Consider the following 144179-nt stretch of genomic DNA (forward strand, 5'->3'; position numbering starts at 1 on the left):
AAGGTTGGAACACCACCTGAACTCAAGACTTCATACCATGTTATATGATCACTAATTTATTTCAGATGCTTTGCTATAGTTTGGGTCTGAAATATCCCCCAAAGACCCATGTGGTAAAGGTTTGGTTCCTAGCTTGGCATTACAGGGAGGGGGTAGAACATTTAAGAGGTACCTTATAGGAAGTCTTCAGGTCAGTGGAGCTGTGGCCTCAAGAAATTGTAAGACCTTGGTCTCTTTTTTCACCTTCTAGCCATGAGATGAGACTGTATCCTACCATGTGCTTGCTCCCTGCCAAGATGTGCTGCCTCATTACAGGCCCAAAAGCAATGGGCTGATTGATCACAGACTGAAACATCCAAAACTTTAAAACTATAAGCCAAAATAAAATAAGCCTTTCTACTCAGGTTGATTATCAAAGGTATATCAGTGACAGAAAGCTAACACATGCCGTCATACAAACAATACTTTTATAATAGCTTGTGTAAGTATTCAATTTAAGTTAGCTGATTTTAAAATTGGCACAGTCCACACGCTTATAGTACCAGTTACTTAAGAGACTGAGGTGAAACTGTTTGAGTCCAGAAGTGTGGTGCCAACCTGGGCAACACAGTAAGGCTCCATCTCAAATAAATTAGGTTGGTTTCACCTAAACACTAATGAAAAGGATCTTATAGGGAAAGGTTTAAGATTACAGAGAAGAGGATAATCCCTAAGAAGAAAGATACACTTCCAGGGAATGATAAACTTAAGACAGTAAGAGGATGACCTTCTCTATTGTAACAGGAGAAAAAGATGCATGCAGATAAGCTAGCTGTTTTCTCTGTCAACAAGAAGAGCAAAGGGCTGGGGATGTGGCTTAAGCGGTAGCACACTCGCCTGGCATGCGTGCGACCCGGATTCGATCCTCAGCAACCACATACAAAGATGTTGTGTCTGCCAAAAACGAAAAATAAATAAATAAATATTAAAAAAAAAAAAGAAGAAGAAGAAGAAGAAGAGCAAGGGCTGGGATTGTGGCCCAGCAGTAGAGCGCTCGCTTGGCACAGGCGGGACCTGGGTTTGATTCTCAGCATCACATAAAAAAATAAAGGCATTGTGTTGTGTCCATCTACAAAAAGGCTATTCTCTCTCTCTCTCTCTCTAAAATAAATAAATAAATAAATAAAGTACTCTATCCATCTACAAATACATATATATATTTAAAAAAAAAGAAGAAAAGCAATAGTCGATGATAATGGTGGTTAAATTAATAAATTAATATTAGCATGATTTAGTTTTAACCTTTTGCTTGTTTGAAGTACTAGGAATTACACCCAGGCCTTTGCTCATGCTAACCATGGATTCTACCACCAAGTCACACCTCCAAGACTCTTAACCTTGTTTTGAGAGGGAAATTTCATGAACTAGAGACTCCTTAGGTGAGTGATTCATGTTATCAGTTATCTAGTGCTGCATAAAAAATTACTTCAAAACTAGGTATCTTAGAACAATAATAATTTATTATCTCACACCATTTGCATGGATCAGGAATTCAAAATTCATTATATCAAAACATTTTCATGTAAATTAATTGAAGACATTTAATTATTTTTAAATTAATAAACAAAATTTAAATCATCATAACAAAATGTTAGGTATTTTAGTTTCCAAACTCTCAGTCAGTATGGAAATTGCCCATATACATTATTTCTCATTTCTTTTTCTTTTTTTTAGAGAGAGAGAGAGAGAGAATTTTAATATTTATTTTTTTTAGTTTTCGGCGGACACAACATCTTTGTTTGTATGTGGTGCTGAGGATCAAACTCGGGCCACACACATGCCAGGCGAGCGCGCTACCACTGGAGCCACATCCCCAGCCCTATTTCTCATTTCTTTCTCTCCACTTTCTTTCCTTAGAAAGAAAAAAGCTACTTGACAAAGTTAATATGCTAGTAATTGTGCAGGGACTCAAATCCAGATTCAATGTGTTTTGCTACAAACAGAAACAAAATAAAAAATATTTCAAATATCAAATTAGGAAGATGAAATCAAATAGGTTACTGAAATAGACCAGAGTGCCCTAGAAGAATGCTTTACCAGTACTCAGTTATCTGTCAAAAATCAGGGTTTGGGCTGGGGTTGTAGCTCAGTGGTAGAGCGCTTGCCTAGCACACGTAAGGAACTGGGTTCAACTCTCAGCACCACATAAAAAATAAAATATTGTGTCCATCTACAACTAAAAATTAAATATTAAAAAAAAATCAGGGGGCTGGAGATGTGGCTCAGCGGTGGCGCGCTCGCCTGGCATGCTTGCGACCCGGGTTCGATCCTCAGCAAAACATACAAAAAAAAAAAAAAAGATGTGTCCGCCGAGAACTAAAAAATGAATGTTGAAGGTTCTCTCTCTCTCTCTCTCTCCTCTCTCACTCTCTCTTAAAAAAAAAAAAAAAATCAGGGTTCAAACATTTCACAAAGGCTTAGGTCAACAAAATCTAGCTTCATATAAACCAACTTTAAGAAAAACAGTACTTTACTAGATGCCATGAAAGAACAAGTTTATTCAAATTCTTCTCATTGGTAGGATGCTATGGCAGGGGCAAAGCAGAGAGGGAAAAAAAAGTTTAGAGGGTAATTTATCAAAGCAGGAAATGCCTCAGCGATTTAGCAAGACCCTCAGCAGCTTGGCAAGACCCTTTGTGAAAGCCAGGCATGGCAGCGCACACCTGTAATCCCAGTGGCTTGCGAGGCTAAGGCCCTAAACAACTCAGCAAGATCCACTAAGCCATATCACCAGCCTTTTTAATACTAAATAAAATATTTTATTTGATATTAAAAAGGCTGGGGGATGTGGCTTATTAGTATTAAAAAGGCTGGGGATGTGGCTTAGTGATTAAGCATCCCTGGGTTCAATCCCTGGTACAAAAAAAAAAAAAAATCCTGTATTTACAAGAAAATTTAAAAACATAATAATGTTATTGTTAAGGTTTCTTTCAGTTTATAAATACTTTGTAAAATAGCAATTCTACAAAATTATTCTAAAAATCACACATCCTAAAGTTCAAAAAAAATGTTCAAGATTGTCTTGCTATCTAAAAGACCATTTTGTTAGTTGGGACATCTTGTCAAACCAAAATGCAAGGATGCTATCAAAGAATAGGAGGGTCATGTCAATCTGACCAAGGAATCAAACCAGCTCATACTAGCCAAAGATGGGACAATTTGAACATCAAAATGGATAAATCTCAGTATTAACTGAAATGCACTACATACTACAAATGTGAGTCCATACTAAAATTTAAAACTTTTAAGGGCTGGGGGTGTGGCTCAAGCAGTAGCGTGCTCGCCTGGCATGCGTTCGGCCCGGGTTCGATCCTCAGCACCACATACAAACAAAAAACTTTTAATCACTTTTGGAAGATACTGAAGAACCAATTCATTATTCTGAAAACTGGTAGGTAAAGAGAATCAGGCATTTTCCTGTCTTTCCTGCACAAACTGTACTTCAGGATACCAAATATTTGATCAAGGGAAAACTTTTTATATAGAAGTATTTGAGCTAACTATTAAGGAAACAATAGAATTTAAAGTCATTTTCTGTCATGTATAACTAATTAGAATAAAAATTTTTCTTTAAATCAATACATTGCTAAAGTTTGCAGATAATTCTAAAACTAATAATAATTTTTAAAAGTTATTTTCTAACTTTTTTAAAATTAAAAAATCTTTAAAAAGTTAGAAATTAAATTAAAGCCTTAGAATATTAGCCTGGGGCTGGGGATGTGGCTCAAGCGGTAGCGCGCTCGCCTGGCATGCGTGCGGCCCGGGTTCGATCCTCAGCACCGCATACCAACAAAGATGTTGTGTCCGCCGAGAAAAATAAATAAATAAAATAAAAAAAAAAAAAAAAAAAAGAATATTAGCCTGATGTATCTTAATAATTGAAAGAATGGAGCTAAGCCTAGATCACCAATGGCTACTAAAATTATTAAGGAAAAAGATGAAGAATTTTTAAATGCATGGACAAGGCTAAGAATACCTAGACTCACGGATCAATTTTAATATCACAGTAAGAGACAACCAGTTATTATGGGCAACCTAACATGATGCAACAGAAGTATATAATATCACCTAAGAAAAACCCTTGCTCAATAATTATCAAATTGAAGCTGGGCACAATGGAGCACACCTGTAATCCCAGCAATGTGGAAGCTGTGTCAGGAGGATTGCAAGTTTGAGGCCAGCCTCAGCAACTTAGCTAAGACTCTATCTCAAACCATAAACTGGGCTGGGGATATAGCTCAGTGGTAGAGCATCCCTGGATTCCATCCCCAGTACCAAAAAACAAAAACAACGACGACAAAAAATAAAATTGGAATCTCATCACATCTCTAGATCTCTCTACAGGTTTTCAGAACTATAGAAGTTAGAGAAATAAATACTGCAATCAGCAAAATCCAGAATTTGGGAGACAATTACCCAATTTCATCAACTATAAATAAGAGGAGGGAAAAAAAAGAGATGGAATCCATAAAAGAGACTTAAGAGACATATCAACTAAATATAATTTGGGACCAATGTTTGGATCCTGGTTCAAATATTTATGTGACAAAATACCCTAAGAAAATATTATCAAATCAGATTGGGGTGTAACTCAATGGTAGAGTGCTTGCCCAGCATACATGAGGCCCTGGGTGTTACAAAAAACAACAATAAACCAAAGAAGGAAAAATAAAGAAAACAACCAACCAAATTCAGCAACATATGTAAAAATAATTTTATGCCACATATATATTAGAAATATAAGACTCGGGGCTGGGATCGTGGCTCAGTGGTAGAGTGCTTGCCTGGCATGTGTGAGGCCCTGGGTTCGAATCTCAGCACCACGTATAAATAAAATAAAGGCCCATCAACAATTTAAAAAATATTTAAAAAAAAAAAAAAAGAAATATAAGACTGGATTAATATCCAAACATCAACTAATTTAATACACCATAGCTGTAGAATACACATTTGTAGAACACCACAAAATGAATGATATAATGCACAGAAGCAGAAAAAGTATTTTACAAAATCCAACATGCATTCATGATACTCTAAAAACTTAAAAGGGGCCAGGCATGGTGGGGCATGCCTGTAATCCCAGTGGCTCAGGAAGCTGAGGCAGGAGGATCAAGAGTTCAAAGACAGCCTCAGCAACTTAGCAGGACCCAGTATCTAAATAGAATATAAAAAGGGCATGGCTCAGTTAAGGCCCCTGGGTTCAACAACCTCCCCCATACCAAAAACAGATAAATAAAACTTCCTCAATCTGTTAGAAGACATCTACCATAAACGTACAGCTAACACAATAATGCTTAATAATGTTAAGAGTGAACATTTTCCCTCTCACATCAGGAAAATGGCAGTGGTATCCACTTTCACCATTTCTATTCAACATTGTATTGATGATTATAGCAAGTGCAAGAGGGAATAAAAGGCAATTAAAATTGCAAAGTTTAGAAAGAAGTAAAACTGTCATCACTCACAGATGCCGTTGTCTTGTATACAGTCACCATCTATGAAGGGTCAACTTAAATGCACTGAATAGAAACTATACTTTGAATTTTTATCTTTTCCCAGACTAGTGATAGGGTATGATACTCTCTTGTGATGCTGGGCAGTGGCAGCCAGCCAGATACAGCTCCCAGTCACGTGCTTGATCATGACAATAAATAACCAGCATTCTACAGTCTACTGTGTTGCTAAGATATTATGTTTGAAAGATTATGTATGATCCTTCAGTCTTAGCCTTTGGGGTAGCTTGGATTACAGGCATGCACCATCAATTCTTTCGTAGGTTTTTGAAATTCAACTTCAAATTTTATTTGGTCTTTTCTATTTCAACTTATCTTTCTACGTAAAGGATTTTTTTCATGAAGAAAAGGAACAGATAGTAAATGTTTTAAGCTTTGCAGATTTTATGTCACAACTTAACTCCACTACTGTAATGCAAAAGTAGCCACAGATGATCAGTAAACACGTAACAAACATCAGGGCTGGGGCTGGGACTGGGGCAGGGGCTCAGAGCTAAAGCACTAGCCTCACACATGTGAGGCACTGAGTTTGATCCTCAACACCACATAAAAACAAAAACAAAAAAAATGAAAAGTAATAATAAAAAAGTAACAAATATTCAGTAAAACTCTATTTACAAAAACAGACAGGGGGATGTAGTTTGCCAACTTTTGTTCTAGATGATCTGCGGGCTTCAGGGAAAATGGGAAAAACAAAAATATACGTTCATATAATGAAAGGAAAGCATAGTTTTAATATCTCAGATATTTGACAATATGAAAGATGCCCATGCTGGTCTCTTTAAAGTTAACATAAAAAATTAGAATACTGGGCTGGGGATGTGGCTCAAGCGGTAGCGCGCTCGCCTGGCATGCGTGCGGCCCGGGTTCGATCCTCAGCACCACATACAAAAAAAGATGTTGTGTCCACCAAAAATTAAAAAATAAATATTAAAAAATTCTCTAAAAAAAATTAGAATACAATGAGCCATGTTTAATATCTGGTTGGGGGGGATTAAACCCAGAGGGGCTTAACCATTGAGCCACATCCCCAGCCCATTTTTTAAAATATTTTCTTTACAGACAGGTATCGCTGAATTGCTTAGGGAGGTCCTAACTTGCAGAGGCTGGTTTTGAACTTGCGATCGATCACCTTGCCTCAGACTCCCAAGTCAATGGGATTATAGGTATGTGCCACCAAGCCCAGCCTTAATTTTTTTAAACCAAAGGGATAGATAATGTTTAGATTTAAATATAAGCCTTAGAATATTAGCCTGATGTATCTTAATAATTGGAAGAAAAATGGAAAGACAAGTAAACATACTTTCAAGGATTTAAAATTACAAATATATAACCATTTTAAGAAAAACAAAATGTTTAGAGGGGTAGATTTCAGAATGTGAAATTAAAAAAAAATACACTATCCACAATCATGAAAAAGGTATACTATTTATTATTACTCTACATGAAAAGGTACTATGCTAAAAACAATAAAAGTAGTCAACACATAGTTGGTTTTAAAGTAATGACTTTATTAATAAATATACATCCATATGATGATGTAGATACAAATCATGAACACTACTCCATTCCCATACACATAATTGCACACGAGTAGCTCAAGTTCATGGACATAAAAACATACACAGTATCTATTCAGACTTTTTACAGCAGAGGACAGCGTGCTTATTATCAGGTAATTGGTAATTATTTTCTCCATAATTATGTGGGAAAGGAAATTATAAAAACTTAAAGAATCAAAGTGGTCTGATTACTTTAAATCACACACTGGATTTACTATAGCATTAAATTTCCCAAAAATCAAATACATTATATGTGAGGGGACAGATTTATGTACTTCAAAGAAGAGGGAAAACCAAAGAAAAGATTTAGATATATTCTAGAGTTTAAGAGTAAATATTTAAGCTATAATAAAAACAAAAACATAATAGCATGAAATTATTTTGTCCAAGGAAAAAAATATTTTGAACTATTGTGAACACTTTTATAAACACATTTATAAAGGGATCATAAAATTTCACTGCATATGGGAACAATGACAGAGTAGCAGTTATAATCAGTATCCCCTGAATTATTCTTTTAAAGCTTCACAGAATATAAAGAAGTTTATTATTTACTTTTTTTTTTTTTAGCTCATACACTGTGGTTACTCTTACACTGGACAAATTACCCTTAACCTAACGGATCCAGACTTCTTTTCTCTTGTTAACTCAAAGAAACTTTATTCTTATTTCATGAAAATATATGTAAATTTACAGTTTGATAGATGTTTCTTTAAAATGTAAATAAACAGAATTTTTATAGTCTAATTGAAACACTGATTTTAAAAATGTCCCCAAATATTGAAAATCAAACAAGATACTAATTTTCTTCCAATACATTGTGCCAATATTTTTAATATCCAGTGCAAAACCCCCACATAGTATCAAAATCATCCCATACTAAAGATTAGTTATGCAAGGTTTCATCTGTGAAAAAATGAAAATTTTATCTGTGTTAGCTTATTAATAACAATAGTAAATAAGACGTGTTAAAATGTTTTTTAAAGAAAAAAGTAAAGCAAACTTACTTGAAAAGCAGATCATTTTCTGACCAATAGTTTAACATAGAATAGTGAAACCTATTTTGTGAAGAATAGAATTACACAGTATAAAATTAGCAATTTACCTTTGAAGGAACAATCATACAGTGGGGGGAAAGGCCAGTTTTCCCCAACTGATTATATTAAAAGTATCGGCAACTGTTTAACATGCTATTTCAGTGTTTATCATGACAAGAGACAGTGTTACAAAAGATGCACGATGTAGTCTTTAGATTATATAGAAGTAAAAATATTTTATATTTTAAGACTTCATTCATGTTATCACTTATATGTCTTTCTCTTCAGCATGGCACCAGTGAACTGTTCACGAGGAGAAAAGTAAGTGGAATCAGGAGATGTTCTCCAGCATATAGATCTAATATTCCAGGTAACTGTTCACATGAACAGTAAACTTGGCTTTCTAAAAGATGTTATCCATTCACAACTGTAGCCATTTGTCCCCCTTTTTTCCTGGGACATAGCTCCTGATAATAAACACTATTATAAACATACCTCCTTTAGCTGATTTCACCATTTCAGAAACATGTATACAAAATTCATTATACAATAATACACCTGCTTTATCTTCTGACACACAGCACAGCACCACTGAGTAGATGTGCTGGGGTGAGAGGGAATGAATGTAGGAAAAGGCAGGGGATAAAAGGAAGAGCATGTTTAACAAAATCAGGGATGAAAAGAAACTGAAAGGGCAATGTCTAATGGACTTAACATGCAACCAAATCCTTGACAATGGTGTACATTAAAAAAACTGTCTTCAGGAACTAGCTTGAAAGTATTTCTAAGCAGCCACCGCTGAACATCATCTTGAGAAACAGCTAAGTGAAGAGAACTGGATAGATGAACACATAAATAAAGATGCAAGCATTTGTGTGTGTCAGAAGTTATACTGTTCTGAGTAAATTATTCAAAGTTTTATATTCTAAGCTTCTGCAAGAAGAAACTTTTGTAGCAATTTAGCTGCCAGAATGTTACAATTAATTATGTAGTCATCCAACATTGTTTGCTATGGTTTGTGCAAAGCTAATATTGTTGAGGTCACTGTCTTAGACGCCAGTGCACAAAGTCCCCACAAAAAATGCAACACCTCTTACTGTAAAGAGCAGCATAAAGTCCAGCTCATTGTGTCAGGCATCACTGGAACACCTGAAGGCTTGCTGCTTTTTTCCTGATAAAAAAGGTATGAAACATGACATCCATTTGCAATCAGTTTGCATTAACTGAGAGCAAGCCCAACCAACACATTATGTGCCCTTTTAAGTTTTTAATTATTTTAAGTTTCTGGGTCCTGCAAATCTACATTTTAATCTCAAAGGCATTTAAAATTGGAAGTACAAACATTGTATCTTTAAATTCAGTGGAATTTTTTCAAATCTGAAGTTTGCAAATTATTTTAGAACAAACTCATGATGAATAAAATGCATATTCATAAGGAACATTACTTTCAGAAAGAAGGGAGGGGAGATTTCCCTCTACCTCAATGGTACATTTTGCCCAACACTTTCTTCCTCTTTTCTACTTTGCTTTAAGCAAACATTATTTGGGGCAGGGGGGGAATCCTTTTGGAGAAAGTGGTCTCACTAGAGCCATAATAATATTTTTAATTAGACTAAGCAACAATTTTCTTTTACATGTTTCATGCATAGATGGATTTCTATATTTCTTAATATTTGGGTTCTGACAGTCCGGAAACTTCATTCTGTTAATACCATTTTACAGTCTACCACTCAAATTGTGCCCTTTGGTAAATATAAACCTGAAAACATAGTAAGTGCTATGCAATGGGACAACTTCTCAGGAAAACTAAGAAAATTCCGAAGAAATGAGCACTACTAATACATTTTTAAACATAATACTTTAAAATCCACCAAGTATATGAAAAGCAAAATATAGGGACTATAACTACATGCAGACCTTAAGAAAGTTTTTTTCTATTATATTAAAAATGCTATTCTCAGAATGCATTGTATTTCACCAAAAATGTAATGTGTAGTTTTTATAAAATAGTTTAAATTTTTTTGTAAATATGAATTGTTTGTAGTGTTTGGTATATATGCTCTTAGGCAATTAAAAATACATAACCTATCACTGCTAAGAGGCAAACACTAAAGAATTCTTTTAGGAATAATGGTTAAATCAATTAATGCCATGTAGATCAATAAATAAGCTGCTTAAACTCAGAACATTAAAAATAAGTTTTTAACATCTGAAATCTATGTAAATTCCAAAGCATACAAACAGCTGTGTACTCTCATGAAAATGTTACAAAAACTCACACAGCCATTACCTCAAGTAATCCTGAATTATTAGTTTGCTTTTTTTGCTCCACCAGTTAAAATACCTTATATACTATCTTTATTATATTGTAGGCTTACTTCACAAACTAATATAGGTATATAATGGTTTCAGTTGTTTAGCATATAAAGCATCTATTAGAATGGCCCAAAAGTAGTAATAAAACAGAAGACATAATCATAACCCTAAAAGAAAGACAAAAATGATTAGGTGTTATGCTTAAACCTATGTACAAATACGGTGCCACTGCTATGCCCTGAATGGATCTGTCAGCCAGCATATGGCAGCTTCTGAGCAAAAGCAGGGGGAAAAAATCCAACAGAAAAAGAAATTTAGAAAGTCCAGAATATAAAATTATATGACAAAATAAAACCATGAAGCTTTGGGATTATTCACAATCTCCTAAACGTGGCCCTCCTCTCCTGCCTCATTCATTCATTGGGTGGCTTGACTTCGCTGCTGGTTTCCTCTACCCCATGAACTGCTCTGCCATGCATCATTGGATAAGGAAAAGCAGCAGTGCCACAGCCATAACCAAGATCGGCAAGACGGGATAGAGCTTTAATGCTACCTGGAGGTCTCCCTGGGCTGACTTTGTATCCCGCAGCTTTAGTTGTACCCAAAGGTCTGCCTGGACTTGTCTTAAATCCAGCCGCTTTGGTAGTTCCCAGGGGTCTGCCTGTGCTGGTCCGGTATCCTGCTGATTTGGTGGTTCCTGAAGGCCGGCCACGCTTACCAGATCGGTTAAGATTTTTCTTTTTCTTTAGTTCATCTTTTATCTCTATGCTTCTGCCACTTGTAGGCTGCAAGTGTGTTTCATTTAAAGGGTCTTGCCTCTGACAAACCATTGGTTTGTGGCTGACAGTGTGGCTGTATTTGCTTTGCTGGGAGGAATATATGTCAAACTGATCAGCAGCTCTCATGGCATCTTCATTGAGGCAGGAAGGCTTGCCAGGCCCACAGAACGCTGGATTACTGCTGGCAACTGGATGCATCATTTTCTACCAAAAATAAGAGACAAATATGCATAAATACACATACACAAATACATATCTGACAGACAGCATTCAGTGGGAAAATAGTCTGTCTTCCAACAACTATGTAGACTACCTAAAATTAGGCCGACAGGCAGGACTCTAGACCACTTATAAACAAACACATAAGATTCAAAGATCCTTGTTTTTCTCAACTTAATCATGGGTAGGACAAATGTCATATAAGATAACTCAATTATAATACTAATTTAGTAATCATGATATCCACTGATTAGGAGCTAGTGTAAGCAGAAAACAAATGTTACATTTTGTAGGCTTTTTTCTTTTAGATTATTAAACCCCAAAAGAATAATAATGCCAAGAACTGTTCATTAATCTGATTCTTTTTTTTCACTTTGCTTTTTTTTTTTTTAATATTTATTATTTAGTAATCGGCGGGTACAGCATCTTTGTTTGTATGTGGTGCTGAGGATCGAACCCGGGCATGCCAGGCGAGCGCGCCACCGCTTGAGCCACATCCCCAGCCCCGCCTAACTTTCTTAGAATGGCTCCCTTTGGCCTTTTATTATATTCCTAACATGTATACTTCTAACCTGACCACAGTTTCCACAAGAGAGACTCCATCATTATTGTAATTTATTATTTATACAGAACCCTGAGTGTATGTTACACTTTACAAAGGACAGAATGTGCCAAGCAAAGAACATAATCTCTTGGCCCATGGTACATACTCCCTTCAAACATCTTCTAGCCAAACAGAAGGCAGTACCAACACAAAAGGGAAAATAAGGTTCCCATTAGGTAAAATGAGTGAACATTTTATATATGTTTATAATACACACACACACACACACACACAGATTTATACTACAAAAACATGGTTAACAACCATTAAAAAAAACAAAACAAAACAAAAAAAAAAAACCCTCCTATTTTGAAGACAAAATCATCAATGTGCAACACTGCTTTCTTCCTTGATGATAAGTGTTGTGAGGATCTTCTTTCCTTTCAGGAGCCCTGAATAGTTTAAAGTCTCTAACTATGAGGACATCCATGTGATTTCTTTATATTAAACATGTATTGGTCCTGGAGTTGTGGCTCAGTGGTAAAGCGCTTGCCTGGCATGTTTGAGACCCTGGGTTCAATCCTCAGCACTGCATATCTATCAATCAATCAATCAATCCATGGACAACATTTTTTTTTTTAAAGGAATGTATTAAGTCACATACAACGCATGTAATTCTAGTGACTCTGGAGGCTGAGGCAGAAGGATCACAAATTCAAAGCCAGCCCCAGCAACTTTTTTTTCATACACGACAACAGTGGAATGCTTTACAATCCTTATTACACATATAGAGCACAATTTTTCTATCTCTGTATATAAAGTATGTTCACGCCAATTTATGCCATTATACATGTACTTTTTTTGTTTGCATTATAATTCTTAATACACATATGTATCACAATTTTTCATATCTCTGTTGGGTTGGGGATGTGGCTCAAGTGGTAGCGCGCTGGCCTGGCATGCGTGAGGCCCTGGGTTTGATCCTCAGCACCACATAAAAATAAAATAAAGATATTGTGTCCAGCCCCAGCAACTTTTCAAGACGCTAAGCAACTTGGTAAGACCCTGTCTCAAAATAAAAAATATAAAGGACTGGGGATATGGCTCAGTAGTTAAGCACCCCTGGGTTCAATCCCAGGTACTATTTAAAAAAGAAGAAAAAAAGTATTAATACCACCCCATGACAAGCCAGCCATAAATAGCCATAGCCTTACAGACTGTGGTATTTCATTGCAACAGACAAGAAAGATAAGGATATGGATTCTAATTTGGATTTAGGAAAAAAGTCAAAATGTACATTAAGGTCCAGTCTCAAGTTGTTAAATGTTTGCCTGCACCCTTCATATGGGTATAACTGCATCAACACCTCAGTTATGAAAATAGTTACTACCAGAGGTCATAAACAGTGAGCCAAAACCACTATAAACTCATTTTTAAAATTTTATTGTAATGACAATGATGATTTGTAGTATACTAAATCCAGGGATGTTCTACCATTGAGCTACATCCTCAGCCCTTTTAATTTTTATTTTATTTACCTATTTATTTTATATTGGAGATTGAACCCAAAGGAACTTTATCACTGAGCTACATCTCCAGTCCTTTTTATATTATGAGACAAGGTCTCACTAAGTTGCACAGACTGGCTTTGAACTTGTGATCCTCCTACCTCAACCTCCTGAGTCACTGCCACTGATTTCACTGTAAACATAGTGTAGTTTATAAAGGCAAAAGGAATTGAGAATAAAATCAGAATTGAACTGTTGGATTACTAAATGCTTGCTGAGAATCAATAGATATAGAACTGTTGGACAACTGGCTTAACGTTTTAAGTATGAAGGAAAAATATTTAAAATGAGAAGCTACTTGTTATGGCAAGAGCTTTATAAGCCTGGGAATATAAAACAAGACTGGCCCAAACACAATCACTAAAAAGAATACTTTTTTCACTCACTTCCCAAAGATATAAGGAGAATTACTTATTAAATATCACATTACCAGCTCCAATTATAATATTAGGTAAGAAATGAGAGATCTTAAAAATAAGTTCCAAACATACATTTACCTAAAGTTAGTTTTTGAGCATTTGATATGTGCCAAGCAGTAAACTTGGCACTTTGCACATTATGTGATTTAATTCTCAGGACATGCTTATGAGAAACTTACATTACAGAAACAGGCAAAGACTTTAAATAACCTGCCAGGGTCACACATAGGGAAATGGTTTAGTCAAATAGGAATTTAGATGATCCGAATTCTGAACAAACAATTTACAGTACAGAAATCATATGTATTTGTATGCAGGTTTTTCAATAGCAACACTCATTTGAGTAAGAAAATTGTTGTGGGGTCTGTCCTGTGCACTGTAAGATGTTAAAAAGCATCCCTGGTCTACACCCACTAGATGTCAGTAGCAACACCTTCCTTTCTCCCCACTCCCCAAATTTGTGACAACCAAAAATTTCTCCAGATATTGTCAAATGTTCCCTGGAGGGCAAAATCATTCCCCACCACAAGAATCACTCAGCTATACTACAATGAAATCATAAGACTCAACTTAAAATATTCCTATTTTTTAATTCATCTCTTTAGCCACTTGCAGGACAAATATCCACAAACCTTTCTGTTGGTAACATATAAAAACAGATAGATTTCCCTTCCAAATGGGAAAAAAAGGACTACACACATTCCTCAACTTATACACTAATTGAGAAATAGATACAAGAATTAAATAGGAATCAAAATAACCGTTTTTTGCCCATAAAGTTAGACTAGAGATCATATGCAAATACAAGGAGAAACCCACAGACCTGTGAAAGGACTATCAGAAGAAAAGTAAACCCCTTTTCAACTTTATTATTTGAAAATTGGGCTTAGGGTATAGTTCAATGGCAGAGTGCTTGCACAGCATGGGTGAGGCCCTGGGTTTGATCTCCGGCTCTGTAAAAAAAATAAATAAATAAAGGAAATGAAAACAATTACCATCCCCCCCAAAACCAGAAATCATCCTGTTAGAAACTTTCCCTCTGGACCTTACTTCCTTTACCTCATTTTATCTTAATATATGACAACATTCACAATCTGCCAGCACTCAGGATATATAGTCTCAGCTTATATTATGTTAGGCTTTTAGAAGAAAAATGATGCCACATATCCTTTACTCAGATACCAAACTACACTGAGAAAAAAATAAGATAAAAACTCAGATGTACAAATAAAAAACAAAAAAAGCACACATTTCTGATTCCTTTAATCTTCTCCAGGAATTTATGTCTTCAGTTTGTATCGTGTTATTTTGCTTTTGACATAGATCACATTTATAGAGGGACAACTCCATGCAAGACAGTATTCTAAGTACTAGGACACAAAATGGACAGGAGTACAGCTGTATATTCCAATGGGTAACAATGACACACTGAATAAAGAATACTTCTGAAGTGTGAATTTTCTGTTTTTCTTTCCCTACTACTGGTCAAAAAATAAGTATCGGGCTGGGGATGTGGAACAAGCAGTAGCACGGCCGGGGTTCGATCCTCAGCACCACATACAAACAAAGATGTTGTGTCCGCCAATAACTAAAAAATAAATATTAAAATTCTCTCTCTCTCTCTCTCTCCCCCTCTCTCTTTAAAAAAAAAAAGTATTATATTCTGCTTATCCAATAACTAAGGAACAAGAAACTTAATGACAATTATTCCTGTAAATAGTTAACTAAAAAAGGAATTAGCTAAAATCAATCCAATTTTCAGACTTCAACCTTATTAAGACATGAATCAGCACTATCAGATCCTTGTGTGCAGAACATCGTATGTATTTATATGCAGGTATATATGCCTGTATGCAGCATCTGCATAATACATAAGCATTAACCTTGCATTTCATATTGCTCTCCCTTCTTCCACTCCAGGGACTGTCAGCTAACTATTCTTGATTCTTTCTTTGAAAGTATGCATGCACAATTCTGAAGAAAGTTGAGATTGACTACTACATTTTTAAAAAGTGTGGAGTGAATGGAAGCCACTGTGTTGACTTCTAAAGGTTAAAGAATATCTTTTAAAATGATTCACTGAAGGTAGGGGGGTCAACTAAGAGCTTCAATATATTTTGACCATGACTAAATTCGAATTTTTAAAGGATAAGCTAAAACTTGCTAAAACTTGATGTTCCTGACGATTTTTACTGTGTATTTTTAACTCTCCAACTCTTTTCAGTGAGCTGTTTTTTTGTAAAAGAATTCTTTTCCCTTATCTTGAACGTGGCAGTTATTACTGCCAACATAAAGAACTGTAACTATTTTTAGTAATTTCAAAGGCATTCATGGGCTTTCTAAAGATGAAGAAACCTTTCCTTTCAAGAAACCCAAGTTCTGCTCTACTCCAAAAATAACATCACAATTCTCAGACATATACACTTAAGAACATTTGGCTAATAATTACATATCACCACATACGATTTTATAAATCTAAATAAAGTGTTCGTTTGTGCCCCATCTCAATCACTCTGAAAGTCCATCCAACAAAAGCCAGTTGCTACATACCCTGCTCTACCATGGAAAGTTTTGATACCGGGACAGAACATAAATAACGGCCTCCTTTGTCTTCTTTCCACTCCCTTTGCCCTCAGGCGCATTTTCCCCAGTGCCAGAATCCATAAGGCGTTCGAAAATGTATCACCAGTTGTGTGTCCAAAAGCGATTATTAATGTATTTGCAATAACAAGTTTGCAGAAGATAGGCGCCCACAGTAAAGAGAAGGCTGTGTACCCTCCCAACATCAAAATTCGTAATCTGCTGTCTGTCCACTCTTGAGTTCTGCAAGCGTCGAAGTCCCCAGGCCACTTCGTCTAGATGCCAATCTCGAAGCCAACAGGCTCTTATTTAAAAAGGCGGAGGGAGGACTGCGGTTTTTGACCTCTCAAAGAAAAGAAAGGGTGAGCCCTCCCCCGCCCCGCCGCAGGAATTTCTCCCGTGATGGCTCCACACCGGGAAGGCAGGCTACGTCCGCGTCCTGCGCTCTCTCTGGGTCAGGCCAAAGCCCCTGGCAGGCGCGGGTCGCAGCGCTCCCCTCACTAGCTACCAGGCGCGGTCCTCGCGTTCCCCGCGGGCGCCGCAGCCCCGCCGCCGCTCCCCCAGCTGGAGAAGCCGCGCGCCCACCTACCTCGGCCACTCGAAGCCCGGCCCCTCAGCGAGTCCAGGGGCTGCCCATCGGCTGAGAACCTCACACTGGCGTCGCTTTCTCCCCAGCCGCCGACTCTGCACGGGGCAGGGAAGGATTCAGAGGGACAGGCACTGATGTTGGTGGCGGCAGCGGCGAGGCAAAAGCGGCGCCCAGCTCCCGCCGCGGGCACCGCGCACCGAGCGGCCCCGGACCCAGGAGGAAGAGGCCGCCACAGCCCCGTACTGCGAGAGGCGGCGTGCGCGAGCTCGGGAGGACCGCGCACGCACACGCACGCACACACGCATCGCGAGACCCAGTCTCCCGCCGACGACTAGCACACGCGAGCTTAGGGAGGGATCCCAAGAGGCCAGGCTGCGCTTGCGCGATGTGGACCAGGCCAGTCCAGCGGTCTGAGCTGGGGTTTTCCTGTGAGCGGTCGCTGGATAGGAGGGTCCAGCTAGAAGGGATTGATTCTTTTGGATTGATTCTCATCCCAGTTCTGTGATGTCGGAACATCCACCCACCTCATTTCTACAATTTAGGATTAATAAATGATTATCAGGATTTGAACCCAACAGTTTCGTTCCAGGGACAGCTTTTTTAATGGCTGTTTGTGAAAAGGGTTTGTTAATGCCTCGTTGTGCTGTAGGCTTCCCACACCAGGTTAAGGGACTTGGTCTGTACTGGTTTCTTAACGGATGGGTAGGGGGAAATCTCCATCTGCAAACAAAATGGGAATATTCATATACTAGGTGTTGGGAACCTCAGACCTAGGGTCATGTGATAAAGTTGAAAGACACCCCATTTTTTGAAAGAACCCCGTTTCCCTGTCCAAGGAGAATCACACAAAACACTGGCTGCAAAAGCAAGAGGTTTAGGTTTATTGGGACACAGGCGCCTGCGGGTGCCCAGCAGAACCTCAGCCGGAGCTGGCACACCGGGCTTGGGGATACAGAGATTTTTATAGGGTTTGGGACAGGTTTCGCGTGCGGGGAAGCAACAGGTTTCTTATTGGTTTGTTTAAATCTAGCATATAGGCCACCTAGGGGGTACAGGTCTGCATTCCAAAAACCACAGGTCTGCATTCTATTCTTTCTGTTCCTGTTTATTCATTCATGCCTCAGGATGTGGGTGCTCTGTCCTTTCTCAACCGGTTATATGGAAAGCACATCCGGCGCCTGAGCCTGTTTATGACAAGCCCGGTATCTTGATTTCATATCTTGGCCTTAGGTAACTGGACTAACTGGGCTAGGGTCTTTCAAAGTCTCATCATATTTTAAGTTTTTACATCTATATCTCTTTAGAATTGCCATATTCTTCATTCCACCATCAAGCAAGAAGTGATGGGACAAGCAGTAGTTGATTACAAACTCCTTTTGAAGCCAGATTTAAAGTTAGGTAGTCAGTGTAGTTAGGTAAATCAGGTCTAATATTGAGTGAGATCTAAAATGGAGGCCATGCTGAGAGAATGATTCCGGGAAACGCAGGACAACTCACGGAATGTTAATGAAGTCCCGGAAAAGCCCCTAGGCCCAAAGGAACCCAGGAAACAGCCCCCAACAGTTTTGGAGATAGCCCATCCCAAAGAAGTGATAATGAAGTCCTTCCTGCCCAGATTACTTCTTTGGCCCACCGGTGTCCCACCCCTCTGGCCTTCCAACCTACATTCCATCACTGAAAGAACTATAAAAAGGGGAGATAACCACACTTCCACGGATTCCACCTCTTGGGTCCCCTTCTTCCTCCGGGAGAAGTCTTTTCTGCTGTCCTTTAATAAACTTCTAATTTCTACTCTGACCTTGCCTAGGCGTGCTTCTCTGGTGTTATTCTTCAACATTGGGGAAGCAAGGACTGGTCACCGGCCAACAGCGGTAACACTTTGATGCAGTAAACCATGTGGCCAGGCACACTAGTAATCTCAGCTACTAAGGCTGAGGCAAGAGGATGGTGAGTTCGAAGCCAGATTGGGCAACCTGCGGGGGAGTGGGTACATGTCTGTAATGTCAGTGGATCAGGAGGTTGAGCATGAAGATTGCCAGTTCAAAGCCAGCCTCAGCAAAGGTGAACGCTAAGCAACTCAGTGAGACCGGTCTCTAAATAAATACAAAATAGGGCTGGGGATGTGACTGAGTGGTTGAGTGCTCCTGAGTGCAATCCCCTGGGTACCATAAATAAATAAATAGACCAGATCTCAATGGTAGCGCACTTACCTAGCATGTGTGAAGCCCTGTGATCAATTGCCAGTACCCCACCACCATCACCACCACCAAAAAAAGATGTCTGGTGTATCAGTTACTGAAGGATATGGAAAATAAGTCTAACTCCTTTGATGTATAAGCCGTGTGGCCAGGCACACTAGTAATTTTTCCCAAGCTTCTGTTATTTAAAATACCAGGCGGCAGCCAAAGCTGAGGAACACAAAAGGAACTTGCACTTGATTGGCATCTGACCCCAATACAATGAACCCCAGGAATTGCCTTCTTGGACCACCCTAAATGAAACCTGTATAACCCAGACCCTTGCTTCAGCCCTACCCCATTTTCTGCCCCAGAGTGCGCAGTGCTGGTTTCCACCAACTGACTCTGTATAAAAAAAAGCTTGCTGATCCAAAGTTTGCTTTGCCGTCTCCATCAAGTGTGTGCATCATTTGTCCTAACAGTCACCACATATAAAACCCACTTAGCAGAGTGATTAACTTCCTCAGTTTCCTCCTATAAATTTATAGATGTCAGAAAGGAGAGGGTCTAGAATTAGTGGAGATAATGAGGGAAAAACCACTTTATTAAGCAGTAGGGATTGGGTAAGGAGATGGCTTGTCTTCCCTGGCAGTGAAGGCTATCTGAGGAGTCAAGGGAGCATTGAGCTCTGCCACAAGCGCAGAGCGCTGCCAGGTGCTGTTCTTAACCTGGGAATGAAAGGAGCAACAACTTTTCTGAGTGAAAGCACAAGAGGGAAGTCAAACACAAAACAATCAAACCATTCATTCATATGGTCTATTGCCTACATGCTGAGCGCCAATAAAAACTTTGGAAACCAAGACTCAGGTGCAAGTCCCCTGTTGGGAAAGTAGAACTTTCTGGGAAGCAGGGTTTCATAACATGATTCTAAACATTTTAATCATTCCTATAAAATATTAGAAACCAGAACTGATTATGCTTTGTATTGATTATATAAAAAGGAAAATATCAACACAGGAAATAGTAAAATATGTATACAAATTTGGGGGTGTATTAAGTAACCTACCAAAAAAAGTTTTCTCTTAGCAAGGCTTTTTACTCTTTTAGAATATTGTAAGAATACATCATAGCACCCCAAGAAATACATCATAACTATTTCAGGTTGTAACAATGGTCCACTTCATCTTTGGAATATAAACTCTGAAAATATGCTCTGAGGCTTAGTTTTAAAAGACAAGTGCTTTTCCTCTCCCTCTCCCTAACCTGGGGGCGGGGAACAAGATTACCTTGAGTTACCTGTGCTCCACAGGAAGCAGATGTCTGCCAGAGGATCTGGGAAGAGAATGTCTCCCAAATTAACAAGTGAATTCTAACACGCCATTAGGGCTCCCTAGGACCCCCTACCAGAGCACACCTGAAAAGTACCCTTTGAATAGCTCCTTTAAAAGTCCTCAGTTTTCCCTGATGAGCAGAATCACAGCCTCTAGAACAGGAGTCCCCTGTGTTTCTCTTTTGCTAGCAAAGCAATAAAACTTCTTTTTCCTTTTTCTCAAAACCATGTCCTTGTTATTGAATTGGCATGGGGACAAGTGAAGCCAGATTTAAAAATAGGTAGTTAGTGTAGTTAGGTAAATTGGGTCTAACATTGAGTAAGATAAAGAAAATGGAAACCATTATCGAGAATGGAGTCCAGGAAACCAGAACAGCAGCCGGGAAAATTGAAAAATTAATGTCCCCAAGGCCCAGAACCCACCCTAAAGAACTGTTAATGAAGTAGCTCCCAGCAAACAGGGAGGTACTAATCAAACCACCCTCCCCCGGCCCCATCAGTCCACTTCTCTCCCACCTTTTGGCATTCCCACATGGGAGGACTAAAAGAAGACCTCAGATATAACAAAGGGAAGACCTCCCCCTTCTACAGATTCCACTTTTTTTTTTTTTTTTTTTTTTTTGTGCTGGTGATTGAACCCAGGGCCTTGTACATGCATGGCAAACACTCTACCAACTGAGCTATATCCCCAGCCCTCAGATTCCACCTTTCGAGGGTCTCCTTCTTCCTCCAGGAGGAAATCTTTTCTGCTATCCTTTAACAAAGCCTTCCACTTTCCACTCTACACTTGCCTCTGCGTGCTTCTCTGGTGTTATACTTCAGCATTTGGGGAAGCAAGGACTCCTCACCAGTAAACAGCGGTATAGTGCTTGGCTAGCACTCTAGCATGTTCAAGGACCTAGGTTTGATCCTCAGCACCACATATAAATAAATAAAATAAGATATTGTGTTCAACTGCTTCTAAAAAATAAATATTAAATAAATAAATAAATAAAATGGCATTTGTGCGCAAAAACACTTAAGAAACAGAAACTTTCATACTAATGATGTCAGGTGATTTGCATACCAAATGTCGGGGTAGCCAGAATAACAGGAAGCCAAACATTCCTGGACCTGAATTCCTTTCTGCCGTTTGCTTCCTATGGTACCTGGGGCAAGTCACTGCTCTTCCACATAATGTGTGAAATAAAGACAATATCCTCATTGTAGGGCTGTAAAATTGAATAATAATTCTATTTAAAGTAACCATCAGTATTTGGAGGTCCATTATACTATTCTATTTCCAAATATTTAAATTTTTCCATAAAAGATCTTAAGCTCATACAATTTTTTGTTATATTTTTAAAAATAATCAAATATATACAAAAAAAAAGAAAAAAAAAAGAAAAAAAAATAATCAAATATTGATGGTCCAAGAAAGTCTTGAATAAAAATAAAGTACTCATCAATCACATTTCTCATCTGCAGACTTGAGTGGAATAGCTGAGGAAGACTTGCAGATTTGAGTTTTGAGTTGGGATTTCAAGGTGCCTGACCTGGGTTGGTAGAGTAGAAAGTGAGGCATTCACAGGAGAAATAGTAAGTACATTTACACTGAACAGACATTTCTTCCTGGGTAGCTGAGCCAGGAAAAGTCATAAAACAAGGTTTGCCAGTCATTTGGTAAATCTCACCTGTGGGTAATTTATCAAGGAAGGAAAAACTCATTCCAAACCTTTTGACATACCTGCTCATTTATGCTATATATATGCTATATATATCTATTTTACAGATTCAGTGGAGCAGATGAGTGTTAAAACTACACAAAATAGCACTTCAGCAAAATCTATGAACTATCTTCACAATAGTCATTATAATAGACAACTTTTTTTGGGGGGGTTGGAGAGGTACTTGGGTTTGAACTCAGGAGCACCCAACCACTGAGGCACATCCCCAGCCCTATTTTGTATTTTATTTAGAGAAAACAGGGTCTCAATGAGTTGTTTAGCACCTTGCTTTTGCTGAGGCTGACTTTGAATTAGAGATCCTCCTGCCTCAGCCTCCCAAGCCTCTAGGATTACAGGTGTGAACCACTGTGCCCCACAACAACTTTAACTTTTTATGTAGGAATCTATCATCTTTTGAGGCAATTGCTCACAAGTCAACTCTAATTTGTAGAAGTTTGACTCAGATCAGAGCAGTCAGCTATTAGTGTCTAACCATGTCCTAATTTTATTCACCCGAGTTGCCCAAAATCAAATGATGCTACTTACCTGTGTGATAAAGTGCTCATTTAGGGCATCCAAGACCCTCAAATGAGAACAGACCTCTGGAATACTTTTATTGGATGCCATAATACAACTAATCTCTGCTGTTTAGCTCCATGTACTTTGTTAGCCACTCTTCTCTCGAAATCAGATATGGCCATGTGACATGCACTGGTCAAAGAAATGACAAGTGTGAGACCCTCCAAGACTCTTCTCGGCCATTAAGACTGTGATATTCCAGATGTTAAAGCAGCTGTCATCCTGGATCACGGAATTAAAAAAAAAAAAAAAAAAAAAACCCACAGTAAAGCTTTCCTTCTAACACAGAAAGAGAATTTAGTACAAATAATAACTTGTTTTTTAACATCAGAGAACTAGGGATGTTACTATAGCATAATCTGGCATATCGTGGCAAATACAAATGCTGTTATTTCTACCCTTGGTGAAAAGTTAGGGGAGAATTGTTCTGTTTTGTTGTTATTTTTGTGGTGCTGGAGATTGAATCTCTACCATCAAGCACCAGTTATTTTTACTTTTTAGAGAAAGGGTCTTACTAAGTTACCCAGGCTGGCAATCCTCCTACTTCAGTCTCCAGAGTAGCTGGGATTAGAAGAGCATATTTTCCTTTTCTTTCCTTTTTATTTATTTATTTTTTGCCTGATGCTTTTAGGAATGTTTATCTATCAATGTGATTTACTGTGGCAGTGTTGAGTCACAGGGTATCAGTTCCAAATCCTGAGGTCCTGGAGACTGAGATAAGCTACATGGGGAGCTGAGCATGTCTATTTGACGAGCTCCAATAAAAACTCTAGACACCAAAGCTTAAATGACCTTCCCTGGTTGGGAAGGTAGGATTTTCTGGTAGGCTGGCATATTGGCACAGAGAGTTACCAAAAACAGTTAACACTGACCAGGACTTGAAAGGGAGAGTATAACTAGAAGGTCTGCAGTGGGAAATTTTGGACTCTGCCCTGTGGGCCTTTCTTCTAGCTTCTTTTAATCTGTATCCTTTCACTGTAACAAAACCATGGTGGAACACCTTTCAGTGAGTTTTGTTCTACTAAACTGAACCAAAAGATATGTCTCGGGGAGTCCTGAATTGGGATTGGTGTCAGAAGGAAGAGGAGATTTAATAGGCTGCTGTGCTCCCCGTAACTTCAAAGGAAGTGCGAGAACCTGTAAGTAGCACTGGCAGTGGATTTTAAGAGGCAGTCTAAAATGTCCAGTTTTAGGTTTTCCTTATCATACTTTTTTCCTTTGTGAGATTCTTTAGTTTCAGAAAAGTTCGCTACAGTTCAATAACACTTTGCTATTATTATATCTCACCGGGAAAAAGGAACAATGGAAGACCACATAGATATTTTGGAAGTGGAAAAAGTAGTTAGCTAGTCTTTTCTATACCTATAATTTAATATTGTTCAAACCCCCCAAAAGGTGACTGGTAAGGATACTGTTCAAAATTCACATTCTAGTTTTCAGGATCCCTGAGCAGCATCTAAAGAACACTCTAAGGTACATAGATCTAAAGCTTAGATCCCTTAGCCAGAGCAAATGTCTTTAGTGTTTTTATAGGGTTATGCCTCTTACTAAAAAAAAAAAAAAAAAAATCAGTAGTGACTTGTGACTCTGGTAAATTCTGGAACATCGATACAAGGATTTGGACAGCTTAATGTGTTAAAACTGTACAAGCGTATTGACAAGCTATACCATGCTTTCCAATTTATGTATGTATGTATGTATGTATGGGTCTTGCCACATTACCCAGTCTGCCCTTGAATTCCGGGGCTTAAGTAATCCTCTCACTTCAGCTGTTCCAAGTAGCTGGGACCATGGGCAGGCTCCAGTACACCCAGCTTCCCTGGTTAAGACATGGTGGAAGACTTGGTAAGGGAATGCCAACTGAATGTTCCTTCAGAGTATGAAGAAGGAAGGAAAGGTAAAATTTAAGTAGAATGTTGCTAAGATAACACACTTACCTATTCTTAAGGTTAATTTACTAAACTTTACTACTTTATATCAACATCTTCTTAACATCATTAACAATATAATAACATTAACAACATCTGCTTTCCTGTCCCTTAGGCAGCAGAATATAAGTAATAAAAACAGTATTGTCATATTTTAATGATAATTCTGCTTGATGAGTAGGCCAAAATGCATGCAGTGCATTTTACTTCCTATACAATATTCACTGAATTGGACAGGCAGGCTTTAAGTGAACATATAGATTTAAAACTGAGATGTGGTACTTACTAGTTGAGTGACTATAGGCAAGTTACTTAGTCCATTCAACAATTATTAATTAAATGCAAGATACAGAAAGATGCAGGACACCCAAGATCTTTTTTTTTTTTTTAAAGAGAGAGAGAGAGAGAGAGAGAGAGAGAGAGAGAGAGAGAGAGAATTTTTAGTATTTATTTTTTAGTTCTCGGCGGACACAACATCTTTGTTTGTATGTGGTGCTGAGGATCGAACCCGGGCTGCACGCATGCCAGGCGAGCCCGCTACCGCTTGAGCCACATCCCCAGCCCACCCAAGATCTTTAAACTTTTAAAGTTTATTCTATTGAGGGGGAAAATAACAACAACAGAATACAGTGTTCAATATAATGAAAACATTGGGTCCACTTTTTTTTTTTTTGCGGGAGTTGGGTGGGGGTACTGAGTTCAGTACTAGGGACTAAACCCAGGGACACTCTACCACTCAACCACATCAGCAGCCCTATTTTGCATTTTATTTAGAAACAGGGTCTCACTGAGTTGCTTAGCGCCTCACCTCTGCTGACAGGGCTGGCTTTGAATTCACGCTCCCCTTGCCTCAGCCTACCAAGCCACTAGGATTACAGGCAGATTACAGGCGTGATCAGTTTTTTGATAATTATCTCAGGATGGTTCTAATGAAGTGCCAAGGTACATACAAAACAGATATAATGTACTAGTGTCTAATGTAGAGGATTTTTCAAGACCATAGCCATTTATCAGTGCTTATTTGCAACAAAAGCATACTTTTTAATGTAGCACTCTTCATTTACCTCCCAACATTTTTTTCCCCATAACTTACACACTTTGAATTCAATCCAACATTTTTTATTGCTTCTCCAATAGGTGACTAGCCTGACCCAAGATAGGCCAGATCACAGAGTCAAATCAGTCTTTCTTTTTTTTTTTTTTTTTGCGGGGTGTGTGTGTGTATGTGTCTCCAGTACTAGGGATCAAACTCAAGGATTTGCCCATGTTAGGCAAGGTGTCTCTACCACTGAGCTATATCCACAGCCCCAAAACAGGTTTTAATAAAACCTTAGAATGACAAATAGTGATTGTGTTAATGCAAAAACAAAACCATAAAAGAAATATTTGTCCAAATCTGGGAGTTGCCTGCCTCTAAACACCTTTCAATTGAGACTGAAAGTATTTTGGTAAGGGTGGGTACTAAGGATTGAACTCAAGGGCATTCAACCACTGAGCCACATCCCAGCCCTATTTTGTATTTAGAAACAGGGTCCCACTGAGTTCTTAGCACCTTGATTTTGCTGAGGCTGGCTTTGAATTTCTGATCCTCCTGCCTCAGCCTTCTGAGCCGCTGGGATTATATAGGTCAAGTGTTCTTAAATACTTCCTTGAACTGATTTATAAACATAGGAAATAAAGAATCTCATTATCTAGATTTTTATACATAGCAACTGGCTGTAGAGAGCTGTATTAGCAATAAAGGAAAAGTGTTTTAGTCTAGTCAGGCTGCCGTAAAAAAAATTACACAGACTGGATGGTTTACAAAAAAGAACTTTATTTCTCACTGTTCTGGAGGCTGGGAAGAGCAAGATTGGAGTGTCCAAGTACCCCCCAATATATGAACATTCATAATTTTGGATATGAAATGTTATATCCAAAGTGTAACAGTATATACAACAACTTATTAAAAACTTACAAAAAAAAGGGTGAGATCTAAAATTAAAAACAGAAGCTTCCATATTTTCTTCCTGTTTCTCAATGGGTTACTGTGTATATGCCCCATGCTGGAGATCACTGCTTTAGATGACAGGCCATCAGAATCCAAGAGCAGCCAGGCACACTGGCATTTGTCTATAATCCCAGTGTTTGAGGCCAGCCTCAGCAACTTAGTGAGCTCTAAGCAATATTTAGCAAACCCCTGTCTAAAAATAAAAAAATAAAAAGCAATGGGGATGTAGCTCAGTGGTAAAGAACCTTTGGGTTTAATCCTCAGCATATGCACACAAACTCAAACCAAATCAAATCCAAGAGCAAAAGAAAGGGAAAGCTGTCATATCAGTCATTATATTAGCAAAAGTTATAGAACCATGTTTGCTCTCTTTGAAGCTCCTAGGCCATCCATCTGCAACCAAGTTTTCCAAAACAAAACCTATGACAGAGACTTGGGATCTGGGTCAGTCTGGGGGATGGGAAGACTCACTCATGAAAAGTCCACACTTACACTCTCAAAAGACACATTTGAGACAAAAACAGAGAGGGAGAGAAAAAAGATGCTGCTTTCAGGGATCCTTAGGCTGGCTGAAGAGTATCTGAGCACTTCTTGGCAATTCAGGGATAAATTTCAAAGACAGTTTAATAGCTAAAGCTGTACTTTCTAGTGCCTGGAGTTGGTAGGTTGCTAAAAATCTGTTACCAAGTTCAAAGAAAATGTTTTCTGTGGAAAAAGCATGTTTTGTACTGAACGCTCACATTTCCTTTATTATATGCAAGATTATAAAAAGAATAATTTTCAAAACAGGCTACTAGGTATTTCCTTACATACATTATTCAAAACATTTTAAATTCTAAAATTAGTATTATTAGGATTCCTATCCTAATAATATATGAGTGACTCTGAGTTCCAATACTCCAAAGGGGTGTGCACTACCACATCCAGCTAAACTTCTTTTTTATTTTTTGGTACTGGAAATTGAACTCAGGAGTACTCAACCACTGAGCCATATCCCCAGCCCTATTTTGTGTTTTATTCAGAGACAGCATCTCACTTTTGTTAAGGCTGGTTTGAATTCAAGATCCTCCTGCCTCAGCCTCCCGAGCCACTGCAATTACAGGTGTGCACCACCATGCCTGTCCCAGCTAAACTTCTTTTTACTAAATTCTTATTTCTCCTACCCAACTTGGCAGGGTTAGTGCAATTAGAATTTCTTCTCGAAGGTTTGAGTTTCAAAATCATGAACTCCTATAAACTGATGCCAGAAACAAGAAAAATAATCAAAAGTAAATTCTTCTCTAGGCATGTGATTTGACAGTATTTAGTCACTGATACTGTGGGGATTTTATAAAGAATGTCTGTTAAAATTTTTTCTTCACAATCCTACTGGAACTCCTGCCTGAGGCAAATTATAAATAGACGGAACCTGGGCCGCACGCATGCCAGGCGAGCGTACTACCGCTTGAGCCACATCCCCAGCCCCAACAAAAAAACTTTCAAGTATCATAAATGCCAACATATCAGGAACTCTTTACCTAGTGAGGGAAATTTAGCCACTTTCAGCTCCACAGAGCTGCCTAGGAGTTGAACAGATATTTCATTAAGCAGGTGTTTAAGAATACGATATTATACTAAAATTAAATGTCCCATCACAGTAAGATCTTTTGTTTTTGGTGCTGGGAACTGAAACTAAGTGTGCTATACCAATGAGCTTTACCAACCTTTTTAATTTTTTGAAACAGAGTCTTGCTAAGATGCTGAGGTCGGCCTTGAACTTGTGATCCTCTTCCCTCAGCATCCTGAGTTGCTGGGATTATAGGTATGGGTCATTGTGCCTGGCAAGGTTTCTGATGGTTATAATCATACTAAATAAAAAGTTAAACACTCACCTACGTTAGTCAACTTTATGTTGCTGAGACCAAAATACCTGACAGAACAACTTAGAGGAGGAAAAGATTTATCTTGGCTCACAGTTACAGAGGATTCAGTTTGCTGCTGGCTCTATTGGCTGAGGTGAGAAAGAACATCACAGTGACAGCAGCCTAAGAATGTGGTGGTGGAAGTCATCAGCTCATGGCCAAGGGCATGCCCCCAGTGACCTACTTCCTCTAGCTACACCAGCAATCACTCAGTAGTCTGTTTGAATTATTAACACATCAAATGAGTTAATTCTCTGATAAGGTTAGAATCCCCATGATCCAATCAATTCCTAAAAAGCTCCTCCCTCTGGAGGTTGCTGCATTGCTTCTAACACGAGTTTATAGGGAACATTCCAGATTCAAATGATAACACTCCCTTAACCCTCAACACACATTCATTCATCCTCTCTCTATTATATGCACGCAAGCATTACCCCCCACTTTTTTGTACCGCTGGGGATTGAACATAGGTGCACCCCACCTCCCTTTTAATTTTGTGACACTGTCTCCCTAAATTGCCTTAAACTTGCAACGTGATCCTCCTGCCTCAATCTCCCAAACAGCTGGGATTGCATTCATACACCACCCTGCTATACACCCTCTTTTCAAAAATAAATGTTACTTTTTCACATCAGAAAATTTCCACATTTTTTTTTTAATCTTAGTAATGGATATTGAACTCAGGGGCACTCAACCACTCAGCCACATCCCAAGCCCTATTTTGTATTTTATTTACAGACAGGGTCTCACTAAGTTGCATAATGCCTCGCTAAATTGCTGAAGCTGCTGAACTCGTGATCCTCCTGTCTCAGTCTACTGAGCTGCTGGGATTACAGGCATGTGCCACAGCACTACCTGGCAGAAGATTACCATTCTTAAACAAAACTGTGTACCAAAATGTAAAGGGCTGGTGGCTCCAAAGTCAATCAATGTATCTATCTTTATACTATTTATTGAGAGGGAGGTCTCACTATGTTGCCCAGGTGGTTTCAAACTCATGGACTCAAATGATCCTCGCTCGGCTTCCTGAGTAGCTGGCATTACAGGTAGGCATCATCAAACCTACCCTGAGACTCGAATACAAGAGTATTTTTAATAGACTACATTGGGCAAGTCACTCAAAACTCTTGCTAATTGTAAGAACTCAGCATGATCTAAAAAGAAGCAAACAAGCCAAGAAGTTAAGGCACACACCTGTAATCTAGCAACTTGGGAAGCTGAGGCAGGAAGATCTGAAGATTGTGGCCAGCCCCAGCAATATAGTGAAGCCCTAAAGAACTTTGTGAGATTGTGTCTCAGAATAAAAAAATCAAAAGGGCTGGGCACATAGCTCAGTGGTAGAGCACCCCTGAGTTAATCCCCAGTACCACAATCAATCAATCAATAAATCAATACTATTTTATTAAACAAAATGTTGCTATTTACCCTATGCTTCACTTCCATTACCATTTTAACCTCCCTCTACCCCTGGCTCCTATCTTATGTAAGCTGCAATGACTTTAACACATGAGCTTTTAGGGAACATTAAATCTGTCACTAAAGGAACTTCACTGATAACTATAAAAGCAAAGCTAGGCACCATAGAGAAAAGAGTTCAGACACGGATGAATTACAGTTCTGAAGCTTTGCAATCGCAAATGCAGATGGATTACAAGTACACTTCAGCTAGCTTACTGGGATTTATAAATTCTAAAATTAAAGAGTTGGGTCTCCTTAAAAAAAAAAAATACAATCAACTCTTTATACATAGGGATTGCTGCCTCAAAAGATCAAAACTCAAAGAAGCATGTGACTATTAGATGAACATCATGCATACACCAACAAAGCCAATGAAAAAAGGACATATGTCAAATAATAATGTGTGAAAAGGGGCTGGGGTCATGGCCAGAGGTAGAGTGCTCACCTAGCATGCGTGAGGCACTGGGTTCAATCCTTAGCACCATATAAAAATAAAATAAAGATACTTTGTTCACCTATGACTAAAAGATAAATATTAAAAAAATAATAATGTGTGAAAAAAGCTGGGTGTCGTATCACAGACCTGTAATCCCAGCAGCTCAGGAGGATGAGGCAGGAGGATCATAGGAGGATTGTAAGTTCAAAGCCAAACTTAGGGAAGTCCTAAGCAATTTAATGAAACTTTGTCTGTAAATAAAGTATAAAAAAGGGCTGGGGATAAGGCAGGGTAGTTAAGCACCCCTGGATTCAAGCCCCAGAACAAAAAAAAAAAAAAGGAGTTGGAGGGAGCTTTGCCAGTGTCCTTTCATTTTCATTCTATACCTCCATTTTTATTTGTTGTTTTACAGTGCTGAGGATCAAACCCAGGGCCTTGTGCATACTAAGCAAGCACTCTACCACTGAACTACACCCCCAGCCCAACCTCCAATTTGTGGGATCCCACTGTGGTAAAACTCTGACTAGCAAATGAAACTATGAATTCAACTATATTTGTCTTATGCTAAATACTAAGAATATCAAAGATTAATAGGTTTCTTCAGGAAGAATTTTTAACAAGAGCTTCTTTTTTATCTAGTTGTTGATGGAACTTTATTCCATTTATTTGTTTACATATGGTACTGAGAAATGAACCCAGTGCCTCACACATGCTAGGCAAGCGCTCTACCACTTAGCCACAACTCCAGCCCAGGAAGAAATTTTTAGAATTAGAACTGTTAAGTATTTTGAATAGTAAACTGTTAGAAATTTTTTATAAAGATACACTGAGTATAATAGTTCTCTTGATTGTCTACAAATATAAATAAAGTTAGAGAAACAGTAGAAGAGAAAGCACTGGAAGAAAAGATAATATTGGAAAAATGTAGATTGAATTGACTTTATTTTTATAAGGATTTAAGAAAACATGAGCAAATATTGATGTCACATTAAAAAACAAATTAAAGTCTGTACATCATTCAAATTTTAAAAATCAGTCAGCTTGACACTAAAAAAATGTACTAACAGAAGTGTTTCATTTTAGAGCAAGATACTATCAGTGGCACATTACAACTAGACATACAAACATAAAGGAAATGCTAAAATAATGTAAATCTCTGAATCTCAAAGTGATCCAGTAGGTTGGAGGGAGCACCAATTGTCACCAATGTGGGACTGTGACACATTTTATCAGACAAAATAAACTACCACTGGTGATGAAGATAAGTAAATAAATAAACTATCAAGGGGGGGAAAAAAGGAGCCCATGATGCCTGGAATTTTAGAGTAAATGGTTTATTTGGTTCTGTTGTTACATGGGTTTTGTCTGTTTTCTTCTTCAATAGAATAAGAAGATGTGTGAGGGTCCCCAGAATATTTCCCAATTATATCTTACTTGTTAGTACAGATAATTTTATACTGAAGGAGTAATGATTACAACTCCCTGTCATTTAAGCCACTGAAGGTAATATTAAAATGTTTTAACTATAGTAGGCTTTGATTTTTTTTCTAAACTGTAAATCAAGAATAAAGAACTTTTCTGTCTCTTAATTTAAGAAATGTACCTATTTACTTCCTGAAAAAAATTGTTTTCAAGAAGCTACAATATGAAATTCTAATATACCAGGAATCTTGAAAACAATAGTAGATGACCCAATTATAGTCATTTAAATTAAAATATTTAGGAATTCAATCTTAAGGGCTCAAAAATATAATTTTTGATTCCTTATGCACTAAATTTCACCAAGAAATGCAAAATTCTATCTAAAAGTTGGTACTGGTATATTTTAACATTCCTAAAGGAAAAAAAAAAAAAAAGTTCAACACCTACTCAATTATCCTGAAGGAAAATCAGATTAAAAATAGTAGGGCATTTGTACATATCATATGTACGGATGTCTAAACAAACAATTTCAGGGGGTAAATGAATCATATTGAATATTTATAGACTACAATCACTTTCTTTTGAAGATGAAAAAGATTTAGTACCTAGGCATAGAGCCAGAGGTTTCCTAAAAGGAGTAAATACTAAACCTAAAAGGAGTAAATACTAAAACTCTTTGCACTGAAAAGAAATGCAAAAAATTCTTGTACTACAAATCTTTAATTTACAAAAATTACAAGTAGTCCAACTGTTGCCAATTTATAATGATAAAAATTAAAACAAAAACTCTGAACCAATTGTGTAAAATCTCTATTTTAACATTTTTAAATCCAGTTCATTTGTTCCAGTGAGTCAAGTAAGATTTAAACTCAAGGGGGCAGGGGCTGACAAAGGATTTTACCTTTTCTCAGGAGATAATCACAATTTCATTGAAAGAGGGTGAGTGGCCCCTTAGTGACTTGTATGCTTTAATACTTTCAACAAAAAGTCCCAATATTTCCATTTTTTCAAACCTCTGGAATATTATCCAGATATTTAAAATATTGACATCTAAGTTTTACATTAAAGACACCATACTCTGAAAACAGACCTGCTTAAATGTAGTTTGAATAATTGTGGGGTACTTACTGACAGAAGATTTCTTTAGCAAATACTGGTTTCTTATATTTAAAAAATCAGCAAGACAGAATTTTAAAAATCTTAATTTACAATACATTGTAAACTTCAGACAATTGCCACATATATCACAGACCAGCACAGGTAAAAAGCGTTTTCTAAATGTTTATAAGACTTTGTATCTTCCTTTATTTGTTGGTTGGTATGAATTTTGCTGCAATAGAAAATAAAAGATATATAGTCAGAAAAAGAAAAAGATCATTTCCTTTATCAACTCATAAAACTCTATTAGATATTTAAAATAAAAAATATTATTGCACTGAGGTAGAAGAAACTGTTCAATAAACTGATCATTTTTCTTTATTCATCCAAGTACTCCATGACAACTATTTATATATATATATATGATTATTATTTGCAGTACTGGGAATTGAACTGAAGGCCTAAACATGCTAGGCAAGCACTTCACCACCAAGATATATCCCTCTCCCTGCATTTTAAAATTTTACTTTAAGGAAGGGTCTCACTATGTTTTTCAGGCTGAAATCAAACTTGCAATCTTCCTGCCTCAGTCTCCCCAGTAGCTGGGATTACAGGGGTACATGTATAATACTGTGTCTGGCTGACAAGTATGTTTTAAATCAACTTATGGTGATGGCACCTGCAAATATATGGTTCTGTTTTTATCAGTTGTTGGTGAAAATAGTCGAACGCCCTCGATCCCCTAAAAGAACATTCTGTAAGTAGAATTTCAGAAAAGCTCTCAAATCACTGTTTTTTTTTTGTTGTTGTTGTTTTTTTGTTTTTTTGGGTACCATAGGGCTCTTAAGATACATCCCTAGCCCTTTTTATTTATTTTTTTTTTATTTTGAGACAGGGTCTCACTAGGTCACTAAATTGCTGAGGCTTGCTTGGAATTCACTGCATTGGCCTCCTGAACTGCTGGGATTATAGCTGTGCACTACCACACCAGGCTCCTCAAGAGAAAGGCTAAGATTTCCTTTAAAAGTTCCCTTATCTGCTGAGTGAAGTGGCCCATGTCTGTACTCTCAGCAGCTGAGAGTAGGAGGATCCAAGTTCAAAATCAACTCCAGCAACTTAGCAAGTCTCTTATCCCTAAATAAAAAGGGTTGGAAATGTGGCTTAGTGGTTGAGCACCCCTGGGTTCAATCCTTGGTACACACACACACAAAAAAAACTTATTCCAAAATATATGTTGTAGAAAAAATTTAAAAGCTTTAACTGGCACTGAAGATACAAGGATGTATCTGTCTCTTTTGGAAAGCTAATTAGTAAAGGGCTGTCTTCCAAAATCAAATTGTTGCCCAAGTTGAAAAACACTGATAAAACCACATGTTGGCAAAGATGTAGAATAACTGGAATTTTCATACATTGCAGGAAGAAAAGTAAACTGGATTAACTCCTGTAGAGTTATACTACTAAAAAGCTAAAATCTGCCTATCTTATAAACAGCAATTCTGCCCCACAGTATATATGCAAGAAAAAAGCATATTAATGTATACCAAAGAGACATGGAAGTAGGAGTATTTATAGAAGTGTTATTCATAAAAGGCCCAAACTGAAATAATCCCAAAGTCTACTACTATAATAACATGAATTGATATCCTCAAAATAATGTATTTTGTATTATAATAATAATACAAAAGGAGTACTTAGCATATGAATCCACTTAATCTTAAATTCAAACACATACTAAATAAATCTACAATTTAATTTAAAAGTTATAATATAACATTTGAGGGGGATGAATAATAGAAGGGTCATGGGCAAGGCTTCTAGATGCTGATAATGTTCTTTATTTCTTGATTTGGTAATTACATAAAAGTGCCTACTTTGTAAAAATTCATTGAACTATTATGATTTATGTACTTGATTGTATTTGTATTATAGTTTAATAACATATTTACACTTTTGGTACTGGGTACTGAGCACAGGGCCTCAAGAATTTATTATAAAAAATTTATTAAAATAAAACAAGTCCCTGAGAAGAGTTTTTACTCACCAGTCGGATTAGTTCTTCCTTTATGAGCCTGGTGATTTCTGCCTTTGCTTTCTGCACAGCCAGTTCATTAGCACCTAATGATTGAATAGAAAATATATCATTCATATTACTAGAACTACATTGGATATTTATGCAAGTCATGGAGGTTCAGAGGGAAATATAGTAGGTGACTTTTAGGAACACTGTACTGCCTGCCAAGGTAACTGTTCAATGCTGGTAGAAGATCACCCATGTTACATAATGACTGCTTATTATTCTGATTACTTTTAGACTCTCAGATGTGACCAAGGGAGTTCTCAATACATGCAGTATTAATAGTTCTGGTATACTGATTAAAAACAGCAAAGAAAAGCTGATTAGGAATATATCCAGAAAAGAATACAGCTAAGAGGAAATACAACTCCCTTGGTTCATTCATTTAATAAATATTTACAGGACCTTTTTTGTGTCCTGTGAGTCTGCAAATGTGTGAGGAAAATATTCATCTGTATATTATTTTTTGGTACCAAGGATTAACCCCAGGGGCGTTTAATCACTAAGCCATATCCCCAGCCCTTTTTTAGATTTTATTTAGAGATAGGGTCTTGCAGAGTTGATAATGACTCACTAAGTTGCTGAGACTGACTTTGAACTTGTTATCCTCTGGCCTCAACCTCTTCAACCGCTGGGATTACAGGTATGCCCAGATGAACAAAGTCTCAAAGAATAAAAGAGGACTATCCAGGTTGTGGGAATGATAAAAGTATTTTACAAAAGGAACCACATGTGTTATGGTACAGAATTAAGAAAAGCAGGCTTCATTATTGAAGAGTAAGAGAATTGTAGAATCGTCAGAAAAAAGAGCATTAGAGAATACTGTAAGGTACTGTAAGCATGAGGGGGCTGGAGACACTCATCCAGTTACTAATTCCAGAAATGTTTAGCACCCACCATGTATGATATATTATAAGAGATTCATTATACAAAGAACCCATTCATGCCCTTTACAATCTTGCAGACTACTAGAAAAACAAACTTGTAAAGCCATTACAACAGAATGATTAGGAAGCAATTTATCAGAACAACCCCCCCCACTCATTTTTTGTGGTGCTGGGGTTGGAACCAAGTGGTATTCCGCCACTGAGCTACATCACCAGCTCCCCCACTCCCCACTTTTAATAAAGTTGTAGTTGGACACAAACCTTTATTTATTTATTTATTTTTGAGTGAAATTTGAGAGGGGGGGATTTTTTTAATATTTATTTTTTAGTTTTTGGTGGACACAACATTTTTATTTTATTTTTATGTGGTGCTGAGCACCCCGCACATGCCAGGCAAGTGCGCTACCACTTGAGCCACATCCCCAGCCCACCTTTATTTTGTTTGTTTTTATGTGGTGCTGAGGATCAAACCCAGTGCTAGGTGAGTGCTCTACTGCTGAGCCACAACCCCAGCCCCAACCAGCCCTTTTTAAATTATATTTTGAGATAGGGTTTCACTAAGTTGCCCAGGCTGGCCTTAAACTTGTGATCCTCCTGCCTCAGCCTCCTAAGTAGCTGGGATTACAGGTGTGTGCCACTGCTCTTGGCTCCTGGAAAAACTTTAAATTTCACTTCTAAGAAGTTTTCCCAGACTTCTCCAAGTACAGTGCTTTCTCTCAGTGTTCTCACAATACTATATTCACACCACCATGAAAGTACATTTCTGAGGGAGAATGGACAAGATGTTTTTTCTGAGTGGATGTGAATAGTGAACAAGTTTAGATACTAGAAATTGACTAGCAAGTAAGGAAGTTAGAAGCAGTAAGGAAGATACTGAATCCAGGAGGAAGAGAAGGTGTTTTTAGTAAAGCGAGTGGATGAAATTTAATTTTGAAACTGCTGTAGTTGAAGTTATGGGACACACGGCTGGAAATATAAATGAGGTCTAGAAAGCCATCAAAGGTAAGCGGGGTAGGATCTCAAGCCAGGGAACCATACTCAGAGAGTAGCTAAGTATAGGTACAAGGCACAGTGAACATTCACAACAGGAAAAGAGCTGGACCAAAATAGAAGAGAGTCTGAAATGTCAAAGAATAAACAGACAAGTTGCAGAGAGCTACTTCTTTCTTTCTGAAGGAAAGAGTTCATAAGACATGAGATAAATCCCCCCCTCCCCCTTACTAGAAGGGACTAACTTTCTTGAAGGATATGAACAATGGGCCCCAGGAAGAGAACTTCCCTTAGTATTTCCCTACCTGCCTTCCTGCCTGGCCCTAAATTAACCCTACCAACAAACCTCCTCCCATGGCCTGGTCCTGCTCACCAAAAGTAACTAATTCCTCCCATGACCTGGCTCTGCTAAGGACCTATAAAACCCACTGCCATTTTCCCCCTGAAGATGTGTCCCTCGTGTGTCCCTCTGGTGCTGAAAAAAGCATTCATTGCTGGTCCATGAGGTCTCCCTCCATTTTTTCTTTTTGTATTTGCTTTCATTTCTGAGAAAGATGTGGCAACAGTTTAACAAAGAGCAAAGGGCAAAGGGGATGGCTGTAAAGTTATAGCAATATATTTAAGTCCTTCTACCACCACTAAGCACAACATTTTGTTAAATTAAATTTTTTTTTTTTTTTTTTTAGTTTTACATGGACACAATACCTTTATTTTTCTTTAGTTTTATATGGTGCTGAGGATAGAACCCAGTGACTCACACGTGCTCTACAACTGAGCCACAACCCTAGCCCCTACACACATTTTTAAAGATATAAGAAAGGTAGAGTGTTAGAAAGGAAAAGTGGATAAAGGTGAGAGCAGGGTAAAAGCAAGAGCTAAGTCAGACCGAAAATTACAACCAAGGGGCTAGAGTTGTGGCTCAGTGGTAGAGCGCTTGCCTAACATGTGTGAGGTACTGTGTTCAATTCTCAGCACTACATATAAATAACTGAACGAAATAAAGGTCCCTCAACATCTTAAAAAAAAAAAATTACACCCCAAACAAAATTTGGAAGAAAAATAAGTTGCTTGGCATGAGTTGCTGGGAAGCTCATTGTTGGTATTCTTGTGTTATTTTAACAAGAAAAAAATCAGGGATTGGGGTGTGGCTCAGTGGTAGAGCGCTTGCCTAGTATGTGTGGGTACTGGGTTCGATCTTCAGCACCACATAAAAATAAATAAATAAAAATATTGTGTCCATCTACAACTAAAAATATTTTAAGAAGAAAGAGAGAGAGAGAGAGAGAGAGAGAGAGAGAGAGAGAGAGAGAAGGAAAAAGAGAAGAAGGAAGGAAGGAAATCACATGCTCACCTAGATCCAACTGGAAGCATAACTTTCCTACTTTAGCTAGAGCTTGACAATGAGGACATTTAAATTTTTGACTTATGTAACTTCTCTCGGTAATAGGTTGCACATGTTTATAGGCAGCAACGAGAAAGAGGCATTTCCTTTCATTGGTCCTAAAACAACTCTGGTTGCTTTTAAGGGATTCTCCACTAGTAAAAAGAGAGGGTCATACAACAGGCTATATAAATTATACAGGCTGACTTAGGCATGTAAGTCCTTCCTGTTCTCTTTCCTTCTGCCTGGTGGGAGGCCTGGAGCTGTTGAGCCACACAGAGCCTTCAAGGAGTCAGGCAGTGGGGTCCCTCCAATTACAGAACTAAAAACAGATGACACTAGGCTCCTTCCATACTAGCAACACCTGCTTTCATCCTGTTAGCTGAGTTTGCCTGGAGTTTCAAAAACTACATGATCCTTTAAAAAATCTAATTATCTCTAAAAATTCTAAAAGCTTTAGATCAATTTAATTACCGATCCCCAGCTTTTATTCAGCATCATTACGTTTCTAGAATACTCTTTAAGATTTGTTTTCGATGAGGTTACTTTTTTACTGGGAAAAAAAATTGCCTAGATAATCATAAAAATTAGATGTTATTTACTGAGTGTGGCTGACAGTGGAGAGAAGTGACCAGGATCAAACTAGGTGGAAAGAAAAGCAAGCAGAAGCTGTGGGCTGAATACAGTAGTAGGTATTTAACTTTATGGCCACTAATAGCACAGGAGATGTGTTTTCATAAAGTTATATGTAAGTTGAATTATGATAATATAAATAAAACTATATTACACAGGGATAACTATTTTTAATAAATCACACACACAAAAAGATCCCTTTTCAAAGCAAATAATCACTTTTCTGATTTACCTCTTTATTAAAGCAGACATTTAAAAATATGGGTTTTGCTTAATGATTACCATGATATTCAAGCAGAGAATAAAGGTCTGGTTCCATGTGTACCAGATGTTGCACTATCAGATTCCTCTGCATATCATTGTCTCTCCATCCTATACGGCCTAATGAACACAGTAGCCCAAACCTGTCCAGTTCCAAGCACAGAGAGATGTAAGTTTTATTTTCTCTGCTTGAACATCTAGATGCCAGTAATCCCCATTTTACCACTCATTGAGAAAGAATGTCACATGATTTGGAAAATAATGAGCCACTGGCAGACAGAAATTCTTTAAGAATACATGAAATGATGCCATTTTAAAATCTGACTTGGGCTGGGGTTGTGGCTCAGTGGTAGAGTGCTCGCCTCGCATGTGCGAGACCCTGGGTTAGATCCTCAGCACCACATAAAAATAAATAAGTGAAATAAAGGTGTTGTGTCCAACTACAACTAAAAAATAAATATTAAAAAAAAAATCTGACTTCACGGTGGAGCACAACTGTAATACCAGCTACTTCAGAGGCTGAGGCATGAGGATCTCAGAATTGAGGCCAGCCTAGGCAATTTAGTGAGACCCTGACTTAAAATGAAACCTTAAAAAAGGGCTGGGAGGACTGGAGTTGTAGCTCAGCATGCAAACAAACAAACAAAAAAGTATGATCCATTCACAGGAGGGAAAAAAGAAAAAGAAATTAATAATAAAAACTTTAAACTTTTATCAGCTCAAAGAGCTAAAAGAAACCTTCGACAAAGAACACAGCTGGGGCTGGGGCTCATCGGTAGAGTGCTTGCCTAGCATGTGTGAGGCACTAGGTTCGATTCTTAGCACCACAAAAAAATAAATAAAAATAAAGGTCCATCGACAACTAAAGAACAAAAATAAAACACCATTAAAAAATAAAGAAAACTAGGAAAATACTATCTATCAAAACAGCAAATATCATAATGAAGAGCTAGAAAATCATAGGGCTGGCCCGGCAATTAGACAAAAGAAAGAAATTCAAGGGATACAAATAGGAAAAGAGCTCAAACTATCCCTATTTGCCAACAACACAATTCTATATAAGCCCCCCAAAACTCCACCAGCAAGCTATTAGAACTCATAAACGAATTCAGCAAAGTAGCAGGTTATAAAATTAACACCCATAACTCTACTGTACTCCTTCATAAAAATGTTAAATCAGCTGAAAGAAAAACCAGGAAAACTATCCCATTCAAAATTGCCTAGAAAAAAAGAAAATACTTGGGAATCAATCTAACAAAAGAGTTTGTAAAAGCCTTCTACAATGAGAACTACTGAAGACCTTAGAAGATATCCCATGTTCTTGGAAAGGCAGAATTAAGATTGTCAAAATGGCCATGTAAAAATATAAAAGAATTCCTATTAAAATTCCAGTGATGTTCTTCACAGAAATAGAAAAGGCAGTCATGAAATTCATTTGGAAAAATAAGAGGCCCAGAATAGCAAAAGCACTCCTTAGTGAGAAAAGTGAAGCAGGAGGCATCACAATACCAAACCTTAAATTATACTACAGAGCTACAGTAACAAAAACAGCATGGTTGGGCTGGAGATGTGGCTCAGCGGTAGCGTGCTCGCCTGGCATGCGTGCGGCCCGGGTTCGATCCTCAGCACCACATACCAACAAAGATGTTGTGTCCGCCGAGAACTAAGAAATAAATATTAAAAATTCTCTCTCTCTCTCCTCTCTCACTCTCTCTTTAAAAAAAAAAAAAAAAAAAAAAAACACAGCATGGTATTGGCACCAAAACAGATATGAAGACCAATGGAACAGAACAGAAGACACAGAGACAAACCCATAGTATCTCACAACAGACAAAGGCACTACAAACATACATTGGAAAAAAGATAGCCTCTTTAACAAATGGTTCTGGGAAAAATGGAAATCTATATGTTGTAGAATGAAAGTTAACCCCTATCTCTCACCCTGCACAAAACTCAACTCAGAGTAGATCAAGGACCTAGGCATTAGACTAGAGACCCTGTGCCCAGCAGAAGAAATTGTTGGCTTAGGAATCAATTTCCTCAACAAGACTGACTCCTAAAGCACAAGAAGTAAAATCAAGAGTCAATATATGGGATGGTATCAAATTTACAAAGCTTCTTCACAGCAAAGGAAACAATAAAGAACACAAAGAGAGAACTTTAGAATAGGAAAAAAACTTGCCATCTGTAACTCAGATAGAGCATTAATCTCCAGGATATGCAAAGAACTCAAAAAAAAAAAAAAAAAGTAACCCAACAAGTGGGCAAAGGAGCTGAACAGGCACTTCACAGAAGAAGAAGAAATACAAATATATGAAAAAAATGTTCAACTTTTCTAGCAATTAGAGAAATGCAAATTAAAACTGTAACAAGTAACAATAAATGTTGGTGAGGATGTGGGGAAAAACGTTCACTCATACATTGCTGGTGGGACTGCAAATTGGTGCAACTACTCTGGAAAGCAGTATGGAAACTCCTCAGAAAACCTGGAATGGAACCACCACACGAATAGTTACCCACTCCTCAGTATACACCCAAAGGACTTAAAATCAGCGTACTATAGTGACACAGCCACTTCAATGTTTACAGCCACTCAATTCACAATAGTCCTAGGTACCCTACAACAGATGAATGGATAAAGAAAATGTGGTATGGTATATATACACAATGGAATATTACTTAGCCATAAAGAATGAAATTATGGCATTTGCCGGCAAATAGATAGAACTGAAGAATATCAGGCTAATTTTAAAAGAAAGAAAGAATAGGGTTGGGAGTATAGCTCAGTGATAATAATGTACACTTAACATGCACAAGGCTCTGGGTTCAATTCCCAGCACCCAAGAGAGAGAAAGAGAGAAGAAATGGAACCCCCCCACACACAAAAAATCCTGGGGTTGAAAAGTACAACAAATGGACTAAAAACTGCTCATCAGCAGATTTAAGCCAATAGAAGAATCACAAAATTTGAGGATAGGTCAATCAAGATTGAGTCTAGAAGACAGAATTAAAAGGAATGAAGAAAAATGACTAGAATCTAAGAGACCATGGGACACCACCAAATGTACCAACACAGGCATAACTAGTTTCAGAGAAGTGGAAAAGAAGCAGAAAGAACATATAAAGAAATGACGACAAAATTTTGATGAAATCTATACATCTAAACATTTTTTTTTTTAAACCTAGAAGTGCTTCACCACTCTGCTACATTGCCAACTCTGTATTTTGAGACAGAGTTTCCTTAAATTGACTGGCCTTGAACTTGCAATCCTCTGCCTCAGCCTCCCGAATCAACGGGATTACAGGTATGAGCCATCATAACCAGCTTTTATCCCCCCACTCTCAATACTGAGGATTAAATCCAGGGCCTCATACATGCTAGGTAAGTTTTCTACCACTGAGCTACTTCCCCAGCCCTCTCAAAAATCTTTAAAACAAACAAACAAAAAACATAGAGCCAGGTGTGGTGGTACATGGCTTTGATCCCAGCTACTCAGGAGACTAAAGCTGGACTGCAAGTTCCACGCCAGCTTGGGCAACTTAGTGGGATCCTGCCTCAAAATTTAAAATTTAAAAAGGCTGGGGAAGAAACTAGGGGTTAAGTTACCCTGAGTTCAATACTTCATTCCCCACCCCAAATCCAAGTAGAACATGCCCCAAAAAATCAAAGTGTCAAAACATAATGAGAAGCCCAGAACAGCAGCACATGCCTGTGAACCCAGCTACTTGGGAAGCTAAGGCAGGAGAATGGGAAATTCAAGACCAGCCTGGGCAATTTAGCAAGATCCTGTCACAAAATAAAAGGACTGGGAAGGTAGCTCAGTGATAGAGAACCTCTGGGTTCAATCTCCAGTACCACAAAAATAAATCAAAACAAAACACACACAAGAGGGGCTGGGGATGTGGCTCAAGCGGTAGCGCGCTCGCCTGGCATGCATGCAGCCTGGGTTTGATCCTCAGCACCACATACAAAGATGTTGTGTCCGCCAAAAACTAAAAATAAATAAATAAATATTAAAAAATTGAAAAAAAAAAAAAAAAAAAAACACACACACACACACAAGAAAGAATCCTGGAAAAGCAACTCATCACTACAAGGGATCCTCAATAAGATAGACAACTGTCAAAAATCACGAAAGTCAGATGACTGAGAATGATGTACAAAGTGCTAAAAGAAAAAACTCTATATCCAGAATACTATACTTCCAAAATGAAGGTGTAGCTAAACATAATGTTACAAACCTGCATTCCCAGCTATCCAGGAGAATAAAGCAAGAGGACTGGGGAGTTCAAGGCCAGCCTGGGCAATAGAGCATACCCCCTCTCAAAAACAAACCAACCAATTATCAAAACTGAAAGCAGAAAAACTATTTTTACAGGTGAAATTGAGACATTCTCAGTTAAACTAAACAGGAGAGTTCATTACTGGTAGACCTGTCCTAGAAGAAACCTCTAGACTGAAGTGAAAAGACATTAGACAGTAATTTGAATCTACATGAAGAAATAAAGAATACTGGTAAAGGTAATTTCTACACAGGTAAATATAAGTTAGTATTCTTTTTAGTTTGTAGCTTCTCATAATTTTCTGTATGATTTAAAAGACAACTATATAAAATAATAATTATAAATCTTATAAATCTTATTTTGAAGGGACTATAATGGATATATAAAGATGTACTTTGTGACAATAGCAACAAAAAAGCAATGGGACAGAACTACATAGGAGCAAAGTTTTTGTTGCTATGAAAACTAAAATCAGAGATACTGGGTGTGCTTATCATACACAAGGCCAAGTTCAATTCCCAGCATCCAAAACAAAAAGCAACAAAAACTAAATTGGTATTAATCCAATTACACTGTGATATATATTAAGATGTTAACTGTAAACCAGGGTTATCACTACAAAAATAACCAAATAACAACAAATATTCATGTATATTGAGAGAGAGAGAGAAACAACATGGGATACAAATATTCAGAATGCTATGGAAGAAAAATTGCTTGAGCCCAGGAGTTTGAGGCCAGCCTGAGGATGTACTTCAGCGGTAGACACCTAATGCATAAGCCCTGGGTTTGAGCCATAGCATCATACAAAGCACACAAGAAAATGGTTATCTAGCACAAAAGAAGGTAGTAACTAAGATCTTTTGTAATTTAGGCACTTACAGCAATAAATTTCTGAGTATTGCTTTCATTGCATCTTGCTAAGTTTTATGAATGCACTAAATAACCAATGAATTGTTTCTTTCATTTAATTAATTAATTAATTCATTCATTGTGACTCAGGGACTGTACCAAGGGGCTCACACATGCTAGGCAAGTGCTCCACCAGAGATATATCCCTAGCTCTTTTTATTTTGATACAAGATCTAGCTAAGTTGCCCAGACTGTCCTTGAACTTGTGATCTTCTGCCTTAGTCTACAGAGTAGCTGGGATTGTACCCATGTGCCACCATATCTGGCTAGATTGCACATTTTAAAACAGTAAAAATGATAAGTTCTATGTAATTTGAATTTTACCTTAATTTTAAAAGTTGCAATAGTGATTAAAACCTTAAGTAGACATTATTTCAGCTTTAAGCCTTAAATAGCATAAGGCTGTTGATAAATTTTAAAACCAGTTCTAAATGGGGGACATTTAGAACAAATTGGCAATCTGGGCTCTGTACTGAAAACAATGTTGTGATGCAATGAACATGAAGCCAGCACAAATGGTCCACTTATCTAACAATCCAGTTCTTTCTGCTTCTCTTGCACATGAAAAAAAAAAAAAAAAAAAATCCCCCACAAAAAATTTTTAAAGTCTGTTACAAAGATGTTCAGATTAAATAAAATAGATCAGGTTGCAATTGAATAGCCCCCCCCCGCCACGGAGGGGGGGGGGTGGTGTCAAGATGGAAACTGCCAATGGAATGAATTAATTCAGGAATGCTATTAATTGCTCTTAGCTAAAGTATTATTTATATCCTTTAGGGTATGGTATTAATTGTCTATTTGTCATTTTATTAAAGGTATGAATGAACTCAATTGTGTATAACTTCAGAGGCAATACTGGCTTAAACATTAAGTGGACTAACAGAGTTGATTTATTTTCTAACCTAAACTTTGGCTGGAATATTATACCTCTATGAAGAATAAATGGGTCAGTCCTTAAAATACATATTTCTTTTTTGCATGATTTTCAAATGTGAGCCATACACAGATCATTCTTTGTATATTTATAAACTTGTAAAAAAAAAACCCTCAAATAATATATGAAACTATTTTTTTCTTTCAGGTATTCCTTCTTTTCAGTCCTTCCTAGAACTGATCTCACATTCTCTGTGTGTATTACATCTACCTTGATCCAACTCAAGCCTGAAAAAGAACCAATAGTACATACTTTCGATGGCCAAGTAAATTTTCCGCTCTCCTTCCTTGGGTTCTTTGCCAGGAGGGAAGTATGTTCCTCTTATTGTAATTGCAGCTTCAGAATATTCACTAATTCTCTGTAGAGCTTCCTTTGAAGTAACTTTCCACCTAGCCGTCTAAAAGAAGGGTGGAAGGAAAAAAAATCACTTCAAAACAAGGATTTTATAAATCAGGATGCTGACACATATTACATTAGCTAATACATTATCATCAATATTAGGATTATAATACATGTACATATTATAAATTCCTTTGGATCCTAACGTATCTAGAACAGATTTGTAAAAAAATGAATTTCAATTGCTGTCTTCCTCTTCTAGGTAAAAAATAAAGTAGCTATTAAGATGTTCACATGTTTAATTTATTTTGCAATATTGAGGATTGAACCCAGGGACCCTTGACAATGAACTACATTCCCAGCCCTTTTTATTTAATTTTCTTAACTTTAAGACTGAATTGCTAAGGCTGACTTTGAATAACTGTCCTCCTCACTCAGCCTCCCAAACCACTGGGGTTATAGCTGTGAGTTACCAGGCCCAGTTGTTCATGCATTTTAAGGAAGGATTTCTGTTCTTAAAGAAGCAAAGAGTTTCTACTTCACAATATAAAAAAATGTTTAGGGCTGGGGTTGTGGTTCAGTGGTGGAACCTAGCATGCTGAGGCACTGAGTTTGATTCTGAACACTGCATATAAATAAATAAAAGGCCCATCAATAACTTAAAAGAAAATTTAAAAAAATATTTAGACCTATGACTTGCCTGTGGGAAGTCATTGATCTCCAATTCTTCCTCATATCTCTTAAAAGACTCATTTTGTCCACCATCCTGTCTCTCCTCTTCTTGTTTTTCTAAAGGCACATAATTGAGCTTGGCATTGATCTTTTCAGCAAGTTGCTCTGCAATGGTTTTTGCAGACACAGTGGGAGCCAGAATGGTGCCACCTCTGAGGATTGCATTGGTGGCTTGTTGCATCACATCCTGTAGTTAAAGAAGATCTACAGTCAAATCTCAAATGAGGACAGACAAAACCAGAGAACTCACCACAAATTATTCTCCGAAAAGTCATTAATCTGTTTAAATAAAGAAAAATATCATCTTTTGAGGGCTGGGATTATAGCTAAGTGGTCGAATGCTTGCCTACCATGTGAAAGGCCCTGGGTTTGATCCCAGCACTATCCCCCCAACCAAAAAAAAAAAAAAAAACACTTTCTAATTACTGTCCCATTCATATGCTTAATTTAGCACTATATATAACTAATAGTTTAATGTATTTCCCTTATCATTGATGAGAAAACAAAGAAACAGTCAATTTTCTATTACATCTCAGACATTCTGTGGATCATTAACTCTTGAGAGCAGATACAATGCAGTATTTCTAAAAACATTTCCTTTGAATTAGAATCTGTGTACCACTAACATCACTAAGTTTCTCCTTTCCCACTGACCCAAAAAACATTCAATAAATTACAGTAAATGACTTACACAATATCTTCAAAATACTGTTGAAATTAATAAGCCATTCTTTGGGAATGCTATGAAAAATTACTCTTAATTAAAACTTAAATGCTTCCAAGAAAAAGATGCCACATTAAATTTTTTAAGAACATATTTCTCCACAATTTAAATACATGTTAGTTTGAGTCATAACCCAATGCTTACTTATTCAGGGAATATTTGTCAGCCCAAAAAAGACTCAGTCAATAACAGATTAAGAAAGACAAACTGGGCTGGGGATGTGGCTCAAGTGGTAGCGCACTTGCCTGGCATGCGTGCAGCCCGGGTTCGATCCTCAGCACCACATAAAAAACAAAGATGTTGTGTCCGCCGAAAACTAAAAAATAAATATTAAAAATTCTCTCTCTCTTAAAAAAAGAAAGAAAGAACTGCCTTGGATTTGGGGAAGACCAATCAAAATCTAGTACAGGCTGAATATCCCTTATATGAAATGCTTGGGACAAGAAGTATTTCAGATTTCAGAGTTTTATCTGGATTTCAGAATATCCACAGACTTTAAGGTAGACATAGCTAATAGGAAAATTTGATATCCCAAATACTACAAAATCCAAACCTTTTTGGACATTAGGTTGGTGATCAAAAAGTTTCAGATCTTAGAGCATTTTGTTCTTAAAGTGCTAGTGATTTAACTCAGGGCTTTGAGCAATGCTAAGTAAGTGCTTTACCATTGAACATTCTCAACCGTGAATTTTGGATTTTTTAGAACATGCTCATCTGCTCTACAAAAATGATCTATGGCTAACAGGTACTCCAGAAGAGGCATGAAGTCGCTCAGTTAATCAGACTAGCAACATCATCCAAATGCAATTATCAAAGAACCCTGTATTCTCACAAACTCAATTTCTAGGAAAACTTGTTCATTTATGCTCAGCATAATTCCTGAAAAGCATCTAAATCAAAAGTACTGAGACTTGGAACAAATTACTTAATACCTGAGACTCGATGCCCAAATTCTTCTGAGCATTGATTCTAAGAGCCAATCTCTTAGCAATTTCTAATTTCTCAGCATTTCCTGCAGTCGGAGCAGGAACACTAGATGTTCCAGGAGCAGCCATATCCTTTACTCTCTTCTTTGAATTAAACATGCTTTCAATTTGTTCATCAATCTAGACCAAAGAAATACAGGAAGGATTAGTAAAAACTAGATTAGAAATGCCAATTTAATTTCTACAAAATGAGTGAGAAACTGTTCCACCAAAAAGATAAAATCAGACATTTATATATATATATATGTGGGGGGTGAGGGTGTTGCTGGGGGATTGAACCCATGGCCTTGTGCAGCTATTTATTAAAGGGATACATTTCATTTAAATAATCTGTTGTCTATCATGAAAGACAGACATACAGTAAGTAAGCAAGCAAGCAAGAAGAGATACAAGGGCTGGGGATATAGCTCAGTTGGTAAAGTGCTTGCCTCGCATGCATAAGGTCCAGGGTTCAATCCCTAGCACCACCCTCTCCCCCACCCCCAAAAAGAGAGAGAGAGAGAGAGAGAGAGAGAGAGAGATACAATGCTGCATGAACCATTTAATTAGACTTCTAAGCAGTCCAGAAAACATTTAGTCTAGTAAATGAGGAAACGTGCTGCCAATACAAAATAGTCCTTATGATGCAGCTGAGTTATTCCAGGGTTTAGACCTTAAGGACAAATTATAATGCAAAGAGGCTAGAAGAAGTGCTATAACTCATATCCAGAAGACAAGTAAAAATATAGTCAATAATTCTCAGAGTATGTCATGACTTGCTCTGCAGGCAAGGTGTCCAGTCCTAACACCTAAAATGCAATTGGATTTGCTTTAAAAACTGGATAACACAATCAGAAAAAAGGGCTTTATTCTTCCGAATCAATGAAGAAAAGAAATAAAGACTGTTTTCCCCATAAAGGTTTAAGAGCAGTGCTGAAGGCCTCAGCGCTCCAGAACTCACATGAGCCCTCATGCAGTGCACTTTCTTTTCTCTTTGAGACAGGGTCGTTGTCCAGCCTGGGCTACAACTCATGGGCTCAAGTGATCCACATGCCTAGGAGTCCTGAATTGCTGGGACTACAGGCACCAGCCATCATGCTTAGTTATTGTACTTCTTTTAAAAGCCTGCTTTTTGCCCAACAATGACTGATGGCACTGATTAGAAACACAAATTCCCTCATAAATCCACGTTAGATTAATAAGGCTTTATCTTCTCAATCTCAAATGCAGAGAAAAGTTTCTCTGAGGTTAAAGATATATAAGGTTAATTTAGAAAGCCCTTTTACTGAAATAGTCAACAGCTTTTCATTATCTATGCAAAAATTTTAATTATCAACTAGTTTTAAACCTAACATTTGGCTTAGTAAAGCTGTTTTAAATTAAACAGCACATATGATATAAAAATCTAAACAAATATGTTAAATCAGGAATGGAGAATGTGGATGGTCCTTTATCAATAGGAATGATTTTATTTTGGGCTTTACTCACTTTTTTTCTCTTAAGTTCTATATTACTTTAATGACCAAAGAAACAATCAAATATTTAATCACAAGATTTTTAAAACTGTTAAAAAGTAATATAAAAAAGTAATAAGAGATGGTCTGAAAATACAGCTACAAATTACTTAAGAAGTAAAGCCTCCCCTTGAGTGTGAGATGAACTCAGTGACTTCTAATAGAAGAAAATGGGAAGTGACAGTGTGTAGCTTCAAAGACTAGTCATAAAAGGCACTAAAGCTTCCTCTCCTCTTTCTTGGATCACTCTATGGAGGAAGCCAGCTGCCTGAGGACACACAGACAGAGAAGAGAACAAAGGCATCCTGTAAATATCAAAGTGAGTGAGCCATCATAGAAGCCTCAGTCAAACCATCAGGGGACTGGGCCAACCACCTGGCTTGAAAGTCCAAGCCAGAAGTAGTTGGCTAAACACCCATTCCTGCCTGTCAGGAACTATGAGATAATAACTGCTTATTATTTTAAACCGCTAAGTTTTGTATTGATTTCTTACACAGTAATAGGTAATTAAAAATGGATTTTTTTGAATTTTGAGATAGTAGGTAAACTAAAAAGAAATGACCTTGGGATAATGGGAGAGCTGGGCTCTGGTCCTGGTTAGGCTTACTTCCCTGGGTAGATCTAGATCAAATACCTTCTTTTTTTGGTACTGAGGTTTGAGCTCAGGGGCACCTGGCCACTGAGCCACAACCCCAGCCCTATTTTGTATTTTATTTAGAGACAGGATCTCACCGAGTTGCTTAGTGCCTCCCTTTTGCTAAAGCTTGCTTAGAACCTTCGATTCTCCTGCCTCAGCCTTCCAAGCCACTGGGATTACCCAAATACTTTCACAGAGCCTCCATTTCCTCAATGCAAAGATGAAATTGAATTCCTAATTCCCATAAGCAAAATAAGGTTTAATCTAATTTAAAAACAAACAAACTGTGGTATGATCAATGTACTGAAAATGTTCTAGCTTAACCAAAGTTAAATGGTCTTCCTTAAGAATTTTTCAGGTTGGGTGTGGTGGCGCATGCCTGTAATCCCAGCAGTGAGGGAGGCTGAGGCAGAGGCAGGAGGATCGAGAGTTCAGAGCCTGCCTCAGCAATTTAGCGAGGCTAAGCAACTCAGTGAGACCCTTAATAAAATACAAAATAGGGCTAGGGATGAGGCTCAGTGGTCAAGTGCCCCAAGTTCAATCCCTGGTACTCAAAAAGGAAAAAGAAAAAAAAAAGAATTTTTCATATCCTTGGACGTGCATTATTTGTATATACTAGACAGATTTTCCAAAATTATAATGGTAACAATTCTTTTCTAATGCTGTAAAACCACACTCTGAAAACCTTAACCTGCTAAGAATATAGGCTTTAATAAGAATAATACTAGCTGTGTAAACCTGAAAAGGTTATTATTTCTTTCTAACCCTCAGTCTGCTCGATTATAAAATGGCAAATATTTTGAGTATGTACTTTATATGCCAACTGTGAGGAAGTAATGAAACATCCCTGGTAAAGCACTTGGCACAGCATGTGCTACTTAGTAGCACTCAATAAATTCTGAGTATTACTATTAATAAAGCTATTTGATAATTACTCAATTTAAAAAGAATAAAAAACATTGATAGCTGGGTGCAGTAGCATGGACCTATAGTCCCAGCTATTGAGGAGGCAAGGAAGAAGGATCACATGAGCCCAAGGAAAGAGACCCGGTATCAACATAGCAACAGTAACAACAACAAAAAATAATACTAATACAATATTTTTAAATGTACGGGAGGATTAACTAATCCTCAAGAGGTAATCTAGTGGGTGTGCAAAAGTTATATGTACAAGAATGAACAATGAAATATAGTTTATAATAGCTATATTCCAAATAGTGAATACATGAAAATAATCCATACATTCAAAAACAGGTGTTTAATTCATTCAATTCTGAAATATCCATATAATGTTATGAAGTCATCACGAATAATATAAGTAAACTTCTAAAATGAAAATATTTCTACAAACTGTTGTTGAGAAGGGAAAAATAAGTAAATAAAAATACACAAAGAGAAAATAATATTGGGAGGGTACATGCCAAGGTTTCTAGGGACTGGTTCCCTCAAGAAGCCTATGGTCAGCCCTCTAGCATAGAAGGGATAATTACTTCAATAGATGTTAGTGAAACTTAGAATATACTTACATCAACTGCAGCATCCTCATCATCTGAATCTTGCAGACCAAGAGCCGCTTTTTGTAATTTCTTCCTCTCGTTAGCCAAAGCTTGTTCGGTTTCATCAAATTTGAATCCCTTACCAGAGAACCCACTACTCTTTTTAATTATTTTTCCTTCCTTTCAAAGAAAAATTTTTAAAATTAGAGATTTTAAATATTTTCCAAAGTGGTACCTGCAAATTTAACAGAAATGCTTCACCTAGTCTGTAAGAAAAATGAAGAACTCTACAGAACTTTATAAAACATTAAATTCAAGCAAAGAAAGAGAACTGTTTTTACTTTTTCCTCTTTAAAGAAATAAATCAAAACAGTCCATCAAGATGTCCAAGTATCAAGTATTCACATTATGATTTGCATAAAAGAAACAAGTTAAAAAACTCACAGCTTTCTGTTGATCTTTGAAATCACTCCAAAGTTTCTCTAGATCAGGAGGTACTGCAGTCCCTGACAATTCAAGAGCTTTAATTATGTCACCAGCATAGCGAGCTTGATCTTCTGTGATAAAAGTATAGGCATATCCCTAAAGAATGATGAAGTAAAATTATTAGATATTAATAAGACAAATCCTACTTAGATCAAAAGTAAATTAAATATGATCCACCTAATAAATCCTCTTGAGACTGACACCAACACTAAAGAACTTTAAAGGCCACAAAAGAGTCCTATTAAATTCTTAAATAGTTCAAAGGAAAATATGTAATTTCAACATTTAAAAATAAAATAAGCAGCCTGGCATGTGGTTCAGTGGTAGAATACTTGTGTAAAATGTGCAAGGTCCCAGGCTCAACACTCCCCACCCCAAAAAAGATACATAAAACAAGAAAATATCTAATTTCTTTGTAATTAAAAAAAAATGAAACTTGACACAAATAAACAATTGCATTACCATATTAATTTCATTAATTTTTCTCTTTTATGCTTAATATCATCTTCTTTTTACTACATGCTATACCACTTTAACACATATTAACTTCCTAGGATATAGCATTCTGTATATTTCTTTAAGACTAATAAAAGAGGGTAGGCACAGCAGCATACTCTGGTAAGCCCAGCAACTAGAAAGGCTGAGGCAGAAAGACAGCATGTTTGAAGCTAGCCTCAGCAACTTAGCAAGACGCTGCCTCCAAATACTATTAAAATAAAATTAAAAAGGCTGGACATGTAGCTCCGTGCCAGAGCGCTTGCCTGACATGCAGAAGGCATTGGATTTGATCCCTAGCCCAGTTTAAAAAAAAAGGGGTGTGTGTGTGTGTGTGAACATATATATCTATGTGTGATGTGTATGTGGGTAGGTCTATTTTATGATCTCATGTTTAAAAAAAAAAAAGGCCACAAAACATCTCAGCCTATGTACTTACATGTATATGCGTATATACAAATTGTTAGACAAGGGCGAAAAATCTAAAAGGAGACACAACTGTTAAACAATATCGAGATAGCACATCCTTTCAATAAGACTTAGGTGTGTGTGTGTGTGTGTGTGTGTGTGTGTGTGTGTAAATGATTAACATCATCCATTCCACATAACCCTGATAATCAAAGGTTTTTCAAATTGTCCCTATAACTCCTATTAGCTAGTCCTTAAAACACTAAAGAAGTGCCTATATTGTAACATAAAGGAAATCAAGTATTTAAAAATTGTTTTTACTTTATTGCCTGCTCTTCCAGTCCGTCCTGCTCTGTGCACATAATCCTCATAATGATTGGGGCAGCTGTAATTTACTACAAGAATCAAATGTTTCACATCTAGACCTCGGGCAGCAACAGAGGTGGCCACAAGAAGTTTGCAGGTCCCATTCTTAAAGTCATTTATAATACTGTCTCTGTCATATTGATCAATACCTGCAAGTAAAGAGAAAAACTATAAAACATGTTCAAATTAAATTTCCCATTCCCTTTGACAGAGAAAGAATCTAAATGTGGAGGAAAAACAAATCCACACCTACAATGTCTACACTATAAAAATAAAAGACTACAGCAATTCAATGGTGAGTTGGGTGTGGCTGTACCTGCCTATAATCCCTGCAACTTGGGAGGCTGTAGGGATGCAGTGGGGTGGGAACTTCAGAACATAAGAGAATTCAGAATATTTACAATGTGTTATTCACAAAGTTCAGTGTAAAACCAAAAATTACTAGGCATACAAACAGAAAAACCTGAAACAAAATCAACAGAAAATAATCATTAGAGACTGACATCAAAATAACACAGATGTTATATTTAATAAAGATTTTTCAAGCACCTATAATAACTATGATCAAGGATTTTTTAATGCTTATAATAAATGTCTTGAAAATCTAAAACAAAACAACAACAACAAAAAAAAAACCCACAAGAAAATGTAGACAAGAAACCACTGGAAAGTTTAGGACTAACAAAATACATGCATGAGGCCCTTGGTTCAATACCCAGTACCACACATGTACACAAAATACAACTGAATAATAAAAAAAAAAAAATTCACTGGATAAGAGCTGGGGTTACAGCTTTGCAGTAAAGCACCTGCCTATCATGCATCATGCATGAGGTCCTGGGCTTGATTCCTAGCACCATAAAATAAAAACAACAAATCCTCATCAGAGGGACTTAACTGAAGGTTAAAAATGATAAAGAAGAAGATAAAGAAAAAAATGATAATTATACAATCTGAATTACAAAGAGAGGGAAGCTAAAAAAGACTGAATACATCACATATGAGATAACTTTAAAAGGTAAAACACACAAAGCTGAAGTCACAAAAAAGGAGAGAAGGTAGGAAAAAAATTAAAGAAATAACAAGCCATAAATTTCCCAAATTAGATAAGACATAAATGCAGATTCTAGAAGTTAAATGAACAAAATATACATGAAGTAAACCATTCACAGATACATTTACCATATGACCCTCTACATTCACATAAAAAATCTTTACTTGAATATTTAACAGCAGCTCATTTATTTTTTTTTAATTCTTTAGTTTTTTTTTTTTTTTTTTTAGGTGGACACAATATATTTTATTTTTATGTGGTGCTGAGAATCGAACCTAGTGCCTCACACATGCTAGGCAAGTGTGCTACCACTTGAGCCACATCCCCAGCCCTCATTTAATTTTAAAATCTAGAAATAATCAAAATGTTCTTAAATGGATGAATAAGAAGTGACACAGCCATACAAATGAATACAAAATAAACAAATACGACAGTAAATAAAACAAGCTAGGCAACAACTTAGGTGAATCTCAGTTATTATGTTGAATAATAATAAAAAAAAAGCCAACTGTAAAAAGGTTATGTGCTGATATCACTTACAAAAATTCTTGTAAGAAAGTAGCAGTGCCCCCAGCACAGCAAACAAAACCCACAGAAAAGAGAGCAAAAAAGGCCAAAAGTTTGCCAGATGTTACAAACCAGGGTAGGGGGTGCCTTTCTAATTACCTTTACCTTTACAGGGACAAGATGAGAGAGTTTTGTGGGGTAATGGAAAGTTCTATATACTGATAATGGTGTATTCTATGGGGGTGGTTAAGTAGACGAAATCCTGGGAACAGCCTATGTGCCCCAAAGAAATGACTAGAATATTATTCAGCAATAAAGAACTGATACACTCAACAACATGGACAAATCTCAAAAAACATGTTACCTCTTAAAAAGTAACAGTACATCCTATATGGTTCCATTTGTCTGAAATTCTAAAACAAATAAAACTAATCTATGTGGAAAAAAATATTTGAAGTGGTTGGCTCTTGGGGTAGGAACAGGGATTGACAGGAAAATTTATGAGGTTTTATATCTTTTTTTTTTTTTTTTTGTACTGGGGATTGAACTCAGGGGCACTCAACTACTGAGTCATATCCCCAGCCCGATTTTAAATTTTATTTAGAGACAGGGTCTCACTGAGTTGCTTAGCACCTCGCTTTTGCTGAGGCTGGTTTTGAACTTGTAATCTTCCTGTCTCAGCCTCCAGAGCCGCGGAGATTACAGGCATGTGCCACAAGGCCCAGATACACACACACACACACACACACACACACACACACACACACACACACACACACATTTTTAGTTGCTGATGCACCTTCATTTATTTTATTTTTATGTGTTGCTGAGAATTCAACCAAGTGCCTCACAAATGCTAGGCAAGTGCTCTACACCTAGAGGCTAGAGGCATGGGCTCAGTGGTAGAGAGCTTGCCTAGAATACACAAGGCTGTGTGTGTTTACACACACACACACGTATGTTACTTGTAGAATCTACTATAAATAAGGGTGTTCACTATATAATTTTTTTCAGATTTTCTGTTTGAAAATTTTGGTAATTAAAAATTAGGAGAGCTAGGTATGGTGGCTTGTGCAACTTGGGAGGCTAAGGCAGGAGGATTGCAAGTTTGAGACCAGCCTGGGCAACTTAGCAAACCCTGTCTCAAAATAAAAAAGGGGTGGGGATGTAGCTCCATGGTAGACTGCCCTAGGTTCAATCCCCAATACTGTGAAAAGAAAAAAAGGGGGATAGAGGCAGGGTGTATACATGTGACATACACATACATAGAAATAGTCTCTCTCTTTAAACTTGTTTTCTCTGGAAGTTGATGACTGCATTTGCACAGCCTTTCTGCTGGAAGACCAACTTGAGCTGACTTCAAAACAAGGGAAAAAAGGACAAAAAAAAAAAAAAAACCTCTTCAAGTTGTAAACATGCGAGCTAAAACTATAAAACTTTTAGAAGAAAAACAAAGAATAAAATTTTCATAACCTTGGATTTGGCAATGATTTCTTCGATATGACAACAAATGCACAGAAACAAAAGGAAAAAGTAAACTGGGATTCAAAATGTAAATCTGGAATCACTTTGCCTTGAGATTTTGCATTGTGTGAAACAATAAAATTTCCTCACAATTTAAGGCAATTGAGTTAATATTTTCTGTTATTTGCAAAAAAACAAAAAAAAAATCAATACTTTGGAATGGGCTTTCTTACATAAGTTTTTCTGATATAAGGGGGGAGACTCATAGTGGGGTAGGGAGGGAAAGCATGGGAGGATTAGATTAATTCTAGATAGAGAAGAGGAGTGAGGGGGAAAGGAAGAGGGAAGGGGATTAACAAGGATGGTGGAATGTGATGGTCATCATTATACAAAGTACATGTATGAAGACTTGAATTGGGTATCAACATACCTTATATACAAACAGAGATATGAAAAATTGTAATGTAAAAAAAAAAAAAAAGAATAGTGTTACCTTAGATTAGGTAGAGGGAAGTGAAAGGAGGGGAAGGTAGGGGATACGGAGATAAGAAAGATAATAGAATAAAACAGACATTATTACTTTATGTATGTATGTGACTATATGATCAATGTGATTCTACAATATGTATACTCAGAAAAATGAGAAATTATATCCCATCTATGTATGATATATCAAAGTATATAAGTGCTATTTTACTGTCATGTATAATTAAAACAAATAAAAAATTAAAAAAAAAAATCAATACTAATAGTGCATGTCAAAGACCTCAAAGAAGCATTTTGTCCTCCAGAAAGTCTTTGTTCTTTTACACCATAATTATGAGGAAGCAGAAACCACTGGAATGCTTTCCAAATTTAGTTCACCATATTACTCCAAGGATGTTTTCAAGAAAAATTTTAATTATTCAATATTAATGCAAAAATGAAGACATGGATGACTGACAAAATAGAATTTTCAGTCATGGTTTAATCAAAATAGTTTCAGATCTCTTCTTTCATTCTTTAATCCACCTTAAGTGAATGTTGGCATGTGATAAGTAAAAAAACATAGTATTAAGAACAACATGTTCTTCATGTATTTTGTTCATAAACCACAATTGTCTTGTCCTGGCAAATCTCTTAATGAAAAAGTCAAGCAATCATGAAATGTTTTGACTGTTGTACTGAGAAATTTTTCTCAGGTTGAGTGCTAACAGTGGGTAGAACATACAATTCACACTCCTATTATCTCCCACCACTTACCCTATCCCCTCCAGACCTGAGCAGCTACAGGCAGCTCTATAGAAGACAGTCTTATATCTCTGAGTTTCCCCCTCACTATATACAGAATAAACATAAATAAAGAGCTATCAAGTCATTAAATGCTAGTTTTGTCAACAAGACTGGCCATTTATGCAGATCAATCTTCAAAGAATAAATATACCATAGTGTGCATCCTCACAAATGAACATATTCAATATATTCTCTCTTGTTTAGTCACATTCCAAAGACATAAATATTTTTAGCAATTCTAATAACTCTAGCAAGAATGGACCATATGTTTTGCTGTTTGTATTTATTTCTTCTACAAAGGTAAAAACAATAATTAACATACATTTCAGGGGCTGGGGTTGTGGCTCAGTGGTACAGTGCTTGCCTAGCATGTTCAAGAACCTGGGTTCAAACTTCAGCACGACATAAAAATAAATAAATAAAATAAAGGTATTGTGTCAAACTACAACTAAAAATTAAAAAAACAAAACAAAAAAAAACCCATGCATTTCAGACACATCAATACCCACACTTCTCAAACATACATGGACAAACCAGTTTTAAACAAAACATTTAAAATTAAGAACTATAGGACTGGGGTTATAGATCAGTGGTAGAGCGCTTATCTGGCACATATAAGGCACTGGGTTCGATCCTTAGCACCATATAAAAATAAATACTTTAGCCGGGTGCAGTGGCACGCGCCTGTAATCCCAGAAGCTGGGGAGGCTTAGACAGGAGGATCATGAATTCAAAGCCAGACTCAGAAATGGTGAGGTGCTAAGCAACTCAGTGAGACTCTGTCTCTAAATAAAACACAAAATAGGGCCAGGGATGTGGCTCAGTGGCCGAGTGCCCCTGAGTTCAATCCCTGGTACCAAAAAATAACTAAATACATTAAATAAAGGCATTGTGTACATCTACAACTAATTTTTTTAAATTAAGATATACAGAATAACAAACAGCAGAAAGAAAATTATCACAGGTAAGAAACCTGAGCCCATGTTTCAAATGTATAGAATTACTAAAGTTCTGGACTAGAAGCTTTGCAGCAAATAGCAACAAAAACATTTTTAAGATAATGAGGCCAATATGGCAAAAATAAAAGTTATATGTATCAGTATTAGTTATACTAGTGATTTGAGATTAATTTAAAAAGTAAATGCAATGCTTTCTAGAGAAAGTGAATAGATTAATAATTGCCAATGTTAAGGGGAAGAGTGTGATGAAGGATTTTTAGAACACTGAAAACTATCTTGCATGATACTATAATGATGGACAAAAATCAATATAAATTTGTCAAAATCCATAGAAAGTACACCACCAACAGTGAACCCTAGTATAAACTACGGACTTTGTATGTCAGTGATGTGTCAATGTAGGTTTGTTGATTTTTAACAATGGTACCATTCTGATGCAAGGATTTTAACAGTGAAGAAGGCTGGGGGAGGGGCTAAAGGTATGTGAGAAACCTAAGTTCTCAACCCAAAGTTCTGCTCAACTTCGTTATGAACCTAGAAATGCTCTTTAAAAATACTAAAAGCAAAAAAAGTCAAATTATAAAGAAAGACTTTGGCATACAACAGACATAAACCAATGGAGATGAGCAAGGCCCAGAAGAGAATCCTCACATATACAGTCAATTAATTAATTAATGGTAAAGGAGGCCAGATGCAAAAGCTTGAACCCTATCTTACATCATATATAAAAATTAAATAAAAATATATCAAGTTGGGTGATAGTGGCACACACTACACTTGTAGTACCTCCCAGTCATAAGGGAGGCTGCAGTGGGTTCAAGACCAGGCTGGGTTGATTAAAAAAAAAAAAAGGACAAAAAAACCCCACCAAGTTCTAAACACGTGAGCTAATAAACTATAAAACATTTAGAAGGATAAAATTTTCATAATCTTGGATTTGGCAATGATTGGCAATGATTTCCTTGATATGACAACAAATGCACAGACACAAAAAGAAAATAAACTGAGATTCTAAATGTAAAACTTTGGTACTCAAAAGACCCTATCTAAAGAGAAGAAATTCACAGAATGGGAGAAAACATCTGCAAATCATATAGCTGGTAACACATTATCATACAGAACATAGAAACCCTATAGCAAAAAACAAAACAAGCCAGTTAAAAACTGGATAAAGGGCTCAAACATACATTTCTCCAAATAAGAAATACAAATAGCCAATAATGACATTAAAAAGATGCTTAACATCTTATTAGAGAAATACAAATCAGAGTCATGAGATTTGACATAACACCCACTAGTATGGCTATTATCAAAACAAACAAACAAACAAACAAAAAACCACCAAAAAACAAAAAGGAAAACAGCAAGTGTTAGCCAAGACAAGAGAGAGATTGGAACCCCAGTGCATTGCTGGTGGGAATATCAAATGGTACAGCCACTGTGGAAATCAATTTGATAGTTCCTCAGAAACTTAAATACAGAATTACCATACCAATTCCATTCCAAGGCATTCATCCAAAGTAAGTGAAGACATTACACAAGATACCTGTACATCACATTCAGTCAATCATACATAATAGCCAAAAGGATACCCAGGTCTCCATTAACAGGTAAATAAAGAAAATGTGGTATATAAAAATAATGGCATATTATTTAGCCTTAAAATGGAAATCTGAGCCAGGCATGGTGGCACATGCCTGTAATCCCATGACTCAGGAGGCTGAGGCCGGAAGATTACACATTCAAAGCCAGCCTCAGCAATTTAGCAAGGCCCTAAACAACTTAGCAAGACCCTACCTCTAAATAAAATATAAAAAATAAGGAGGCTGGAGTTGTGGCTCAGTGATAGAGCGCACACCTTGCATGGGTGAGGCACTGGGTTTGATCCTCAGCACCACATAAAAATAAAATAAAGGTATTGTGTAAAACAAAATACATTAAAAAGAAATAAGGCTAAGGATATGGCTAAGTGGTTAAGTGCCCCTGGATCATATCAATCAATCAATCAATCAATCAATAAAATGGTTAAAAAGGGAAAATTTGTTTAATGTATATTTACCATTTTTTTTTAAAAAAAGGAAAATATAACTCATTTTAAAACATTAAAAGTTGACTAATCAGCCAGGCACAGTGGCACATGCTATAATCCCAGCAGCTCAGGAGGCTGAGGCAGAAGGATCAAAAGTTCAAAGCAAACCTGAGGCACTAAGCAATTCAGAGAGACCCTGGCTCTAAATAAAATATAAAAAAGGGCTGAGGGCGCTGGGGCTGTAGCTCTGTGGCAGAGCACTTGCCTAGCATGTGTGAGGCACTGGGTTCAATCCTTAGCACCACATAAATGAATAAAATAAAATAAAGGCACACTGTCCATCTACAACTATTTAAAAAGGTGGGGGGTGGTTGGAGATGTGGATCAGTGGTTAAATATCTCTGGGTTCAATCCCCAGTACCAAAAAAAAAAAAAAAAAAAGAAGGAGGAGGAGGAGGAGGTAAGAAGGTAAAACTAACCTAACCCTGTTAGTGATGTATCTCAGAGGCAGAGTCCTTGGCTAGTGTACGTAAGGTTATGGGTTCAATCCCCAGCATAGGAAATAAAACAAACACTTTTACAAAGTTAAAGGAATACAAGCCCATTTAATTTCATCCCACATGAAGCCAGGTATGGTAGACTCTATATTCCAAAGATGACAACAAAAAGTATCTCCTGTCTCACATTATCTTCTGCATGTGGTAAGATACTCTCTTGTTAAGAGGTGGAATCTATACCTCCATCCCCCTAAATCTGGACCCGTCTTGGGACTATTTTGACCTATAGTACACAGAAGAAATAAAAACTCTGTTAATTCCCAGGACTGTCCCTATTAGCATGCCAGATTCTGTTTCTTGTCTTGGGCTTTAAAAAACCTAATAGCCCACAAGAATCCCTAGCCAATAGCTTGACTGATGTCCTAGTCAAGAGCCAGTGCCAACTTGCCAGCCACATAAGTGAGGCAAATTGAAAGTAGATCATAAGCCCCACTGAGCCACCCTACTCAAACCCCGAATAAGCTACAAAGCATGAAACACAGAGTAGATATATATGTCAAATTCTGCCCAAATTGCAGAATTATAAGAAAATTAAAGAGCGTTGCCTCTAAATTCCAAAGTAGTGAAGTAAAAAGCCAGACAGCCAGAATACCTGCTTGATGAGGGTAATTCAAACTGTACCTGTTTCACATGTGTTCTAAGCCCCACATATACATAAAAATGCTGAAGTTATATCTAAAGTTACACAAAAATCCAATGTATGCCTGTCTCATTTACTTTATCTCTAATATGATTGAGGATCCCAGAAAGCTCAGTAAAAACTGAGATAAATAATATAAAACAATTCTAAATTACAGAGAACAAAGCAAATATTATCATTCAGATTATACCACAGAGCTTAAACATTACCTCCATGAAGAGACATGCAAGGGTAAGATGCTCTCATTAAATCCTTTAATAGACCATCAGCATGTTCCTGCTTATCCACAAATATAATGACAGATCCTGATTCTTGATAATGGCCTAGAAGCTCAAGTAACTTCAAGAATTTCTTTTCTTCTTCAATCACAATCTGAAAACACCAAATTACACCAAGTTATTGGAATAAAAATGCAAACACAACCTTTGGACAGAAATACTCATTTAGTGTGTGGTGAATACAAAATAATTCAAGATAATTCTATATTTTAAGGAAGGGCTAGGAAAATGCTGACTTTAACTGAAAAGCAAGTAAGTTAAAAAAATTATAAATCTTTAGGGAATAAAAATTTTGCAAATATGAGCAAGCAATCATCTGTTTGCTCATCTCTTAACTTCATAAGTAATCAAAGATTAAGACAGGTGTGTTACATTTCTATCTACCCCATCTCTGATGAAAGAAACCAAAAAGAGTATTTTAAATAGTCACTTCCACATAATAGCACAGTCAAATATACCTGGCAAAATACTGAAGCCTGCAATGAATGCAGACCACTTAATTTTAAAAATTATCTATCCACCTCACAAACACCGATCCCAAAAAGATCACACAACCTGCCTACATATCAAGGAAACTAGGGATTTCCTAACAACAATACCCACCACTTGTTGCTCCACATCTGAGCAAACCACACTCCTGCCTCCAACCTGTACTTCAATGGGTTTACTCAAGATTCTACGAGCCAAAGCTTCCATAGCTCTGGGGAAAGTAGCTGAAAACATAACCGTCTGTCGATCAGGACGGACATTATCCACAATGCGCATGACCTGAGAAAACAACACAAATAAATATGGTAAATATAACAGACTCCAAAGCTTATGCAATGTTAAAGTTAAGAAACCTTTGAGAACAAATGTTTTTCAGTTACTTTTATTTATTTATTTATTTTTGGTGCTGGTGATCGAACCCAGGGCCTTGTGCATGCAAGGCAAGCACTCTACCAACTAAGCCATAGCCCCAGCCCTCAGTTACTTTTTTTTTAATATATATATTTTTTTAGATGTTGATATACTTTTATTTTTTATTCATTTATTTATATGTGGTGCTGAGAATTAAACCCAGGGCCTCACACATGCTAGGCAAGTGCTCTACCACTGAGCCACAACTCCAGCCCCATTCAGTTACTTTTAAAAAAGTATTTCAATAACTTTTAAACTTGTAACCTTAGAATATGACAATTCACTTTATTCCCCAATTTGCTGCTCTCCAACTATCTCAAGAAATAAAAATTCTACACACTTAGGCCAAAAGTCTAGATGCCATCTTTGACAAATCCTTCTCTGTCACTTATCTCACCAAAATCCATTAATAAATTCAGTAGTCTCATCTTCAAACTATATCTAGGATGCAAGGTATTAACCTATAACTATCACTGTTTTCCTTCATTTATTTAACTTATTTTTACTGAGCACTTAAGTGCCAGGCATTGTTCTAAGTGCTAGGAATATAAAATAATAAAAACACACAAAAAGCCATGCACGGTGGCATACTCCTGTAATTTCAGAGACTGGGGAGGCAAAGGATCTTAAGTTTGAGGCCAGCCTCAGCAACTTAGTGAAATCCTGTCTCAAAATTAAAAGGAAAAAAAAAAAAAAAACCTAAAAGAAGTGCAGGCATTGTTCTAAGTGCTAGGAATATAAAATAATAAAAACACACAAAAAGCCATGCACGGTGGCATACTCCTGTAATTTCAGAGACTGGGGAGGCAAAGGATCTTAAGTTTGAGGCCAGCCTCAGCAACTTAGTGAAATCCTGTCTCAAAATTAAAAGGAAAAAAAAAAAAAAAACCTAAAAGAACTGGGGATGTAGCTTAGTGGTAAAGTACCCCTGAGTTCAACCTTCAGTTCCAAACATACATGCACAGAGTAGGAGAATCCTGAGAAGATGGCAGCGTGGAAGTACCAGGTATAAATATTTCTGTCTCTCTTTTTTTTAATATTTATTTTTTAGTTGTAGTTGGACACAATACCTTTACTTTATTTATTATTTATTTTTATTCGGTGCCGAGGATCGAACCCAGGGCCTTGCATGTGCTAGGTACACACTCTAACACTTAGCCACAACCCATCTCTCTTTTGACAACTACTCTAATGGTAGAATCTGTCTGATGTGACTGTACTGTTGTTGTTGTTTTTAATATTATATAGTTGTACATGGACACAACTTTTTTTTTTTTTTTTTTAATGTGGCACTGGAGAATCAAACCCAGTGCCTCACATGTGCTAGGCAAGCACTCTACCACTGTACTGATTTTTTTGAGGTCTCAGCCCTGTACTGATTTTTTTGAGGTCTGAAAGCTTACGACTTCCAGGGGAAATCTTTGGAGGTAAATTATGAATAACTTCAGTTTTAAACACAGTAGAAGTCAATATTTTGTGCCCCCTGCCCTATTGCAGGGGAGGTCCCCGAACATGTTCCTAGAGCTGAGTACATGTAGCTTTGGAAGTTTAGAGTTGCCAAGAAGGACCTTGTGTTCCAAATATCAAGGATCTGTGCTCTGATTGCTACTTTACATCACTAATGTATAAATAAAGAGACAGTGTCTATTGTTGTTGCACCCATCCCCCCAATTTACTGTGAGATCCTCTCCCTATAGCTCAAGTGACTTCCAGGCAATTTAAAGCTCAGTACCCACTTTTCCTTCCTTGTGTTGTCCTCCTTTTCCCCTTTTGGTACCCAAATATTTAATATTAGGACATTTAAAAAAAAAAAAACAGCTATTCAGGAAGCTGGAATTGGAACTGGAGTTCCACTTAAGCCTAGGAATCTGAGACTAGCCTGGTCAACATAATGAGACTTTATGGCAAAAAAGAAAAAAAAGATTAATGAAAAGACTAGGACATTCAAAAACAATCAAATACACAGGGAAAATAAGAAAATTCTCACAAACACTCAGGAAAAGCTACAGGTTCAGAAAATAAATAAGACACTAAGTTTATGCCTCAGTCTAACCCTTGGCACAAATACAGCCTTTAACAATAAAAATAACAACAACAAAAGTAAACTCTAAGAAGGGGGAAAAAAATCTTGATTCCCAGAGTTACCACATTATTAGTTTCAAATGACAAAACAAAATCAACAAAATCTTGCAAGATATACAAACAGGAAAGTATGGACCACTCAAAGGAAAAAAATTAATCAACAGAAACTGTCCATGGAAATGACCTGGTGGCAGATCTATTAGACAAATGCTTTAAAACAACTGTGTTGGAGATAAACAAACAACAACAACAACAAAAACAACTATAGGAGCTACTCATAGTAATGCATTCCTATAATCCCAGTGACTCAAAGGTAGAGGCAGGAATATCTTAAGTTGAAGGCCAGGCAGAGCAACTTATCATCAAGATCAAGACTATTTCTCAAATAAAACTTTAAAAGGACTGGGGATGTAGCTCAGTCACAGAATACCCCTCAGTTAGTCCCCAATACCACATACACATACTCACACATCGGGAAAAAAAAAAGCTTCAGGAAGATATAGAGAAAAATCAAGAACAACTCATTAACAAAATGGAAATTTCAAAAACGAGACAGAACCTAAAAAGAAGCTATAAAGTACAAGAAATGAAAAATGTACTAGTCATCTAGGCAGATTTGAATGCAGAAGAATGCATCAATAAACTTGAAGATAGGGTAACGGAAAGTATTAGATCTGAGAAGCAGAAATTAAAAAGGTTAAAGAAAAAGGAAACATAAGGAACCCATGAGATACTATCAAGCAGAACAGTATATCTATTATGGGTGTCCCAAAAGGAGAAACAAGAGAGAAAGGCAGAAAAAAATTTGAAAAAGAATGCCTGAAATCTTCCTAAATTTGCCAAGCACAGTAGTGCTTACCTATAATGGTAACAACTCAGGAGGCTGAGGCAGGAGGATAACAAGTTGGAGAACAAGGCAACTCAGCAAGTCCATATGTCAAAGAGAAATGGGATTGGAAATGTAGCTCAGTGGTAGAATGCCCCAGGGTTAAATCCCTAGTACTACAAAAAATAAATTAAAAAACAAAAACTTCCCAAATTTAATGAAAAACATGACTTTAAACATTCAAGAAGCTAATGAAGTCTTAAGTAAAAGGAACCCAGAAAGACTCATTTGAAGATTTATCACAATCAAACTTTCTGACAAGACAGAAAATCTTGAAAGCAACAAGAAGCAGCTTGTCATATACAAGTAAACTTCAACAAACTATCAGTAGACTTCTCACCAGAAAACTCTGGAAGAGAGAAGGCAGGACAAAAAAAACAAAACAAACAAAAAAAACATTAAAACACTTTCAAATAAACAAAAGCTGAGAAAGCTCATGACCACTAGATCTGCTTTGTAAGAAATGCACAAGGAAGTCTTCAAGGTAAAATTAAAAAACACAAGACAATAACTTTCAGATACATGAAGTATTATAGAACTCAATAAAAGGAAATATGCAGGCAACTAGCTATAAATACTAATATTATCTTTTTTGGCAAGGGAACTTGGGATTAAACTAAGGGTGCTTTATTTTTTAGTTTGAGACAGGGTCTCACCAAGTTTCCCAAGGCCTCGATAAACTGCTAAGGCTATGGGCTGTGGCTTAGTGGCAGAGTGCTTGCCTAGAGCACATGAGACACTGGGTTCAGTCCTCAGCATCACATAAAAATAAAATAAAGGTATTATGTCCACCTACAACTAAGAAATATATATTTAAAAAAATAGACAAAGAGAAAAATATGTATATAGGAAATAAAAATATGTACATAGGAAAGTTAGGTTAGATTCACTTCCATTGTTCTTCCCTTACCCTGTCCCTCCTCCCTCTTCCTCAATTCCTCTACTTCACTGATCTGATCTTCTATTTTAATAGAACCCCCTTCCCCCAAAGGTTTTTTGTTTTTTCCCCTTTATTTTGGACTAGCTAATGCATATGAGAGAAAATATTTGATCTTTGACTTTCTGGATCTCTATCAAGGTAAATTTTTTCCAAAACATATATTGGGGTTTTTTGTTTTGTGGTTTTTTTTTTTTTTTTTTTTTTTTTGGGGGGGTACTGGGGATTAAACCCTGGAGTACTTAACCACTGAGCCACATCCTCAGCCCTTTTTATTTTTTGAGACAGGATCTAACTAAGTTGCTTAGGCTGGCCTCCAACTTGCAATCCTTCTGCCTCAGCCTCCCAAATTATTGGAATTATAGACATGCACCATGACACCTGGCTCCAAAATACATATTAACATCACAGGGAGGGCTGGGGATATAACTCAGTTAGAAGAGTGCTTGCATCACATGTACAAGACCCTGGGTTCAATCCCCAGCACAAAAAAAAAAAAAAAAATCACAGGGATCATTTTTGTGGTTTAAGAGTTATAGTTGAGATAATTATGCAGATGAGTAATTAAGCTGTTAATTAAGCTTCTAATAGTAAATGATTTTCTGGAGAATAAAGAAAGATATTGCACACTGTCTAAGCATAGAAAAGAATGGGTTAAACTTTTAAAGGATATTTATAACAATTGTCTATAAGAGGTAGGACTCATTTAATTTTAGCCTATGAGTGTGAAAGGAGATAGAAAATAATAGGATGTTTTCAAAACAGCAAAGGTGATATTGATAAGGTCTCCTTAAGTTGCTGAGGGTCCCACAAAGCTACTGAGGCTTATCTTGTTGGAATACTCCTGCCTTAGCTTCCCCAGAGGTTGAGATTACAGGAATGTGCCACTGTGCCCCATGAAGAATATTTTCCTTTTTTTGGTACCAGAGATAGAACCCAAGGGTGCTTATCCTCTGAGTCACATCCCTAGCCCTTTTTTAAGAGACAGGGTCTCACTGAGTTGCTTAGGCCCTCGCTAAGTTGCTGAGGCTGGGTTTGAACTGGTGAACCTCCTGCCTCAGTCTCTCAAGCAGGAGTATTTTCTTGGATTCTCTTTAGTTTCTTGGTTAGGCAGGCACAGTGACTTATGCCCATAGACACAGCTACTAGAGACTGAAGCAGGAAGACTGCAAATTCAAGGCTAGCCTTAGCAATTTTACAACACTGTCTCAAAATAAAAAATAAAAAGGGCTGGGGGTATATTTCAGTGGTAAAGTGCCCCTCAGTTCTATCTCTAGTATAATACAACAGACAAAAACAAAAATAAAAAAAACCCACAAGTTTTCCAGTTCATCTATTGGCTTTAAGGGTGTGGCATGTTTTAGAGAAAAGAATGTAAGTAGATTTAAGAGGAGATCCTAAATGGCATGTTTGCTTTTGCTAAGAATTTAAGAAAATTTGTAGAAAATAAAATGTTTACATTTAAGATAACTTTAATATATTTTTCAACCATTGAAAAGGAATAAGTTGGTAGGTGAAAAATATAGTATGCTCTTTTTAGTGCATAGTACGTACAAATAACATAATGGTGACATTTCTGTTACTGCAGTCTGAGATTACAAATTTTTTATTAGAGCACATTGACACATTGCTATTCTTTTTAAGAAAAATTTCTACTACCTTTCAAAATGTGATTCCAAGGCTGGGAGTATAGCACAGTGGTAGAGTATTTGACTACCATGTACAAGGCCTTGGATTTAATATCTAGCACCACCAAAAAAAAAAGTCTTTATAAATTTCTATCAGTGAAATCTTATACTAGACCAAACTGCATGTAAGAGAAATATAAAAACCTAAGCTGGTCAAATGCTTTGAATCTTATTTATTTATTTTTGGGTACCAGGGATTGAACTCAGGGATGCTTGACCACTGAGCCACATCCCCAGCCCTATTTTGCATTTTATATAGAGACAGGGTCTCACTGAGTTGCTAAGCACCTAACCATTGCTAAGGCTGGCTTTGAATTCAATCCTCCTACCTCAGCCTCCCAAGCCACTGGGATTATAGGATTATAGGCGTGCACCACTGCAACTGGCTAAACCTTAGTTTTTATGTTTGGAGAATGTAAATAACAACATGCTACCTAGATCATGAGGGTAGTTAAAAGCAGAAATTAAAAGAATTTATTTGAAAAGAAAATGTAACTAGAAAATACGAAAGTTTAAGGTTAGTACTCTAATTCTGTTTATTTTTTCTTTTTAGTTATACGTGACTATAGAAAGTTTTACATATTATACTCACATAGAGTATAACTTACTCTAATTAAACCACATTCTTGTGGTTGAATGAGATGTTATACTAGTGGTGTATTCACACATGAACATAGGAAAGTCATGTCCAATTCTTTCTACTGTCTTTCCTCTTCCTATCACCGTTCCCTTCCCTTCATTACCCTTTGTCTAATCCAATGAACCTCTATTCTTCCCCCCTGCCCCTTATTGTGTGTTAGCATCCACATATCAGAGAGAACATTTGAACTTTGGATTTTTGGGAATGGCTTATTTCATTTAGCATGACAGTTTCCAGTTCCATTTTCTAATTCTAGTTTGATTTATGATGGTTTTAGACTACTAACGAGTTGCCTGCATAAATACCTCCTAAACAAGTTTTATAAGAAATCTGAAACATAAATAAATATCTATTTTAATTCCATGTGTCCCTAACATACTATATTTCTAGGCAAAAAAATGTGTGTGAATTTCAGAAACCACATAAACATTTCATTCTTATGGCAGTTACACAGTCATATTTACATTTCAAAACATTTAAGAAACTCAGCAATTACCTGTGGTTCAAAACCCATGTCAAACATTCTATCTGCTTCATCTAAAACAACGTATGTCACTCTTCGAAGATTTGTAACCCGACCTAAGATGAGAAGAAAAATAAAAACAAAAAGAAAAACTAAAAATCAGTCACAAGTCATTTTATGACTACCAAGAACTTAAAAAACTGTAAAGGGAACTAAAATGCCTGACTTAACCACAGGGGTAGGTTAGGTTATCTTTAAACAGTGAAAAGAAATTTTGGTCTACAATGTCTTAAATCTAGTGACAAATACTTTCTGACAATGGGTATATGAGGCCCTTTATTTTGTCAAACTCGTCTCTTGCATACCATCATAGGGCCTGAAGAACCTGTAAAATTCAGAAAACAGCCCTCTCCAAAACACATCATAAAACTAAGACTGAGATGAAGCATCGAGCCACATCAGCCATTATTTGACAGCATCACCTAGAAAAAAACATATTAGAGATTACAGCGTATGTGTGGAAAGCAAGCTCCAGTGCTAACTACTTCAGATGTAGAAAATTTCTCTTTATCTTACTTTATCATGTATTTTCCCTATATTTAGAAGCTCCTTAAATGGGCAGGTCAAACCATTAATGAGAAAGTATTCAACATCATTAGGTAACTAACATATTACACAAAATCTTTAAATACAAAATGCATTATATAAATACATTTTTCTATTTTTCTATAAAAAGCTACAACTGCAATTTTACATAAATGAGTTCCTACTGATTTAAATAAATGTTCCTGGCTTCTTAACCAGTGAAAGCTAAATACACAGGAATCCTTTTCCAAAGAATTAATAAAAGCACTGCTATCAACTGTTGAATCAATCACCTGGCAAAACACATATAAAATAGTTATTAAAGATAAACCAATAAGGACAGATAAAGGAAAAAGGTAAATTAATCAAGATGAATTTCAGGAGATTTAATCAATGCAGCATTGAGAAAAAACAAGGGATTATTTAATCAGCAGTCATCCCAAAACTTTTCGTAGGCTATACAAGCACAATGACTTATCAAACCATTTCAATGTCACTTTGCCAACTTCATGTAGAATTAGAATTAAGTTCATACAGAAATTCAAGCAGAATGCTATTAGAAACATGCATTACTCGGTTTTTATTACCCTTGTATGTATATACTGAATACTGCAATGGAAATCTTTGAAAGCATTTTCATCAAAAAATAAAAATGAGCCAAAATAAGTGCTTCCTAATATTTTAAGTATTCCACACTAACATTTGCAGCCCCAATTAGTTTTGCAAGGTTGGGAACAGCATTAAATTACCTACCTTTGATGGTTTAAGTCTCGGAAGCCCAGTTCTATAAATCTTGAAGGGCCTTTCTCCACAGAAGTTAAATAATGTCAACAGTTTAGTAACAGTTTTGATAGGGAATAATTTAACAAAGCAATATGAGCTAAAAACATGCAATATTTACAAAAGGTAAAATTTCTTGAAGCTGCAATATCTTAATTTATCTAGTATTGTTAGATACTGCAAAGAAAAAAGCCTAAATTTTATAATAACAAATAAGATAATATATGTATCCTTTTAAAAGTAAATCGAGGTGAAAAATGGATCCAAAATCTAAATGCTAAGAGATCAGATATAGTTGGTTCTGAAAAGAAATTTTAAATTGAATCACAAAAAAACTAATACTTATGATAATAAACTTGTTACAATACAAATTTTAAGATATTACAGCTTTAAGAGGAAACATAGAAACCCTTTATTGGTTTCTTGTATTTGCTTAAAAAAATGTATAAAATCCATAACTAAAACAGAACAAGAAAAAAATACCTCTGACTTACCACTGTTAGCCGCTAACATGTCAATCATTCGACCAGGTGTGCAAACAATAATTTCAGCACCTCTTTTCAGCTCAGCAATCTAATTAAAAAGATGAAATTTTTTAGTTGATCATCACTAATGCTTAAACAGATTAAAAAATCTAGTATCTGGTCCTTGCATGGTTCTATCAAGCAAAACAAGATCCGACTAAAACACTCTAAAATCTCCGACTAAATTCTTTGGAATGCAGGAGCACTACTAATGGAGTAGCATGACCACATGCTGCCATAAATTTGAAACCAATGAAACTAAAGAATTTTACTAATTTTAATTTACCACTGTCTCAAAACCATGAAAGGAAGATGAAGAGAGGTGTGTAAAACACACAGAAACATATCAATGTTTCTAATTTAGGGTTACCACCAATTAAATTAATTTCATAAGTTACAACCAGTCATTTAAGTAATTAAATAGAATGAAAAATACCAGTGCCCTAAACATCACAATTTGGGGGTAGTAGGTACTGGGAATTGAGCTCAGGGAATTTTACCACTGAATTATACTTCTTTTTTTTTTTTTTTTTTTTTAAAGAGAGAGAGGGGAGAGAGAGAGAGAGAGAGAGAGAGAGAGAGAGAGAGAGAGAGAGAGAGAGAGAGAATTTTCAATATTTATTTTTTAGTTCTCGGCAGACACAACATCTTTGTTGGTATGTGGTGCTGAGGATCGAACCCGGGCCGCACGCATGCCAGGCGAGCGCGCTACCGCTTGAGCCACAACCCCAGCCCTGAATTATACTTCTATCCCCTTTTTTAAAATTTTTACTTTGAGTCAGGGTCTTGCTAAATTGTTGAGGCTGGCCTCAAACCTGTGATACTCCTATCTCAGCTTCCCAGTCACTGGGATTACAGGCAAGGACCACCATACTCAGCACATGATAAAACTTTTGTTTGATTTATATAAATGTAATATACATGCATGTACCAGTTTATTTTAGAAATGTATTTCTATTTTTAAAAATTTGTTTTCTAAATGCATTTCTTACTACAAAATGTGATCCAAAAAATTGACAAAGATGAACTCAGTGAATAAACCAAGTGTGGGCTGGGGCTGAAGCTCAGTGGTAGAGCATTGCCTAGTACATGTGAGGCACTGGGTTTGATCCTTAACACCACATTAAATATAAACAAATAAAATAAAGACATTCATCTATAACCACAAAAAATATTTTTTTAAAAAAGAAGCCAAGCTTAAGTATTTAAAATAGCATTAGGATAAGGAAATCAAATATTCCCTGGTTTTAGTATTAAGAAAGAATTTTACTTTAAGTAAGTTCAGAGAATGCCACTTAAATTATATCTTATTATCCTGGTATCTCAATATATATTAGTTCATCAGTCTATGAAGTCTTGAAGAAAAAAAAAACCCGTTTTAACTTTGTATAACCGAACACTTCCAGGACTTATTTGATCATAGAACCCATTATTTTTTCTTCTAATTAAACAAAGTATCTGGGGCTGGGCTGTAGCTCAGTGGCAGAGCACTTGCCACGCATGTGTGAGGCACTGGGTTTAATCCTCAGCATCACAAAAAAATAAAACAAAGACATACTGTCCACCTACAACTACAAATAAATAAATAAATAAAAATCTATCGCTATCATTCTTTAGAAGACACTTAGATAAATGCCAAGCCAAAGAGAGTCAAAATGGTTTAAATAATTCTTTCTAAAATCATTTAAGAATGCAGATGAAACTGTGATATTATGGCATATCATTCACCATTTTTCAAGATGTCAACAAGCATTAAAGACAATAAATGCCAATCTGGGAAACAGAAGACCTAGGTCCTAGGGCAAATTCCAGTTCTTATTAATCTAACTGGTCAACTTATTAAATGCTCTCAATACTTGGTGCATGCCTATAATCCCAATAGCTCAGGAGGCTGAGGCAGGAAGATAGAGTTCAAAGCAAGCCTCAACAAAATCAAGGCTCCAAACAACTCAGTGAGACCCTGTTTCTAGATAAAATACAAAATAGGGCTGGGACGTGGCCTCAATGGTCGAGTGCCCCTGAGTTTATCCAAAAACAAAGATGGAAAATATTCTAACTTCCTTAGGCAGGAGAAGAAGAAGATCATGTTAACATAAAACTACTCCAAATTTTTTATTTTTTTATTTATCTTTTTTAAAAAAAAATATTTATTTTTTAGCTGTAGTTGGACACAATACCTTTATTTTATTTATTTATATGTGGTGCTGAGGATCGAACCCAGGGCCCCACATGCGCTAGGTGATCGCTCTACCGCTGAGCCACAACCCCAGCCCTCAAATTTTAGAAATAGAGCATTAACATAATCATTCTCCTACCACCCTGGCTTGTGTGAGGTGTGTGTCAGCTTGCAGTCACATGCAGTACCAGGGATTAAATCCAGGGGCACTCTAGTATATTATTTTTATTTTGAGACAGGGTCTCACTAAATAGCTGAACTGTAATCCTCCTGCCTCAGCCTCCCAAGTAGTTGAGATTATAGGTTTGTGCCACTGCATGTGACTCTCCTAGGTTTACTGAGGTTTAATCAACAAAAAATATTATGTATGAGAGCTGGGTGGACCTTGCCAGTAATCTCAGCAACGTGTGGGGGAGGAAGGAAGATCACAAGTTTGAATCCAATCTTGTCAACTTAGTAAGACCCTATCTCAAAAAAAACAATAAAGAGTTAGGGATTAGCCCAGTGGTAAAGTACTCCTGCGTTTAATCCCCAGGGTAAGTAAGTACACAAATAAGTAAAGCAAATGAATAAATATAAAAAGGACTAGAGATATAGCTTGATGGTAAAGGATCCCTGGATTCAGTTCCCAGTAGAAATACACATACAATAATGTATTAAAGGTCTGGGGAGCAGGGCATGGTGATGCACGCCTATAATCCCAGCAATCTGGGAGACTGAGGCAGGAGGATTGGAAGTTCAAGGTCAGCCTCATCAATTTAGCAAGACCCGAAGCAACTTAGCAATACCCTGTCTGAAAATAAAAAACAAAAGGGGCTGGAGCTGGGACTCAATGGCTAAATGCCTCTGGGTTCAATCCTTGGTACCAAAAAAAAAAAAAAAAAAAAAGAAAAAAGAAAGAAACTACTCTGTACTCTGTAATTTTAAGGACATAATACAAGATTAACTATAGTCAACATATGGTGTATTAGACTTTCAGAACATATTCATTCTGCATAACATAACTCATTCTTTTTTTAATTCATTTTTTAGTTTTAATTGAACAATATCTTTATTTTATATATGTGGTGATGAAGATCAAACTCAGTGTCTCAAGCATGCTAGGTGAGCACTCTACCACTGAGCCACAACCCCAGCCCACATAATTCATTCTTACAACTATTTCACACCTAATCCTCCTTAGGATAGAAAAGTCACTATTCAAAACACTAAAGTAAAAGTCACTCTTACTTTAGTGAACCATTAATTTGAGAAATGATGGAAAAACTGAATGTTCCTGTTGTAAGTACCTGCTCACTGATTCCTGTTCCTCCATAAACACAGACCACTCTAAGTCCCAAAGTCTTCGAAAACTTCTTACATTCTTTAGTAATTTGTAAAGCCAGTTCTCGAGTTGGAGTCATGATGACAGCTGAAAAGATAAATATGTCAAAAGCCTAAGCACCAAGATTCTTAAGAAGCTAGGTTTTAAAATGTTAAGTTTAACCCCTGAAATAAAGTCATCTCTCTTAATTTAAAAAAAAAAATTTACGCAACTCTGAAAATTCTATTTCAAAAGCTTTGTAACGGCAGAGATTGTGGTGAAGGGTAGGCAGATTTTTAAGAACATGCTATAGGAAAATAAATGTGAGTTAAAAATACCACACTCAACCTTCAGGAAAATACTTGGTTGAACAGAATGAAAACACTTTTCAACTGCAAATCACAGAACAAAGAAAATCAAGTGACTCACTGTGTTGCAGAAGCCATACCGCTGCTTCAGGAAACAACCTTGGTCTGATTGGCTCAGACAGAGAAGAAATAAACAGTACCCTGTATTTCCAAGAAAGGAGCTGAACAATTTTCCAAAACCCTACTAAAATTTGCAGAAGCTATCTCTGCCAAAATGAATCAACATCTGAATCTGAAGACCTAACTCTGAATGAAATGCCGATACTACAGACTTATAAAGCCATAAAAAAAAAATAGGAAAATACATTTCCTTATTATCTTCCTTGTTGAGTTTATATATCCATTGATACTGGGCTAGGAACAAACCTCAACATAAATTAAACAGATATATGCATGAGGGGTCTACCTGCCGAGTCAGAGTTTAAAAACTGAGCTGTGCCAGGAGAGGCTGTTTTTGTACTTCTGAGATGTCACTCCAGAGCTCTGAAGATTCTCACTCCACCTGCTGGTAAGGGGAAATCAGCCCCAAAGTGCCAAAATGATAAAGGAATTGTACATAAAGGCATCTTTATTGTTATAATTAAGAACAATATAGGATATCAGGTCTTTCTGATTAACTGACAACAAGGATATGTCAAAAATTAATTTAATGAGAAGAACTATACCTATTGGCCCTTCTCCTTCTTCTAATGACCTCTGATCCATAATGTGTCTAAACATGGGTAACAGAAAAGCAATGGTCTTTCCACTTCCTGTTTTGGCAATGCCAATCAAATCTCGTCCAGACATTATAGCAGGAATTGCTTGCGTTTGGATTGGTGTGGGCTTTTCATACCCATGCCTTAAAAACAAAGAATAGAAAGAGAAGGTAAGAACTGAGATCTTCTGATGCCCCAGAATCCCATAAAAATAAGTTCTTCCAAAATGTGGCATGTTCATACAAGAAACTATTATTTGGAAATAAAAAGGAATGTGGTATTCAGAAATTCTACAATATGAACAAATCTTGAAAACACTGTGATTATACTAAGTGAAAATAATCAGAAAGACTACATGTTAAGTGATAGTGTTTATATAAAATGTCCAGTATAACTAAACATATATAGACAAAGTACATTAATGAATGTAGAGGTGATGGGAATATATGGCTTTCTTTTTGAGATGATGAAAAATGTAACCAAGAGAAATATTTGTTTGAAAGGGCAATTTTGAGGAGTAAGATACTGAAAAATGTAGATAACCACTTACTTTTTGAGAGAATTTAAGATCTTCATGGAAATTCCACACTGGACCCAAGACTTAATTGGTTTGGGGCAACCTTTTCCTTTGACTGTGATACCCTCCATTTCCAATCGAAATACATTCACCTCTGCAAAAAAAGCCCAGATCAAAAATTCCTGATGCTTTCTATTTTAATTAGGCATGGTAGGACTAAGAATATCAGCTCATTTTTTTTTTCCAATTTAACAAACAAAATTATGGAAGAGTTATAGAAGGAAGAACTGAAAGTCACTTAAAGCAGTTACTGTTGCAATCAACTAAAGATGACCAGAAATACCCTCATTTCAACAATATTTCATTTTTTATCTTAAAAAAAAAAGGAGTAATACAGCCACTTATTCTACCATGACTTGTCCAATTACCTTTATTCAACCAATAATATCCATATTCACCATGTATCTCCTAAATACCAGAAGAACTAATAGATTTTTTTTTTTTTGTACCAGGGATTGAACTCAGGGGCACTCAATCACTGAGCCACATCCCCAGCCCATTTTTGTATTTTATTTAGAAACAGAATCTCACTGAGTTGCTTAGTGCCTAACCCTTTCTGAGGCTGGCTTTGAACTCTCAAACCTCCTGTCTCAGCCTCCCGAGCTGCTGGGATTATAGGTATACGCCACCACACCGAGCCTAACAGACATATTTTATTGGCAATCTCACTTTAAAACACTAAAAACAAGAAGCTGAATTAATTTTGCTCATTTAAAAAATATTTCCCTAAAACCCTCTACCTCACAGGTTTGTCCACATTACTCCTGGGCAGAGTGAAGTATATCCTCCTTTGAGCCCACTATAACCAATAAACAAATAAAAGAACTTTACCCTCTTGAGACATTTTTGCTAGTTCTGGAACTTCAACGTAAAAGTTTTTTCTGAATGGCTCATATTCAATTTTTCCATGATCAACTGGTTCCAGAAGTTTTCTCTGTTTGGTCTGATAGCCGGTAAGAGCTGTCTGAAGATCAACTTCTTCTTCTTCTGAAGAATACTTTAGTTTACAACAACAACAAAAAAAAAGTAAAAAAAATTCAATATTACTATCCCCTTATACGAAGCAACAGTTCTAGATTTTAAAAGTCTCCTCTCCTAGAAACTACTCTAGGGCTCTTTTTGCTTTTATTCTAAACAGACTGCTTAACCCATGAGATTTTTATGCTACACCAGAACTTAACACCTAATTTCAAAAATCACTTCAAACTATTCCTGTCAGTTAGAATTTTTATAACACCTCCTTCAAAGTTTTATAACAAAATTTCTTTTTTCTTTGCCCTTATAGAAAGTTATACTGCAATACAAAATTAAAGTAATTCTCAGTAATGGCTTAATGAAGTTTTGCTATTGTTTTCACTATACTAATGCAAAGAATTTTAATTCATTCTGTCACTTCATTTCTCCTCTCCATATTGTAAACTTGAGGTGAGCTGATGAGGGGGATGAAAAAATGCACACAGCAAGGAATGAAAGACTTCGGAATGTTCTACCACATTTAGATAAATTCTACTACACTACTAAGAATAACAAGGGTTCCTCATAATAGTCTGCATAGCTGAATAATATGTCTCAATCAATGTTATGCAATAAATGCTTGTAGGATACTATCACGAATAAAGTCAAAATCAATTAAAAATAAAAAATCACCTCCATGGCATCCTGGTCATTTTCCATCAGTTCACCTTTCTTCTTATCAGAATCTACAACTGCCTTTTTGGTTGTCACAACAGTGACAACTTTTGTGACTGTTGGCCCAGACTTCTAAAATAAAAAAGGAATATAAATTGTTTTGTAAAAGGGAAAAACAAGTTATACACTAAGAACAATGGTGTCATAATTTATAATCAAATTAATTTATTAACAACTTAATGAAGTGACAAATAGTAGTGTGCTTTTTCCCTTTAATTTGTATAAAATTTTAAATGTAATACAATTATGTTTTATATGTGTACACACACACACACACACACACATTCCCCCACCCCTCCCTGCCAGTACTAGGGATGGAACTCAGGGGCACTCTATCACCGAGTTACACCTTCATCCCTTTTCACTTTTTATTCTGAGACAGGATATCAGTAAGTTGCCCAGGCTGCCCTTACATTTGCAATCCTTCTCAATCAGTGTCCCCAGTAACTAGGATTACAGATTGACACTGGTCTCAAATTTGCAATCCTCCTGCCTCAGCCTGCCAAGCTGTTGGGATTACAGGCATGTGCCTAGTTTAATTATATTACATTGTGAAATATAATAAAAAATAAAAAACCATTTATATATACATGGTTTTTTCCATGATGTTATATGATATGATGATATATTTAAAATATACTATCAAATGATATTTTCTACTCATTAGACAAGCCAGGCACTGTTCTGGGAGTTTGAATGAATCAATAGACAGGTCAAGGTCACCACTCTTTGGAGTTTATTTTGAAGGCAGGTGGAAAAAATAGAAAGCACAATAAAAATTATAATATATGAAAAGGTAATAAATGCTATAAAGGACTTGAGATAGTAATATATAAACAAAGATACTAAATAAAGATGGTGGTAATATAACAGCTTTTGAAAGTACATTTACAGCTAAAATTCATCATTTTAAAAAGTTTTTAAAATCATCAGTTTCTCTGGTACTTGGGAAAAGTATTGTTATCTCTGAGATGAAGAAAAACAAAAATATTAACTCAATTAAAATGCAAATCAAGAGTAGGATGAATTATCCAAGTGGGAATATAAATCTTTAAAAAGAAGGAAAAAACTCCATACCTTTTCATTTCCCCCTCCACCTTTTACACTTCTCATATTAAACTTTTTCACTTCTTCTTTCACTTCTTCCATGTACGCATCTAATGGATCTAATTCCTCACCCTCCATTTCATTTCCTTCCTTTTCAGCTTCTGCAGGATCATCCTCATCATCTAAAATATCAGAATGTATTTCTTTGTACATTGTGTTTTAATATACCCGACACAGACCACACCTTACCTTTCTAACCTTTTCTCCCACTGCTAACACTCACCCCTTTCCAATTACTCCAGCCACACTACAGTTCAATACTTACACTTAGAAGTTTTTATACTTTTAAATCACACATTACTTTTTTTTTTTTTTTTTGCAGAGGGTGGAGTGGGGTGGGGTGGGTGTATGTGTTACTGAGGATTAAGCCTAGGGCAAGTGTTCTACTACTGAGCAATATCTTCAGCCCTTTATATTTTGAGATAGAGTGTCACTAATTTGCCCAGGCTGCCCTTGAACTTGCAGTCCTTCTGACACAGTCTCCCAAATAGTTGGGATTACAGGCCTGCACCATCAAGCCCAACCATGTATTACTTTTAAATAACAATGATGAAAAAATAAATGCCAATAAGTCATTTAATTATGCTTAGAAAATGGATCTCCACGGCTGAGGATATAGCTCTGTATTACAGGACTAGTCTAGCATGTATAAGGCACTAGGTTTAGTTATAGTACAGCAAAAAAAAAAAAAAAAAAAAAAAAAAATTCCATTTTAGATTTATAGTAATATTACTAGAAGCAGAATTAAAAACTTTCTCTGCTAAATGACATTTATAATCATTTCTTTTCTTTCAAGTACCCCAATCACAGAAAGAAAAAATGGCACATTACTCATAACTAAAAATAATTTTATATAATGAAGACATCATGATCTTTTATAGACATAATCCATGCATGTATTCAAACCACTTTGGAACTTTCAGAAAATGGGCCAAAATTCCATTTTCCTCCAAGTCCACAATCTTTCACTTCACTAAAGTCTCAAAATTAAAACAGAAACGGAGAGGTAGGTTGGGATACAGTTAGTCTAGCAAAGGTGAGGCCCTGGGTTTGATGCCTAGTACCATACACACAATAATAATAATAATAAAAAAAAAAGGCAGAGAGGTTCTCTATAAATTATGAAAAATTAGAGAAGGGACTTGAAAGCATGTCCTTCATTTACTCTAATAACATTTATACCAGCAATTAAAGAGCTTCCAGCTGTGGTGGTACATGCCTGTAATCCCAACAACTTGGGAAGCTGAGGCAGGAGAACCAAAAGTTAAAGGCCAGCATTGGCAACTTAAACTTAGCAAGATCCCATCTCAAAATTTAAAAAATTTAAAAATGGCTAAAGATGTACTTCAGTAGTAGACTGCTCCTAGGTTTAAATTCCAGTACAAAAAAAGAAAGGAAGAAAGAAAAAAATAAGTACCTAAATAAATATATTTGCATACCAATGCTCATAGCAGCATTATTCACACTAGCCAAAATGCATAAACAACCTAAAGGTGCAAAATAATAACGAATGAATAAATACAATGTGACATATAAATACAATGAAATATTATTCAGCCATTTAAAGAAATTCTCACATATGCTATAATATAGATGAATCTTGATAACATTGTGCACACTGAAATAAGCCAGACACAAAAGAACAAATATTGAACAATTCCACTTCTATGAGATCCCTAAAATGGGCAAGTTCATAGAGACTGAAAGTAGAGTAAAAGTTACTGGGGCTGGGGATGTGGCTCAAGCGGTAGTGCGCTCGCCTGGCACGCGTGCGGCCTGGGTTCGATTCTTAGCACCACATGCAAACAAAGATGTTGTGTCCGCCAATAACTAAAAAATAAATATTAAAAAATTCTCTCTCTCTCTCTCTTACTTAAAACAGGCTGAGATGGTGAGTTATTAATAAGTATAGAGTTTCTGTTTAGAATGATGAAAAAGTACAGGAACTGAACAATGACAATGGCTCTCCAACACTATAAGTGTACTTATTACCACTAAATTGTCTACTTTTATATATCATGTATATTTTCCACTTTCAAAAAAAAAAGCCCCTATCCTCATATGAAATTTACTAATAATTCTGGAATATAACAAATAAATATACCATCATCATCTTCTAAACTCCATTTTTTCCCTTGTTTCATCTCTTCAATTTCTTTTTTCAGTTCCCCTATGTTTTCCATGGCCTTTTTACGCTGCTCTTCTCGCCATTTTTCAACTCTTTCCTTTCGCTTTCTCATTTCTTCCTCCAGTTTATTCTGGTCAAAGTTCTTGGGAAGGGGAAGAGAAAAGAAAAATAAAAAGCAAGACCAATATTAGCAGTTTTACTCCAAGTGACATTCCAAATAAGTTCTTCAAATTATAAAAAAGGAAAACAAAATAGGCACAAATATAAACTGCTAAATGCAGACCAGATTTACTAGATCATACATCTTAAAAAACAGATTCATAAGTCAGGCATAATGGCCCTAGCAGTTTGGGAGGCTGAGGTAGGAGTATCGCAAGTTTGAGGCCAGACTTGGCAACTTAGTGAGATCTTATCTTAAAATAAAAAATAAAAAGCACTGGGGATATAGCTCTATAGTAAAGTGTTTCTGGGTTCAATCCCCAGTACCAAAAATTAAAAAATACATATGTGAAAACATACAACTATTTTGGAAGTCAATTTGACAACATTTACATGGTCTAATCACATTTTGTAAATAAAAACAGATGATGTGAATAAAATGCAACTTTTTCGAGAAAAAATTTCTCATGGAGACAACTATTACTTTATCTTCCTTTTATCTTATGCCATTATGTATTTTAAAATTAAGCATAGGGCTGACAATGTAGCTCAGAAAGCGCATGTCTTAGAATGTATGTGTGAGGCTTTGTGTTCGTTCAATCCCTAGCACCACCACCAAAGGAGGGAGAAAAAATGCCAGGCGTGGCAGTGCTTGCCTATAATCCCAGCAACTCAGGAGGCTTAGGCAAGAGGATTGCAAGTTCAAGGCCAGCCTTAGCAACTTAGTGAGGCCCTAAGCAACTTAGCAAAAACTTGTCTCAAAATAAAATAAAAAGGGGTGAGGATGTATATCTCTGTGGTGGAGTGATCCTGGGTTCCATCCCCAGTACTGGGAGGAAAAAAAAAAATCAGCTCTATAAACAAATAATTTGTTATAGAAGCAAGACTGATACCATAAGGATTATTTATAAGTTAGTAAACATACGCCAGCATCTTTTTCTTTTTCATCCTCCTTATCATCTTTGTCTTTTTTCTTCTCTTTAGAACTTTCCCCACTTTCTGTTTTCTCTTTGGACCTAGACCTACCAAAAAAGAGAAACAGAGAAAGAGATATCAACTATTTGTCCTTGGAAACATTCATTTTAAAATGCCTCCACAGACCAGTATTTCACTTTTTTAGTTAGTTAAGAAATAAACTTCTAGGAATCAACTGCATTCTCATATTACATTAAAAAAAATCCTGAAAATATAATGTAAAAAATTAATCCCTGACACTAATGGCAAACAATACTATTTAGAAATATAACCAAGAAAATCTGAATGTACCATATTAAAAACAATACCAAAATTTAAATAGGAAAATAAAAACTTAAATAGAGAAATATACTAATATATTATGTATATAATAAGGTAATTTATGTATATAATAAGATTTAAAACCACAATTGGCTTGTATTTGACTTAAGGTTTCTTATAATGACTAAAAATGTCTTAATTTTAATGTAATCAAATTAATCATTCTTCCCCCACCTTTATATGTGGTGTTAGTCTCTGAGATTACAAATACTTCCAGACTTGATAAAGATATTCAGAGATAAAAAAGATATTCTTCAGCATAAACTTATAAAAGGTTTAATGTTGCCACCTGTTTTGATCTTTAATCTATCTGGAATTGCTTTGTATGCACACAGTAGGCAAGTAGTTTTATTTCATTATAAACTAGCAAATGACATTAACACCAAATTTTAATAACTTGTCCTCAGTGACTACCAGGATCTGTTTCTGGGCTCTTTATATGGTTCCACTGGTCTATCTGACCAGCCCTACATTAATACCACATTGACCTGATTTTAATAACTTTTTGACAACCTTCAGACACTTGGCAGAAAAAGTCCTCCAACATTGTTCTTCAAGAATATCTACATTCCTTTATATTTCTAATTTTATGATGAGCTTATAAAAACTTTTTCAACTCAATTCTTCTAAGAAACTTTAAAATATGAATATATGTTAAGTTTAATAAAATATTTTTCCTTAATCTATTTAACAAGCACATGACTTTTCTCCTTAAATCATATTAACACAGAACATTACAATGTAAACATTACAATTGTAAATTACATTTACAATTTTGTAAAGCTAAACCATGTTCCCATTTTTTAAAAAACTCAATTTATTTATGCTACCTTTTACATAGACTGTTGGATTTAATGTTAATCTTCATGTTTATATTGAATGTAGCCTACAATTTTCTTTTCTCATATTGACCTTGTCAGGTTTATATCCATTATTCTCAATGCATAAGATCTCTAATCATCTAAAGTAAAAATTGAACCACCCTAATCTGAAATCCAAAATCTGAAATGTTCCAATACCCTAAATTTTTGAGCACCCATAACACCACGAGAGGAAAATTCAACACCTGATTTCATATGACAACTTGTACTCAAAATGCAGATGCACTAGGCTGGGGCTGTAGCTCAGTGGCAGAACACTTGCCTAGCATGTATGAGGCACTGGGTTCAATCCTTAACACCACATAAAAACAAATAAAGGCATGCCATCCATCTACAAGTACAAAAAAAATTTTTTTTAAATGCAGGTGAACTAAAAATAATGTATAAAATTACCTTTGGGCTATGTGAATAAAATATATATGAAACATAAATAAGTTTTCTGATTAGTCTTGGGTCTCATCCCCAGGACATCTCATCATGAATATACAAATAGCCCAAAATTGGGTTGAGGTTGTGGCTCTGCGGTAGCCCACTTGCCTGGCATGTGTGAGGCACTGGGTTCGATTCTCAGCACCTCATAAAATAAATAAAGGACTATCAACAACTAAAAAATAAAAATAAAAAATAAAAAACCCCAAATAGCCCCAAATACAAAAAAAATCCAAACTGTAAACACTCTGGTTTCAAACACTTTGGATAAGACACAGTCAACCTAGTCCTTACAAAAAATAAACAAAAAACTCCTATAAATCAATTTATATTTTTATTTACTTATTTTTTTGAAGTGCTGGGGATTGAATCCATGGCTTCACACATGCCAGGCAAACACTCTACCTCTGAGCTACATCCTCAGCCTCCATAAATGAATTTTAAAATGAGATATACTTCAGGAAAGAGAAAATCCAAATGGCCAATAAAAATATGAAAAGTCTCCAATCTCAGGGAGACACATAAATTAAAACAATGAAAATGCCAGGCATGACATAACATGCCTACAGTCCCAGCACCTAGAAGGCTGGGACAAGAGGATCACTTGAGCCCAAAATTCAAGATCAGTCTGGGCAACATTGTGAGAATGTATCTTAAAAAACAAAAAACAACAAAACCCACAGTGATATTGTTATTACACATATAACAAAGTGGAAAAAATTTAAAGGACTAACAATTTTAAAAGGGTATGGAGCAACAGAATTCTCATACCTTGATGGAAGGAATATAATTAGCACAAACTCTTTGTTTTTGTTTTTGTTTTTTTTTTAAAGAGAGTGAGAGAGAGAAAGAGAGAGAATTTTAATATTTATTTTTTAGTTATCGGCGGACACAACATCTTTGTATGTGGTGCTGAGAATCGAACCCGGGCCGCATGCATGCCAGGCGAGCGCGCTACCACTTGAGCCACATCCCCAGCCCCGATTAGTACAAACTCTTTGGAAAACATTCATCTACTAAAAACAATGCTAGGGCTGGGGATGTAGTTCAGTTGGGAGAGTGCTTGTCTTGCATGAACAAGGCCATGCACCACCAAAAAATAAATTTAAAAAAAATTTAAGAAATAAAAACAAAGTTATACCTATGACCAAGCAATTTCAATTCTAGATATATAACCTAAGTAAACTGCTGCACATGTTCTCTAGGACATATATATAAAAACGCTCACATCCATCTCACTAGAATGGACAAAATGAAGTATATTAACACCTCAGAATACTATTCAGTAATGAAAATGAACTACTGTTAGAAGCAACAAAAATGAATCTCAAAAATATTAAGCAAAAAAAAAAAAAAAAAAAAAAAAAAAAAAAACCACACACACATAAAATACGGGATCCTGGGGCTGGGGTTATGGCTCAGCGGTAGAGCGCTCACCTCACATGTGCAAGGCCCTGGGTTCGATCCTCAGCACCACATAAAAATAAATAAAAGTTATTGTGTACAACTACAAAAAAATAAATATCAAAAAAAATATGGGACCTTATTCATGTAAATCATGTAAAGTTAAGAATCAGGTATCTAAACTATTTTTCCAGAAGACACAGATGGGAAAAACCACACAGGAATGTAAGGAAATTACTAGCATAAAAATCAATAGTAATTTTATCTAGGAAAGTAGATAGCTGAATTAAAGAGGGAAATAAAAGACTGCTGGGATACTGACAATATTTCTTTCCTTCCTTCTTTCTTATTGATACTTGGGATTTAACTCAGGGGTACTATACCACTGAGCTACATCCCCAGACCTTTATATTTTTTAAAATTTGAGACAGGGTCTCACTGAATTGCTTAGGGCCTTGCTAATTAATTGCTAAACCCAGTCTTGAACTTGTAATCCTCCTGCCTCAACCTCCCACATCGTTGGGATTAAAGGCATACACCACCACACCTTTTCTCTCTTATTCTTGTTAGAGGATCCATTATGTGTTTGCTTTAAAATTATTTAATAATTTGTATGTTAATATTTCATTCACTTTTCTGAATATATTACTCTTAATTTTTTTAAAATCCCAAAAGTATCACACTGACAGTGAAATAAATTTTATTAAGTAAAATAAGCAACATGGGAAAAAATACCAATAATTACATGAAGAATATACAGACTTAGGCCTACATATTAACTACATATTAACTATCCTATGACTCAGTGAAGAAATAATAGGTAAAGTACAAATTACATCCCAAAACTGAATGTTTAAAAAAAAATAATAATAATGAATGTTATTGGCATCTCCAGGAAACACATATATTTAATTTATACAAGCAAAGCTTAGCTGGGCACTGTAGCACATGTCTGTAATCCCAGCAGCTCGGGAGGCTAAGACAGGAGGATCGCGAGTTCAAAGCCAGCATCAGCAACAGTTGCTTAGTGAGGCTCTAAGCAACTCAGTGAGACCTTGTTTCTAAATAAAATACAAAATAGGGCTGGGGATGTGGCTCAATGTTCCAGTGCCCCTGAGTTCAATCCCTGATAAAAAAAAAAATAAAATAAAATCAAGCAAAGCTTACCCTTCCTAAATAGCAATTCAGCAATGCATACCAAAAATTCAAAGTTTATTTGTCAACAATGTCAGAAACATTATCTAAGAAAATAATTTCAAAGGAAGTTACATAATATCCAGAAAGAGGTCTATAAAACATATTTCTGATCATGAATAGTATGTATTAAATAAGGGTAAACTGCATTACTGCATTAACTATTAAAACTGATAGAGGGGCTCATTTGGTAGAGTGCTTGCCTAGCCCATGCACCACCAAAAAAAAAAAAAAAAAAACCTGATAGAATCTAGTATTTTCCAACAAAATCATGAACTTATAGTCAGTGAAAATTCTGTCAATAGTTCATAGCAGGAGCCAAATTCAATAACTTGTTTATAAGAATAAATTTAAAAGGAAGAGAAGGAAAAAAAAGGCACAGGGAAGAGAGCTAGTTTTCCAACCTGCATGACGTTTACCTATTCTCAGCTTTCTTGCTTTTATTGCCAGGACTGGAAGATCGGGATCGCCGGCCCCGGCTTCTACTCCTTGAGCGTCTCCTGTCTCGGCTGCGAGATCTTCTTCGCTCTCGGCTTCTGTCTCTCTCTCTACTTCTGGAACGCCTGAAAAAGAGACACTTTTCATTTATTCTGTAACCAACAGAACTATTATTTCAGATCACGATTCTGTCCATTTGAAAAGACCTGCTGCTTATGTGTGTGCATGCATGCAGGGGGTGGGGGTGTTCTCCACCACTGAGCTACATCCCCAGACCTTTTTCTTTTCTTGAGAAGATCTCACTAAATTGCAGAGATTGGCCTCAGATATGCAATCCTCCTGCCTCAGCCTCCCAAGTTGATAGGAGTATGGGTGTATGCCAGAGCACCCAGCTGAAAAAAGCTTCTTAATTATCACCATTATTGTTTGGCACAGTATCACATCTGTGAACCAGGGACTTGGGAGGCTGAGACAGGAGGATCACCAAGTTTGAGACCAGCCTCAACAAGTTAGCAAGACCCTGTCAAAAATTTTTTTAAAAATTTTGGGGGCTGGAAATATAGCTCAGTAGTAATAGCATCCCCTGGTTAAATACCTAGTAACGAAACAACAACAACAAAAAAAACCCATAAATTATTAAAAGCTTTTAGGATCAAAACAGCTAAAAAAAAGAAACAAGTAAAGCCAAGTCCAGCAAGTACTCAATGAAAAAATGAGGGTACTAATTTTATGTTGGCTCAATGGTAGAGCTCACTTGCCTATAGTGTGCAAGACCAAGGTTTGATCCCTAGTACCACATGCACACAAAAAAAGCCGAAGGATGGGCAGAGCAGAATGAGACTTTGAAAAGATCAGTGATCTGAAGATTTGGAGGCAAGAATTTCACTGGTACTACTAGTAATCAGTGACATGAAAAGGTCAGATCTCCAACTATCTGGGTCTCAATTTCCTCATCTATAAAATATGAAGACTTCACTAGATACTCTCAAAATGTTCCCGAGCTGGGTGCAGCAGCCCAGGAGGCTGAGCCAGGAGGATCTCGAGTTCAAAGCCAGCCTCAGCAATGGTGAGGCCCTGAGTAACCTAGTGAGAACCTGTCTCTAAATAAAATACAAAATAGTGCTGGGGATGTGGCTCAGTGGTTGAGAGCTCCTGAGTTCAATCCCCAGTACCCCCCCACAATGCTTCTTGATCTAAATCTTGTGATTCTGCTTTCACACTAAAAAGTCAAATACAAATTTTGTTTTTGTTTTTTTTTTAAAGAGAGAGTGAGAGAGGGGAGAGGGGGGGGGGAGAGAGAGAGAGAGAGAGAGAGAGAGAGAGAGAGAGAGAGAGAGAGAATTTTTAATATTTATTTTTTAGTTCTCGGCAGACACAACATCTTTGTTGGTATGTGGTGCTGAGGATCGAAGCCGGGCCGCACGCATGCCAGGCGAGTGCGCTACCGCTTGAGCACATCCCCAGCCCTCAAATACAAATGTTAAATGATCAATTTCACTTAAGTGATTAACGATGTGAAATTATTCAGGGAACCATGTAATATGAAATTGAATTAGTTAGCATTAGTCACGCTGTTATAGGTTAATACTTTCCCTGATAATATCATTGTATCCTCTCCTTCCAAAGTCTGAAAAAATACTGTCAAATTCTTTCTGAGATCTGTTCATAGTACCAGTTCACAGCTCTGTAATCTGTTCACAGTACAACTTTGTCTTCCTTGCCTTTTTTTTCTTTTTTTGTCATTGTACTGCAGATAGAACCCAGAGCCTCATGTTTCCACTTCCTATTTTCTCGAGAAAATGTATAAGAAAAAAAAAATTTTATACCTTTATTTATTTATCTTTATGTGGTGCTGAGGATTAAACCCAGTGCCTCACACATGCTAGGCAAGTGCTCTACCACTGAGCCCATCCCCAGCCCAACTTTGTATTTTTATTTAGAGATAGGGTCTCACTGAGTTGGTTAGCACCTCGATTTTGCTGAGACTGGCTTTGAACTTGCAATCCTCCCACCTCAGCCTCATGAGCCGCTGGGATTATAGGCATGCACCACTCTGCCTGACTCAAGAAAATTATATATTTTTTTTAGTAGTAGTTGAACACAATACCTTTATTTTATTTATTTTTATGTGGTGCTGAGGACTGAACCCAGGGCCTTGCACATGCTAGGTGAGCACTCTATTGCTGAGCCACAACCCCAGCCCCAAGAAAATTATTTTTTAATAACCGTTTTTCAACTCCAGGAAGGTCATGGCTTCTTAACTAGTGCCAATGATCCAATGATTATATAATCAAGAAAATATAAAACAAAAATTAGACTGCTTTAGTGTAAATCTTAGAATACTTTAATAAAGTAGTTCAAATCAGAAAGGAGGGCTTTGAGAAAGTTCTGCCTGTCTCCTCCTGTCTATTCCAGTGGCTGCTCTGAACCCAAGTAGTCAGCTGCTTGGGGAAGAATAATATTAGAACTTCCGACCTTTTTTTTTTTTTTTTTTTTAAACTTCACTTTTACCTATTACAATAGGCTTCAGGGGCTCTTTATATTATAGAAAATACAACCTAAGTTTCCAAATTTAAAATATTGTTAGATAGAATCTCGGTAGGCAAATCCTTCTGACTATATCTAAAGAACAAGGATAAAGCTGAAGGCCCACAAATGGGCCTCTAAATTGCAGTTCAAACACACTTTTTGAGAAGCCTGATTTAGTTAACAAGGCCCAATTTATGAGCAGTCTTTCAGAGATTAATGACTTTTTTTTTTAAGAGAGAGAATTTAATATTTATTCTTTTTTTTAGTTTTCGATGGACACATCTTTATTTTATTTTTATGTAGTGCTGAGGATTGAAACCAGCACCCTGTGCATACCAGGAGGCAAGCCACATCCCTAGCCCCAGAGATTAATGTCTTACCTTAGACGCTTTCTGTCCCTTGACCGAGATCTTCTTTTATCTCTGCTCCGAGACCTCTCTCTCCTTCTATCTCTATCTCTGCTTCTAGATCGTCTGTCATCTCCACGTTTACTTCTTTTATCTGAAGGTGAGCGACTTCTAGATCTACTTCCAGAACGTCCCCGAGATGCTGATCGTTTCCGATAATGGCTACAATAGCATGAAGTCAAAGTTAAGCTTAGCAAATACAGCTTGCATTCTATTGTTTTATTAGTTTTTTCCAATAAAATCTCATGAGACAAATTAAAAACAGAAAGGACTTTTCATAAACTGTTTTAATTAGGAAGCCAGACATGATAAATATGTAATCAAGTAATTATAAAATAAAAATTAGACTACTCTTAGGTTAAATCTAAAACAATTTATTAAAGTAGTTTAAAACAGGAGGGCTTAGAGAAAGCTCTATCCTGTCTCCTTCTCCTGTGTATTTCAGTGGCTGATCTGAACCCAATGGTCAGCTCTCTTGGGGCAGGATCAAAATAGAACCATCATGAATAGAACATATTCATGGCTTGGGTCAGAATGGCAGGTTGAGATACTAAGAATGGTTGAAATCTGGAAAAAGAAAGAAAAAATAAAAAAATCTGGCTCTGATTAGACTGGGGATGTAGCTCAGTGGTAAATCACCCCTGGGTTCAATCTCCAGCACCAAAAAAAAAAAAAAAAGGAAGAAAAGAATTAACTCTTTTGTTACAGCACAGGGGTGGAAAACTGTCTTGAAAGGGAAGCAAGGGCAATAAACAAAATAGTCCAAGCTCCTACCTTCGAGTCCCAGGCAGCTTCGTTCTGGTTAAGGAGGAGATGCCCGACAAGTAAAGAAACAAATATGCAATATGTCAAGAAGTACAATAGAGAAAAACAGATCAGAGCAAAGGAAAAAGAGAGAATGGACAGTAGGAAGCTTGCTACTTTATTGCTGGTGACTAGAGAAGACTTCACTAATAAAATAAAGTGACATTTATTATAGAAGCTTAAAGGAAATAAAGGTAGGAACCATGAAGAACCATGACAGCTGCAAAGTCATTGAGAAGCTCTATTGGCACATTCAAGGAACAGCAAGGAAGCCAGCTTTGGCCAAGGCTTAATGAGCTAGAAAGTGCCACAAGAGAAGGTCAAATAAACAACAAGGCAGCCAATTATAGAAATTCTTATATGACATTATATAGGACTTATTTTGAGGAAGATGAAAGCTATTAGTTGGGGTATGGTGACATGCCCATAGTCCCAGTTAGCTACTAGGGGATGAGGAGAAAGGATCACTTGAGCTCATAAGTTCACGATCAGTCTGAATAACACAGCAAGACCCCATCTCAAAAAACAAATAAAAATAAATAGGGCCAGGAAAAAACGAATAAAAATAAATAGGGCCGGGAGTGAAGCTCAGTGGTACCGTGCTTGCCCAACATACATGAAGTCCTGTGTTCAACCTCCAGCACCAAAAAGAAAAATAAAGTTGCTAATGTACTAACATGAAAAGAATGAAGGAGTACATTTAGGGGAAAGGTAGGAAATCAGAATATTAGGTATCCAAGTGCAGATGTACAACCATAGGTAAAATCTGAGTCTGGAGTTGAAGAGGTTTGGTCTGAAAATATATACTGTGGAGCCATTAGTGTACAAAGACTACTCAAAGCTATAACCCTGGATAAGACCATTAAGGAATGATCACACCTGATTCATCTTTTGTAGAAATACAAACTTGTTACCTTTCCCTACCCCAAACTATGTATCATTCCAACTTCTAGTCACTAGGCTCAAAACATCAGTTAACTCGAATATTTTTCTTTTTTTCATTCTACACAACCAATAAAACACCAAGTGTTACCAATTTTACCTCTGTAATCCTTTCACATTATATCACCTCTTCAGAGCTATCACTGTCACTAATCTATATGAGATTTAACTACTGAGTAATTTTTTTATTTTTTAATTTTGGTACTAGGAATTGAGCCCAAGGGCACTTGACCAATGAGTCACATCCCCAGCCCTTTTTATTTTTGACACAGGATCTCAATAAGTTGCATAGGACCCCACTAAGTTGCTGAGGCTGGCCTCAAACTTGACATCCTCCTGTCTCAGCCTTCTAAGCCACTGGAATTACAGGTTTGAGACACCATGCCCAGCTAGTTTTTTTTAAAGACTTCCTGCTTCTAGGATCATCTTCTGACCCTATTCGAAATCTTCAAAAGCTCACAAATTTTTATCTTCAAAATTAAATTGATAATTCATTTTCTGTGTTTTTTCAAGACCTACCTTCTCCTTCTCAATCCTTCATGAAACCTATATGTAGGAAAACTGGATTCTTTAGAGTATTTCTCTAACACCCTGCTCTTTCCCACCTGAGCCTTTCATTCCTGCTTGAACAAAACTAAGGCACACACTTTAGGACATAAAGGTGTGGCAGAAGGCTAAAAGGCTAGAAAGAGGCCTTGAAGGCTATTGTCAAAGTTTGAATTTCATCTTGGAAGCAAAAGGAGCTACTGAAAACAAGTCAGGGAGATGACACTGATTTTATCTTTATTTCACAAGTGTCTCTCTGGCTGCAATATGAGAGCTCTAATGATTAGAAAAGCAAGATCAAAGAATAATAATCAATTCAGGGAGCAATCAATTTGAAGGAGGTGGAGAAGTATGAGCAATAAGTGATTAAAGGCCTCAAGTGAGGGAGATCAGGAATGGGGAATGGATGCAGAATCCAACTAGATGTAGGCAATAAAAAAGACGAATCAAATATCACTTCCAGATTTCTGGTCTGAATAGCCAAATGAATGGCAATGCCTTTAGGGAGCCCAGGGCGGGACCGACTCTGTAATCCCAGCAGCCTGGGAGGCTGAGACAGGGGGATCTCCAGTTCAAACCCAGCCTCAGCAAGGGCAAGGCACTAAGCAACTCAGGGAGACCCTGTCTCTAAATAAAATACAAAATTGAGCTGGAGATGTGGCTCAGTGGTCAAGTGCCCCCCCCACCCAAGTTCAATCCCTGGTACCAAAACTAAACCAAAACAAAACAAAACGCCTTTGGAGAAATTTAAAAGATCTTCACAGGATTTTTCTGTAGCTAAGGAAGTATTCTTTATCCAGATGATGGTTACACAAATCATATATTTGCTAAATTTCATCAAGCTCTACTCACACTTTGTTCATTTCCCTGAAAGTATGCCACAATAAAGCATTTAGCATTAAAAACAAAGCAAAACCGTCACTGTCCCTAGACATAAAGCATCTTTCAGTCACTGCTAAATACATATCAAATATTTCTATTTAACATAAAAAAAAAAGTCAAGGTCCTGAGCCAGTTGTCAACAATCTTAAGAGATTTCACAGTCCTAATAAGGTCTCCCAGTTGAGTTTAAAGAATACAGAAAGCAGATAACAAAGAAATATGAAATCCTTTTGCGAAGTAAACATCCACGCAACAAATACTGCAGCCCAGTAAAAGCCGATCGAGTACAATGCTGAAGATGCAGTAAAAATGCCCACACGGTCCTTTCAACCGATTTGGGAAAAGACAATCCGCGCAAAAAGAACAGAAATACATAGTGAAAGGAGGCGAGAAATGTTGCAAATGCGAAGCGATTAAAAAAAAAAAAAATCAACTGGGATCACTACTAGCTGAGGCAACCAGGGTAGGAAGTGGCAGGATGGGGTGACCCGTCCCAGGCGGCCTGGAGGGCTGCTCTTGCTCCAGAGGCTCAAAACGGGTGATGGCAGTGCAGGGTAAGAATGTGCCCATCACCGACCCAAGCACAGACATTCCCTCAGCCGAAGGCTCCAGCACATTCAGTGGCTGGGGAGCACAGTGACCACACGTGGAGGCCACCCCAGGCCTGGCCCCGCCACCACCTCAACTCCCGCCTCTTCTCCCTACCCCGAGAAGCCGCTCGCCCGCTCGGCGCACTAACTCACCGCGACTCCCTGCCCATTCTGTCGACTGCAGGAAAGCCGCGTCCGTGAGGACGACTCGCAAGCGAAAGGGACAAAGGAGAAAGACCCGCTACCCTCGGCGCGTCAGGCGAAGACTTAGCACTAAGAACTGGTAGCAGAGACAGCAGAGGAAGCCATCCCAACGCAGCCAACGACAACAGGACGTGCTGGCACCGACCGCAGAAGGAAGGAAACTGCCGGCCGGAAGCTGCTGTCTTTCCACAGCGCCGCCTTTCGGCTGGAGGGCGCGCAGCGCGGACAGCGCCAGAAAGGCATGCCCTTGCCAGGTTTGTGCCAAACGAGAGTTTGCATTCAAGGGCAGCGCCTTAGTCTCGGGATCCTTGGGTGTGGTTTTGCTGCTGGGGCCACCGACACGTCCTGGACAGTCAGCTGCTGCCCCAGAGGGTTTACTCATGTCCGTCTTAATCTTTCCTAAATAATGCTATAACCTTCTCCATTCACGCACTTTATTCATTTATGCAGTCACTCATTTTTGTTGTGTGCCAGGCTTGTGCTAGATCTCATGGAGAGTGGGGGATGGATATGACCGAAAACAAAAAAGATGTAATACCATAAGGAAAGTGCATACTGGAAAAAAAGAAAGAGCTCCCTGAGGAAGTAAGTGACCTTTCAGCTTGCAGGTGAGAGTTGAAGACTGACTAGGAGTTAACCTGATGAAGAAGACAAGAGCTAAAAATATATTAGCAAAAGACGTGACAGCTCTTGTCCCTCCTGATGGTGCATGCCGGTAATCCCGGTGTCTGGGGTGATTGAGGCAGGAGGGTTGGAAGTTCAAGAAAAGCCTTTGAAATTTAGTGTAGACCCTGTCTGAAAGCTAAAGCATCTTGGGTTTAATCCCCAGTAGAAAAAAAGAAAGGAAGGAAAGAGAGAGAAAGAAAGAATTTTATATAAATATATATTTATATATAATATATTTATTTAGAAAGAAAGATTTTTATATAAATATACATTTATATGTAATATATATATTTATTTATTTTTTCCCTCCCCTCAACATTGCCTGACCTGAGAAGGGTTAAGGAAAATCAGATATGAATGCCTGGGTTTCCATTGATGACCTGACTTACTTGGTCAGTTTTTCGTTTTATTTTTAGTTACAACAGTATCTTTATTTTATCTTTATGTGGTGCTGAGGATTGAACCCAGTGCCTCATGCATGGTAGGCGAGCACTCTACCTCTGAGCCACAACCCCAGCTCTGTTTTTGTTTTTTTTAACTGGAGATTGACCCAGGGGCACTTTAATACTGAGCTATATAGCCCTAACCCTTTTAATGTTTTATTTTGAGACAGAGTCTCCCTAAACTCTTTAAAACCTCACTAAGTTGCTGAGGCTGGCCTCCAACTTGCAATCATGTTGCCTAAGCCTCCTCAGTGGCTGGGTTTACAGGCCTGTGCCATACCCCGAAGCATTGGGGATTTTTAAGCTTCCTAGGAGACCCTGAAGTAGCCAAGATTGGGAATTAATGGTCTGGTGGAACACATACCCAAGATTTTGCAGAAAGCTGTCATGAAGTTGGGGAAGAATCTCTCATTTTTACCCTACATGTAACTGTACTGCTATATACTTTCTTACACCTAAATAGAAAAGCACTATACCTTTTTTTTTTTTTTTTTTTTTTTTTAGTACTGGGGATTGAACTCAAGGGCACTTGACCACTGAGCCACATTCCCTGTCCTATTTTGTATTTTATTTAGAGACAGGGTCTCACTGAGTTACTTAGCACCTCGCCATTGCTGAAGCTATCTTTGAACTCATGATCCTTCTGCCTCAGCCTCCCAAGCTGCTGGGATTATAGGCGGGCGCCACCATGCTGGGCAAAAGTACTATATCTTTATTGTGGCACTTGTGTGGATGTATATACATTTGTTAAAATTCATTGAATTACACTTAAGTTAATTTTTGCGGTACTAAGAACTGAAACCAGGGCCTCATGCATGTTAAACCCTCTACCACTGACTTACATCCTCTGCCTATTTTACTTTTTTTTTTTTTTAATTTTTAATATTTATTTTTTAGTTCTCAGCGGACACAACATCTTTGTTGGTATGTGATGCTGAGGATCGAACCCGGGCCGCACGCACACCAGGCGAGCGTGCTACCGCTGAGCCACATCCCCAGCCCCTGCCTATTTTACTTTGACACAGGATCTAAGTAAATTGCCCAGGCAGGTCTCAAATTTGTGATCCTCCTGCTTCAGTCTTCTGAGTAGCTGGGATTACAGGGGTGTGCCACCATGCCTAGCAAACTATACAGTTTGAATTGATGTTTTATGCTATATAAAATTTAATATCAAATAAAGATGTTTTTTTTAAAGTAAAATAAAAATAGTGTAAGGTTAAGATTCCAACCTGAGTTCCAGCTCTCACCCCTATGTCGGTTGCCTGCCTGTGTGAGCTGTGAGCTGCATTGAAGATGGATAGACTGGAGAGTTTGGCATCCTGCCAAGGGTAAGGAAGGACTGAACCAATATTACCAGATGGACGCCAAGGAGGGACAGGTACCAGAGCTACATAAGTTGCTGGGATGTAGGCTATAGGGAAGGATATGGATTTCAGTCTAAGAGAAATAGGAAAACAGGCCACCTGGGGTCCTGTAGTTCCAGGTGTTCTGCTGCTCCAGAGGCTGAGATGCCAGCCTGGACAACATAGCAGGAGCCTTCTCAAAACAAAACAAAAACAAAAATAGAAAACCACTAGTGACTTAACCAGTGGAGACAAGATATGGTCAGATTCCAGATGTATTCTGGGGGAAGCTCTCAAAACAAACTGATCATTTGGCTGTAAGCTGTGAGGGAAAGGGAAGAAGAAAGATGACTCCCAGGCTTTTTAAAAATATATTTTTATTAGTTATTGATGGGTCTTTATTTATTTATATGTGATGCTGAGACTTGAACCCAGTGCCTCGCACATGCTAGGCAAGTGCTCTGCCACTGAGCCACACCCCTGAGCCACACCCCAGCCCAGACTCCCAGATTTTGAACAGAGCTATAGTTTGATTGTCATAATGTATGGAGATGAGAAAGGCATGGGAGCAGCATTTGACGGGGAAGGAAAGAAATGAGCAATTCTGTTTTAGTCCTGAGATGCTTGAGATGCCTACTACACTTCCAGGAACTTATGGCTATATAAGGTGTTATATAAATCTGGAGTACAAGGGAGAAATAGAAGTGGGAGAGAAGTGGGTTACTAGCAATTTATATTAAGTATAGTACAGCCATGGACTGGTGAGATCATGCAGAGGGAATGGATGTAACACAATTTGAATATTGCTTGGTCACAGAATTAATGTTAATAGGTGGAACAGATTTTTTTTTTTTTTTTTTTTGGTACAGAGTATTAAACTCAGGGGCACTCAGCCACTGAGCCACATCCCCAGCCCTACTTTGTATTTTATTTAGAGACAGGGTCTCACTGAGTTGCTCAATACCTTGCTTTTGCTGAGGCTGGGCTTTAAACTCATGACCCTCCTGTCTCAGCCTCCCACACCACTGGGATTACAGGCATTGCCAGCGCGCCCAGCTGGAACAGATTTTTTAATCACATACTCAAATTTCTTGATTTTAAGAAAACAGACACTCAGGAAACACACTTAGTCCTATATCACTCATCTTGCTAGAACTAGAATCTAGGCATGATACCTAGATCTAGGCTCATTTGAAGATACTTTATTTCAACTCCCCTCTGAGAAAACCCATTAACAAGGCAATTCTCACTGCCATAATAATTTATGACCACAGTACATTGATGGTTAATTCACATTACTTCTCTGTCCTGCGGGAAGCTGCTACTGTCTCGAATATGTCACTTAGAGCAAATAGCCCTGGCTTCCAAAGCAGATTTTGATTCTGACTCAGTTCTGAGAAACTTATAACCATCTGTTTTTAATACCACTGGTAATAATTAATCAGACTAAAAAACCCACTGGGTGACATGGTTGAAGATGTCCTATTTAAATGACCATATTTGTCGGTCATTTAGCTGACATATATGTCAAAATTCCTAAAAAGATTTTAAATTTTTCTGAACATGAAGAGATTCCATTTCCATCTGATATTATTCAACATACTGAAGCAAATAATCAGGGGGATGTCAATCAACTGTAGAGAAAAAGTGGCAACAACAGATATCTTACAGGTCTTCTTTTTTTTTTTCTTTTTTTACTTTACATCTCTATTCCTGGTTTTTTTTAATTAAAAAAAATTCTTTCTTATTTATTTATTTTAGTCATACATGACAGCAGAATGAATTTTGACATATAATACATACATGGAATGTACATACATCAATCATATTGTCTATTCTATTCTGTTGCCCTTTGTATCCTCCCTACTCCTCCCCTCCTCTCCCATCCTTTCTCTCTACCCAATCTAATGTGACACACTTTTTTTTTCTTTTTCTCATTACAACATCATATATGTATTCTGTATAACAATGAGGTTCTCCTTCCATCTTCCGTGCAACTCCCCTTCTCCCTCTTTTTCCCTCCCACTTCTCTTCCCTATTTAGTGGTAGTCTTCTTCTCATGCTCTTCTTCCCTATCCCATTTTGAGTCACCCCCCCTTATATTAGAGAAGACATTGGGCATTTGTTCTTTTTTGGGGGGGATTGGCTAACTTCACTTAGCATAATCTGCTCTAATGCCATCCATTTGCCTGCAAATGCCATGATCTTGTTATTTTTTAGTGCTGAGTAATATTCCATTGTCTTACAGGTCTTCTTGATATATAAATTTATGTGGGAGGCCATCCTTGCACATGATTTGAGTTACCTCCCTGTCTGGGTTGAGAGACCCTTAGATACAGCTGTGTCAGAGCTTTCCCTACCCTTCTCCAGGTCGGATTGAGGGCTACCCCCCCCCCACCTTGGGACGCTGCCCCTCTTAATCTTCATTGGATGGGATTTTCCCCAGAATCTTTTGTTCCCCTCCCTGGCGTGTTCTCTCTCTCTCTCCTCTTCAGTAAACTTCGCTACCACATTAGGTGGCTGGAGGCTGGAGCTAGGAGGAGCCATCCTGGAGCTAGTTTAAAGGTAATTAGAGGGCTGGGGATGTGGCTCAAGCGGTAGCGTGCTCACCTGGCATACGTGCGGCCCGGGTTCCATCCTCAGCTCCACATACAAACAAAGATGTTGTGTCTGCCAAAAACTAAAAAAATAAATATTAAAAAAACTCTCAAAAAAGAAAAAAAAAAGGTAATTAGAGTCTTGTCTCTTCAATTCAAAACTCCCTAGTGGTTCCTCACGTCTCCAACCTTCATTCATGAAGCCAGAGTGGGTCGAAGGCTAAAAATTTGATAATGAAACACACTCTTATTTAGTTGCTGAGGGTCTTGCTAAAATGCTTAGGCTGGCCTCAAACTTGTGATCCTCCTGCCTCAACCTATCCATCACTGGGATTACAGGAATGCATCACCATGCCTACACCCTACTTTTTTTTTTAATTTAAGGAAACAAAAGTGGTAAACATGCAATTCAAGATCACTAGTGTTTTCCTAGGGATTAAGGGGGTGACAAGTCTAAGGATGCTTTATATTTCTCTCTAGATTCATTTTGAAATCAGAAAATGTGTATGCTTGTAATCTTAATCTCAAACCAAAGGAACAGACTTAAATTATTCTGTTACTCTGGTTTAAAATAAAATTATACAAAATAAGACTTAGTGAGCATACTAAATAAAGTATGTGTTTTTAATATCATGAGTATTAACCAAATAGACCATACAAAAATCTGTAAAAAAAAAAAAATGTAGTACCAAATGATTTAATACTCAATTCATTTTTTTTCATTTTATTTTTAGGATGGTTTCATTTTTCAGGACAGAATGACACAAATACAAGAAACAATCTTCAGGGATGGCTGAGACCACATTTATCTGCTCTCTCAAAGCATTAGCTCAGGCCCCAAAAAGAGGAATTACAAATCTGAGAAGTTAGGGAAAAGATATATAGACTAGGGATTCTAATTAAACAAGGAAAATCATTAATGACACTGGTACTCTATTTTTCATAGTAATACTAATACAAATGTAACATTTTCAAATCAAGGAACCTGTCATTCCTTTCCTATTGGCTTTATAATCCCTATGAAATAAAATTATATAAAGGTGTAAACTGATATGCCTCTTTTAGAGACACTGCAATATAGAAGAATAATTGTTTTTTTTGTAAGCTTCTTCTGAGTTCTGCAGGCTTCATGGTACTTCAGAGCCCCAGTAATCGAGCAGTTCATGACAGAAGATAAAAGTGAAAAAGTAGACACAGAGATCTGTGAAGACTTCACCCATTTTGCTATAGGTATCCATTGATCGATTTATCACTTCAGCAGGAATTCCAGATAATAGAAGTGCTGCTGTCAATACTGTTGTCTTTATTTTCTTTTCACTCTGTAAAGACAAAGATTCAAATTAACTTTACATCTTTCAGCAGACTACATAAACTCTATAAAACATGATGAATTCTAACTGGTTTAGAGTTTGTTAAGAAAGTTTTAAAACAATATGCTAGCATTTACTGAGAATATAATAGGCAAATCAGTAAACTATAGGCAATAGCAGGTAAGATTCTATCAAAAATTTTTAAAAGGTGTCATCTTGGAAACAAGGCACAATTTGAAACATACATGATACCACAAGGCAAAAAACAGGAAAATCATTATTAGTTAGGACTTCAATAACTGCTAAATGAATGATACGGACAATGTGGCATTAGGGCTTAAAGGAGATAGAAATTGTCCCAGTTTTCTGTAAATAAAGGAATAATTCTATAGGAGGTAGAAAACAGGCCTTCAAGAAGGAGCAGCACTTAGATTGGGAGAAATAAGATGAGAAATCTTATAAGTCTCATGATAACAAAAGCCAGAGGCAGAAGAATGCTGATCATACTGGAGAACACTGAGTAATCTGTAACCATATCACAGAAACATCCTTAAAGGTCCTACATGATATGCAAAGAAATTCACACCTGAATATATGCACAACAGGATATCATCGGACAAGAATACTTTTGGGGGAAGAGAGAACATTTATTGTCTCATTTTAAAAAAAAAATTCAAAGTTGCCTTTTTTTTTTTTTTTTTTGGTGCTGGGGATTGAACCCAGGGCCTTGGGCTTGAGAGACAAGCACTCTTCCAACTGAGCTATACCCCCAGCACCCAAAGTTGCTTTTTTAAAAAAAGTTATTGATTGGTATCAAGAAAACCACTCACATGGTTCAATAATTTTAGAAAAATAAAAAGTTATGCCAGGGCTGGGGATGTGGCTCAAATGGTAGCACGCTCGCCTGGCATGTGTGCGGCCCGGGTTCGATCCTCAGCACCACATACAAACAAAGATGTGTCCGCCGAAAACTAGAAAATAAATATTAAAAAATTCTCTCTCTCTCTCAAAAAAAAAAATAAAAATAAATAAAAATAAAATGAAAAAAAGTTATGCTAGATATGGTGGTGCACCTGCAGTCCCAACTATTCAGGAAGCTCAAGTGGGAGGATGGCTTCAGCCCAGGAGTTTAAGACCAGCCTGGGCAACATAGAGGGACCCTGTCTAAAAATAAATACATAAAAATTAAAAATAAAAGTTATAATTAACTAAGAAAAATGAAGCCCATGTCCACCAAGACACAGAGAAAGTTTCTTAGAAGTAAAACTTCGATTTTAGTCAAAATGACCCCAAACTGGGATCAGCCATGATATCCATCAACAGGAAATCAAATAAACAAATGGATTTATTCGTACTCCTGATTTATCACTCACCAAAATAAAATGGAATCAACTATAAATATACTCAAAAACTTGATGAATCTCAAAAATATCATGCAGAATTAAAGAAGGCTTATAAAAACACAAAAAGGAATAAATGATCCTATTAATTACAAAAAAAAACTAATTTATGGTGGGAAAAAGAAAATTAGTCCTTTGTGGGAGAGGAACTGGGAGTGCCTGGAAAGGGACACAATCAAACTTTCTGGGATGATACAAGGTTCTAAACCTTGAGTTTTGCAGGTTGTCAGAACTTATCAAATGGTTCACTTAGAACATGTGCATTTCCTTTACAAAAAGTTAACCTTAAATTAAAAAAACCAGCTAGTCAGTCTCAGCAACTTAGCAAGACCTTGTCTCAAAATAAAAAATAAAAATAAACTAGGCATAGTGGTGTATGCCTGAATCCCAGCAGCTCTGGAGGTTGTGGCAGGAGGATCACAAGTTCAAAGCCATCCTCAGCAATTTAGCAAGGCCCTAAACAACTCAGAGACTCTGTTTCTAAATAAAATACAAACTAGGGCTGAGGATGTGGCTCAGTGGTAAGACATCCCTGGGTTCTATCCCCCGTGCAAAAACAAAACAAAACAAAAAAGAACCAGCTGTGTAAGGGGATGTTCACCTATAATCCCAGTGACTAAGGAGTTTTGAGGAAAGAGGATTATAAATTCGAGGTCAGTCTCAGCAATTTAATGAAGTCCTAATAACTGAGCTAGAGTCTGTCTCAAAAAAAAAAAAAAAAAAATTTTAAAGGATTGGGAATATAGCTTAGTGGTAAAGCACCTCTAGGTTTAATCCCCAGTAAACCCTCCCTAAAAAAATAAAAAGAACCATAAACATTGACTTGGAGTTAATGATATGTTAGAGGGGTGAAGTATACAGATATGTACATCTATAACATACTTTGAAATACAGCAAGAAAAATAAGATGGATTTGAAAATAGAAAATTCTATACATGACAAATATCATGAGAGGTTAATTACAGAATCTACATAGTAAAGATAGTGTTCACTGCACAATTCTTTCATTTGTGTGTTTAAAAACTACTGCAGCATCTGGGCACATTGGCACATGCATGTAATCCCAGCTCCTCCAGAGGCTGAGGCAGAAGGATTCTAAAATTTGAGGCTAACACAGGAAGTTTAACTTAGACCCAGTCTCAAAGTAAAAAATAAAAAGGACTGGGGTTGGGAATGTAGATAAGAGGTAGAGTGCCCTTGGATTCAATCCTCAGCACCACAAAGAAAAGGGGTAAAACCTACCATAACAAAACAGGCAGGGTGGAGCATGCCTGTAATCCCAGTGGCTGGGAGGCTGATTGCAAGTTCAAAGCCAGCCTAAGCAATTTAATGAGGCCCTAAGCAACTTAGTGAGACCTGTCTCAAAATTAAAAAAATAAAAAGGGATGAGATATGGCTCAGTGGTTCAATCCCTGGTACCAAAAAAAAAAAAAAAGAAAGAAAGAAAGAAAGAAAGAAACCACCATAACAAAATGTTGTTTTGTCGAAAGTGTAAAAGTCTCCCTTACTTGTTTCTCCCCCATTTACCTAGTAATCTATACACAGCTCTGTTACTATTACTGTTAATACTATTACTGTTAATAGTTTCATGAATATATAAACAAAATCAAATATGAATTATTTTGCATCCTTTTCACACACAAAAAAAAGGAGTATGCTACAGATCATATTTCTACACTTTTTATTTTTCTCTTTTAATATTTCTTGGACAGCTTACCACTATGACTATAGGGAAAACTTCTTTTGTGTGTTTATGGTGCTGAGGATCACACCCAGGGGCTTGTGTATGCTAGGCAAGTGCTCCAACTCTGAGCTACATCCCCAATGCAAGAATGAACTTCTAGGCCAATGCTTTAATTAAAATGATATTTCTTTCTTTACTCTTTTACTTTCTGTATTTGACCAATTTGAGCTTCAAAACACAAATATTTTAAATCCATCAAAACCAAAAAACAGATCTATTGGCCCATTAGAAATGACTAAGCATGGGGTGAATGCCTGTAATCCCAGCAGCTGTGGAGGCTGTGGCAGGAGGATCAAGAGTTCAAAACCAGCCTCAGCAATTTAGTGAGGCCCCAAGTGACTCAGCAAGACCCTATCTCTAAATAAAATATAAAAAAGGCTGGGGATATGGCTCAGTGGTTGAGCACCCCTAATATGAATCCCCAGCTAAAGAAAAAGAAATGACTAAGCAGGGCTGAGGGTATTACTCAGTGGTAGAACACTGTCTAGCATGCATGAGGCCCTGAGTTGGATCCCAGCACCACCCATACAAAAAAAATGGCTAAGCAAACAGCCAACTAGTCATTTTTCAGCCAAAAAAATAAAAAATAAAAAACCCAAAAAACTCAAATAAAGATAAAGTGCATTGTTACCAAGTGTTCAATAAGGGGCATAGTAAGATAGTCAAAATAATTTTATTTTATCTTTATTTATTTTTTAGGTGTAGATGGACACAACACAATGCCTTTATTTTTATGTGGTGCTGAGGATTGAACCCAGGTCCTGCCTGTGCTAGGCGAGCGCTCTACCGCAGAGCCACAATCCCAGCCCTCAAACCAATTTTTAAAATGTATTTCTTTTATTATAAATAAAATTAATTACTAAAGTTAATTAGTAATTAAATTGAACACTTTTCTTAGACAAGTACTATTAATACTACCCTAAGGACCTCAAACCACATGGACCAACATTTTTGTAAAATATAATGAAAGTGTATGATAATATAAAAGTACTACGAAAATTCCTGATTATCCACTTTATTATTTTGGGGGAGTACCAGGGACTGTAGATGTATACACAGTCTTATGGAGCTCAAGTTGCCTGATATCCAAGATAACTTTACTTGTCTGACCAAGTTTTATGTGAGTTTTTTTGTTTGTTTTTGTTTTTTAACTCAGGGGCACTGGACCACTGAGCCACATCCCCATCCCTATTTTGTATTTTATTTAGAGACAGGGTCTCACTAAGTTGCTTAGTGCCTCGCTTTTGCTGAGGCTGGCTTTGAACTCACAATCTTCCTGCCTCAACCTCTTGAGCAACTGGGACTGATCGCTCCATTTTGAACTTAATACATCTTGAGACATAATTAGTTTGAAGATCAGCACTGGCAGGCAAACCATACTTTGAGCATCACTGATCCAGAACACAAGTAGAACCACATAAAACTTGGTCAGACAAGTTTTGGTTTTGGTACTGGGGATTGAACCCAGAGGCACTTAACCACTGAGCCACATCCCCAGCCTTTTTTATTTATGAGGTCTCGCTAAGTTGCTTAGGGCCTCATTAAGTTGCTGAGGGTGTTTCTGAACTTTCCATCCTCCTGCCTCAGCTTCCTGCGCTGCTGGAATTACATGCGTGAGCCACTGTGCCCAGCAGGACCATTTTTTTTTTTTTTTAAGTTCTTAAAATTAGCTAGTCATGAATCAATCTAAATACATCACCAAACTTAGAAAAGATTTTAATTTACCTTGGGAAAATATTTGTACAGTCCCATGTACGCAAGTTGTAAAGTAAGAAATGGAGCAAATATGGACTGTGAAGATAAAAGATAAAATTAAATATTTCCAACATAATCATTCAAACCACAATAAATCAAGCAGAAGCTATAAAATTCCAAGCAAAAAACTACAATAAAATACTAATTTAGTGGCTGAAAGTTATATAGTTCTTTCAATTTCCCCAAAGTCTTCTCTCATAAATATTTACTTTTAAAATTATTTAAGAGTATACACTAGTGCTAGATATATAATAATACATCATGAATTTCCTTCACCTAGAAGGAACTAACTGATAACCTGAAGCATACCTAAAAGGCCTAACACTCAAAATATACACCATTCATTCCTTAGACTTTGGGGCAAAGAATAACTCAGATGGCTACCATCTTAAGCCCTCAAATGAGGAGCTATTCACACTATAGATAAAATGACTTGATGATCTGGCTTCTTAGGCAAAATGGAAAAGATCAAAGTAACACTTAATTTACATAATTATTTCTAAAGTTAAAAATATTATGAAGGGAACCAAGGAGCAAAGATCACTAGGTGGCATATTATATTGAGAGCAGTGAGAACTAAACAATTGAAAAGTTCATAGTGAAGAAAACCAAAGCAAAAAAAAAAAAAAAAAAAAAGCTCCTGAAAAAAACAGGTTACAAAAATGAGATGATGCTTTAAAAGCATGAAAGCACAGAGTCCTTTAGATAAGAGAGATAAAAGCAGCTACCTAGCTCACTAAATGTTAAAAGCATCATCAATCTTTGCTATAATTTATTATCAGGGAGAAAAAAAAATCAGATCTGTTGATTATAACTAAAGAAACATTTGCATAAAAAGATTTTCAAAAACTGTTTTGCTTAATGATATAAATCTTAATTACCTGGAAAATTTGTTTAAGTGCCTGATATATGGTAGATATTCTTAAAATGTCTATTGAACGGAAATAGTTCTAAGAGCAAGATGGGAGTGAACTATGAGCTATGCTTTTCTGCAGCCTTCCACTACTGTAAAATAACAGGACCACATCATGGTACAAAAAAGGCCTGTCATACTACTTCAACATTATGAAAATGTTGAAATACCTTTTGACACACAGGAACTCTATACTATTTGGAACTTAATAATTAATATACTTTCTATATTAGCACTTAACCCTTTGGTTCTAGTATGAAACTGCCTGGATTTAATCTCAGCTGTCACTTAGATGCTGTGTGACCTTGGGCAAATGATTTAACCCGTGTCTTCATTCCTTTACAGATTTAAATGATATCTAGTTCATAAAGGATGAAAATTAAATAAATTATTACAAGCAAAGCACTTAATGGTAGCTGGCATAAAGAATACCTTTAATAATTATTAATAGGCTCTCATTTTATAACTATGGTGAATAATGAAGTTTATATAATACACCTCCAAATAGCTCCATAAATCTGGTAGATATTAACTTAATATTGGCAATTAATCCTGTGAATTAAAAGTACTTATCATATATAGCCAACTTGCATTTTCCAAATTTAGTCAGTTTATAGCTCTTTCCTTACCAAATATTTGCAAACAAAAGCTCTGACGCCAAGAGCAAGAAGAGCACATCCCACCAATCTAAATATTCGAAAAGAGTCAAATTCTTCTGATGCACTTCCATCATCTGGATTGGGCTTTTCACTGATCAACTGTTTCCGTAATTTCATTGCTTCTTCAAATCTGGAAAGGTACTGTTCTAGGCCATGGCGAGTACCCCTCTGGACAGTGTCCGTGGTCAGGTCCCCTCTGTTTCGCTGTCGGAGCTCAAGGTTGACATCATTACTGCACTCCGGTGGTTTAATAAAAGAGTCCAATTTGTCTCCCAGCTGGGTCCCCTTTACCTCCACAACACCACCCTGCTGGTCAGTTGTTCCTGGACTGACCGAGTCACCCAGCACTATTCGCTTTGAAACGGAAGGAATGCTGAGGGAGTTCAGTTTATCACTGTCCTGCTGCTTTGATTTTGCTTGACTTTCCTCTTCTAAGGGGGAAAAAAAAATTAAAAGCCTTTTGTTATTACACACGCGTTATGTGTTAATATTTTTAAAATACGTTGCTGCAGCTAAAACTCGACAGTCACTAAATCAAAATACTGATTTTGCATAAAATAAAAACAAGTTCCTCTTTCTATACCATCAAATGATATCACCCAAGAATATTCCTGCAGAGGAAATAATCCAAACTTCGTGGGTAGGAGATAGGACTAATAAACAAACTAGGAAAGATATTCAAGGATGGAAGAAGCTGTCAAGACCAACTTTTCATGGATAACATATTCCAGAAATATGACTGCATTGGTTGCACTAGCTTATTTGGTTAAAAATACAAAGCCATTAAAGATTTTTAAGATCTGAATTTTAAAATAAAATTTCTGAATCCAGAGCCCTGTGAGCATAGGGTGTGGCATAGCCTACAACTATTGTTAGGCAGCCATTAGGGCAGCCATTAGTAAGTACTTACATAGTTTTAGGATGCTGCTGATTCAAAACAAAACAAAATAGAAATAAGTTTCAAAACAAAAGAACAAAATACAGAAAGATACTAAGTATTCGGGTGCAGTGGCACACCTATAATACAGGGAGGCTGAGGCAGAAGGATTATAAATTCAAAGCCAGCCTCAGCAACTTGGCCAGACTCTGCTCTAAATAAAATGTAAAAAAAAAAAAAAAAAAAAAAAAAAAAAGCTGGGGATGTGGCTCAGTGGTGAAGCACCCGTGGTACCAAAATGTGTGTGTATATATATAAATATTATATATATTATAACATATATAATATATATTACATACATGTTATTTATTATATATAATATTATATATAATAAATAATGCTCTGAGAAAGAAAGAAGATCCTGATATTAACCATTAATGGAAAAACGTTTCTTCTAATGGTGCTCCTACATCTCATTTGAACTGTCTGAAGTTGACACTACCCAAGCCTCACAGAAGTCACGAAGATCTAAGGAGCTTGCAAAAACTAAGGCAATCACTTAAGAACACATTTAAAATTTAAACTTAGACAATATTAGGGCATTCTAAGTGTTCAATTATATTCACTTCAAAAGCATTTATGGGACAAGTCTTTGGGTGAGAATGTACTTTCCTTTAGAGTGAAATGTGGTTCCCGAAGTAAACCGCAGTAACCTCACCTAATGAGAGAAAAATCTCAGGTGAGGATGTCGCACCTGTTGGGTCTACAAAAGATGATCACTTTTCCCCCATCTCTTCTAGAAGGTCTGTTGGTCATAGTGTTAATAGCACTGAACACCGACACCAAGATATGAGTCCCTGATCCACGTAGGATGGACAAGCAGGCAGTTCATAAAGACAAGAGTTATACAGCAAAAGGCAACAGAAAGTAGAGGCCGGGAAGGCAATGGAAGGAAAAGCATGTGGAACAGATGGAAACGAAAACAATTGCCCTGAGGGGCGCGGTGGACAGTCAGTCTGGGGATGAAATGTACGCCCTTCAAGAAAGGCGAGAGAGTAACGGGACGGAGGGACTCAGGGGCCAAGGCTTTGCACCGGGTGGGGACAGCCTCAGCAAAGCTCTGGGAAAACTGCGCGGAGTGACTAGGACCGTCCTGGAGCTAAGGAGTGAGAACGGGGGGCATCACTTATACGGGCAGGAGCAGAATGGAGGTCAGCGAGCAGGGTTTGGTCCACAACGTCAGTGCAGTGGAGGAGGGAGGGCAGAATGATCCTGAAGACCGTAAGGGGTGGGCGGAAAACTCAGGGGAAACCGAGGCTCTCACCCGCGCCGCTCCCGGGCCTGTGAAAGCCCATGATGCGGTTGATGCGCTGCTCCGAGTTCATGAGCAGCTTTCTCCGCCGAAGCTCCGCCCGACGCTGGGAAGCAGACATGCCTGAGCCCGCCGAGGCCCCGGGTCTGGCCCCGCCGTCGGTGGCCATGGTCACCGGCTCCATCCTTCCTCCACAGTGTGAGGGACCTGGCAGTGGTGAGAGAGGAGGTGTCGGCGCGGATGACTTAGGGCCGCAGAAAGCACGTCACCCTCCCACGGTAGGTCCGCCCCCCAGCGCGGTGCCAGAGTCGGCCAGCTGAGCACGCGCGGCCCGAGGGACCGCGCACAGGCTCTGGCCGCCATCTTGGGTGAGGGCAAAGAGGGCACGCGTCCCTACCCGCCTTGGCTGGCTCTCACTTACTTGCCTTCCCCGCTGTTGAGTCCCCTCCGCTGTTCATGCGGAGATAAAGAAAAGCAGCATTCGGCCTGACGGGTGGGCAAGGACGCCAGTGAGGAACGGGTTCATGCTACATTATTGCCAGGAAGCAAAATGGGGATTGCAGCGTCAGGCGCCTGTCTCCAGACCTTCTGCGGTCAGCTCGCTGGCTGGGAAATACGTAACTGCGGGAGCGACGCCTGGGGGAGCATTGACTGGGATTTATTGCGGGGTGCCGATTCTCATCCTGAACCGCCCTTCTTTTGGAAACACGCCCGGTTTCTTCTAGGCTTACATTCTTGTTCAAATGAGGTTTTCCCAAGAAAGCCTTCCATGTCCATTCTCTAAATTAACAGAACTCTGAGTGTGTGTTTGGTACCGGGGATTGAACTCAGGGGCACTCGACCACTGAGCCATGTCCCCCGCCCTATTTTGTGTTTTATAGAGACATGGTCTCACTGTGTTGCTTAGCACCTCGCTAAATTGCTGAGGCTGGCTTTGAACTCGCGGTTCTCCCGCCTTAGTCTCCTGAGCCGCTGGGATTACAGCGCACAGCACTCTGTTCCCTTGTTTGCGTTGTTTCTCCTTCACTCTCAATCACCTCCCCATGCTAAGTGTACTAATTTTGTTTGTGTCTCACTAGCTGGAATGCAAGCTCGGTGAAGGCAAGCCTTGTTTTGTCCACCGCTGCAGTCCCTAGAACAGCGAACGCACGACAGGCCGATTTACTCCTCAGGCCCAGTAGGCGCAACGTTGAGGGCCCCTAGTAATTTGGGAGCCCACGAAAACGCTTCGATTTTAGTTTCTCTTAGTATCAGAGGAAACAATTATTATCATATAATAACGAGCCAAACCTGAGTTACAGTCGTCTTTAATAGCAGCATAGTTATAAAATATTTTAAGTAAGTTTACATGGAGGCAGGAGCCCGCAGGCAAAATTGCCAATGTTAGGTAGGACTTCAGGACGCCAAAATGGCAGAGGCAGGGTACATAAGAAGGACATGGCTGGAGGACAAGACAGAAGACTGGTCATGTCCCTGTTTACCTTAAGTCCCGTTACCATGACAACTCCCGCCACTGAGGATGTATCACCATGACAACGCCAGCCACAGGTTTGGTGTTTTAAAGTGACCAGTGGGGGTAAATTGGACAGTATTCTAATTAGGTTTTCTAAAGTAACCAATGGGGAAATTGGACAATAATCAGGTATCATAAGGTAACCAGTGGGTAAGGTCTTCAATCAGGTCTGTATAGGGAAGGGAACACCTCATAGTTAAGCATATAAGACACTGATTTCCAGACATCAGGATCTTGGGTCTCTCTTGCTGGGCCCACTCTGCTACTTCCACCTTTAATAAATCTGTGCATTGCCTGTGACTTCTGTGTGTCTTGCTCAATTCTTTCTTCTGCACACCAAGGATCTGGACCCTGACAATAACACCATGGGCCCAGGAAAATAAAAATGTAATCCTTGCATTCAGTAATCAACTAAGTGAAAGACCCCATCAACACTTGCTAAGAGGGGACCACAGCCAGGTCCCTGAGGCTCCAGTGTAAATCAGCCTGTTGGGCTCCTTGCAAGGAAACATGATACAGGATTGAGATAGGAATCTGAGATTACCAACAGGAAAAGATAAATCCAGTCTCTAAAGAGAAGTGCCAGGGCTGGGGATGTGGCTCTGTGCTAGAGTACTTGCCTGTTGCCTGGCAAAATCTCAGGTTCAACCCCATCACGAGGGGGGAGGGGCGGGGGGGGAGGAGAGAGAGAGACAGCCATTCCCATAAACCATTGGAATGCAGAACCCCCCCCCCCCCCAAGAACTGTTTGAATGTGAAACAAGCAGCAAGCACTCCTGAGCAACCCAGTCTTTGGCTTGTCATTGCCCACAAAAGGTAACCCCCCCAACAAAGGGGTTGCTTCTTCTCCCTTCTCAGAAGGCTGAGGCAGAAGCCAAGTTCAAAGCCAGCCTTAGCAAAATCTACTTACTGAGCAACTCAGTGAGGCCCTGTCTCTAAATAAAATACAAAAAAGGACTGGGGATGTAGCTCATTGTTAGTGTCCCTGAGTTCAATCCCTAGTACCAAAAAGAAAAAAAAAAAATCAGTTTATCACTGAGTATAGTGTCACACACTTGTAATCCTGGGAGGCTGAGGGAAAAGGATCGCTAGTACAAGGTCTGTGGTATTTTTGTTGCTCAATTTAAGTTCATTTTCATTTTTATTTTGTTTTCTTTTAACAGTGTTGGGGATTGAACCCAGTGCCCCTGTACCACTGAACTACATCCCAAGTCCTTTTTTAAAATTTCATTTCAAGATAGGGTCTCTCTAAATTGCCTATGCTGATCCTGAATTTGAGAGCCTCCTGCTTCAGCCTCCCAAGTGGCTGGATTGCAGGGGATATTGCATAGATGTACAAGATAGCACCACTCAGTGACCGGCTAGTTATTCACTTTGCTTTCAACAACCAGTCACTGTAAGCTCTTTCAATTGACTTTATTGAATAGCCAAATTGATATATTAGCACAGATCAAATGATTGCTTGGATTACAATGTGTGTGTGTGTGTGTGTGTGTGTTTTGCTGGGAATCGAACCCAGGACCTTGTGCAAACAAGGCAAGCACTCTATCCACTGAGCTATATCCCCAGCCCCAATATTTTTTTTTTTTTTTTTTTTTTTTGGTGCCAGGGATTGAACTCAGGGATGCTTAGCCACTGACCTACATCCTATTCCTTTTTATTTTTTATTTTGAGACAGAATATCACTGAATTGCTTAGGGCTTCACTAAATTGCTGAGGCTGGCTTTGAATTTGTAATCCTCCTGCCTCAGCTTCCCAAATTGCTGGAATTACAGGCATGTGCCACCATGTCCGGCAGTATTATTTTTTTATATATAAGAATAAAACAGTGAAAACTACAAACTGCACAAAGGAAGACAAATCTTGTTTCTAACTTTTGAGAGAATAGAGATTTAACCCCCACTGGCAATCAATAATAACTTGAATTTGAGAATAAGAATTTAATTTTACAACATTATATATTATTTATAAAATTAAAAATTCTATATAAGGATTATATATGCAATAGTTACAACATTTAAAAAAATTTTTTTAGTTGTAGATGGACACAATAGCTTTATTTATTTATTTATTTTATGTGGTACTGAGGATCATACCTCACATGTGCAAGGCAGGTACTTCTACCACTGAGCTACAGACCCAGCCTCTAATTAACAACATTTTGAAGTCACATTTGGTGATCCTCTAGATAATAATTGTTATGCATATTTGATTAAGATAAACACTTTCTTTATTTTGGTTGGAGATGAAACTCAGTGATACACGTACTCACCCAGGGTCCAATCACAGTATAAAAAAACAACAAACAAACAAAAATATTGTTATTCTAAAGGTTGCAAAATAATCTAATAGACTCAATTCGTTACACTAAAAACAATAAAATTTTCACAATCTAAAATAAATGGTACTGCTTGAGTGAATGTTATTATCAGACTTACAGAAATGTTATTTTAAAAATTCTAGAAATTAGAAAAAGTACTTTTTATGGTAGAACTGAAAAATTCAGATTCATATACCAAGATTCCTGTTGTTTGTTACTTTAGTAGTCTTTAGTATACTAGTTATAGAGCTGTAGAAAATTCAAGGATCCTCGGGTTGGGGGTTGTGGCTCAGTGATACAATGTTTGCCTAGTACATATGAGGCACTGGGGTTGATCCCCAGCACCACATAAAAATCAATAAATAAAATAGAAGTATTTAAAAAAAATTCAAGGATCTTTCATAATTTACAACTATATCTTTTAAAATGTGTCATAGTAGAATTATTATTTGCTTTACATCAAAAAGAAAGAAAAGATGACTGCAGATAGTTTCTTACTGTCCCCTGCAAAACCTTAGAAAGCATTAAATATTCCCCAAAAGCTCATTCATTCTCTCTTTTTGTTTTTTTGGGGATTGAACTCAGGGGCACTTAATCACTGAGACACATCCCCAGCCCTATTTTGTATTTTATTTAGAGACATGGTCTCTCTGAGTTGCTTACTTAGTACCTCGATTTTGTTGAGGCTGGATTTCAACTCAAGATCCTCCTGCCTCAGCCTCCTGAGCCACTAGGATTACGGGTGTGCATCATCACACAGGCTCATTTGTTCTCTTATTATCTGGAGAACAAATATTGTGAATCCCAATTAAATTTTTTTTTTTTTTTTTTTTTTTTTACTTTTCTGGTACTGAGGATTGAACCCAGGGATGCTTTATTACTAAGCTCCACCCCCAGCCTTTTTTTATTTTTAAAAATTTTTAGACAGGGACTTGATAGATTACTTAGGGCCTTTCCAAATTGGTAAGGCTGGCCTTGAAATTGCAATCCTCCTGCCTGAGCCTCCTGAGTCACTGGGACTCCAGGTGTGTGCTACCACACCTGGCTGAAATTTATGTTTTTTTGAACTGTTATAAAATTACTTTGGATTGTGCATGTTACACAATATCTAAAATGTTTTTTTGGGGTGGGTACCAGGGATTGAACTCAGGGGCACTAGACCACTGAGCCATATCCCCAGCCTTTTTTTAAAGTAAATTTGTGAAATATATGCTAACACAGCATGCAGTAATAACAAGAGTCATATTATTACCCTATGTACCTATATAACTATATGACCGATGGGATTCTACACCATGCATAACCAGAAGAATGAGAAATTATACTCCATTATATATGCTATATCAAAATGCATTCTACTATCATGTATAACTAATTAAAACAAATACCAAAAAATTTTTTTAAAAAAGTTCTGTTAGACACTAAATGTTTTTGTCTCCTCCCCCCACCACATACAAAAATTATGTGTTGAAGCCTTAGCGCCTAAAGGAATTATATTTGGAAGCAGAATCTATGAGGAGGTGATAAGGTTAAATGACGTCATAAGGGTGGGGCTCTAAAGCAACAGTGTGATAACCTTATAAGAAGTGACAAATACATCAGATCCCTCTGTCCTTCCACCATGCAAGAACACAGTGAGAAGGAAAGCTGTCTGAAAGCCTGGAAGAGATTTCTCACTAGCAACTGAATCAGCTGGTACCTTATCTTGGACCTATAGCCTGTAGGGAACTGTAAGGAATAAAACTGTGAAAAATAAAGTTCTGTTGTTTAAGCCAAAAAAAAAAAAATAACCAAGCACTTCAGAGTAGTGCATGCTTGTAATCCCATTGGCTCAGGAGGCCAAGGCAGGAGGATCACGAATTTGAGGTCATCCTCATCCACTTAGTGAGTCCCTGTATCAATAAAAAATAAAAAGGACCTGGGATGTAGCTTAGTTGTAAAGTGTCCCTGATTTCAGTCCCCAGTACCAATGGAAGAAAAAAAAAAGTAATATCCATTTAGGAGGCAGTGAGGCACAAGGAAGATTATCCCTAGAAGCATAAATGTTTCTCTCTGTAAGATTCTTTACTACTATTAAGAATGGACCTAGGAATGTTAATACATAAATCACATTGAGAAGAAAATTTTAATTCTTTAAAAGAACATCAGTGTGTTATGACTTTGCTTCTTAAAAAGAGGGGTAAATATAAATTTGATTTGTTAAAATTTGAAAATTGCTTCCTAATATATCAAGCAGCTTTCAAGAAAATTTTCAGTTGAATGCGCCACTTGAACAATGAAAACAAATTTTAATCCTATTTAAGGAAGATGACATTTTCAAGAAACCCAATTATTCTGATCCATCTGGTAAACAGTAGTTGTATACTCCTGAAGGGACCATCCTAAACATTTCAGTTAAAGTTAGCCCATATGGATATAAATCTGAAAGTTACTGTTTCATTAAAACTTAATTATTAAACACCTTAGAAAAATGTTGCTGATACATTTGAGATAGCACTTAAGAGAACTTTAATTTCTTTCACTGATCCTCCTTTTGCCAACACTTACTATGTATCAGAGAGCAGAAATGTATCCAGCAAAAACTCCACAAGACCCAGGAGTAGTGGCATGCCTGTGATCCCAGCGACCCAGGAGGCTGAAGCAGAAGGACTACAAGTTCAAGGCCAGCTTCAGCAATTCAGCAAGGCTCTAAGCAACTTAACAAGGACCTATCTTTAAAATAAATAAATAAATAAATAAATAAATAAATAAATAAATAAATAAATAAATAAGGAACTCTCTGGGTTCAATTTCCAGTACCAGAAACAAACAATTTTAAAAAAGAAAAACGTCAAAAATCAAGACAATTAAAATTTCTCATTTCTCTATTATCACTGTCAGTTCCAATATATTTATGAAAACAGCTGAAAGGGTTTTCACTGAATATTAAAATAGTATGGCATGTCTTCTGCAGCCAAATCAGAAAATCACCTAATTACAGCTTTCACTTCGAATCAAAGTGATATTGTCCTTCAACCATAGAGAACACTTAAAGCTTGAACACTTTCCTTCAAATTCTTCTCAACCTAGACTACACTTAGTTTACTCTAGTTTTAATTAACATGATGCTCCTTTGTCTTCCTTAAAGAAAGAAAAGAAGTATGGGGAATGAATTCTAGTTTTTCTACATTCTATTTATTTTATTTTATTTTTTTGTATTTTCTGATTTTAAAAAGACCATTGTTGGTACAGAATAGAGGACACAGTAACCAATCCACAAAACTACAACTATCTTATTTTTGATAAAGGGGCTAAAAGCATGCAATGGAGGAAGGATAGCATCTTCAACAAATGGTGCTGGGAAAACTGGAAATCCATTTGCACCAAAATGAATCTGAATCCCTATCTCTCGCCGTGCACAAAAGTTAACTCAAAATGGATCAAGGAGCTTGATATTAAATCAGAGACACGGCATCTGATAGAAGAAAAAGTTGGTTATGATCTACACGCTGTGGGATCGGGCTCCAAATTCCTCAATAGGACACCCATAGCGCTAGAGTTAACAAATAGAATCAACAAATGGGACTTACTCAAACTAAAAAGTTTTTTCTCAGCAAAAGAAACAATAAGAGAGATAAATAGGGAGCCTACATCCTGGGAACAAATCTTTACTCCACACACTTCAGATAGAGCCCTAATAACCAGAATATACAAAGAACTCAAAAAATTAGACAATAAGATAACAAATAACCCAATCAATAAATGGGCCAAGGACCTGAACAGACACTTCTCAGAGGAGGACATACAATCAATCAACAAGTACATGAAAAAATGCTCACCATCGCTAGCAGTCAGAGAAATGCAAATCAAAACTACCCTAAGATACCATCTCACTCCAGTAAGACTGGCAGCCATTAGGAAGTCAAACAACAATAAGTGCTGGAGAGGATGCGGGGAAAAGGGCACTCTTGTTCATTGCTGGTGGGACTGCAAATTGGTGCAGCCAATTTGGAAAGCAGTATGGAGATTTCTCGGAAAGCTGGGAATGGAACCACCATTTGACCCAGCTATTCCCCTTCTCGGTCTATTCCCTAAAGCCCTAACAAGAGCATGCTACAGGGACACTGCTACATCGATGTTCATAGCAGCTCAATTCACGATAGCAAGACTGTGGAACCAGCCTAGATGCCCTTCAATAGATGAATGGATAAAAAAAATGTGGCATTTATACACTATGGAGTATTACTCTGCATTAAAAAATGACAAAATTATAGAATTTGGAGGGAAATGGATGGCATTAGAGCAGATTATGCTAAGTGAAGCTAGTCAATCTTTAAAAAACAAATACCAAATGACTCCTTTGATATAAGGGGTGTAAACAAGGACAGGGTAGGGACGAAGAGCTTGAGAAGAATATTTACAGTAAACAGGGATGAGAGGTGGGAGGGAAAGGGAGTGAGAAGGGAAATTGCATGGAAATGGAAGGCGATCCTCAGGGTTATACAAAATGTCATATAAGAGGTAAGGAGGGGTAAGTCAAGAGAATACAAATGGAAGACATGATTTACAGTAGAAGGGGTAGAGAGAGAAAAGGGGAGGGGAGGGGAGGGGAGGGGAGGGGGGATAGTAGACAATAGGACAGACAGCAGAATACATCAGACACTAGAAAGGCAATATGTCAATCAATGGAAGGGTAACTGATGTGATACAGCAATTTGTATACGGGGTAAAAGCGGGAGTTCATAATCCACTTGAATCAAACCGTGTAATATGATGTATTAAGAACTATGTAATGTTATGAACGACCAATAAAAAAAAAAAAAAAAAAAAAAAAAAAATTAAAAAGACCATTGTCACAGGGCACAGTGGCACATGCCTATAATCCCAGTGGTTTGGGAAGCTGAGTCAGGAGGATCTCAAATTCAAAGCCAGCCTCTGCAACTTAGTAAGACCCTGTCTCAAAATAAAAAATGGATGTGGCTCAGTGGCTAAGTACCCTTGGGTTCAATTCCTGGTACAAAAAAGAAAAAAAGATCATTGTCAATGAACTTGTAACTTCCTTGCAATGCTTGGTGTTTTGGGATTTTAAATGTAACAACCAAAATATCAGAAAAATAAAAATGATAAATAAACATGTGGAACACAAAAGTCTTTATTTTACCAAATATTCTTTGCCTCTGCAATATTGCCTTTTCTTATTTCAATACATGATAACTCAAATATAATTGGCAACAAAGAATAAAGGTATCTAATCATATGTAGATATACTTTGGTTGTTTTATTTTGTTGGCACTGTGGGTTGAACCAAGAGCTTCACACGTGCTAGGCAAGTGCCCTACTACTGAGCTATATCTCCAGTCCATTAATATTTTGGGAACAAAAAAACCAAAAACAATAGTTCAGAGTTGCATGTTTTGGTCTCTGCTATTGTCCTCTATTGTTTATAGTTTACTGAAATCACGGCGAAAACATCTTTATCATCAATGTAGTTCATAAACACAAAAGGAAGGAATTACATACATCCAAGAATCCTGAATGGTTACAATTTCCTTAGGAATAACTAGATCAAGTTTCTTTATTCATTTATTTACTTGCTGTGGATATACAAGAACTCATAATTTGATAATATGAAAGTGCAGATTCTGTTATGTCTTTGTGTGTGTGTATTGAACCTGGAGTTGCTTTATCAATGAGATAATATCTAGCCATTGTGTTATTTTGAGATGGGGTTCTTGCTAAGTTTTGGAGGCTGGCCTTGAACTTGTGATCCTCCTGTCTCAGCCTCCTAAGTCACTGGCAGTGCAAGTCTATGTTACTGCGCCAGTTCCTTGAAGGAAGTTTGCTTTCATTGGACTTTCATCCCTTAGGAATAAAAGACAAAAATATTTATATACATCAAATAAAATGTAAAAGTAAAGCAGTGGATTTGTTACAGGCTTTTGATTTACCATGATAACTATCACAATATTTATCCAACAGCTACTTCTAGAGGCTTTCTCTGAGAGTATTTGATGACTATATACGTGATATAAAACATCATGTCATTTGGGGTAAAAGCTTTAATGGAATTAGGATAAATAGTTAAGCTTTTATAAAATATTTTTTAGTTATACAGAGATGCAATATCTTTATTTTGTTTATTCATTTTTATGTGGTGCTGAGGATCGAACCCAGTGCCTCACATGTGCAAGGCAAGCACTCTGCCACTGAGCCACAAGCCCAGCCCCAGTTGTTAAGTGACATTTAGAATTAATTGGTGTTATGGTTTCCATATGAGATGTCCCTTAAAAGCTCGTGCGTTACAGAATACAAGAAAGTTTAGAGGTAAACTGATTGGGTTATGATAGTCTTAATCCAATGAGTGCATTAATTCACTTTAGTGGATTAACTGACTGGGTGATGATTGTAGGCAGGGAGGGTGTGGCTGGAGAAAGTAGGTCACTGGAGGCGATTGGCTTAAGCTTTGTTTATTTAAATAAATAAACAACAATAAATAAATAAATAAATAAATAAACAACAATTGCACTGGTCAATTTGACATGTCTCTATTCCTTGGATTTGTCTAGAGATTTGTCTTAGAGAAATTAAATAAAGACACTATTTTCAGAAACTTTTCTAAACCAAACTTTCTTGATATAGACCTAGAAAAGAAACAAAGTATAAAGTTTTAAATAATAAGCAAATGCTTCCTTGTTTCTGTACAGGACTGAATATGATCAAGCTTAAAAACCTTCAAAGAAAAGCCACTAAAAAAAGGAATTAACCTCACCTCAGATGAGATTGTCAACTCTATACAAATTGGGAAACACTGTGTGCATAAGGTAAACCTGTGAGAGGGATCATTGCCCTAAATGTTCCAGGAACAGCAGAGTCTTGCAGGCAGATCACCCCATGACCAGACTGCCTGCCTACCTGGGAGCAATCAGTCCAGGACAGGAACTGAGGTCGCCTCCCCCACACAGGATAATCATCTCATGATAAAACCTGGATCGTCCCTTCCAGCAATAATGACTTCTCTGCAATCACCTGCAGAACCAGACTTGAGATAATGATCAGTCAAACCAACAGTTTGAACAGGACTGCTTAAATATTGGAGCCTCCTGCTGGCTGCTTCAGGTCTTCCTCTATTTAATTCTGAAGCCCTTGTCAGTACTCTAGAGACGTTTTATCCCCCTTATTTTCCTAACATAGCTGTAGTGAATAAATTATTTTCCCACCTTTCACTATTATTGTGGGGGGAGGGGTGTACCAGGGATTGAACTCAGGGCACTCGACTACTGAGCCACATCCCCAGCCCTATTTTGTATTTTATTTAGAGACAGGGTCTCACTGAGTTGCTTAATGCCTCATTTTTACTGAGGCTGGCTTTGAACTCATGCTCCTCCTGCTGTAGCCTCCCAAGCCTCTGGTATTATAGGCATGTGCCACCACACCCAGATTTCACCATTATTTTTTTCTGTTTGGTTTCTGGCCTGACTGGACTTGTTGGGACTCTCCAAAGTCAGACAAGGGCTGATTTTCCACTTGACACATAGCAAAAATGTGTTTCTCTAGATTCACATTTGTCCCAACCTGGAATGATTTTTATACAAAAACAAAATCCTTATATCCTCAAGAAAAGACATTTTTTAAAAATGCAGCTGGGCATATTAGCATAATCAGTGGCTCAGGAGGATCTCAAGTTTTGTTAGAGTCTGTAAACAAGTCTGGATGGCGCCTGCAAAATGCCAGAGGGAGTGGTTTGTGAAGTAAGGCCAGCGAGCCATTAAGTGTGGAGATTTCTTATTGGTTGACTGATGTATCTAGTTTATGCTAATTAAGATAAGCTGTGTGGAATGTATAAATAACTCTCCTGTCCTACAATAAATGGCTTCACTCCTGCTGTATCAATCTACACAAGTTGTTCGTTTGCCGCAGTCTGGCTGGGCACAATTCAGGAGCCACTTGTCAAAAGAAACTAACTTTATTTTTAGAACAACACACGCCAAACAAAACAGCTCCTCAGGAAAAACCCTCAGAGCCCAACTGCCACCACCGGCTTCCACAAGCCTCTCTCCAAAACCACAAGCCTCTCCACCTCCCACAATCCTCCTGCTCTTGAGGCCGATTGGCTGGGTTACTTTGTTAACATAAATTTGACACATAGTTGGGCTGTTAGCCATCCCTTGAGGGAGTGCTTTCCATTCATATCTCTGATCAGGACCTTCATGATTCAGTGCAGGGATAGTAAATGCAAAACGTGGACTATCCTCAGGATGAATTGGAATTGAAAAAAAAAAAATCTTTAATATCTATAACTAAAACATACCAAGTTTTTGGCAAAGCAGACAATTGAGGAATCCCCGATTGAGCAGGTCCCATAATAACCATCTCATTATTAATGGCTCTTAAATCTTGCAATAATATCCATTTACCAGATTTCTTTTTGATGACAAAAATGGGAGTATTATGGGGAGATACAGAAGGTTGTATATGTCCTTCCGCTAATTGTTGTTTGACCAGGTCATGGGCTGCTTGTATCTTTTCTTTAGTCAGGGGCCACTGAGGAACCCATACTGGTCTTTCTGATTTCCAAGTAATTTTTATTATCTCAGTGGCCCTTTCTGAAAATCCAACCCATGTCTGTCTGTTCCTTGATCTATTTGTATTGGTGCTGCTATACCTTGTTCTTTTTTTTTTTTCTAATCTTTTTCCTTTCCTAAAACCTTGTCTAGTCATAATAGTGGGTGCATTTTGGTTGATGTTATTTGTTAATGTCAAACCTAATTGATCTAGGACATCTCGTCCCCATAAATTTACAGGAAGATGATCCAATACATATGGCTGTATAGTTCCCTCACATCCTTCAGGATCCTTCCAATCTAATACCATTGCACTTCTATGGGGATTAGTTGCCACTCCTAGGCCTTGAAGCGTTTGAGTGGCTTGTTGTAATGGCCAATGTTTTGGCCATTCTTGACGAGATATGATGCTAAGGTCTGCACCTGTATCCAGTAGCCCATTAAATTCATGTCCTTGAATATTTAGTTTTAGCATGGGGCGAGAATCTAAATTTAAAGAAAGCATAGCCCAATCTACACCTGTGGAGCCTAATCCCTTGGAACCTCTTTCTACAGCATGACTGGAAAATTTATCATGCAGGCTGGGTATTATTAGTAACTGTGTTATTCTATCTCCTGGTGAAATTACTGATATACCCTTTGGAGAACTGGCTATAATTTTTATTTCACCTTCATAATCGGGATCAATTACCCCAGGACTTATCATAAGTCCTTTTAGAGTAGAAGAGCTGCGTCTCAATAATAAGCCTACTGTTCCTTTGGGAAGAGGCCCTTTTACCCCTGTGGGAATGATTTGAATTCCCATCTCTGGAGTTAGTACTGATCTGGCGGAGGCGCAGATGTCCAACCCTGCGCTCCCTCTGGTTTGTCTGATGAGGGATCTGATGGACAATGTGTCCTGGGCACTACCCTGATGGGGTTGCTGGGTTCTTCCAGTGCTCTGTATATTTGTGGTTTGAGGCCCCGGAGCATTGAGCCCCCATGTCCATTTTTTGGCAATGGAGCCCAATGCCTTTCTCCACGATATCGTGGATAAACACCTGGTCCTTGTTCGTTTTTTGATAATGGAGTACCCTCTATGGTGGTTTGAGAACGGCATTCATTAGCCCAATGTCTCCCTCTACAGCATCGTGGGCAAATATCCGGTATTCTATTCCTTTGATACCTAGTTTTGTTAAACCCTCCTCCTATGGGGCAATTCCTTTTAAAATATCCTGTTTGTTCACAATTGTAGCATGTTCTTGGCCTGGAATCTAAAGCCAGTTTTACTGCCGCTGCCACAATTTGCCCTTGTTCATTAATGTCTCTGGCATCTAAAGCCTGTTTTACTGCAGCTGCCATGACTTGCTCTTGTTCATTAATGTCTCTACATAATTTAATATATGTGTTTAAATCTTCATGCTTCCATGGTCTAATGATAATACATACAACACATAACATAATAGTAAAGGCCTTATAACTTTTTACAGGTGAAATCTCCATTGCTCATCGTTAATGAACAACTTGTGTAGATTGATGCAGCAGGAGTGAAGCCGTTTATTGTAGGACAGGAGAGTTATTTATACATTCCACACAGCTTATCTTAATTAGCATAAACTAGATACATCAGTCAACCAATAAGAAATCTCCACACTTAATGGCTCGCTGGCCTTACTTCACAAACCACTCCCTCTGGCATTTTGCCAGGCACCATCCAGACTTGTTTACAGACTCTAACATTTTTCTGGCAAAATGCCAGGTGTCATCCTGACTTGTTTACAGACTCTAACAAAGTTCAAAGTAATTTAGCAAGATCCTGTCTCAAAATAAAAAGGGTCTGGATGTGGCTCAGGTTAAGCCCCCTTGGGTTCAATTCCAGGTACAAAACAAAAACACCAGAACTTTGTAAATGTCAGTTGTTAAAAGAATATCTTTAGACAAGCTGGCAGCAGTAGCACACACCTGTAATCCCAGGGACTCAGGAGGCTGAGGCAGGAGGATCCCAAGTTTGAGGCCAGCCTTGGCAAGTTCAAGGCCAACCTCAGCAATTTAGCAAGACCCTGTCTCAAACTACAAACATAAAAAGGCTGGGGAATGTAGCTTAGCAGTAAAATGCCCTTTGGTTCAGTCCCTAGCCCTAGTGTGTGTGTGTGTGTGTGTGTGTGTGTGTGTGTGTGAGAGAGAGAGAGAGAGAGAGAGAGAGAGAGAGAGAGAGAGCAGATTTAAAGATCAAGAAGTTTAATCTAACTGAAGGGAAAGAACAGAAAAGAACTAAAGAATCACATGTGTACCTCTTCCTTCTTTTTTAAAAAAAAATGTTTTTTACTTTCTCACTAAATTGGAAAGGCTGGCCTCAAACTTGTCATCCTCCTGCCTTAGCTTCCCGAGTTACTAGGATTATAGGAATATGCCATTATGTCCAGCAACCAGCCTCCTCCTTCTTTTAAAATTCAGTTTTTATAATGACAAATTATAAAATTGTCAAATTATAAATTTTATAATTGACAAATTCTGATTGTATATATTTATGGGGTAGAAAGTGGTATGATATTGTATATAATGTGAAATGACTGAATAGAGCTAATTAACAATCCATCACCTCAACTATTTTTTATGTATTCCTCCTGTCTAACTAAAACATTGTACCCTTTGACCAACATCTTCCTGTTCCCCCACACCCCTCAGTCTTTGGTAACCATGCCTGTAATCCTAGCTACTTGAGACACTGAGGCAGGAAGATTGCATGTTCAAGGCCAGTCTGGGTAACTGCCGCAGTCTGGCTGGGCAAATAACTGGAAGGTGACAAGCAACTTGTGAAGGTTGAAACAGCGGGAGTCACTTTATTACGGGACAGCAGAGGTATATATACCCAACTAATTACACACAGCTTAACTTAATTAACATCATCTAGATACAGCAGTCAGTTATTAAGGAATCCTCATCATCTTAATGGTTCGGTGGCGTTGGCTCACAAACCACTCCTCCTGGCAAAGTGCCAGGTGCCATCTTGACTTGGTTGTGGCCCTCAACAGGTAACTCAGCAAGACCTCATCTCAGAAGGAGAAGGAAAAGGAGAAGGAGCAGTTGCTCTGGAGTATGACACACTGAATTAAGTTTGATCTCTCTCTCTTTCTCAATTTTTGTGTTACTGGGGATTAAAACCCAGAGGTGCTCTATTACTGAGCTATGTTCCCAGTTTTTTTTTGTTGTTGTTGTTGTTTGTTTGTTTGTTTTTGGTACTGGGAATTGAATTCAGAGGAACTCAACAACTGAGCCACATCCCCAGCACTAGTTTTTTTTTTTTTTTTTTTTTTTTTAGAGCGAGAGTCTCACTGAGTTGCTTAGTGCCTTGCTTTTGCTGAGGCTGGCTTTGAACTCATGATCCTCCTGACTAAGCCTCCTGAGCCGCTGTAATTACAGGTGTGCACCACCACACCTGTCCTCAGCTCTTTTTACTTTATTTTGAAACAGAGTCTCACTAAATTGTCAAAGCTGGCCTTGAACTTGCCATCCTCCTGCCTTAGCCTTCCAAATAGCTGGGATTATAGTTGTGTGCCACCATGCCTGACTTTGAGGTCTCTCTCATTTTACATATTTTTGTACTTCACCTTTTTTTCTTCTCTTGTGGTGCTGGGGATCAAACCCAGAGCTTCATGCTAAGCATGCGCTCTACCCCAACCTCTCTTGCACTCTTCTTCTTTTAACTTTATCAAGAGTATTTGATTGATAGTGAAAAAAAGAAAAACAAAATAAAAAATAAAAAGAGAAACCTCTGAAGTTCATCACAAAGTTTTATGAAATTAGCACTGTAGAAAAAGGACAAAGTCTAGTTTGTTGGCGGGTCCTCAAGTTCTTTATGTAAAGTACATAAAAATAGCCTTTGACTGGCCAAGTATAAAAAAATGTTAAGCACTTTTAGGATGAACATTCCTCCTACTTCACAGCCAATATCCATGTATCTGTTATGGTATTCTCAGAGAAGACTGGCATGTGGCTCAGCTAAACTGGTAGGGAAGACTTCTCCAGGGAGTTTCCAGACCTCCAGCACTTTTCTGGCAAAATGCCAGGTGCCATCCTGACTTGTTTACAGACTCTAACAAAGTTCAAAGTAATTTAGCAAGATCCTGTCTCAAAATAAAAAGGGTCTGGATGTGGCTCAGGTTAAGCCCCCTTGGGTTCAATTCCAGGTACAAAACAAAAACACCAGAACTTTGTAAATGTCAGTTGTTAAAAGAATATCTTTAGATATTTATTTATTTAGATTTAGACAGGGCTACATCATTTGTCCCTCTTGTAATGAGGCTTCTGGATTCTTGGACTGAACAGCTACTAATTTTCCCATCTCACCAACCTGCAAATGGCCATAGTGGGACTATTTAGCCTCTGATTGTGTGAGCCAATATAATAAATTCCTTCTTAGGCTGGGGTTAGTGACGCATACTTATAGTTCCAGCTACCAGGGAGACTGAGGCAGGAGGATCATTTGAGTCCAGCAGTTCAAGACCAGCCTGGGCCACACAGAAAGACCTCATCTCAAAAAACAAAACAAAAAAACACCATCACCAAAAATCTCCTTTTAACAACTGTGTTTTCTTTTGTTTGGTTCCTCTAAAGAACCCTGACTAATAGACACTATTAGGAAGCAATTTTCATCCCTGAGGAGTTCTGGGAGAGAGGGTCCCTCAAGTCAGGATGAGCAAAGGTCTTGACACAAATCACAGAAATGAATTTAAGAACATGTCATTTAGAGGCAGATAGATTTATTTAGGAAAGCAGAGATACATTCAGGGGAGAATGAAGGCCATATGGAGAGTGAGATGTTCTGGAAGTGAAAACAAGTACTATACATTCAAGGAAGAATTTGGGGCATCTTGAGAGCAAGAGAAAGCAACCCTTTTGCTGGGGATGTTCAGTAGCTAAGGACTGAACTAGAAGTGGAGTCAAGGTGCAGTTATGCAACTTCTCACCAATTTTCCCTGAACTTGGGCATTGCCCTCACATCATGTTACCTTTGCCAGGAATGACACAGGTCAAGGGTACGCCCTGGGTTGCAGGAGTGCTTGCTGCTTGCTTTACATTCTAACAGTTTGTGGGTGTTTTCTGCATTCCTATGGTTAAAGGACACTTCTCTCTTTTTTTAATATATTTTTTTAGCTTTTTTAAAATTCAGCAGAACTTTATTTATTTAGATGCGGTGCTGAGATCGAATCCAGTGCCTCACACATGCTAAGCAAGGGTTCTGCCACTGAGCTACAGCTACAGCCCCTCTTTCTTCCCTTTGATACCAGGGATTGAACCCAGAACCCAGAAGCACTTAACCACTGAGTTACATCTCCTAACCCCCTTTTTTGGGGGGGGAGTACTGGGGGTAGAACTCAGGGGCACTTACCCACTGAGCCACATCCCCAACCTTATTTTGTATTTTATTTAGAGAAAGGGTCTCACTAAGTTGCTTAGCGCCTTGCTTTTGCTGAGGCTGGCTTTGATCCTCCTGCCTCAGCCTCCCAAGCTGCTAGGATTACAGGCATGCGTCACTGTACCCGGCCATAGGTGCTTCTCTTCTGAGACTCAGCATATCTTCCTTTTTCTGTATCTCCAAATTGCTATCTCACCTATTCTCAGTAAATACTGCGAATAGGTCCTCAGCAGGAGGACAAGCCTCAGAACAACAGGAATGGAAGAGGGTAGTGATGCAGAGTCTTTTGCATGGAGCTGGTCTGTCCTCTGGGACCACCAGCATTTTCAAGTGTGGCTGAAGCTCACAGATGATATTTTATGCAACTTCTTTCAGATCATGTGTGATATTTAAGAATGAAGTAAAACCTGGATTTTTGTTTTCTTTTTTAAATTTTCCTTTAATTTATTTATTGATTGATTTTTGAGACAGGTTTTCACCTTATTGTCCAGGCTGATCTTGAACTCCTGAACTCCTGCAACCTCAGCCTCCCAAGTAGCTGGGACTATAGGCACATGCTCCTGTGCCCAGCTTCAAACCTGTTTTATCAAATCATCATGAAATATTTATCCTTCCTCTTATTTCATCTTATAAAATATTCAGTGTTTTCCATCAGTTATAAAAAGAAAGCACTAGATCATTTATTTTTTAGCAGTATATACCACAATAAATCCTGCTACTGTCAGTGTGTAGTGGAGTGTGTGTGTGTGTGTGTGTGTGTGTGTGTGTGTGTGTGTGTGTTACTGAGAATTGAACCTAGGAGCATGCTACCACATAGCTATATACCCAGTCCTTTTATTTAATTAATTAATTGGCTAATTAATTAATTAATTGTTTGGTACTAGAGATTGAACCCAGGGACACTTAATCACCAAACCACATCCCCAGTCCTTTTTAAAAAAATATATCTTTAAAATTGTCAATGAACCTCTATTTTATTAATTTATTTATATGTGGTGCTGAGAATCAAACCCAGTGCCTCCCACAAGCTAGGCAAGTGCTCTACCACTGAGCCACAATCCCAGTCCAATCCCCAGTCCTTTTTATTTTTTATTTTGAAACAGAGTCTTGTAAAGTTGCTGAGGCTGTCCTTGAACTTGTGAATCTCCTGCCTTGGTCTCCCAAGTAGTTGGGATTCCAGGCATGTGCCACCATGCCTGGAATAAATGATGCTATCTATGCTTAATAGTTATTCATTAGACACACACACACACACACACACACACACACACACACGTGCCATTTTCAAGAGATACACAAGGAGGGAATCCAACAAAATTTCTATCCAAATGATGAAACATTTTTCTGTAAGAGATTGTTTTTTTAAAACAGACTGTTTAAACTCTCCCTAATTCAAAAAAGTTGAACTTTGAAAGGTTCTCAGAAGAGCTAAAGTCTTAATAAAATGCCCCTAATCCATGTGACTTTTGAAGATTCACTTGACCACATTTTCTTTCACATTTTAGTAGTGTTGTGAGGGCCAGGGATATAGCTCCGAGGTAGAGTGCTTGCTTAGCATGTGCAAGGCTGAGGGTTTGATCTCCATCACTGCAAAAAAAAAAGGTGGTAAAAATAATCTCAGCTATCTTTGATTCCTCCATGCATGTACTTCCTTATTTAAACCTCCTGCTGCTTGAAGTGGGTGTTGGTGTTCTCTCTCTTTTAGAGATGAGGAAAAGAGTCTTTGTAAAGAAAATCATATTCCCAAGGATATGAGATCATTTTCAGAACTGAGGAACCAGGGCTTGAATCTTAGAAGCTCTACCAACCAGCTCAAGCATCTCTTTCCTGTACCCACCTCCCTCCCTGAGGCTCTAGGGTTGATCTTTCATGGATAGCTGGGGCAGCAGGAGCTAGAAATACAAGGTTTCCACTAGAAATGTCGGGGAAACATAGCTTTCAGGAATGCTACTTCTAGAACTCCCAGTGTATAATGGCCCACTTGATGGTGACCCACAGATCCTTTAGGATTTTTAATCTTATTTTCTATCCCCCCATTTTTTTTGTTACTGGAGGTTAAGCCCAGGGGCACTTAATCAATGAACCACATCCCCAGCTTTTTTATATATTTTCTTTAAAGACAGGGTCTCACTGAGTTGCTTAGAGCCTCACTAAGTTGCTGAGGCTGGCTTTGAACTCAAAATCCTCCTGCCTCAGCCTCCTGAGCCACTGGGATTACAGGCATGCATCCCCGGCCTGGCTTTTCTGTTCTTTAAACTCAATAGTTCACATTTTTCTGTCTTCAAGTTTGCTGATTCTTTCTCCTACTTGCTCAAACCTGCTTTTGAATTCCTGTAATGAATTTTTCATTTCAGTTTTCACACTTTCCAGCTCCAGAATTTTTTGTGAGTTTCGTTTTTAGTTTTCTGTCTCCTGATTGATATTTCCATCTTATTTCATCCATTTATTGATATTTCTATTGTCTTGGCTTTCTTCCTTTAGTTCTTCTGGCATCTTTAAAGCAGTTATTTAAAGTATTCATCTAATAGATCCATCATCACTCAGGTCTTTTTTTTTGTTCTTTTTTTCTTTTTGGTATTGGAGATTGAACCACTAAGCCACATCCCCAGCCTTCTTCTTTAAAAAAAAAAAAAAAAAAAATATATATATATATATATATATATATATATATATATGAGAGAGAGAGCATGTGTTTATTTTATTTATTAATTAATTATTTATTTATTTAATTTATTTTTATGTGGTGCTGAGGATTGAACCCAGTGCCTCACACATTCTAGGCGAGTGCTTTTACCACAGAGCCACAACTCCAGCTCCTAATTTTTAATTTTGAAAGAGTCTCTCTAAGTTGCTTAGGGCCTTGCTAAATTGCTGAGGCTGGCTTTGAGCTTGTGATCCTCTAGTCTCAACCTTCCAGAGTCACTGGGATTACAGGCATGTGCCGCTGGGACCGGCCTGTCAGGACTTTTTTCAGGGATAGTTTCTGTTGATTTACTTTTTTGTTTGTTTGTTTTGAGTGGGATACTTTCCTGTTTCTTTGTATGCTTTGAGGGTTTTTGTTATTGTTGTTCAAATCTGGATACTTAATCTGATAATCTTATAACTCTGGAAAACACATTCTCCCCCTTCCTCAGGCCTTGCTGTTTTCTTTCTTTCTTTTTTTAGTTGAAAAAAGTTTTAAGAGATGGAGTCTCACCCAGTGACTTGGGAGGCTGAGGCAGGAAGATTGAAAATTCAAGGCAGACTTAGCAACTTGGTGAGTACTTAAGCAACTTAGATGGGGAGGGACTTAGTTCAGTGGTAAAGTGCTCCTGGGTTCAATCCCCAGTACCAAAAAGAAAAAAAAGAAGAGGAGTGGGGGTTGCCCCAGATCTAGGCTCAAGTGATCCTCCGCCTTAATTTTTTTTAAAGGAGGGGAGAGAATTTTAATATTTATTTTTTAGTTATTGGCGGACACAACATCTTTGTTTTTATGTGGTGCTGAGGATCAAACTCGGGCCACACGCATGCCAGGCAAGCGCACTACCCCCCAGCCCCACCTTATTTTTTTAATATTAACTTTTATATACTGCCTCTGTGACAACAATCAACCTGAGGCCTAACCTGAAGTTCTTCTAAAGTCTTTTTGAGCCTGTGCCTTCTCCTAGGTGTGCATAATGAGTCTAATTTCCACCATATATGCAGTTGTTTTGAACAATCCAATCTCAGATGTCTGACTTCCAGAAGGAGAAAAAGAGGAAAGTAAAGGGGGGACAAAAGACCCTGACCTCTTAAGTCCCTGATAAGTCAGTGCCACCTGAGGGTAGGGAACCTGCAGTAATGGGGGAAGGTAGAAGAGCAGGGGCTACCACCTCTTTTTACCTCTGTGATCAGAAGCAGCAATCAGACCATAGATCCCTAATATGTGGAGGGCAGGGTCCTTTTTTGCCCACCTTTGCTTGCACAGGTTGGTACTCCAGGAACACACACATGGCTGCCTCCATAGGGTTGACCAGTGGGAGGTGGGCAGCTGCTCCAAGAGCTGAAATTGACCAAAATTAAACATAATACCATCCAAGACCACTCCTAGGAGTTGGAAGCCTTTAACAGACTCCAGAGATCCAAAATAGTTACATCAGACAGAATCTGCTAGTGCAATTGTTGTTTAGGTTAAAAGACTAATTCTTTATTTCCTACTCCACCATCTTCCCAGAGTCCCCTCCTCTCCCCAATGTTTTGGGTTTTTCGTTTTGATTTGTTTTTGCTCTAATGCTGGGAGTCAAAACCAGGGCCTCATGCATGCTTAGCTACACCTCCAGTAGCTCTGTAGCTTGAGAGACTACAACCTCACCAAAACTGAGATACACCTCCCATCCCTAGCTTTTTACTTTGAAAATTTTTTAACCTTTTTTTTTTTTTTAAAGAAATTGGCTGGAACGTACCCATACATAACATGCTTTAGGAGGAAGTTTTTCACCACAGAGCTAAATATATGCCTTTCAATAAAGACTAACATAGTGTCCTAGGGCAAGGTTTGAAGGTGACTAACTTACTTTTTTATTTGTGATGTGGTGGGGTTGGTGGGAAATCAGTTTCAGGAACTGCTATGAGAAGCAAATGACCACCAGGGGGCAGTAAAAGCCGGTGGATGAGCAAGGAGCTCTGGATCTGGAGAAACAGCTCCCATTATAACCTGGCATCTCATTGAGCTTTTCCCTGTTTTATAGTCTGAGGACCCATGGGCATTTCTGTAGCATGAAATCTCCTTGTCCATATTGGGTTGAAGTGGGTAGAGCTTGGGAGAGGAGCAGGAGTGACCCAGAATGACCCACCCAATCTCTTTCCACATTCCAAAAGGAGGGGAGGCCTGGGCGATGGGTGAGCTTGGCTGGGCTCTATTGCCCTTAGATACAGGCTTCTTCTGAAGGGTTGTCTGGCTGTGCCAGAAGAGGTGAACTGAAAAAAAATAAATAGATTTCAACAGAAACTGCTCTGATTTGCGGGGAGATTGAAAAAGGAAAGTAAATGTTGGATTTCTTGGGACTGAGAAGACAAGTATTGTTGAAGCTATGAGGAACAGATACCGGAGCCTGTGCCAACCCCACATTCCTCATCTGGCAGCAGTTGACAACTGGTGAAGTTGACATTGTGTGTGGAGCCATGGTCTTCCGGAAGTCTTGGGAGCTGGTGATATTATCTTCTGTATGGACGAGCTGGGCAGCAGTGGTCTGAGAGACACTGGAGCTCTTCCTTGCGGGAGAGGAAGTATTAAGGGGTCTTTCCTTCCTTCCTGTTTCCCTCCCTTCCTCTTTCCATGGAAAATTTCACACACACACATAAAAGTAGAACAAAGATAACAGCCACCCAGTGAATATCTCATGATCACTTCGTCGTTGTCATCGTCGTTCTCTTTTATTTTTTTGTAGTTGCAGATGGACAGAATGCCTTTCTTTTCTTTTTAATTTTATTTAAAAAAAATTTAGTTGGAGATGGACACAATACTATTATTTATTTATTTATTTATTTTTATGTGGTGTGGGGGATTGAACTCAGTGCTTCATGTTGGCTAGGCAAGTGCTCTACCACTGAGCCACTACCCCAGCCCATGACCACTCTTCTTTATCCTCCTCTTCCACTCCCACCTCTGAATTATTTTAAAGCAAATTCTGGACATTATTATATTTTATTTATAAATCTTTTAGGCTCTATCTGCAAATAATAACTATTTAAAATCCAAGCATTATTGGGGAAAACCTGGTATATGAGAACTGCCTGTCAAAAATGGAATGTTCTGAAGGAAAAGAAAGAGGATATAACAAAATGCAATTTATTGGGAAATTATGCATAGAAGTGTATCAGCAAGACAGGATGATTCCTGTACCTGGAAGCAGAAGAGGCTTATATGCTAAGCTAGGCAAAGGTGGGCTATGCCAACTAGAATGTACTAGGGCTTTTTCAAAAACTACTAATATGTCAAATGTCAGTTTATCAGTTCTGGGAGCTGGGGATGTAGCTCAGTGAGAGAAGTGTGATTAGCATGTGTGAATCCCTGGGTTCAATCCCCAGCACCAATGAAAGTAAAAAAATAAAAATAAAAAGAAGAAGAAAAAAAGAAAGAAGGAAACAGTCTGGTGTCAGTGGTTGTCACAACATGTTTGACTATGTTAACGGCTTTGCTTATCTGGTGGATTTGGAATGCATGCCACCATCATCTGGTGGGCAAAATTGTGAATACAACCAAGTTGGCTCTAGTCATGTCAAGATCGATTATTGCACATGCACAATACCATTATCATACCTTGGCCTCTAATAAATACCCAGTCCTTATTCACATTTTTCTGATTTTCTCAAGAAATTGTTCTGTAGTCATTTGGTTCAAATCAGGATCCACCTGAAGTGCACACTGTGCATCTGGTGGATGTATTTCTGAGATCTCTCATAATCTGCAATGACCTTCTTGGGACTTTATCTGGCAAGTGTTACAACTTGTAGAGGAACAGAGGGTTTTCTGGCACAGCCATGTCATATTAGATTCCCACTAGGTGGTGCTGGAGTTCTGATATAATTTGACAAGTGCAGAAGAATTCCATTTCTCATCATCTGAGTCTAGACAATGTCATTAAGTTCTCACAACAACCCATATGATAGCAATAATGCTCATTTTATAGATGTAAAAATTAAGTCCAAGGGAGATTTTTAAAATAAGAAATAATGGTTTCTTTTACCTCATCTCAGACCATATCTGTTTTTTTCTCCAGAATTTCTGTTGACCCAGGACAACCAACAGTGCCAGATGCCACCACCAAGAGCACCAATAGGTCTTCTTGCTAATAAACAGCAAGGGGATTTCAGAGAGTTAAAGGAGTGTGTATTTGGTGATGCTGAGACAACAGTTCCAACTACAGCATCCCTCCCATGGAGTACAGATAAAAAGCATTTTCATTTCTCATAACTGCTTCAGATGTCAGCAGTCCTCTTTGTTTCTGTATGGATTCATCCTGACATGACTGCAGCCATCTTGAGTCATAACCACCATGATGTCCCCTGGAAAAATCCCAGTTAGTTTTTTTTCTGCACAGTTTTCCAGCAAATATAAATAGACAAAAGCATTACTGTGGTATGTGGAGCTTTACAACTGTACCCTGGCATCAGGAATGTGCCTGTCTCCTTGATGTTACCTTAGATAAACCAGGTACAATTATGGGTTTGATGAAGACACTTTTGTCCTTACCCAATTTATATGCCCCTCCTTACTCAAATTGTGGGGATCTACTTGATCTTGCTGCTGCCCAGGACTACACTTCCAAAGGTCCCCAATAAATTTGTGCAAGGCTGGATCTGACTACCTCTCTTCCTTAGTCTCAGAGTACCTTGGGTTGGTTCTCATACACTGTTCTAGGACAGTTGCAATAAAAAATTTTATTATGAAATTTTTAATTTTATAAATATGAAGCATATATATGTATGAATACATACATAAAGTTTAAAAAACTAATGAAATAAGCTTTTATGCACCCAACATACAGTTTAAAAAAATAGAACCTTAAGCTAGGTATGGTGGCACATGCCTGTAATGCCAGCAACTTGGGAGGCTGAGGCAGGAAGATCATAAGTTCAAGGCCAGTCTCAACAAATTTGTGAGACCCTCAGCAACTGAGTAAGATCCTGTGTCAAAATAAAAACAAAAATGGCTGGGGATGTAGCTCAGTGGTAAAGCACCCCTGGGTTTAATTTCCAGTATTAAAAAAGAAAAAAAATGTTAAGAATATCTTTAAAGCCCATGTAAGTCCCTCCCTGAATCCATTCTCTCCCTCCTAATTCCCCAAAGTTACATTGTACTGAGTTTTAAATTATCATTCATTTGCTTTCTTTATATTTACTACAAACAAATATATATGTATACATATATACATGTACACAGTAATATATACTACCAATATAATATCCTGTAGACAGGATACTGACGTTTGGTTTTGCTGCTGGGGATAGAACCCAGGTCCTTGTGCATGCTAAGCATGTGCTTTATTACTGAGCTACATCCTCTGTTGTTGACTTTTAATTTGTATTAATCTGATGTAGATAAACTAGCATTTAATTGTGCTTTTAATTTGCATTTTTACGATGAATGTGAAGTTCATAATGCATTTTTCTGTTTTGTTGCCCTATTTCCTCTTCCAGTAATGGGAAGCAGATTATTCATCTGCTCCTTATGGGCAGTCCCCAGTACAAAAAAGAAAGAAAGACAGAAACAGAAAAACATAAAGACATACGAATAAGGAGAGAGCAAGAGAGGAAAAAAGAACAGGAAGTAAATAGTAATAGTAGTTAGGATCTTCTATTCCTGGATAAGGGAATAGTCCTTGATTAGGATCCAGATCTGTCTGGTTTTTGTTTTTTTGTTTTTTTTTTTTTTTTTGGTACTGCAGATTGAACCTAGCACTGCTTAACTACTAAGCCACATTCCCATCACTTATTTATTTACTATTATTATTATTATTATTATTATTATTATTATTATTTGTACCAGGGATTGAACTCAGGGGCACTCGACCACTAAGCCACATCCCCAGCCCTATTTTGTATTTTATTTAGAGACAGGGTCTCTCTGAGTTGCTTAGTGTCTCAAAGTTGCTGAGGCTGGCTTTGAATTCTCTATTCTTCTGTCTCAGCCTCCCAAGCCGCTGGAATTACAGGTGTGTGCCAGCGATCCCGGCGCTTATTTTAAATTTTGAGATGGGGTCTCACTAAGTTGCTTAGGACTTCACTAAATTTCTGAGGCTGGCTTTGAACTTGGGATTCTCCTTCCTCAGCCTCCTGAGTTGCTGGGATTACAGGCATACATAGCAGCAACTGATCCAGATCTGTTCTTTGAGAGTGGTTTCCTTTAGACTGTTATTCTCAGTGGATTTTGGATGCTTCCTCTAAAAAAACTTCTTCCTTTTCTAAAGAAAATGACCTGTGTTTGCCAAAGAGCAGATTCATTTCTTATTCGTGTCCATAAAAAGTTGCACAAAAAAGGCTCAGAGGTCCTTATTGAGTTTAACCTATGTCTATCATTTTTAGTCCAAGCAGGAAGTGCTTTCACCAACACAATTCCCTTTAAAAATCTATAGGTTTCCTATGAATCTAATTGGGGTTCGTGTCATTCCCCAAAATTCACATGCATTATTTTTTCCAAAATAAACCTCTCTCTATTTGGGCATGTGCTAAGGGGCCTTCCCTTCCAGCATTGACTGTGGGGAGCTTGAAGACGTGGAGAAACCACTCCAGAGACTGTTTCAGAAAACAGCATCTGCTTTATGGGGCAGCAAAAATAGCTTTTATAGTGGGTATGTGCCAATTTGCATATAACAGTCACGATAGGCTAGAGGTGATATACAACATATCATCTTACAGAAGTCCAGACACCAAGAGTTCTGAAACTGCTACGAAGGCTGATTTTGCACCAACAGGGGAATAACTCCTTGTCAAAGGAGCAAGGAAATGGGACTTGTTAGTGTTCTGACAGCACTCTGTCCCCACACATAGCATTCTATGTTAGGACTTTCTGATGCACAGTGAGCAAGATAAGCATTCCTCCATGAGGGTCCAAGGTCAGGCCTTGCAACAACCATGGAACAATGACCTTAAGGTTGTTAGACTCTCTTTTCTCTAGATGGGAGGATCTGTGCAGCTTCATCTTAAATTATAATGAGTTATTGACAAAGTTTTTTTTTTTACAGCTGCATCCTAGATACAATCATGACTTTGAAGCCATTTCTTTTTGTTTTTCTTTTGGTGCTGTGGACTAAATCCAAGGGTCTTTATTTATTTTTTCTTTTTTTTTTTTTTTAACTTTTGAGACAACTTGCTTAGTTGCTGAGGCTAGCCTCAAGTTTGTGATCTTCCTGCCTCAGCCTCCTGAGCCGCTAAGATTACAAGCATCTGCCAATTTTTCTGGTTCTATTTTTAAAATATGTTTCTTTTATACATACATACCTATGATAAAGCTTTACTGATCAGTTAGTCATAGTAGGAGATTAGTAACAATAACTAATAATTATTTTTTTTAAAGAGAGAGAGAGAATTTTTTTAATATTTATTTTATTTTTTTTTAGTTTTCGGCGGACACAACATCTTTGTGCTGAGGATCGAACCTGGGCCGCACGCATGCCAGGCGAGCGCGCTACCGCTTGAGCCACATCCCCAGCCCCAATAACTCATAATTAAATGAACAATTATAACTATATATTATAATAAAAATGTGTGAATGTAGTATCCTCCTTGAAAGAGTAAAGATTAGTGAGTCTGCAGTCAACCACGGATAGTTGATGTTATGGAAAGCAAAACCATGGATAAGGGTGAATATTGTAGTCATTTTAAAATTTGCCACTTTAAAAAAACCCAGATCCAGATGGTTTTACTGATGAATTCTGCCAAAAACTTAAAGAAAAATTAATGCCAATTCTTTAAAAACTCTTCCAAAAATGGAAAGGGAAAACTGCCCAAACTCATTTGATGAAGTCAATATTATCCTCATACCAAAGCCCAAAACATCACAAGACAGGGGCTGGGTATGTGGCTCAAGCGGTAGCGAGCTCGCCTGGCATGCGTGCAGCCAGGGTTCGATCCTCAGCACCACATACAAACAAAGATGTTGTGTCCGCCGATAACTAAAAAAATAAATATTAAAATTCTCCCTCTCTCTCTCACTCTTAAAAAAAAAAATCACAAGACAGCTGGGTACAGTGGCACATGCCTGTAATCCCAGAGGCTCAGGAGGCTGAGGCAGGAGGATTGTGAGTTGAAAGGCAGCCTCAGCAATTTAGTGAGACCCTAAGTAACTCAGTGAGACCCTGTCTCTAAATAAAATATTAAAAAGGGCTGGGGATGTGGTTCAGTGGTTAAGTGCCCCGGGTTCAATTCCTGGTACCAAAACCAAACAAAAACAAAACAACAATAACAAAAAAAGAAATCACAGGAAAATTTTCTCCTGCAGGCTGGAGATGTGGCTCAGTGGTAGAATGCTTACAATAATGAGGCCCTGGGTTTGTCCCTAGAATTAAAAAAAAAAAAAATTTCTCCTATGAATATAGATGAAAAAAATATCCTGTACAAACTACTGGGAAATCAAAACCAACAATATATAAAAAAGATTGTATACCAAAACCGAGAGAAATATATCCCAGTAGTACAAGTTTGGCTTGCCTAAAAATTGATTAATATAGTGCATCATATTCATAGAATAAAGGGAGAACCACGTGATCATCTTAATAGATCCAGAACAAACATTTAACAAAATCTAACACACTTTTATGATAAAAACACTCAGCAAGATACAAATAGGAGGGAATTTCCCTAATCTGATAAAGCACATCAACAACAGCAACAAAAGCAAGCCAGGCAAGTGGTGCCGCATGCCTCTAATCCCAGCATCTCGGGAGGCTGAGGCAGGAGGATTGTAAGTTCAAAGCCAGCCTCAGCAACAGTAAGGTACTAAGCAACTCAGTGAGACCCTGTCTCTAAATACAATACAAAATAGGGCTGGGGGTGTGGCTCAGTGGCTGAGTGCCTCTGAGTTCAATCCCTGGTACCAAAAAAAAAAAAAAAAAAAAAAAAAAAAAAAATCCACAGGCAACATACTTACTGGTGAAAAACTGAAAACTTAAGAACAGAAATAAGGCCAGGTGCTTTGCCTTGCCTGATTTTGTCACATATTCAACACTGTGCTGGAGATTTCATTCAGGGCAACAAGGTAAAAGAAAAACTAAAACTATTTCTATTGGAAGATGAGATGATTTTGTATGTAAAAAAAAATCCTATGGAACCCATTTTAAAAACTATTGGAACTGATAAATAAGTTCAGCAAGGTTATAGGAAACAAGATCCATATAGAATAATCAGTTGGAATTCTACACATTAGTAATTAACAGCCCCAAAGTGATGATTAAGAAAACAATTCTGTTGGGTGCAATGGCGCACACCTGTGATTCCAGCAACTCAGGACACTGAAGCAGCAGGATCTCAAGCTCCAAGCCAACCTCAGCAACTTTGTGAGACCCTACCTCAAAACATAGAGAGTAAAAAATACAAAATAGGGCTGGGAATGTGGCTCAGTGGTTGAGTGCGCCTGGGTTCAATCCCCCGCACCCACACTCCAAAAAAAAGACGATAAAACTCCTCATTTGACCTGAAGATTCAATGTAATCTCTATCAAAATCCCATCTAGCTTATTTGCAGAATTTGAAAATTCAATTCTGATTTTCATATGGAAATTCAAAGAACCCAAGAGCCAACATCTTTAAAAAGAAGAGCAAAGTTGGAGGACTCACACTTTCTGATTTCTAATCTTACGACAAAATTACAATAATCAAGACAATGAGGTACTGATGTAAGGACTGTCACAGATCAATGAAATAAAATAAAGAGACTACAAATAAACCACTGATTTATGGACAATTGATTTGCATCATTTTTTACTGTGGCAAATTGCCACATAATTTATTGTGGTAAATTACACAACATTAAATGCATCGTCTTAACCATTTTTGAGGGTATTCCATACAGTCAGTATTCCATACAGTCATGCATCACTTAATGGCAAGGATAGTTCTGAGAAATGTGTCATTTTGTACTTTTTCATCCATATTGAAGATTTGCTCTGGGAAGGAATTTTCCTCCACACTTAGTTTTATCATCATTTGCCCTCACCGCAGCGCTCCCAGACCCGCCACTCATCTTCACGTTAGGTAATAAGTGATGATTCTGAGCTCTTCAAACCACTCTCACTGGCAGTCAAGTTCAACATTGTAGAAAAGGCCAAGGCTTTCTTTCAACATCACAAACTTCTTGCTTTCCAGGATTGTCCTGGTGCTGAGAGGGATAGGATTCTCTATCTGGTATTCAATCCAGGGCATTCGAAGTTTCTCTGTATCTGATAGAGGCCCTTCTAGACCTTTTTAGTCTCAGAGCCTTCAATGAGGCAGATCCGTCAGGAGCTCCCATCACTCTGTTCTTGTGTTTCGCTGGCCAGCGAGCAATCACTATCACTCATTTTCCACCTCTGCAGTCCTTAATCCCTTTTAATTTCATTTCCAGGTCAATCGCTTGACATGGCCTCTTACTAGCAGAAAATTTTGTTTGCTTATGGGCCTTGATGGAAAAAAAATGAGATTAAATAAAATATAAAAGAAAATGATGCTATCAAGAGATGCCAGAAATATATGTATGTTGCTGCTGCCAGCATAACGTAGCATATTGTTTTACAGCAAACTTTTATGTAAGTAGAAGAGGTACCCTGTAAAATAATGAGAGAAGGTACAATATAGTAAATACATAAATAGCAACAGAATCATTTATAAATTATTATGTATTGTAAATAATTGTAGGTGTTGTACTGACAGCATCAGTACAAACATTGTGTGATGTGTTGTACCACGACCTTATGATGGCTATGACATCCTTAGGTGGTAGGATGGGTAGCTCTTCTATCTGATGGTCCACAACCATGTATGTGGTCTTTCATTGACTGAAACTTGTCATGAGGCTCATGACTACATATTCGTAATATTGTGTGACCACCACCACTAACCATCTCCATAACTCTTTTTTTTTTGGGGGGGGGAGCCTGGGAGTCGATCCCAGGACTTTGTGCATGTTAGGCAAGCACTCTTTCCTAGTTAGACACCCATGTAAAACTGAAAATCTATACCCATTAAACAGTGAGTCACCATTTCCCCCTCCCTGGCATCTGCCATTTTTTCTGCCTCTAGAATTGTGACTATTTTGAGTACCTCATGTAAGTTAAATCATGCAGTAATTATCCTTTTGTAATTAGACTATTTCATTCAGCATGTCTTCAGGGTTCATCCATGCTATAGCATATGTCAGAGTTTATTTCCTTTTTAGGGGAGAATAATATTTTATTGTATGTACATACATTTGGGTTGCTTTCATATTTTAGCAATTGTGAATGATGCTAAGAACATGGGTATATAAATAGCTCTTTGAGACCCTACTTTCTTTTTCTTTTTTTTCTTTTTCTTGTGATGCTGGGGATTTGAACCCAGGGCCTTGTGCATGCAAGGTAAGCACTCTACCAGCTGAGCTATATCTCCAGCCTGAGACCCAACTTTCAATTCTTTTAGTTATCTACCAAGAATTGCAATTACTGGATTGTAACATAGTTCTCTTTTTGATTTTTTTTTGTACCAGGAATTAAACCCAAAGGCACATCCCTAGTCTGTTTATTTTTTATTTTGAGACAGGATCTCACTAAGTTTTATTTTTTATTTTGAGACAGGGTCTCAACTAGTTTTATTTTTTTATTTTGAGACAGGGTCTCACTAAGTTGCCTAGGGCCTCGATAAGTTGCTGAGGCTGGCTTTAAACTTGCAATCTTTCTGTCTCAGCCTCCTGAGCGGCTGGGACATGCCTGGTTCTCTTTTTAATTTTTTGAGGAACTTCCATATGGGTTTCCACAGAAGCTATACCATTTTACATTCTTACCAATAGCACAAAAGGGTTCCAATTTATCCACTAACATCCAGTGTGCGTTTTACTGGAGTTGAACCCAGGGGTGGTGTTACAGTTTGGATGTGAGGTGTCTTCCTACAGCTCACATGTGAGACAATGCAAGAAGGTGCAAAGGAGAAATAATTGGATTGTGGGAGCCTTAACCCAATAAACAAATTAATTCCTTGATAGGGATTAACTGAGTGGTAACTGAAGGCTGGTAGGGTGTGGCTGGAGGAGGTGGGCACTTTTGTAGTATATATTTTGTATCTGTCAAGGGAAGTCTCTCTCTCTCTACTTTTGATCATTGTTCCTTCTTCCACACTCTTCTGCCATGATGTTCTGCCTCACCTTCAGCCCCAAGGAATGGAGTCTGGAGTCTATGGATTGAGATCTCTGAAACTGTGAGTCCCCAAATAAACTATTCCTCCTCTACAGTTTTTCTGGTTGGGTCTTTTAGTCACAGAAGCAAAAATGCTGACTAATGTAGGTAGCCTGCACTGAGCTACATCCCCAGTCCTTTTTATTTTAATTTGAGACACAGTCTCACTCAGGCTGACCTTGAACTTGTGATCTTCCTGCCTCAACCTCCCTAGTCTGAGGGATTGCAGGCATGAGCCACCATGCATGACTTCTTGTTATTGTTGTTTTATTATTAGTCATCCTAGTGGGTGTGAGATGGTATCTAGTTGTCATCCAGTGGTGACCAGAACCTCTAAAATCACAAGCCAAAATAACATTTTCCCTTTGTAAGTTGATTATCTTCTGTATTTGTTACAGAGATGAAAAGCTAACTAACACAATATTTATGGGACACCATGTGATGTTTTGATATATGCATACATTGTGTCAAGTGCAAAAAATTTTTAATTTGCATACAAATCATCTGGAGATATTAAAATACAGATTGTGATTTACCAGGTCTGTGATGAGGACACAGTTTGATTAGCACAGAGATCACACAGCTCTTTCCTTCAGAAGCTTATGTTCCCAGTAGGAACGAAATAGAAATAACATGGAACAGGGCTCTCTGCTTCCTTTTGGCTCTGTCCTGAGCTGCTTTTCTCCACCACACACTTCCGCCACGATGTTCAACCTCACTTCAGGCCCAGAACAATGGAGTCAGCCACCTGTGGACTGAGACCTCTGAAACCAAATTGCCCCATAGAAGCACACTTAACCCATGCAGAGGCTTTTGGAGGACCTCCCAAGAAATTTTCACATTGGAACCCTGGAAAGTGTGAATTTCTAAGTGATAAGGCTGGAAGAATGCAGGCTTGAAAACTGCTAGTGGCTCTTATTTCATACCTAGGAGAAAATGGGTCTGTTGCTACCTCAACTTATAGATAAGGACAATAAAGAGAGAGGAGTCCTAAGTACATTTGTCCCAAGTTCCAGCTGTCCCTAAGACTCAGTTTTATCCCTGTCCCTCATGAGATTTGGTCACTTGAGCCTTGAAAGACTCCTAGTGAAGGCAGGAGACTATTAAAGTCTGAGTAGAACTAGGTTGACACAAGAGCAATCTACACTTCAAACAACGTGAGGTAAAGGATCGTGTCTTTCATCTTTATAATCACAGAGCATAAAATAGTGCTCAGAACACAGTTAGCAGTCAATAACTCTGCAGTCTTTCAAAACAGACTTACCAAGTATTTGGGAAACATGCTAAGAGCTAAGAATAAAATAGACAGCAAGACAAATGCAGTCTATTCCCAAAGAAACTTTCAGTCAAATAGACAGCACAGGAAAGATAACTGGCAATGATAGCAAAAGTAATGCTTTCTTGACAGAGAATGTATTAATTACGGTTTTAAGGTGACAAGTCTGGCAGGGGATGTAGTTCAGTGATATAACATTTAACCAAGCATGCACAGGGAACTGGGTTCCATCTCCAGCCTTGCAAAGAAATAAAATAAAAAAATAAAGATTATAAAAAAATTTAAACATAGAACATAGAAAAAATTAGGTGGAGTGAATTGAGGTTGAGATTAGTTATTGCAGACCTTTTAAGAGGCATCTGTCTGAGATTTGCAAATATCCCATCAAACAGTCCAGGTGTATCTTCAAGGAACTAAGTTTTTTTTTTTTAACATATATGTTTAGTTTTAGATAGACACAATACTTCTATTTTATTTATTTTTATGTGGTGCTGAGGATGGAACCCAGTACCTTACACATGCAAGGCAAGCGCTCTACCACTGAGCTACAACCCCAGC

General features: G+C 37.6%; 3 protein-coding genes across 5 annotated transcripts; all 3 read right to left on the reverse strand.

Moving 5' to 3' along the window:
* Nucleotides 1-7087: 7087 nt before the first annotated feature.
* On the reverse strand, nt 7088-17435 carry C1H5orf24 (chromosome 1 C5orf24 homolog). Of its 2 annotated transcripts, XM_026398188.2 has the most exons (3): nt 17166-17435; nt 11021-11450; nt 7088-9322 (listed from the first exon to the last, which is right to left on the reverse strand). In XM_026398188.2, the coding sequence occupies exons 2-3, from the start codon at nt 11445-11447 to the stop codon at nt 9282-9284; spliced, it is 468 nt and encodes a 155-aa protein (XP_026253973.1). In that variant the 5' UTR covers nt 11448-11450; nt 17166-17435; the 3' UTR covers nt 7088-9281. The 2 variants fall into 2 exon arrangements, with proteins under 2 accessions (XP_026253973.1, XP_026253972.1); XM_026398187.2 differs by having other exon boundaries at nt 7088-11450.
* Nucleotides 17436-32886: 15451 nt separating this feature from the next.
* Ddx46 (DEAD-box helicase 46) lies at nt 32887-94833 on the reverse strand. Of its 2 annotated transcripts, XM_077801332.1 has the most exons (24): nt 94654-94833; nt 91511-91534; nt 90710-90898; nt 87782-87925; nt 83084-83180; nt 81976-82141; nt 79842-79993; nt 78723-78836; nt 77907-78072; nt 77049-77169; nt 76466-76641; nt 75419-75540; nt 71924-72002; nt 70098-70180; nt 63072-63236; nt 62400-62562; nt 53664-53857; nt 52398-52535; nt 51984-52133; nt 48274-48447; nt 46586-46804; nt 45799-45943; nt 35232-35305; nt 32887-33422 (listed from the first exon to the last, which is right to left on the reverse strand). In XM_077801332.1, the coding sequence occupies exons 1-24, from the start codon at nt 94668-94670 to the stop codon at nt 33375-33377; spliced, it is 3120 nt and encodes a 1039-aa protein (XP_077657458.1). In that variant the 5' UTR covers nt 94671-94833; the 3' UTR covers nt 32887-33374. The 2 variants fall into 2 exon arrangements, with proteins under 2 accessions (XP_077657458.1, XP_077657463.1); XM_077801337.1 differs by lacking the exon at nt 91511-91534.
* A 5659-nt stretch (nt 94834-100492) lies between these two features.
* Nucleotides 100493-110245, reverse strand: Camlg (calcium modulating ligand). The gene is made up of 5 exons (XM_026398185.2): nt 110145-110245; nt 109736-109930; nt 107505-107965; nt 105933-105998; nt 100493-101072 (listed from the first exon to the last, which is right to left on the reverse strand). Exons 1-5 carry the CDS (start codon nt 110179-110181, stop codon nt 100881-100883), a joined length of 951 nt encoding a protein of 316 aa, XP_026253970.2. The 5' UTR covers nt 110182-110245; the 3' UTR covers nt 100493-100880.
* Between the last annotated feature and the right edge of the window lie 33934 nt (nt 110246-144179).

This window comes from Urocitellus parryii, chromosome 1 (genome assembly GCF_045843805.1).
Source record: "Urocitellus parryii isolate mUroPar1 chromosome 1, mUroPar1.hap1, whole genome shotgun sequence".
NCBI lineage: Eukaryota > Metazoa > Chordata > Mammalia > Rodentia > Sciuridae > Urocitellus > Urocitellus parryii.

What these genes read in the sequence shown, in the direction of transcription:
- Camlg (XM_026398185.2), bottom strand. Translation starts at nt 110,181, where the DNA reads ATGAACAGCGGAGGGGACTCAACAGCGGGGAAGGCAA. An exon ending in CAGGCCCGGGAGCGGCGCGG is followed by an intron (nt 107,966 to 109,735) that starts GTGAGAGCCTCG and finishes TTTCCCCCTTAG; the next exon opens with AAGAGGAAAGTCAAGCAAAA. An exon ending in CTTTTGTTTGCAAATATTTG is followed by an intron (nt 105,999 to 107,504) that starts GTAAGGAAAGAG and finishes TTATCTTCACAG; the next exon opens with TCCATATTTGCTCCATTTCT.
- Ddx46 (XM_077801332.1), bottom strand. An exon ending in AGATCAATGACTTCCCACAG is followed by an intron (nt 45,944 to 46,585) that starts GCAAGTCATAGG and finishes CCCTTCTTTTAG; the next exon opens with ACGGCTAGGTGGAAAGTTAC. An exon ending in AGGAAGAACTAATCCGACTG is followed by an intron (nt 33,423 to 35,231) that starts GTGAGTAAAAAC and finishes TTTCTATTGCAG; the next exon opens with CAAAATTCATACCAACCAAC.
- C1H5orf24 (XM_026398187.2), bottom strand. Translation starts at nt 11,447, where the DNA reads ATGATGCATCCAGTTGCCAGCAGTAATCCAGCGTTCTGTGGGCCTGGC.